This window comes from Elephas maximus, chromosome 18 (genome assembly GCF_024166365.1).
Source record: "Elephas maximus indicus isolate mEleMax1 chromosome 18, mEleMax1 primary haplotype, whole genome shotgun sequence".
NCBI classification, from domain to species: Eukaryota; Metazoa; Chordata; class Mammalia; order Proboscidea; family Elephantidae; genus Elephas; species Elephas maximus.
This window is the reverse complement of record NC_064836.1, coordinates 26,924,279-27,068,457: the sequence shown is the minus strand read 5'-3', so window position 1 is coordinate 27,068,457 and position 144,179 is coordinate 26,924,279. Positions and strand designations below refer to the sequence as shown.

At 46.5% G+C, this 144,179-nt stretch overlaps 1 protein-coding gene across 2 annotated transcripts; it reads right to left on the bottom strand.

Moving 5' to 3' along the window:
• Positions 1-34,190: 34,190 nt before the first annotated feature.
• On the bottom strand, positions 34,191-141,872 carry RCAN1 (regulator of calcineurin 1). 2 transcript variants are annotated; one of them, XM_049857747.1, is made up of 4 exons: positions 141,566-141,872; positions 40,548-40,721; positions 38,091-38,250; positions 34,191-35,935 (listed from the first exon to the last, which is right to left on the bottom strand). In XM_049857747.1, the coding sequence occupies exons 1-4, from the start codon at positions 141,782-141,784 to the stop codon at positions 35,760-35,762; spliced, it is 729 nt and encodes a 242-aa protein (XP_049713704.1). In that variant the 5' UTR covers positions 141,785-141,872; the 3' UTR covers positions 34,191-35,759. The 2 variants fall into 2 exon arrangements, with proteins under 2 accessions (XP_049713704.1, XP_049713705.1); XM_049857748.1 differs by lacking the exon at positions 141,566-141,872 and adding an exon at positions 44,483-44,757.
• Positions 141,873-144,179: the final 2,307 nt, after the last annotated feature.

The window sequence follows — 144,179 nt, the reverse complement described above, 5'->3', positions numbered from 1 at the left end:
GCAAGGTCAAAGTGCAAATATGAATCATATATTCCCACAAAAGCAGCCAATAAACATATAAAAATGTACTTAATCTTCTTCATCACCAGAGGAATGTTAATTAAACCACAAAGACATACACTGTTGTTGATGTTTTTAGGTCCTGTCCAGTAAGTTCTGACTCAAAGGGACCCCATGTCCAACGAAGGAAACACTGTTCTGTCCTGCTCCAGCCTCACAATCGTTGTTATGCTTGAGCCCATTGTTGCAACCACTGCGTCAATCCATCTCGTTGAGGTCCTTCCTCTTTTTTGCTGAACCTCTATCTTACCAAGCATTATGGCCTTCTCCAGGGACTGGTCCCTCCTGACAACATGTCCAAAGTATATGAGACGAAGTCTCATCATCTTGCTTCTAAGGAGCATTCTGGCTGTATTTCTTAAAAGGCAGATTTGTTCACTCTTTTGGCAGTCCATGGTATACTCCATATTCTTCGCCAACACCACAATTCCAAGGCATCAATTCTTCAGTATTCCTTATTCATTGTCCGGCTTTCGCATGAATATGAGGCAATTGAAAATACCATGGCTTGGGTCAGGCACACCTTAGTCTTCAAGGTGACATCTTTGCCCTTCAACACTTTAAAGATTTACCCAACACAATGCGTCTTTTGATTTCTTGACTGCTGCTTCCATGGCTGTTGATTGTGGATCCAAGTAAAATGAAATCCTTGACAACTTCAATCTTTTCTCCGTTTATCATGATGTTGCTTATTGGTCCAGATGTGAGGATTTTTATTGTCTTTTTTTTTTATGTTGAAGTGTAATCCACACTGAAGGCTGTAGTCTTTGGTCTTCAGTAAGGGCTTCAAGTCCTCTTCACTTTCAGCGATCAAGGTTGTGTCATCTGCATAACGCAGGTTGTTAATTAGCCTTACTCCAATCCTGATGCTCCATTCTTCTTCACATAGTCCCGCTTCTTGGATTATTTGCTTAGCATACAGATTGAATAAGTATGGTGAAAGGATCTAACCTTGACACATGCCTTTCCTGACTTTAAACCACACAGTATCCCCTTGTTCTCTTTGAACGACTGCCTCTTGATCTATGTATAGTTTCCTCATGAGCACAACTAAGGGTCCTGGGATTCCCATTGTTCACAGTATTATCCATAATTTGTTATGATCCACACAGTCGAATGTATTTGCATAGTCAATAAAACACAGGTGAACATCTTTCTGGTATTCTCTGCTTTCAATCAGGATCCATCCGATATCAGCAATGATATCCTTTGTTCCATGTCCACTTCTGAATATGGCTTGAATTTCTGGCAGTTTTCTGTGGATGTATGTACTACCGCAGCCACTTTTGAATGATCTTCAGCAAAATTTTACTTGCATGTGATATTAATGATATTGTTTGATAATTTCCATATTCAGTTGGATCACCTTTCTTGGGAATAGGCATAAATATGAATCTCTTCCAATCGGTTGGCCAGGTACCTGTCTTCCAAATTTCATGGAACATATGGGTGAGCACTTCCAATGCGGCATTTGTTTGTTGAAATATCTCAATTGGTATTCTGTCAATTCCCACAGCCTTGTTTTTCCCCAATCTCTTCAGGACAGCTTGGGCCTCTTCCTTCAGTACCTTCAGTTCCTGATTATATGCTATCTCCTAAAATGGTTGAACATCCACTAATTCTTTTTGGCATAGTGACTGTGTATTCCTTCCATCTTCTTTTGATGCTTCCTGCATCATTTAATATTTTTCCAGTAGGATCCTTCAATGTTCCAACTCAAGGCCTGAATTTTTTCTTCAGTTCATTCAGCTTGAGAACTGTCTATTGTATTCTTCCCTTTTGGTTTTCTAACTCCAGATCTTTACACATTTCATTATACTTTACTGTCTTTTCCAGCTGCCTTTGAAATCTTATGTTCAGCTCTTTTACTTCATTATTTCTTCTGCTTGCTTTAGCTACTTGACATTCAAGAACAAGTTTCAGAGTCTCGTCTGACATCCATTTTTCTTTCTTTCCTGTCTTGTTAGTGACCTCTTGCTTTCTTCATGTATGATGTCCTTGATGTCATTCCACAACTTGTCTGGTCTTTGGTCATTAGTGTTCAACGTGTCAAATCTATTCTTGAGATGGTCTCTAAATTCAGGTGGGATATACTCAAGGTCATACTTTGGCTCTCATCAACTTGTTCTAATTTGCTTCAACTTCACCTTCAACTTGCATTTGAGCAACTGACAGTTTGTTCTGCAGTCAGCCCCTGGCCTTTTTCTGACTGATGATATTGAGCTTTTCTATTGTCTCTTTCCACAGATGTAGACAATTTGATTCCTGTATTTTTTCCATCTGTTGAGGTCCACGTGTATAGCCACCATTTATGCATTGTTGAAAGAAGATATTGCAGTGAAGAAGTCGTTGGTCTTGCAAAATCTATCATGTGAGCTCCGGCACCATTTCTATCACCAAGGCCATATTTTCCAAGTACCGATCCTTCTTCTTTGTTTCCGACTCTCGAATCCCGGTCACCAGTAATTATCAATGCATCCTGATTGCATGTTCGATCAATTTCAGATTGCAGAAGTTGGTAAAAATCTTCTGTTTCTTCATCTTTGGACTTAGTGGTTGGTGTTTAAATTTGAATAATAGTCGTATTACCTGGATATTATCCTATCACAGACAGGGTTGTGCTTCAGGATAGATCTTGAAGTGTTCTCTTTGATGATGAAAGCAATGCCATTCTTCTTCAAGTTATCATTCCAGGCATAGTAGACTGTGATGGATAAGATTGTGCATCAACTTGGTTGGACCATGATTCTCAGTGTTTTGGCAGTCATATAATATTGTGATCACTTCCTTGTTGAGATTGGATATGTGATCACCCCCATGATGGCATCTGCTGTGAGAAGCCAACCAGTTGAAAGAGAGTTTCCTTGGGCATGTGGCCTGCATTGAATATAAGCAGACATTCTGGCAAGGCTTGGGGCTTTTTTTGCTCATGCTGGATCCTGCAACTGGCTCCTGTTCATCTGGCTTACAGTTCTTGGGACTTAAGCTAGCAGCTTATCTGCGGTCTTGCCTGCTGACCTTGGTGTTCATCGATCTTTGAAGCCTGTGAGCAAGAGCCCTGCTCTCTGGCCTGCTGAACTTGCATTCATTGGCCCCTGAGGCTACGCAAATTGGCAGAAGCCTCTATCCTGATCCACAAACTTTGGACATTCCAGCCTCTACAACCACATGAGCCATTTCTTTGAAATAAATCTCTCTATATATATTTATTTTTTTTAATATATATTTATATGTTTTACTGTTTTTGCTTCTCTAGAGAACCCACCTAAGACATAAACCATATGATTGTCCTATTCAAAATGGCCAATACCAGCCCATTTCAGCTCACTAAAGCCTAGGATATCAATCTTATGAATTCCATTGCATTTTGATGACTCCCAATTTTCTTAGATTCATACTTCATACATTCTATTTTCCTGTTATTAATGGATTTTGCAGCTGTTTCTTCTCATTTTAAGTCATTCCACATGAGCAAATGAAGGCCCTAAAAACTTGGCTCTATCTACATCATTAACATTGACTCTACTATGAGGTGGCAGCTCTTCCCCAGTCGTCTTTTGACTGCCTTTCAAACTGACGGGCTCATTTTCTGGCACTATATCAGTTAATGTTCCGCTGCTATTCATAAGGTTTTCACTGGCTAATTCTTTTCAGAAATAGACTGCCAGGTCCTTCCTCCTAGTCTGTCTTAGTCTGGAAGCTCAGCTGAAACCTGTCCACCATGGGTGGCCCTGCTGGTATTTGAATAGCTTCCAGCATCACAGCAACACACAAGCCTCCACAGTGTGACAAACTTACAGATGCATCGGGGAAGAGATACACTTGACATTCCAGAATAACTAGTAAACTGGCAATACCAAGTGTTGTTGAAGATGTAAAACAACTGGAATTCTCATACATTGTTGGCGGTAGTATAAATTTGTACAACTTCTTTGGAAAACTGTTTGGCTGTATGTACTTACAGCTCAACACACACATATCTTATGACCAAAAATCAAAGGAAATTAGATCCAAAAGAAATTCATATATATGTTGATCAAGAGACTTATACAAGAATGCTTATAGTAGCCCAGTTTTGTAATATCTCTGAACTGACAAAAACTCAATCATCCTTGAACAGTAGAATAAATAAAAAAATTAACAATAAAGTGGATAAGCAGATTGTGGAATATTCATAGAATTAAATATTATTGAACCAACAAAAATAAACAAACTAAGACTTCTGGTTTCAGCTCCAACATATCACTCCTGTATTACAAAAAGAAAAAACCTGAACAAACTGAAAACCAACAACTTTCATTGGAACCATCAGAGAATTGAGGCTAATCAGACGGGCTAATGCAGTAAATCACAGCCAGATATGTTTACAGAGAGCAGAAGCCACCTGAGCCATGTACTTGTGGAATACTTAAGTGGTAACTCTGACAAATTTCTTGAGGCAGAGTGTAGACTACTGTGAGAGTGAGAAACTCCTGGGGGCACAGTCTTGGGGATGGGCCCACATTTTCGGGGTCTACTTTTATCCATGAATCCCACCATGTTCTCATGATGAAATCTAAGACAGGCATTCATTGCTCTGACAGGGGAAGAGGAAGAATAATGATTGTGAAATACACCTAGAGTTCTCCCTGGCAAAGGCCCACTCTCTAAGTATAAAGGCTTTACCAGAGCCGTATCCCACCTGAAGGAAGGTCAGATCCTAAACTCCACCCCCCTTTTGTCTTCCTGTCTCACCCAAGGGGGACAAAAATCTAAGAAACACTGGAGAAGGTCCCTGTGGTGTGAGAGATTGCATTTATATGGCATTTCTTGCAATGGTTTTGTAACTCACACCAAATGATTGAAATGGGATTAGGCAAATAAGGTGCTTGTGGCCAACCAAGGGGATTGGACAGCTTGTTGATAATGCAAATAAGGTTCATGGCACCCTTGTGAGCATGGGACCATGCAAATAAGGTATATGGAACCCTAACAAAGGCTTTGCTTATTTTTGCCAAAGGGAGACAAGGAGAGGCAGAGGGGGGCGGGGCGGGGGGAGCTGGATCTAACTCCTGAGGAATTGGCTAGTTGGATGCACGAGGAAATACACAGTGACGAGAGCGAGACAAACAATTCCTTGATTGCTGTTATCAGTAACAGCTGCAATGGCAGGGAAAAAGAATGTAGGGGTGGATTGTAGCACTGAACCAAGGCCAGATCTGGTCCTCTCCGAGTTACAATCGCTAGTCTCTGAGCCAACCCAGAAAAGAAAAGTCATGTCAGAACAACAGGAAGTATCCCTACAATCGCTGGTCAACAAGAAGATAGTCCGGGAGGAGAACAGGCAAAACCAAGAAACTATAGAAACCACGGGATGCAGCGTAAAGGGGTTGCTTCACTTTGTAGATTGGTATCGTCAGCTTCCTGAGGAACCATTACTAAAATGGATCATGAGAGCGACTAATTTAGGGTCAGTGTCTTTAGTTTTGAATGCTACAGAATGGGAGAATATGTTTGCGTTGATGCAAGACACACAACTAACTATGGAACAGTCACGACTGATGATACAAGATCCAGGGACACAGCAGGTTAACCCAGAGGGGATGGCCAGCCTGGTGGGCCCCTTAAAATTTGCAGTGAGATTTGTTTACCCTGAGAAGGGAAGCTGGCCCTCTCCCCCTCTAAATACCCAATGGAACACTCCGGAGGAAGCAGTCGATGTGCTGCTTATGTAAGCCGAGCTGGAATGGCTTTATGGAGATCAGGATATTCATCCAATGAGTATGGCATTTACACAGATCATGGTAGATGTGGAAATCAAGGGAGTTCCTTCTCCATGGAACCCCATGTAACCTTGCTACTGTGAAACATCTGTATTCAAATACCAACAGGGTCACCCATGGCTGACAGGTTTCAGCTGAGCTCCCAGACTAAGACAGGCTAGGAAGAAGGACCCAGGGGTCTACTTTTCAAAAGAATTAGCCAGTGAAAACCTTATGAATAGCAGGAGAACACTGACTGATACAGTGCCAGAAGATGAGCCCCTCAGGTTGGGAGGCGCTCAGAAGATGACTGGAGAAGAGCTACCTCCTCAAAGTAGACTCAACCTTAATGGCGTAGATAGAGTCAAGCTTTCAGGACCTTCATTTGCTGATGTGGCACGTATCAAAATGAGAAGAAACAGCTGCAAACGGCCATTAATAATCGGAAGGTAAAATGTACAAAGTATGAATCTAGGAAAACTGGAAATCATAAAAAATGAAACGAAATTCATAAAGATTGATATCCTAGGCTTTAGTGAGCTGAAATGAATTGGAATTAGCCATTTTGAATCTAACAATCATATGTTCTACTCTGTTGGGAATGACAACTTGAAGAATGGTGTTGCATTCATAGTCAAAAAAACATTTCAAGATCTATCCTGAAGTACAACACTGTCAGTGATAGGATAATATCCATATGCCTACAAGGTAGATCAGTTAATGACTATTATTCAAATTTATGCCACCAACCAGTAAGCCCAAAGATGAAGACATTGAAGGTTTTTACCAGCTTCTGTTGTCTGAAATTGATCTAACATGCAATCAGGATGCACTGATAATTACTGGTGATTGGAATTCGAAAGTTGGAAACCAAGAGGAAGGGTCGGTAGTTGGAAAATATGGCCCTGGTGATAGAAATGATGCTGGAGATCACGACTGAGTTTTGCAAGACCAACTACTTTTTCATTGCAAATGCCTTTTTCCACCAGCATAAACTATACACACAGACCTCACCATATGGAATACACAGGAATCAAATTGACTACATCTGTGGAAAGAGATGATGGAAAAGCTCAGTATCATCAGTCAGAACAAGGCCAGTGGCCAACTGTGGATGAGACCATCACTTACTCATATGTAAATTCAAGTTGAAACTGAAGGAAATTAGTACAAGTTGACAACAGTGAAAGTATGACCTTGAGTATATCCCACCTGAATTTAGAGATCATCTCAAGAATAGACTTGACTCACTGAACGTTAATGACTAAAGACCAGACGAGTTGTGGAATGACATCAAGGACAACAAACATGAAGAAAGCAAGAAGCCATTAAAAAGATAGAAGAGAAAGAAAAGATACAAACGGATGTCAGAAGAGACTCTGAAACTTTCTCTAGAACTTTGAGCAGCTGAAGCAAAAGCAGAAACTGATGAAGTAAAAGAACTGAACAGAAGATTTCAAAGGGTGGCTTGAGAAGACAAAGTAAAGTATTATAATGACATGTGCAAAGACCTGGAGATAGAAAACCAAAAGGGAAGAACACGCTCGGCATTTCTCAAGCTGAAAGAACTGAAGAAAAAACTCAAGCCTTGAGTTACAATAGTGAAGGATTCCACGGGATAAATATTAAACGATGCAGGAAGCATCAGATGAAGATGGAAAGAATACACAGAATCACTGCACCAAAAAGAACCAGTTGATGTTCCATCAACTTTTCTTTACAACTGTTATACTTCAATAAACTCCACTGATGGGGATGAAACAAAAATAAACTTCACTGATGGGAATGAACGAAAACGCATTAGAGCTGCATGTATCCACGTGCATAAATCTAAAGCCTGATGTTGAATGTAAGGTGCATTTTGCCAAATAATACCAAAAATATGATACCAATTTAAAAAATACCAGCTATAAGACAATGATATATATATTGCTTATGAACTTAAAAAATTTAATGAAAGTAGAAAAACCCACATGAGATTAAAAATATCAAATTCATGATAGTGGTTATCTCTGGGGAGGTGGAAAGGGGGGTGCCTAGAGAACCTCAGTTCTGCCTATAATGTTTCATTTATTAAAAAACAAACTCAAGCACAAATTGCAAAATGTTAAGTTGTGATACAGTTGGGTTTAGCTACGTGGGTAATCATGATATTATTCTCTATACTTGTGTTGGAATGTGTGTGGGGGGTGTGTATTTTAATCACTATTTTACCAGAGAGAGAGAAAAGGAAGAGTGGTAAAATCATCCCTCAATATTGAAAGCTCTGTAAAAACAAGTAAAACTCTATAGAGCAATAACAACAACAACAAAAATCCAAACAAACAAAAAAGCAAAACAAACTCGTTGCCATTAGTTCCAATTCATGGTGACCCCCTATGTTACAGAGTAGGATTTCTCCGGTCGGTTTTCTTGGCTGTAATCTTTTTTTTTTTTTTGAACTTTTTATTGTGCTTTAGGTGAAAGTTTAGAAAGCAAATTACTTTTCCATTCAATGATTCATAAATAGATTGTTAATACACAAAAGTCAATTGCTTTCTTATACCAACAATGAATAATTGGGACTTGAAATTTAAGATACAATACCATTTACAATAGCAGCGTAAAAATTAAAAACCTGTTGCCTTTGGACTACGTGCTTCCTTGGTCTTCAGTTTTCTTCCTTCTCCTTTGTCCACATGAGAAGACACCAATGATTGTGTCTTAGATGGCTGCTCACAAGCTTTTAAGACTCCAGATATTACTCACCAATCTAGGATGTAGAACATTATCTTTAGGTACTGTGTTGCACCAATTGACCTAGATGCCCCCTGAGACTATGGTCCTTAGCCCTCAAGCCCAGTGGCTCAGTCCCATGAGGTGCCTGGTTGTCTAAGGAGTTTCCATAGCTGTGCTGGGCATGTGCTCTATTGTAGGTATGAATATACATGCAGCACTAACAAACATGTATGTAGACATCTCCACATGTGGACATATTCCTGTACAGCCTCCTGCACCTATTTAGCATACATGTTTACCTGTGTATTCACATGCAAATTATTGTTTGTTGTCACTGTTGTTGCAAGATTGTAGATGTTACCGTACTTACCATAGTTGCCCTTTATTCTTCCGTACCACTCAGTGTCTTCCTTTGCCTTGACTTTGCCTTAATCACAGTGTGCTGACTTCCCCCATTTTGTGTATTGCCTTTTCCTTCATCAGAATTGACACAAGTCTGCTATTTAATTAGTGATTCTCCTTCCCTCCCCATCTTATCCCTGGTAACCAACAAAGAATGTTTCTTTCTGTGTATAAACCTATTCTTGACTTTTTATAATAGTGGTCTCATACAGTATTTGTCCTTTTGTGATTGACTTATTTCACTCAGCATAATTTCCCCCAGATTCATCTGTGTTGTGAGACGTTTCGCGGATTCATCATTGTTCTTTATTTTTGTGTAGTGTTCCTTCATATGTATGTACCACAATTTGTTTATCCATTCATTCACTAATGGGCACTTAGCTTGTTCCTATCTTTTTGCTATTATGAATAATGCTGCAATGAACATAGGCGTGCATATGTCTATTTGTGTCATGGCTCTTATTTCTCTAGGATATACATGGACGTGTGGGGTTGCTGAATGGTACGGTATTTCTATTTCTAGCTTTTAAAGGAAGTGGCATACCGCTTTCCAAATAGTGGCTGTACCATTCTAGTCCCATCATCAGTGTGTAAGTGTCCCAATCTCCCCACATTGGCTTCAATCTTTACAGAAGCAGATTGCCAGGCCTTTCTTTCGTGGTGCCACTGGGTGTGTTTGAACCACCAAACCATTTGCACCACCCAGGGACCTATACAGCAATACTAGCCTAGGAGAATTAGCAAGTATTTTCCGATCTATACTGTACCCTCTGAGTTGCTGTAGATAAATGGATCCATAGATCCTTAGGAGTCTGGAAACTCCTGGCTTATTTTTCATAAGAGAAGTTCTAAGTCAAATATTAATGACCCTTGAATGTCGCCAGCCTCATATCTTTCATGAAAGATAATCTTAAATTTCCTGGAAAATGAATTCTACCTGCTGACAAGCATATTTAGAGCCACTGGGAAAGGTCGGATACTGAAGGTGAGGAAGAAACCAACCCAGATGGACAGTGGTCCTCATGAGATATGACAGGGCTGGAACTAGGTGGTTGTGGAAGAGAGACAGGAACAGGTCTGAGAAACATCCTGGAGGCAGAGCTGCTAGAACCTGCTGAAGGGCTCTGAGTAGCGCGGCAGGATCTCTGGTGAGAAGAAGAGGAACCCAGGGCTGCTAGGGTTTTTTTCCCCTGTTGCCGTGGAGTGGATTCCGACTCATGGCGACCCCGTGTGTGTCAGGGTAGAACAGTGCCCTGCAGGGTTTTCATGGTTATAACCTTTCAGAAGATTGCCAGGCCTTTCTTTCAAAGAGTCTCTGGATGAGTTTGAACCAGCAACCTTTTGGTTCGTAGGTGAGTGCGTTAACCGCTTGTGCCACCCAGGGATCTGAGGACTGCGGGCGTTTTCCCTTGAGTAGCTAGGTGGAGGGAGCCGCCATTAACTGAGACGGAGCAAGTGGGAGATAAACAGAGCTGGTGGAGGGCTGGGAGCTAAACGAGAACTGTGGTTTGTTTCTGAATGTACGAAGTGTGTGATGCCTTTCAAAGGCCAAGTCTAGACATGGGCAGTTGTATGTTGAATCTGGAAGGAGCCCCAATGGCTCAATGGTTAAGTGCTCGGCTGCTAACTGAAAGGTTGGTAGTTTGAACCTCTCCAGTGGCTCCACGGAAGAAAGATCTGCTCCCGTAAAGACTACAGCCTAGAAAACCCTACAGAGCCTTTCTATTCTGTCACATGGGGTCTCTATGAGTCAAAAATCGACTCAAAGGCGCCCAACAACAACTTGAGCCTGGAGACCCACAGTTGGGTGTAATCCATTTACTGACGGTATTTAATGCCATGCAACTTGATAAGGTTCCCTTGGAGAAAGGGCGAGTCCCCGGGCAGTGCAGATGGTTTGCACTTGACTACTAACCTAAAGGTTGGCGGTTTGAACCCACCCAGTGGCAGCCGCAGGAGAAAGTCCAGGCAATCTGCTTCTGTAAAGATTACAGCTAAAAAAAATCCTGTACAGCAGCCCTACTCTGTTACACAGGGGGCTGCTGTGAGTCGGCATAGACTCGACAGCAATGGGTTTTGTTTGTTTTACAGAAAGGGTAGTTAGAGAAGGGTGGCCTGAGGATGAGGCCCTGAAGATACCCCAGTGGGTAGAGCTGCAGAGGAGAATACGGCAGGAAAGGAGCCTGAGAAGGCACAGCTAGAGAGGAAGGAGGAAAACCAGGAGAGGATGTCCTCATGGAAGTCAGGGAAAGAAAGTGTTTCAAGAAGGAGCTGGCAACTCAGAAATAAGACCAGACTTCCTGGTCTGATAGAGACTGGTGGAACTCCTGAGACTATGGCCCTTAGATACACTTCAAGCTTGCAGCTGAAATCACTCCTGGAGGTCACATTATAGCTACACAATAGACAGGCCTACAAAATGAACAACAACACCAGTGAGGAATGTACACCTCAGACAATCAACTGCACAAGACCTACAGGGCAGCATTTGTCCAAAAGCAAAGTTCAAAAGGACTGTAGAGGCTGGAAAGCTAGATGAATGGACGTGGGGATCCCAGGCAGGAAGGGGGGAGAGTGCTGAATCATTCAGGGGTTTGCATCAAATGTCACGAAACTCGCTGTGTATAAATCGTGGAATAGGAAACTCATTTGCTCTGTAAACTTTCACCTAAACAACAACAAAATGTTCCAAAAAAAGAAGGAGGAGGAGGTTAACTGGGTCAGATGTTGTTGAAAAGTCTAGTGATATGGGGCTGTGAAAGCAGGAAGAAGTTTTTCTGGTGAAAAGAAGACATAGCTATCATTCTTGCTGAATTCTCAAACATGAGAAACATTTTGCTACAGCTTCAGGCAACGGTGGAAATAGGAACCAACAGGGTGAGTTAGGAAGAAAAGAAATTCCAGACCTTCTAGGGGGCACATCACATCGCAGTAAAGGACTCAACAGAGTCTCTGGGTGGGGCAAATGATTAATGTGCTTGGCTGATAACCAAAAGGTGGGAAGTTCAAAGCCATTCAAAGGCTCCTCGGAAGCAAGACCTGGCAATCTGCTCTGGAAAACTCAGCCAGCCATTGACAAGCCTACGGAGCACACACGCAGTCACCGTGAGTCAGAGTCGACTTGATGGCGACTGGTTTTAAAGGACTGAACAGCAAATACTGTCCCAGAGTTGGAAGAAGCAATTTTTAGCCCAACACTGGGTTCCATGACTGGTTAGGTGGTGACAGCCGAGATTAGGATTAACCTGAAACTCACATCCAGGCATTTCTAGCTCCAAAGCACCACACCAGAGGATCTAATATTCCATTGTAGGGAATTCTGTTATCCAGTGGAAGAAAGGCCTGGCAATCTGCTTCCATAAAGACCACAGCCAAGAAAATGCTACCGAGCAGCTCTATACCATAACACGTGGGGTCGCATGAGTTGGAGTGGACTCAACAGCAAGGTTTATTAACTTTTTATTATCAAGTAGATTGGAAAATGGGACATTCTCCTTCACAGTCTATTAGGAACTCAGGGGAAGACAAATGAAGAAAGCAATCCCTGAGTGTAAAGACCATACTCCCACCCTAGGAACTTCAAATGAGCCAAAAGAAATTGTTAACAGCACTTTTTCTTATCAATTTGTTTTTCTTTTATGTACATAGTGTGAACACATTATAAAAATTTGCCCAAGAATAGACAAAAGTTACCCAGAAACCTTCTGCCCTAACATAAACCCTATTACTGTTTTTTAGCCGCCGTCAAGTCAGCTCCAACTCACAGCGACTTTACGTATAACAGAAGGAAACACTGCCTGGTCCTGTGCTGTCTTACCACCTATCATTGGCATGTTTGAGCCCATTACTGTGTCCTTCCACCCTGGGGGGCTCATCTTCCAGCACCATATTGGGCAATGTTTTGTTGTAATCCAAAAGGTTTTCATTGCCTGATATTCAGAAGTAGACTGCCAGATCTTTCTTCCTAGTCTGTCCTAGTCTGAAAGCTCCACTGTAGCCCATTTAGCGTCACAGCAACACTCAAGCCTCCACTGACAGACAGGTGATGGCTGGGAATCTCCAGTACGGAAAGCAAGAATTCTACCAGTCAACCACCAAGGACTCCCATTCCAAACCCCAAACCAAACCCACTGCTGTTGAGTCGATTCCGACTCACAGTGACCCTACAGGACAGGGTAGAACTGCCCCATAGACTTTCCAAGGGGCAGCTGGTGGATTCCAGCTGCCGACATTTTGGTTAGTAGCCAAATGCTTAACCACTACACCACCAGGGTCCAGGCAGGACACCAGTAGTAATACAGAAAAGACCCATCCCTGATCTGGTTCCTGCCTGGGGGTCTCAACCTTGGCTGCACTTTAGAATTGGGGGAGCTTTTAACAACTGCCCTTGCCTGGGTTCACCCCAGCAACACTGTTTTAACAGTGAACTGTTTGTACAGGGTCGCTACGAGTCAGAATCGACTGTGGCACTGGGCTTTGGTTTTGGTTTGTTTGCAGAGAGCAGTCGTTTCCTAATCTAGGTTCTGGGGAAAGATCTGGGAACTTGCCTTGAGGCCTGACAGTTTTTTTCCTTCCATCCCCTGTGGGTGGTAAGTAGTCTTTTGTGTTTAAGATTCAAAAATAAGAAGGCCTTTTATGTTTCTAAGGTGGGGCCCCCTTGAGGCATGTAGTAAATTGCAGAGGGAGAGATGGAATGTGGGGATGAGGAAAGGAAAGTGTGGGAAGCTGGGTCCTTGAGGTCGCTGTGAGGGGTCACGAGACCAGGAAGGGGAGCATTGTGTGGTGTTGGGGGGGGCGGTCAGCGGGGAGTTGCCAGTGGGAGCAGTCAGTCAGCAGGGACAGGAGCTGTCAGGCCTTTGAATCACCCTTGAATTCGTCCCAGCTCATGGCAACCCCGCTGTGTGTCAGAATAGAACCTTGCTCCATAGGCTTTTCAGTGGCTGCTTTTTCAGAAATTGATCACCGGGGCTTTCTGACAAGGCACCTCTGTGTGGACTCAAACCACCAGCCTTTCAGTTAGCAGCTGAGCGCATTAACTCTTTGCACCACCTGGGGCCCCAGGGCCTATTCTAGCATTGGGACGATTTTCCCAGGCAACCCACCACCCCTCTGTTGAACCATCAATTGCTAGTTAATTTGCACGGCAAGTCCTGGCACACCTCAGTAATGCCTGAGGCCCCTGGGGATGATGTATTCCAGACAACCCAGGGCCACTTCCAAGTCCTAGGTAACTTACTGGGCACCTATCAGAAGGGAGCATCCAGTCTCTGGAGACGAGAGAAGAATACTGGTGCATTGGCCGTGAGACAGGGAGGGCCTGTCTTGTTTTAAATTTCTGTGCAACCTGGGCTGCCTCCCAACATGAAAGGACCCCCTGCCAGAGCTGTCCATCTCTCTTGAGCTCTGAATTGCTTGATGAGAACCATGGACAGGAGTGGAGGTCTCTGTCATGGGGACTGGGAGATGCTGTGCAAGGCCTTCCCAAATGATGGAGGAGAGGTCACAGACTTGATCTGTGCGCAGATTATAGGAGCAAGCAGGACCAGGCAAGTCAAAGCTGTCCACGACCCCAGGTCACTGACTCACAAAGGGCGCCATGTTCTTAAACACAAAGCAGTCTGTTCTAGGCGGAGGATAAGGGCACATCTCAAGTCACTTGAAGAACGCAGCTCTCAGCTCTGCTGGGAAGGGGAAGGGCTTTCAGGATGGAATCCATGTCACTCAGGGGTATGGCCAGGATCTCACTGCTCTGGGAAAACACCCTACCTCCAGGTCTCAATCCTTGTTATTTTCCCAGTCTTAGATATTCAATTGTCTGAGAAAGAGGATGAGATGGCCCCTACTGGTTTCAGGGCCTACGAATAGGGATTGCAGGACCCCAGGCAGATGGAGGTGGACAGAAAGACAGATGGCTTATGGTCTCTGGGTCTCAAAGGTGGTGGGTGTACATCAGAGAGAACATCAAAGAACCAGCGGAGGCTGGGGATGGGTGGGGGGGGCAGGGTGGGAGTGAGGCTGCAGTGGGTGGTTGTAAGGGATGGTAGACAGAAAAAGCTCTAAGTGCGCGGGCCCCATGCCAGTGCTCAGAACCAGCCCAGACATGAGGACCCACCCTGGACTTCTGATTTCACCCCCACAGGCCCCCATTCCTCAGCCGGAGTCTCCACAGCTGCTGCAGGTTAGCGATGGCATATGTTAATATCCGGTCAGGGTGCATCTCAGCTACACTCTGGCCCCAGAAACAATGGGTTCCACAGTAACCCTGAGCATCTGTCAGTCCTGGGGCGTCACTAGGTGCCCAGGTAGGCCTTGAACTTGGCGTTATCACCAACCAGTAGGTGTGGACCTGGAAGCGCCATAGCCAGGTCAGAGAAGGAATGTGGACGCTCTGGGGATTGAAGGCAAAGGAGACGAACACTCCATTTCCACATGCTTTGCTCTTGTTGTGCAGCTCACCAGAACACCTTTCTTTTTCTTTCTTCTCTTATTTTGGCCCATCTGGCAGAGACCTTCCCATCTATCAAGAATCAACATAACTGGAACCCTCTCATCTATGCAAAATGGTGCCACCGCTGTGGAAAACAACTTGGTGATTCCTCAAAAATTTGAAGATAGAACTACCATAGGTACCCAGCAATCTCAATCCTAGGTATATACCCAGAAAAAGTGAGAACAGGAACACAAACATACCCGCACACAAATGTCATTCAGCACTTTTCACAATAGTCAAAAGGTGGAAACAACCGAAACGTCCATCAGCAGATGAACGCGTAAACAAAATGTGGTACATACATACGATGGAATACTACTCAGCCAAAAAGAGAAAAGAAGTCCTGATGCGTGCCACGACATGCATGAAGCTTGAAAACATCAAGCCGACTGAAATAAATCACAAAAGGAAAATGCTGTATGACCTCACTTACGTGAAATAAGCAAACATATAGAAACCAGGGCTTATTAGAGCTTACCAGAGCTAGGAGAGACGGCGAGAGGGAGGTTTTGCTCAGGGTGCGTGCAGGTTATTTTAATGGTGGTGGAATAACTTGGGAAAGGATAGCAAGAATGGTTGTAGAACATGAAGAATAATAAAAGTCACTGAGTTTTGCGTGTAGACATTGTTGAACTGGCAAAGGTTTTGTTGTACATATTTTTACCATTAAAAAACAGAGACAGAATTAACATAAGTGTTATCGATAGAGCCTTTCTTGGACCCTCTTAGGTTGTTGCTGTTGTTAGGTGCCATGGAGTTGGTTCCGACTCATAGCGACAACAGAATGAAACACCGCCCAGTCCTGGACCATCTTCATAGTCGTTGCTGTGTTTGAGCCCATTGTTGCAGCTGTGGTGTCAATCCAACTCATTGATGGTCTTCCTCTTATTCGCTGACCCTCTACTTTACCAAGCGTGATGTCCTTCTCCAGGGACTGGTCCCTCTTGATAACCTGTCCAAAGTAAGTGAGGCAAAGTCTTGGCATCTTTGCTTCTAAGGAGTATTATGGTTGTACTTCTTCCAAGACAGATTTGCTAATTCTTCTGGCAGCCCGTGGTACATTCAGTATTCTTTGCCAACACCAGGATTCGAAGGCATCAATTCTTCTTCTGTCTTCCTTATTCACTGTCCAGCTTTCACACACACATGAGGTAACCGAAAATACCTTGTATTGCAATACGAGGCTTGAATTTTTTCTTCAGCTCTTTCAGCTTGAGAAATGCCAAGCGTTAGGTCTTTGTACATTTCATTATAATACTGTGTCTTCTCGAGTTGCCCTTTGAAATCTTGTTTAGCTCTTTTACTTCATTTCTTCCTTTTGCTTTAGCTACTCTACATTCAAGAACAAGTTTCAGAGCCTCTTCTGACATCCATTTTGTTCCTTTCTTTCTTTCCTGTCTTTTTAGTGATCTCTTGTTTTGTTCATGTATGATGTCATCCCACAACTCATCTGGTTTTAGGTCATTAGTGTTCAATGCGTCAAATCAATTCTTCATATAGTCTCCAAATTCAGGTGTGATATACTCAAGGTTGTACTTTGACTCTCATGGGCTTATTTTAATTTTTTTCAGCTTCAGCTTGAATTGCATATGAGTAACTGATGTTCTGTTCCATAGTCGGCCCCTGGCCTTGTTTTGACTGCTGATATTGAGCTTCTCCATCATCTTCTTCCACAGATGTAGTCAATTTGATTCCTGTGTATGCTGTCTGATGAGGTCCACATGTATGATCTCCATCTATATTGGTGGAAAAAGATATTTGCAATGAATTAGTTGTTGGTCTTATTGTAAAATTCTATCATGCTATCTCTGGTGTTGTTTCTATCACCAAGGCCAAGTTTTCCAATTACTGATCCTTCTTCTTTGTTTCCAACTTTCAAATTCCAATCACCAGTAATTATCAATGCATCCTGATCACATGTTTGATCAATTTCAGACTGCAGAAGTTGGTAAAAACTTCAATTTCCTCATCTTTGGCCTTAGTGGTTGGTGTGCAAATTTGAATAATAGTCGTATTAACTGATCTTACTTGTAGGCTTGTGGATATTATTCTATCACCGACAGTGTTGTACTTCAGGGCAGATCTTGAGATATTGTTTTTGATGATGAATATGATGTCACTCCTCTTCAATTTGTCATTCCTGGCATAGTAGACCGCATGATTGTCTGATTCCAAATGGCCAGTACGAGTCCTTTTCAGCTCATTGACGCCTAGGATATTGGCCTTTATTAGTTCCATTTCATTTTTGACGACTTCCAGTTTTCCTAGATTCATACTTCGTACATTCCACCTTCTGATTAATTAATGGATGTTTGCAGCTGTTTCTTCTCACTTCGAGTTGTGACACATCAGCAAATGAAGGTCCTGAAAGCTTGACCCTATCCATGCCATTAAGGTAGAAGGGCCTTATCTTTCCTTGTGGTTGCTGTTGCATTCAATCCTGGATGGAGTACAAGAATGTTGAGTGCAGGTTCATCTCTATCCCTAGCATCAAGCCCTGTGCCAGGCAACTGGCAGATACCATAACTGTTTAGCGAATGAGTGGACGGATGGACGGATGGACGGGTGAATGGGTGGATGGGTGGACAGATGGATGGAAGAATGAATGAACTTAATAGCTGAAGAAACTGGCCTCAGGAGTGATTTATTCATTTGTCAGAGCCACCCAATTTATTAGTTCCTCATCTTATCCCAGTACAATCCCTGTCCTTTAGCTGGATGCAGGACTATGTTGGAATTCTTGTCATTGGCCACTCTTAATAATCTCCTTGGGGCCCGCCTGGATGTACCTCACCTGTGCTATGATTAGGAAAGCCAACATGCCAATCTTCACCTCACCTCCACACTCACTCACCTGACTCCACCTGACTTGGCCCGTTGGCTCTTCTGTCAGTCAACAAGAGTGCATTGAAGACCTACTGTCTATTGTTCTCTACGGACACATGTGAAGTGCACAAAGATGTTCAAGGCCACTGGCCCAAGACTGGAATTCAACCCAGGCTGGTAATGACGCATGATCAGAGGTCAGAACCCTCATTAAGCCATAGTCATTTTCCTTAAGGAGCACAGCTCTAGAATTTATTAGCTTCCCATAAAAATCTCGCCAATGCTACCATCAAGCATGGTGAATGTCTCATCTTCCAAAAACTCCTTCTTCTTTAGAAACCACCCTGTTTTACTTTAAGGGAAATAGATCCTTATGAGAAGTGGACTGTTTGTGGGTTCGGAATGCCGACGTATACCTCCAGGCTCTTTGCTTACTCTGAATTTTGAGAGGAGCCCCTCACCTTGTGAGTTTGTAGCCCTTTGGAACAGTAAACACACATTCAAACACATGTTAATATTAACAGTTATCCATTAGTAATCCCCTCTCAGTTACACAGATGTGACAAGATGAAGACATTTTCCTCTAAGCAGCTGGTGTTAGAAAACCTTCCTCTGTCAGGATAATGCCTGCCTAAGGAAGCCCCTTGTGCCAGACCCTAGGCCCTGGGCTTTTGTGTTCGATTGCATGGGGCCTGCAGAGGAAAGGGGAGCCAGTCTATAGTGGAGGGAGAAGAGTGTAGAACTGGGTGAGGATGTAGGAGATTCAGGAGGGCAGGGTACAAGGTGAGGGGAGGGAGAGTGAGATGATAGAATGCTGTGTCCCGAAAATGAAACTCCTCCCCTCAAAACCAAAAGAAAAATGATCTTCTTTCTGTCCTCTGTATTTCTTGTGGAAATTGATGACCGAGCAGAACTTTGTGACCTGAGACAAAAAAAGTGGCAGAGCCAGGTGGAAAGAATATAAAGCCCAGCGTGTAAGTAAAGAATTTAACCTTGCCTTAAAAAGATGCCTTTGCCTTCATCCCCTAGGATGTTTGCTTGGGAGCCTTGGGCTAGCCAGATAATAACAATGTGATTTAAAGTGGGCATTAGCCACACCTCAGGGTGGAGGCTGGCCAGGCCAGAAATGCCGACTGTATTGTTATGGATTGAGTTGTGTCCCTCCAAAATATGTGTTGGAATACTAGCCCCTATACCTGCAGATATAATCCTATCTGGGAATAGAGTTTTCTTTGTTAGGTCAATGAGGGTGTATCTTAAACCAATCACTTTCGAGATATTAAAGGAGCAGATTAGGCACAGAAGCAAGGAAGCACAGACAGGGGAAGATAGAGATGCCATGCCACATGAAGATCGCCAAGAAACTGAGGAAGCACAGACAGGGGAAGATAGAGATGCCATGCCACATGAAGATCGCCAAGAAACTGAGGAAGCACAGACAGGGGAAGATAGAGATGCCACGCCACATGAAGATCGCCAAGGAACTGAGGAACAGAAGCTGAAAAGAGAGAAGGATCTTCTCCCAGAGTCAACAGAGAGAGCTCCTCTAGAGCTGGTGCCCTGAACTTCTAGCCTCCTAAACTGTGAGAAAATAAATTTCTGTTCACTAAAGCCACCCACTTCTGTGAAAGGTGAGGACTTTGGGTCACAGGTACCAGCTGACCTGGAGACTGAGATCAGCCACAGTGGGCAGTCCACTGGTCAGTCATGCCTACTTAATGGAGCCCCAACAGGAACTCTGACTGCCGTGTCTTGGGTGAGCTGCCCTGGTTGGCAACACTCTGTGCATATTGTCACACATTGATTCTGGGAAGGCACAACTGCCGACTTCATGAGGAGGGAACAACTGAAGGCTCCACATTTGGAACTCTCCTGGACTCTGCCTTACATACTTCTTCCTTGGCTGATTTTAATCTGTAGCCTTTCCTTGTAATAAACTATAACTGTGAGTATAACAGCTTTCAATGATTTCTGTGAGTCTTAGTAGCAAACTATCAAACCTAAAAGCGGTTTTGGGAACGCTGTAAATTTTTTTTGCAGTTGATATCAGGAAGTGAGGGTGGCCTTGAGAACTGTACCATCTAAACTAAACCAAAAACCAAACTCACTGCTGTCAAGATGACTCCAACTCATAGTGACCCTATAGGACAGAGTAGAACTGCCCCACAGGGTTCCCAAAGCTGTAAATCTTTACAGAAGCAGGCTGCCACATCTTTATCCTACATCGAAACTGTAGAGTTGGCCAAATTCTTCACACGCAGGAATCAGCAGGGATCACATGAGGCCTAGGCCTTCCCCAAGCTATGAAATTGGGACTTGAAACCATCTTACCTGTTTACTGAACAGGACAAGTAAACACTGGGTTTCCCAAATCTGCATGAACAAATCTTCTCTAGTCCTCACCAAAATCCCTACAAGACAGGAATGATTGTTTCCCTGACATTTTGTTGTTGTTGTTGACGTGCCCCTGAGCGACCTGTGCATATTTCTAGGTTTCTCCATCTCCTTCTTGCCTGAAATAACAAGTGCAAAGGCCGTCACTGGTCACTGTAGCTCAAGAGAGGTCCGAGCAAATCCCTGAAAGGGACCTGGCTTGAAGGGTCTCCTTCAGTCACTCCAAGCCCCCACCACACAGTGTTTCTACCTCCAAGTTGCTGGAACTTCAGAAAAACATCAAATTCCTTGGATGTTACAGCTAGACAGAGGACTGTGAACAAAAAAGTTTTAACTACAGTATTTTTTCAAAGTACATCATTTAGATACTGTTACCGAATCCAAGAAAGTGAGTTCTGTCCAGTGCATTCAGACCTGCCAATAATCTGGATACCGGCCTTTGAGAAACAGAAAATAACTTTACTGCAAAGCACAGAGCAAGGAGTCCGGAGGAAGTTTCTCAGATCTGACTCCCCGAGCTATGGGGAAGTAGGGCTTATATGTGATTTGGGCAGCAAGATGGCGGCTGCACAGGCATACTGGGGCGGAAAAATTCTAGAAGGAAGACATTGCAGGAATTATGGTAGCCAGGAAACAGGAAGTGATGTGGTTTTTGTTGGCCCTCTTGCTTTGTAATAGGGTCAGGGTGATGCTTTTCCTTCTGATTTGTTCCACCTGTTGCTGCATCCTGTTGAGGTCAATTAACAGTCACAGCTGCCCCTTCTGCACATGCAGGGCAGGCCCAATTTGGTTTGGGCTAGTTTAAGAATCTACTAGCATTTGTAGGGTCAGGTTACAATATTAGTTCAACATATAATCTTGGCCAGCTGATTTGCATAAGTGCTTATATGTTAAATAAATGCTTAACGTTAGGGGTTCGCTTTGTGCTTGGGCACCTAGAGCGAAGATCTCAGGAATGAACTGCTATTGTGCATTCAGAATTATTTGGCTGAATCTTTTCCATTATGTAGGTCAGTAACTCAGGATTGCCCCCTCTGTCTAAGCTCTTCCAGGTGGGCCCTACAAACACCAAAGGGACACACTTTCTGAAAACCGCTGGGTTCCTAGATTGATCATGCCTTTGAAATGCTTTCTCATCACTCCGCGATTTCTTGTTTTAGTGTATCTCAGCTGGTTGGATAGACTGCACAGATGACAATATGAGCACAGCCAGAGGGCACAGAGGATGATAAAAGGCAGCCTATTCTGGAAACTCTTGGGCAAAGCCAGCCCCAAGTCTCCATGTTTGAACAAATTGTCTCCATTGAGAAACAACTCGTGTGAAGTATTTATGTGCACCAGTGCTTTGCCTATTTCCACCACCTACACAGACACAGCACAGCTCAATAGCGTCCTGGGAGATCTGCATCTATAAAGAGTTAAAGGGAAAAAAGAGTTGGGTTGTAAGCAATTCATCCAACAAATATTTATTGGGTGACTATTGCATTCCAAGCATTCTGCTAGGTGCTGAGAAATCAGAAACAAGTAAGTTGAAAGAATTTGTAAGCTGGTTGGGGAGGTGGCCGGGGAAACCAACAATTACAGTTTAGCTCATTGTGGTAAAGCTTGTGCTGATGGCTTCACAGGAACCTGGAACAGGCACATAATTCCGTCTGGTGGGACTGGCCAGTGTCAGGCAAGGCTTCCCAAACGACGTGATGCTTGAAAAGGATCGTGGGGAATGACTGAAAAAAACAAAACCAAACCAGTTGCCGTTGGGTCCATTCTGACTCAAGGCGACCCCATGTGTATCGGAAGGGTAGAACTGAATTCCGTGGGGTTTTCAGTACCTGATTGTTTTCAGAAGTAGATCGCCAGGCCCTTCTTCCAAGGTACCTCTAGGTGAACTCAAACCTCTAACCTTTCAGTTAGCAGCTGAGTGCACTAACCGTTTGCACTGCTGGAAATTTGTGCAAAGACACAGAGATATGGAGAAGGCTGGCACACCCAGAGAAGGACAGACACCCCACTGTGCCTGCAGTGTCCGTGGGAGGTCAGAAAGACGTGGTAGATGGATGTAGGTTGGGAGACAGAGTTTTGATTTTGACCTGAAGATGAAGGGAAATAACTCTATCAGCTATACATTTGTAGAAAGCCCACTCTGGCAGTAGGGTGGAGGATGGGTGGCCAGAGAGGCAGGGTATAATAATCACTCATAATCTAGTGAGAAACAATGAGGGGAAGAATGCATAATGTGGCTGGGGTGGGGGGACATAGGAGGTACCTTCTAATGACAGGAGAGGGAATCCCCAGGACTTGGGAAGTGATTGAAACGGGGGACAAGGAGATGGAGGAGGCCCTGCGAGCTTGTGTGACTGGGTGGAGAGGGGCACCAGTTCCCGGAATCTGGAAATATGCAGGGAAGACAATGTGCTCTGACAGATACACAGTCTGGAGTTCCTGAGGGTGGGCTGGCGGGCCTGGGTCCACATAAGCATGTGAGGCTTCTTTCTGGAAGGACTGAAGCACATCCCTACTGGTGCCAGAAACGGACAGGCATTGTGCATGTTGGCCTGGGGATGGGAGATTCCCTTACCCACGAGAGGACCTGGTTAAGGAGAAGGGAGATGATGAGACAGACACTATAAGCAGAGCATTCTCCTGGCTGTATCCAGCCTAAAAGAGTCTCTGGGTGGTGCCCACAGTGGTGCCCTGGCCGTAACCCTCCACTGGGTCATTGTAGGAAGGCACCGGTGACTTAGCAGCTTCGGCATGCATCTGAAAATGGTGAGGACAGCTCCCCTGGCTTTCAGAACGGTTCTTAGTACAGGACTGTGCGTCACGACAGCGCCACCTGGGATCACACGCCTTCTGTCTTCTAAAACACACAGAGAGGCTAACACACCGCCCCAAGTCTGGGTGAGCTAATCCACTGAACGAACACACGCTTTAGTGTTTCTGCAAGAGCACCTACGAGGCATTGCTAGGAAGGTCTCAGGGCAATGGAGCCTTGTGACAGAGGTTTGCGTTTTAAAGAGTGGGTTGTGTGCCTGCAGTGAGCACATAGCCGCTAGCCCTGTAGAGGGTGGTGGAAGGAGTGGGGTCCCAAGGGGTCGGATCGACTCCATGGCAACGGGCTTGGTTTTTAGTTTGAGTAAGTAGCATCAGAACCTGTGTAACTTCATGGGGGGCAATAAGAATCAAGACAGAGCAAAGCTGATCCTGGAAACCCTGGTAGTTAAGTGCTGTGGCTGCTAATCAAAAGGTCAGCAGTTCAAATCCACCAGGCACTCTTTGGAAACTCTATGGGGGAGTTCTACTCTGTCCTATAGGGTCGCTATGAGTCAAAATCGACTAGATGGTTTTTTTTTTTTTTTTTTTTTAGTGAGGTGGAAGTCAGACATGCCTCCACTCTCCAACCTTTTTGCCAGCTCTGACACCAGCCGTCCTCCCCACAGCACTCTGCTTCTCTGCTGGGTTCGTAATCCACTGCAGTGGTCCCACACAGCCCACAGACCGTACTTACAGTTAAGTGGTTTACTAAGGGAGTGAGATCAGGAGGGCTGCAGGCAAAGCCTCCCTTCTTCCATGCAGACAGCTCTCTTAGCTCCTCTCTGCCTCTCAGGTGCCCTCTCAGCCCCTGAGGACAGGCTCCTCTCCCTGCTGCTCTCTGTCTGCCAGCTCTCCCTCTGTGCCCCTTCCCAGCCCGATGACATCTTCAGTGTTACAGCTGGGATTCTGTTACAGCCGGGACTCTGTTACAGCCCTTTTAGGAGGTTCCTTGCCTCCTCTCTCTCTCTGCTTCTCCTTTCTCTCTTCTTTCTTCCTTCTGCTTCTCTTCTTGCATAAAACACATAAAAATATGCCCTTGTACTGTTTTCTTATGCTGTGCATTGTATGCGTGGGGCGCGTTGTTTGTGAAAAATACGGTATAGGTTTCTGTTTGCATTCTGCTTTCACTTCTTCTGGGTATGTACCTAGCATTGATATTGCTGGGTCCTCTGGTGGTGCAGTGGTTAAAACTCACCTGCTAAACAAAAGGTCAGCAGTTGGAATCCACCAGCTGCTCCTTGGAAACCCTATGAGGTAGTTCTACTCTGTCCTATAGGGTCACTTTGAGTCAGCATCGACTCGAGGGTGATGGGTTTGGTTGTTTTTGTGTGGTAGTTCCAGGTTAACTAATTGAGCAACACCACGCTGTTTTCCACAGTGGTTGTGCCGTTCTTCATTCCCACCGGCAGTGGACGAGGGTTCTAATTTCTCCACATCCTCTCTAACATCTAATGGCTAATGATGTTGAGCATCTTTTCATGTGCTCATTGGCCATTTGAATTTCTCTGATTTTCCTTCATTCTTGATTATTTGATATGAAAACACTTCAAGAAACTTCTATAGATGCACTTATTAGAACCCTTTTTTATGGATTAAATTGTGTCCCTCAAAAAGATAAAATCAAGTCCTGACCTCTATACCTGTGAATGTGACCCTATTTGAAAACAGGATTTTGAAGGTTAACACGAGGTCGTATTGGAGTAAAGTGGGTCCTAATTGAGGAGCCCTTATGGTGCAGTGGTTAAGCACTTTGCTGCTAACTGAAAGGTTGGAGGTTCGAACCCACCAGCTGCTCTTCAGGAGAGAGATGTGACAGTCTGCTTCTGTAAAGATTTATAGCCTTGGAAACCATATGGGGCAGTTCTATTCTGTCCTACAGGGTCGCTATGAGTCGGAATGGGCTTGACAGCAGTGGGTTGGACCCTAATCCTACATGACTCCTGTTCTTATAAAAGAGAAGATTGGAAATGGAGAGATAGACACGAGGAGAGATGCCACGTAAAGATCACTTACAAACCAAGGAATGTCAGGTGACACCCGGGCTACGAGAAGCTGGAAGAGACGAGGAGGGGTCTTCCCCCAGAGCCAACAGAGAGAGCGGGGCCCTGCTGGGGGCCTCCAGTTGGACTCCCAGCCTGCAGAACTGTGAGACAGTAAATTCCTGTTCTTTAAAGCCTCCCTCTTTGTGGTATTTTGTTCTGGCAGTGCTAGGAGATGAAGACTCCTCTAAAAAGCAAATTTTTAGTTTTTTATTTTAAAAAGATTTGCCACAATGACCAAAAACTGTAGCTGAGACTATCTTCATAAAAATCAACAATTCAAATTCACTCAGTTAAAAGAAAGCATTTGGCAACTGAGTCTGTAATAAAACAACGTGGAAAGATTAGATTTCGGAAGTTACAAACATGCGTATATGACATAAGCTACTATTTATAACAGTTAATGCTTATCCTATAGAACTTTTTAAAGTCATTTCCCCAACATTCATGGTGCTTAAAGTTTTTTTATTTTTTTATAAGAGAATGATGTATTTTGTGTATAATTTACAGAAAAAATGTTCCTGAAACTTCAGAAATAAAGTTGACTTTGCAGTAATACAGTGTTTTTTCCTCCTAATAGCTCCTTCATTTCAAACGCATCACTGCAAATGTATTTTACTGGCCTGGTTGTTCACTGCTGTGTCAGGCCTCGTGCGAGTGTCCCTGATACCAAAGACATTCTGAAGTCAGTTGTGTTCACTACTGATGATATATGTACGCACATTACGCCTACTCACTTACCGACTGTCTCATTATCCGACATTTCTCATGTATGACAGTAGTAAAAAAAAGTCTACTATCTGACTATTTTGAGCATTAACAGCATCTTGAGCAGTAATGAATATCGAGGTACAAGGCAAGAGTAAAGCTGGCTGTGATGGTAAAAGCTATGTGTCAACTTGGCTCAGCCATGATTCTCAGTAGTTTGGCAGTTATGTAATGATGTAGTCATCCTCCATTTTGTGATCTGATATGATCATCCCCCATTTTTGCATAACGCTGTTTTTTGCATAACATCCTGGTCTTTGGAACCTAATCTTGTTGGTAAGTGAGGAGTGGGTGTATTCTTGAAGTAGCAAAATATTGGTTCTGATAACAGATAAGAAGTTATTCATATATTAAACTTTAGGCAAAAAATATGATCCAAGTTGATTTTAAATTTAACAAATTGTCATGAATATATCTAGGTCTTCTAGAAAAGTTTAACAATGCTCCCACCCTCATTTGGGATGCTGCTTTGTGTTGCTGTATAATCCTGTGTTTTAAGAATGTTACTGAAACGTTATACCCAGTTGTTAGAAAAGGACATAACAGTTGGTAGAGGGTCAGCAAAACAAGGGAAACGCTCAATGAGACAGATCGGCACAATAGCCAAAACAAGGCTCAAACCATCAAAGATGGCCCAGGACCTCGCAAGGCTCAGTTCCGCCATCGATATGGTCTCCTTGAGTCAGATCCAACTTGACAGCACATAACAAAGCATTACACACTTGAGAAATCTTCTTAGAAGGATATGGTGAGAATTAAGACCTCCCCCAACTTCTAGTCATTGTCCGAGATTTAAAAAATATCTATTTCTCTTGTACCCTTATCCTGATTTTTTAAAACAAAGTCAACTGTACTGAGGCATGGTTTACATATAGCAAAGTGCATCCATTAAGTACACAGCTTGATGAGTTTTCGACAAATGTATGCGCCCGTGTTACCATGACTATGTTATCACTGCTACTACTGCTGTGTCATCATCCAAGACACACAAATTTCCATCACCCTGAAGAGTTCTTCCATGCTCTTTTCCCGGTCACTCACTCACTCTCTAGGCAATCACCCTTTTTTTGAGAAGAACGTTTTAAAAGTAAAGACATTCTTTTTCCTGTTCCATCCAACCCCAACACAGTTATATCTGAGTCTTGCTGTCCCTGTGTCTCTTGTTCTTGGCACTCCAGCAGCCTGGAACTTGTTGGATTAAATAAAGCACTGAGCTGCTTGTTGGCTCTGCTGACGACGGGGAGGGGCACATACCTCATCGTTTATTTATTTTTACTCAGTGACTTCTCACTCCTTTGCCTCCCAAGTCCCCATTCATCCTTCCCATCATCCAACTTTTGTTAAATGTCTACTGTGAGCCACGGGACTACCAGGAATCCTGCTTCCAATTTAACAATTATACACAGTTTAACACAATTATACACAATTTAACAATTACAATAAAAAGCCAATACATATCACAATGGGGAAGTATGGGACACAACGGGAGAACCTGCAGGAGTAGCTGTGAGAGATTCTCAGGGGAGAGATATCAATGATGAGACCTGCAGGACAAATACTGAGTCAGTTAATTCGTTCAGTAATATTGACTGAGCGCTTTGGGCTGGGCACAGTGGTGGTGGTTGTTAGCTCTCGTTGACTCATGGCGACCAACATGCACAATGAAATGGAACACTGCTCAGACCATTGTGATCCATAGGGTTACCATGGGCTGATTTTCAGAAGTAGATTGCCAGGCCTTTCCTCTTAGTCTTAGTGTGGAAGCTCTGTTGAAGCCTCTTCAGCTTCATAGCCACACATAAGCCTCTGCTGACAGGTGGTGTCTGCACATGAGGTGCACTGGCTGGGAATCGAACTGGGGTCTCCTGCACGGAAGGCAACAATTCTACCACTGAACCGCCAATATCCCAAGAACAGTGGTTGCTGCTAGTGCTTGAGACGCAGGGGAAGAGGTGAACAGGCAGACCTGGCCTGCCCTCGTGGGGTGTATCGTGGTGGCATTAGCTTCGTGGGGTGTATCATGGTGGGGATAGCGGGGCAGGGCTGGGCTGGGGGACTGTTCTAAGCAGAGGGCAGGGGCATCATGACACATAGGGAAAAGGGAACATGGGAAGTTAGAAACACTAAGAATTCCACACGGCCAGGGTATGATGCCAGGTGGGAGGGTGGCCCTGACAGACTTGAAGGAGGGCGCTGTGACCTGTGGCTGCAGCTCTCATTTGCTTATCCTCATCACGGTGATCACACCTCTAATCAGAATCTTAGAAGGAAAAGAAATGCTTGAGGTGGACACCTCATTTCAATCATTTGCAAATAATTTCTTTCTGTCTCCATGTAGCCGTGATTAAAATGACCTTTCACTGACAGAAGTGAGGCTGCTGAAGAAGTTCAGTTTGCAAGAATAAAATCTATCTCATTGCCATGGAACTTTCGGTGAGTCATGAGAGTGAGGATTTCAGATGGGAGTTACAGATTGCCAAAAGTGGAGCATACTTGAAAAAAATTCCCTACATGTCCTGCTTACAAATCAGAGCGTCAGAGGCTAGGGGAAGGGATTTATTTTTCTACCTTCCTCATAAGCAACTGTTCCTGCACTTTCTTCTAATAAAATGTGTTATTGTGTTAAAACAAAAATCCTTACAACTGGACCAATAAGCCACATCATCATAAACAGAGAAAAGACTGAAGTTGTCAAGGATTTTGTTTTACTTGGATCCACAATCAACACCCATGGAAGCGGTAGTCAAGGTATCAAAAGATACATTGCACTGGGCAAACCTGCTGCAAAAGACTTCTTCAGTGTTAAAAAGCAAAGACTTCACTTTAAAGACTAAGGTGCACCTGACCCAGGCCATGGTGTTCCAATACCTCATATGCATGTGAAAGCTGGACAATGAATAAGGAAGACAGAAGAAGAATTGATGCCTTTGAATTATGATTTTGGTAAAGAATATTGAATATACCATGGACTACCAGAAGAGCGAACAAATCTGTCCTTGAAGGAGTACAGCCGGAGTGGTCCTTGGAAGCAAGGATGGGGAGACTTCGTCTCACATACTTTGGACATGTTATCAGGAGGGACCAGTCCCTGGAGAAGGACATCATGCTCAGTAAGTTGGAGGTCATCCAAAGACACAAAGACCCTCAACGAGGCAGACTGACACAGCGGCTGCAACAATGGGCTCAAGCATAACAACGATTGTGAGGATGGTGCAGGACCAGGCAGTGTTTTGTTCTGTTGCACACAGGGTACTGTGAGTCAGAACCGACTTGACGGCACCTCACAACAACAACGTAACAACAAAGGTGGTGGCATACTTGAAAAAATTCCGTACGTGTCTTATGTTCAAATCAGAATATCACAGACTAGGGGAAGAGATTTATTTACATCTACTTTGCTCTTAAGCAATTTTTTTGTGCGTTTTCTTTTTAAAAATGTTTTGTGTTAAAATATATGTAACATAAAGTCTGTTATTTTAACCGTTTTAAGTGCACGACTCAGTGACATTGTTTACAATCCCAATGTTGTGCAATCATGACCACCGTCTGTTTCCAAAACTTTTTCATCACCCCAAACATAAACAACAGAAACTCAGCTCCCATTAAGTAATAACTCCCCATTGCCCTCCCCCCAGGCCCAAGTAATTTTAAGGTAGTTTATGCAGTTTCCATCTCTAAATTGTTGAGACGTAAATGGGTGTTACTTGATACGTACTCAGAACGTTCTGTTGAGACCATTCCTTGGGGTTCTGCAAAAGCTGAAAACTATGATGGGTTCCAGCTGGCCATTCCCCACTGCCGTCAAGTAGATTCAGACTCATAGCAACCCTATGGGACAGAGTAGAACTGCCCCGTAGAGTTTCCAAGGAGCACCTGGCAGATTCGAACTGCCGACCTTTCGGTTAGCTGTTAACTTAACCACTAAGTATATTTAACTTAATAGTTGGTAAAATCTATGTATTTTGTAGTGAGTTTTGTATCTTTCCCCTAAAATTAGAACCCTGAAAACTGCAGCTCTCCTGTGGGTATTAGTTCACGCAGCATTCTGGCAATGTACAACCCTAAGCGCTGGCTGACGGCGAATCGATGTTTGCACCTGAGTACGAACAGCTGCGTGAAGAGCTCTGTGCCTTTCGTGGTTTGTCACCCTTTACTTCGATGTAGCATAACTTTCGAAGGGTTGATTTCTTTCTTGGATGATCCCAATCTGCCAAGCACCAGAACAATAATATATTCTACTGAAGCCTACTCAAGAAATACATTCAATAGATGGCAAAGCATGTGTTCTGCGTGGCTCCGCCTGTCTCGTGTCTGCCATATTGCACTTTACTGAGTTACTGTCACTAGCAGGGCAGACCAAGACGTGCGAGTCCTGGGGTCCTTCGGCACTTGGTGTCCTTTGGACCCATCGGCCTGGTAAATAACAACCACATACAGTATTGGGGCCAGGTCTTCAGGTGGCTGAGGTGTGCCCGCCACAAAAGCATCAATCAGAGACCGTCCGTTGTGAGCGGGAACGTTTGTTGGCTTGTGATTTCTACTCTATTGTTCTGTTGGCTTCGCCAGCAGTGGAACCACGAACTCATGTTGTTGTCGATTGTTGTTGAGTCGGCTCTAACTCAGGGTTAACGCCAAGCACAACAGAATGAAACGTTGCCCCATCCGGCACCATCTTCGCAACATTGGTATGCTTGTCTTCATTGTTGTGGCCATTGTATTGTTTTCAGTACTTTCCAACTCAGGGGCTCATCTTCCAGCACTGTATCAGACAATAATCTGTGATCCATAGGGTTTTCATTGGCTAATTTTTAGAAGTAGATTCCCAGGCCTTTCTTTTTAGTCTGTCTTAGCCTGGGAGCTCCACTGAAACCTGTCCACCATGGGTGAGCCTGCTGAAATTTGAAATGCCAATGGCATAGCTTCCAGCATCACAGCAACATGCAAGCCACTATAGTACGACAGACTGACAGACGGGTGGTGGCCAGACGTATTTCCCTACTTACATAAGGGGACCCAACTCATATGTTGGAAGTCTGTGTTAACTGACCACACATTTCTGACTTATTTCAGGGATATCTGAGTTGCCTTTTATGGAACTACATGCGTTTGTTTATGGCCTGTGTGCTTCTCCATCCAGCTCTGTTCATGGCCGAGCTCCTTGTTTCTCACATGTGGCAATGAGTGACAGCTGCCTTCCGCCCCCAGGTGGTCAGCTGTGAGCTTGCTCTCCATTCATTCCGTAATCCCATGGGAACAGCCTGACTGAAGTGTGAATTTCCCAGCATATTTAAACCTCTAATGGGCGTAGCTTTAAAATATAAAAGTGTCCTTGGGAGAGGAAGGACGAGGCTTCTCATAAAAGGGGGGAAAAAAAAGTAGCATTTGGGTTTTTATAGAAAAACGCCCACTGTTAATCTTGACAAAGATGAATGCCATTTGCTAGACTTCAGCAAATAAATACACTGAGTTATGTAGGCCTTCGTGGGCTGGTGCAGGAAGCTCACTGCCGTTTGTTGTAAGGGCTCCAGAGAAAATGCTGCTTGAGGCTCAAACGGAAGATGTGCAGATTTTCTGAACATAACCAGCCACTGTACCTGCGTACCTTCCGTGGACATCTGGTCTAACAGGAAACTCCTAACCAGCCACTGTACCTGCGTACCTTCCGTGGACATCTGGTCTAACAGAAAACTCCTAACCAGCCACTGTACCTGCGCACCTTCCGTGGACATCTGGTCTAACAGAAAACTCCTAACCAGCCACTACACCTGGTACCCTCTGTGGACATCTGGTGTAACGGGAAACTCCTAGCCAGCCACTGTACCTGCGCACCTTCCGTGGACATCTGGTCTAACAGAAAACTTCTAACCAGCCACTGTACCTGGTACCCTCTGTGGACATCTGGTCTAACAGGAAACTCCTAGCCAGCCACTGTACCTGGTACCCTCTGTGGACATCTGGTCTAACAGAAAACTCCTAACCAGCCACTGTATCTGGTACCCTCTGTGGACATCTGGTCTAATGGAAAACTCCTAACCAGCCACTGTACCTGCGCACCTTCCGTGGACATCTGGTCTAACAGAAAACTCCTGACCAGCCACTATACCTGGTACCCTCTGTGGATATCTGGTCTAACAGAAAACTCCTAACCAGCCACTGTACCTGGCACCCTCTGTAGACATCTGGTCTAACGGGAAACTCCTAGCCAGCCACTGTACCTGGTACCCTCTGTGGACATCTGGTCTAACGGGAAACTCCTAACCAGCCACTGTACCTGGTACCCTCTGTGGACATCTGGTCTAACAGAAAACTCCTAACCAGCCACTGTACCTGGTACCCTCTGTGGACATCTGGTCTAATGGGAAACTCCTAGCCAGTCACTGTACCTGGTACTCTCTGTGGACATCTGGTCTAACGGGAAACTCCTAACCAGCCACTGTACCTGGTACCCTCTGTGGACATCTGGTCTAATGGGAAACTCCTAGCCAGCCACTGTACCTGGTACCCTCTGTGGACATCTGGTCTAACAGAAAACTCCTAACCAGCCACTGTACCTGGCACCCTCTGTAGACATCTGGTCTAACGGGAAACTCCTAGCCAGCCACTGTACCTGGTACCCTCTGTGGACATCTGGTCTAACGGGAAACTCCTAACCAGCCACTGTACCTGGTACCCTCTGTGGACATCTGGTCTAACAGAAAACTCCTAACCAGCCACTGTATCTGGTACCCTCTGTGGACATCTGGTCTAATGGAAAACTCCTAACCAGCCACTGTACCTGCGCACCTTCCGTGGACATCTGGTCTAACAGAAAACTCCTGACCAGCCACTATACCTGGTACCCTCTGTGGACATCTGGTCTAACAGAAAACTCCTAACCAGCCACTGTACCTGGCACCCTCTGTGGACATCTGGTCTAACGGGAAACTCCTAACCAGCCACTGTACCTGGTACCCTCTGTGGACATCTGGTCTAACAGAAAACTCCTAACCAGCCACTGTACCTGGTACCCTCTGTGGACATCTGGTCTAACGGGAAACTCCTAGCCAGCCACTGTACCTGGCACCCTCTGTGGACATCTGGTCTAACAGGAAACTCCTAACCAGCCACTGTACCTGGTACCCTCTGTGGACATCTGGTCTAATGGGAAACTCCTAGCCAGTCACTGTACCTGGTACTCTCTGTGGACATCTGGTCTAACGGGAAACTCCTAGCCAGCCACTGTACCTGGTACCCTCTGTGGACATCTGGTCTAACAGAAAACTCCTAACCAGCCACTGTACCTGGTCCTCTGTGGACATCTGGTCTAACGGGAAACTCCTAGCCAGCCACTGTACCTAGTACCCTCTGTGGACATCTGGTCTAACAGAAAACTCCTAACCAGCCACTGTATCTGGTACCCTCTGTGGACATCTGGTCTAATGGAAAACTCCTAACCAGCCACTGTACCTGCACACCTCCCGTGGACATCTGGTCTAACAGAAAACTCCTGACCAGCCACTATACCTGGTACCCTCTGTGGACATCTGGTCTAATGGGAAACTCCTAACCAGCCACTGTACCTGGTACCCTCTGTGGACGTCTGGTCTAATGGAAAACTCCTCGAATGAAGGAGCAAACGCAGCTTTCGTAAGTGGGGCTGCAGGTGATGGGGCTTTCACCATCGCATCATCTCTCTGCAAAAAGGGCATTCCCAGAGGCCTGATTCTAGTTTTATCCACTTCCCCCTTTTTTAAGTGACACGTTGCAGCGTGGCAAACCCTAGCGTAAACCAGAGCAGAAAACTGGGATTTCTAAACTCAAACCGATGAAAGAATGTGTCCTTATGTTGTTGTGTGCTGTCGAGTCGATTCCAACTCACGCCCACCCTACAGAGACACTGCAAAATACAAAGGGTTCCCAGACTGAGCCTTAGAAATAAAGGGACACACAGATAACTTTTCTGTAAGGAGCATATTGTGCCAATTTATTATAGAACACAGTTAAAAAAAATATTTTGAGGCTAGCCTCTCCAGTTTAAAAGCACTTAACTAGGAGCACTTGAACAGCTAGGCAACAGTCTCTCCCTTACGTGCCCCCCACCCCGCAAGTCCTGTAAACGAGGTTTGATAACATTCAATTCATTTCTTGACAGGAACCACCAAAGTAGTTAACGCAAACATACTTGCTTCTTGAAGAAAACCACCTTCCAAATTTCAAAAGCATGCATTGTTACTTGCCATTAGGTATTTCAAAATGACACACTCTGTTATGGTATTTTTAAGGCCAAAATATAATACCTATTACCAGACATACACATTACAACTAGAAAAAAATGACAAAGGTTAACCTCGTGTACCATTCCATCAGGAATTAACAGGAAAGGCACTGCATCCCTCTGGTATCACCACGCAGCTACCACCCACTTGACATGCTTTGGATTCAAGTCCTGTTAAAATGTTTTAACGGCATTTTCTACAACATACAACTCACAGGAAGGTTAACATGTCTTACGCTACTCTTCCACCACCATGTTTCCGCCCCCGTATACAACAGTTATGGATATTCACTATCAGCTCTATTTACAAGTTTATTTCGATGTTTCGGTGGGGTCGAAATCAACCACCTCAACCAAAAGTCCCCAAAGAGCATCTGGCTATGATTCATGGGTACCAACAACCACTTCAAAGAGACAAACGAAACCAATGTCTCACTCAAAACACCTAAACTAAAATTTCTCACCCACGAAAAGTTGGCAGTGAAGCTGCTATTCTCTGAATTTTGTAAGCTAAATTCTACAAGGATGTTTCAGAGTGACTTCTTCTGCAAAGCACAGGTTACATGTTGCCCCGGGTAGGGTGCTGAGCGAATGTGTTCCAGGTAAAAAAAGGGGCGCTGTTGAAAATGAGAGTCGCAGATTGGCAAGGGTGACAGTTTTCAAATCTTCCCCGGCTTTCCAGAAGATGTGAAACACAATGGTGTAACTTTACATAAGAACAAAGATTAGTTTTGAAAATCAGTAATACACATGCACAAACGTTAGAACGTGGGGGGAAAATAAAACGCTACCATTTCCGCACTGCAGCTGTTGTTGTGTTAACCAGCTCCCTGCACCGACATGCGGCATGGTGCCTCTGCAGACCAGTCGGGACTCTACCCTGCAGGCTGGCTAGAAAACACAATGCTCTCCCCGGGCCCGCAGGCCAACCTGCCCTTGGCACAAACATGACAACCTACCAGGAAAGAACAAGTACAAAATACTATCATTATCGGTTTTCTCAAGACGTCCCCAAATGTCCTTGTGCGATCACCGCAAACTCAGTGATTGGCCCAAGACATCGGGGTGCCGTGAACACGGACGGATGTGCAGCGTTGGAGCAAGGAGACAAAGCCTCGATTCTCTTCTGAGCAACATGGACTGGAATTTCTGCCACAATGGTCACGGCTGCCATTTCCAAATTGCGACCGGCCATTTGCACAGTCAAAGGTTCCTCCCCATGAGGATGTTTGGAATACTCGTCATCCAGGGCCCGTTCAGCTTAAGTGGATAGAGGTGTACTCCGGCCTCCTGGTCTGGATTATTTTGGGCTTGGGTCTCTTCATCCTCTCTGTCTCCTCATCCTCATCCTCCTTCTCTTGGTCACTCTCACACACGTGGACCACCACGCTGGGCGTGGTGTCAGTGGCTGCGTGCAGCTCGTACTTCTCCCCTAGGGAGAGAAAAGCATCACAGGTGACTCGGACAAGTCCTCGAGAGCCGAGAGCAAGAGAACGGAAAAGCATCGAGGGGTCTGCTTGGCTGAGCGGCTGCGTACCTTCAGTGGGGACTGAGAGACACGGGCAGGCATGTTCTGTACTTCAGGGGCTCACTCAGGAGAAGACCTACATTACTGCTGTACTTGAGTCTGCTGACAGTCAAACCCTGCCGAGTCCAGGCATGTGGAAGGTGTGGAGGAAATGCATTTTTGGCTTTTTTAATTACAGTCCCTGGGTTGTTCAAACGGTTAGCACACTAGGCTGCTAGCTGAAAGCTTGACAGTTTAAGTCTACCCAGAGGGATCTCAGAAGAAAGGCCTGGATATCTACTTCCAAAAATGCAGCCATTGAAAGCCTATGGGACACAGATCTACTCTGATGCAGGTGGGGTTGCCATGAGTCAGAGGTGACTCAACGGCAAGTGGCTTTTGACACACCCTTTAACGTGTCTACCAGGAACCCTAAACTACCTGAAGGTCAGTATTCCCCAAAGCGCGGTGTGACGAGCACAGGCCCGGGAAATGATGCTGTTGGACAAGTGCATGTTGAAACGGAGCCTGCTGAGTCTCCCCTGTGAGGCCCCACTGAGAGTCACAGTGCACACCAGGGCACCGGGAACGCCAGGGTCCCACAGCACAGACACGGGGCTGCACGTGGCCACGTGCCCCGGAAGCATTTCTGACCGAGGCATCCTTTTCCACGTAACAGCTGCTAAGCCCCCTGGGACAGGCAGTCTTCTGTGGGTCCATTTCAGCCTGAGAATCGCCAGGTTCAGTAAGGTTCAGGCCAGTCTGGTCCAGTAAGGGTGGACTCAACTTTTTGTACCTGGCATCACTTTCTGGTACCTGTCTGGCTATGGGGATAGCCTGTGTCTTTGGGGGCTGAGGGGAGGCTGGGTAGCAAAGTGGTCAAGAGCTTGGGCTCTGGACAGCCTGCCTGGCCACTTAGTACTGGATGCCTGTGGGCAGGCTGCTTGCCTTCCTGTGTACCTCGGTATTCTCCTCCGTATAATGGGCTGAGATGGTACCTGCCTCATGGAGCTAATTAAAGAAGTGAACACAGCAAAGCACTTCATAATGCTGACAGTATAAGCATGCACTCACTCCCTCGTATTCTGTTTTAAAAGAGAGCTGGAGCGGTTGCTCTCCCGTGGAATGCCAGGGGGAGCAGAAATGCTAGGGATTTTAAACAGGGGCAGTGGGTTTGCTTCGGCTTGCTCTATCTGTCCTCAGAGTGGCCGGGAGGGGTTTCCCTCCAAGACATCATGTGCGACACTTCTCAGCAGCTCTGGGCAGGTGAGGAGGAGCCCCTGACTGCTGCATGCCCTTCACCTGGAAGGAGCAGCGGAGCAGGACTCCTCCTCAGGCTACACCTGACACCCCTCTGACTGTGGGAGGCACTTTGGGTGAAAACGGTTAGCGTGCTTGGCTGTGTTAGGTTGGAGGCTCAAGTTCACCTAGGGGTGCTGTGGAAGAAAAGCCTGGTGATCTACTTCGGAAAAGCCAGCCATTGAAAACACCACGGAGCACAGTTCTACCCTGACACACATCGGGCTGCGTTAAGTCAACTCAAGCGAAACTGTTTTATACTCATAAAATGGTTGTTGCCCTTCTCTATCCCACGTGGGGGGCTGAGGCACCTCTGGCTGGGTTTGAACTACCAACCTTTCAGTTAGTAGTTGAGCATTTAACCACTTGTGCCGCCTGCGGGACTCCTTACAGTGATACTGAAAAACCAAACCCATTGCTGTTGAGCTGATTTCGGCTCATGGCGACCCCATGTGTTACGGAGTAGAACTGTTCTGTAGGGTTTTCCTGGTTGTAGTTTTTACGGAACCAGATCGCCAGGCACTGCTGGGTGGGTTCGAAACACCAACCTTAAGTCCAGTAGTTGACAGCAAACCATTTGAGCCACCCAGGGGACCTACTTCAGGGATATGGAAGGATATAAACAGAAAATCACCAAACGTGCTGTGTAGACCACATGCATGATGACAAGAGCAATGGAGATGCAGCCGCTCCCCGGCACAGAGAGCGAGCACCTGGGCCAGGGCCTTCAGCACAGCCTCTGCCTGCCTCCTGGCCCTCCCGGCCTGACAGCAGCACTTACCTGGCCCCAGCTTGGAGATAGCGTATAAGAGATCGTAGTTAATGACCGGAGTGGCATCTTCCACTTGTTTCCAACCCACGGGTGGAGAGGCAGGAGGAGAGATCAGAAACTGCTTGTCAGGATTTGGCGGAGCCAGATGTGAACTTCCTATGTGTAAAGTCTGAGAAGATAAAGAAATACATGTCCGTTTAGCGAGGGGCAGCCTGAAGTAACGCACCAGTACTTAATAACAGCTCAGGGTGACAGGTGTGAGGGGACAAAACCAAAGTGATTTCAAGGATGAACCCTAAAATGGTTGAAGGGGAAGGAAATAGGGGTGTGAACTCTGGTTATGGTACAAGTGCAATTGGAGCCACTTTCGGGGGCGCAGGACCCACAGGGACTAAAGTGATTACACTTGAGCTCAACTGACAGAAAATTACAGAGATGATTTTAGTATAAATGGAAAGACTAAAGCCACTGACTTCAAGGTTAGAAAACCCAGTGCTGTCAAGTGGATTCTGACTTATAGCAACCCTATAGGACAGAGCAGAACTGCCCCATAGGGTTTCCAAGGAGTGGCTGATGGATTTGAATTCCTGACCTTTTGGTTAGCAGCCAAGCTCTTGACCACTGCACCACCGGGCTCCATGATCCTAGTTAGGTCTTAGTAATTATCCCTATGATTAGAAGGCTATTTGGAAACAACCTACTTCAAAAGCTTACCAGTTTTGTTTTTCTTTATACTTTTACATTTTCCCCCAAATTTTCAAATGAACATGTGTTGCTTTTATGATCAGAAAAAAGTCAGGAAAGTGCTAAGAAGTAATTCATAGGAAACCAAAACCCAGTTGACCCTGAGTCGGTTCCAATTCATAGTGACCCAATAGGACAGGGTAGAGCCACCCCATAAGGCTTCCAAGGAGTGGCTGGTGGGTTCAAACTGCCAACCTTTTGGTTAGCAGCCAGGCTCCTAACCACTGCGCTTCCAGGATTTCCTTAAAACCAAACCAAACCCACTGCCGTCGAATAGATTCCGACTCATAGCGACCCTATAGAACAGAGTAGAACTGTTCCATAGAGTTTCCAAGGAGCGCCTGGCAGATTCGAACTGCTGAACTCTTGGTTAGCAGCTGTAGCACTAAAACACTACGCCACCAGGGTTTCCCTTATTCATAGAAAAAAAAAAAACCTGCTGCTGTCGAATATAGGATAGAGTAGAACTGCCCCATAGAGTTTCCAAGGAGCACCTGGTGGATTCGAACTGCCGACCCTTTGGCTAGCAGCCGTAGCACTTAACCACTACATACCAGGATTTCCTTACTCATTAAAGAAACCCAAAAGGCCTGCCAAATACAGGAAAGCATGGCCCACAGGGGAAGCTGCACCTGCCACACTTGGCCCAATGACCACTAGGGGGCAGCGCATCCCAGCCTGCTTTAATTTTCAGGGAACCTGCTGGGCGGGCTGGCCCTTGGTTCATTCTGTCAAGGCATTTTGCTTTCTGGCCTGGAGTCAGGAAAGCTTTCCTCCACTGGCAGAAAGCCTGGTGGGGACCCACTGCCATCCTGGTGCGGGGGCTCACAGCCTGAGTGGGGCTTGCTCGCACAGCTGAACAGCACCCTAGAAGCTCCTTCCCCACCCCCTCCAGCCCCAGGGCCATCTTCATGTGGAATTTTGTGGGCTGCCTGGCAGGTGGGTCACCAGCTGATTCTGACTCATTCCAACCCCAAAGGACAGAGGGGAGCTACCCCATAGGGTTTCCAAGGAGTGGCTGGTGGATGCAAAATGCTGACCCTTTAGTTAAAGCTGAGCTCTTAACTGCTGCACCACCAGGGCTCATGAGGGTGGTGAGCAGGAGGAAAAAGCAAACCTGTGAGTGCCCCCAGGGCTGGGCTCCTTAGCGTCAGCTACCAGTCTGGGCCACCCATTTTCTGCATTTTCTTTGGGGCCAGGGCTGGCAGCCCTACCTTGGTGTGTGTGGTGTTTGCAGACTGCTGCTTCCCTGAGGGCTGAGAGGACACTGACTTTTCCCACCAGGGGAGGGAGAGCAGGTTGCTGTTTGCTGAGAACCACACGGAGCTTGAACCTCCGCCTCTGCTCGGGCTGGAATATGTCACTAGTCAGAACCCTCCAGCAAGTTCAGTGTGAAAACCAGCCGTGCACATTTGTGAGGGCCCCAGAGCAGCCAGGCCACAACCCTGCCTCAGTACCTCACTTCACAGCCTTCCCCTGCTCACCTGGCACTGGCCACAACTCAAGACGACCAGGGGACATCGTGAGGCTGCTTTCAAACACACCTCGATGTTTTCCTAAGGTAGATGAGATACTGGAAACTTAGAGTATAAATTTTGCCTTTCTCAACATGAATTCTTGGGGTTCAACAAGAAGAAATCAATGTGTAATGTAATCTAAGTCTCAGCTGCTTCCAAAAACACAGTGGGAGGGAGGAACAGCACACCAACAAACCCGACTTACCTGAGCAAAATACAATTTCATTTCCTTTCCCAGAAATTCAGTCTTATGCAGCTGAAGTCTGGCGTCTGCTGCAGATAAAGGGCTACTGAAGTTTATCCTGACCCGTTTGAAGCTCTTAAAATACTGAAAGGTGATATCTTTGTCATATGTCCTAAACAGCGATTCAAACTTGGCCTGAAAAATGATAATAATAACAAAAGAAGTTAAAATTTACCCAAATATCCTTGACTAGGCCCCCGCATTACACTGCGTACAGAGGAGGAAGTGAATCATCAGTCATCTCCAGAATGGGGAGCTTCTCTCTTAGAGAAGATAGAGAATCGGCTTTTCTTCTGACGATACACTGCGCCTTCTGCTCTTTTAGCCCCAAGAGAGGTGGCTGGATGGGGTCCCTGGGTGGTGCAAAAGGTTAAGTGTTTGGAAACCCACCCAGAGATGCCTTGGAAGAAAGATCTGCTTCTGACAGGTCACAGCCACGAAAACCCTAGGGAGCTGTTCTACTCTGCAGCATGTGAGTCGGAATCGACAACTGCTTACTGGTTTGCAGGTGGCTGTGTAAGAAACAGAAGGCCTGGTTGCACAGTGGTGAAAGCGCTCAACTACAACCCAAAGGTTGGCAGTTTGGATTCACCAGCTGCTCTGTGGGAGAAAGATGTGGCAGTCTGCTTCCATAAGGATTTACAGCCTTGGAAACCCTATGGGGCAGATCTACTCTGTCCTACAGGGTCACTATGAGTTAGAATTGACTTAATGGCAGTGGGTATAAGAAAGTAAGATTGTATGGTTTATGGAACTGCATTTCATAAGCAGAACAATGATCAAAACTTAAGCACTTTTTATACTATTAGAAACATTCTTTTTAAAGTAGAGTATTTTCCAAGGGGGTACAGTTTGGTAATTTGGTCCCCCCCATGCCTGCCACTTTCTCTGTCCAGTGACCTTCTCTAGTCTAGTTAACCCCAAGCACCACTGCCACCCACCCCCCTCCTCCCCCAGCTTGGAGTGCTAAGCAAACACCGTCTTGTTAATGGGCACAGGCCCCCTTTCTCAGCCCACTTAGGAAAGTCACAGCCTCTGGCCTTAGCTTCCTTCCATAAAACAAGGCCCTATCAGCTCTAGAAAGACTCTGAGTAACAGTTCTCAGCCCAAGTGAAGACAAAAATACTTCTTTAGGGATTAAAAGCACTGAAGCTAATTTGAGAAAAACATTTTTTTAATTTATTTTTATTGTGCTTTAAGTGAAAGTTTACAAGTCAAGTCAGTCTCTCATATAAAAAGTCATACACGCCTTGCTATGTACCCCTAGTTGCTCTCCCCCTAATGAGATAGCACACTCCTTCTCTCCACGCTGTATTCCCCGTGTCCATTCAGCCAGCTCTTGTCCCCCTCTGCCTTCTCACGAGAAAACCATTTTTACTGAGTAGGAAAACGATGAAGTTAATAAAAAGCTTTGTGTTTCTTAATGTAGAGAGAGTGGTTTAAAAAAAACTCACTCCTGCTTTTATCTCAGTGTTATTTTTTGACTCTAAAATAATCCTGGTTTAAAAAACAACACACTGCAAGTGGACCCATTTCTGTGTCGTGGCTTTAATACCTGTAAGCATCTAGCTCCAGTGTTACAGGGATTAGTGAAAATTATGAAATCTTATGAGCTCTTAGAATGAAAAGCCAAAGTTCAAAGACTGCAAGCTTAGATTCAAACAACAGAGCTCATTAGCTTCGACTCTTTTCTGAGAAGCTCTGCAGAGGCCCCTGGGCCAGGTCCTGGTGAGGTAGGGTGGGGCAGGGCAGGGTGGGGTGCAGGTTGGGAGAGCTGGGCAGTCCACCGTGATTCCTCAGGGTTCTGGGAGAGTCAGTGGGCAGGGGAGGTTTCTGGTGATCGCAAGGGGTTTTAGTAGCCATGTTTCTGAGACTTCTCAGACCAAACACTCAGGGCCTGTACTGGGAGTTGGCCGAAAGGCACAGGGGGTGGGTAAGAGCTAGAATCTGAGCAGCAGGGGCCCACGATCTCATGGTCATGCAGAAGGGGAAACTGAGCCCTTGAGTATTGGGAAACACCTGCAGAAAGCATGGTGTAAGTGCAGACTGGAGAGAGGATTTTAAATAGGACAGGCAGACAGCTTCCAGGGCGGGGGGGGTAGGGTGGGTAGAGAAGGCTCAGGGGAGGAAAAAGCAAAGGCATACCTGCCCAGGATAGGCTGCCAGGTCCCGCATCCACCTGTGGAGGGGCTGCTGATTTGTTAAGGGAGAAGGGAACAACTCACAAACTTACTGTTCTTGCATTTCCCTGGTTTTCTTTAAAAACAAACAAAAAGAACCTGTTGCCATCAAGTGGATTCCAACTCCTAGCGACCCTATAGGAAAGAGTAGAACTGCCCCATAGGGTTTCCAAGGAGTGGCTGGTAGATTGCAACTGCCGACTTTTTGGTTAGCAGCCAGGCCCTTAACTGTGGCGCCACCAGGCTTGTCTTCAGCTGATGAAATTTTCTGTGACTACTCTGGGAGGGTGTTTGTAAAGGCTGCCTCATACTTCTCTCCACCTCTCGAGCATGGGCAACTTTCTGGCAGAAGGGTGTGCTTAGTAAATCTGGAATTTCACATGACCTCATCAATAAGCACCGTGACCAAGTGCTTCGTTCTGAAGTTTCGCCTCAGAAGTTAGGTGAGACGGCTTTGATGAATACTCTTAGAATACAAGCCAGGGCCGAGGCCCAGGACACAAGAGAAATTACCTTATCTGTTCAATCCATGTTATCATGATTAGACTATTCTCTTATAAAATAATCATAACTCTTCAAATAATTGACATTTAGTTATTACAGTTGTTGTATGGCATCTCTGCTTAGTTAAAGGAAACAGCTATTTTACTCACGTTGAGTCTGATATTGAACACTTTGAATCTGTGGCACAGAGAGCCAAGTATGTGTGTGCTCTGTGTAGTACTTTCACACCTAGATTGTTCTACAACCTAGTTCAAAACCTGGTTCCAGCCCAAAAGCATTGTATACAATTATGGAGTTAAATTTTATATAGACAGATGCCCAAAATCCAATGCTGTCAAGTCAATTCCGACTCGCAGCAACCACTAGGCTGTAAATCTTTACAGAAGCAGGCTGCCACATCTTTCTTTCTCCGAGTGGCTGGTGGCTTCAAACTGCCAACGTTTTGGTTAGCAGTCAATCACTTTACCTGCTGCACCACCAGATACATATTCACCTGTACCGATATGGCTTTGGCTAGAAGCATATAAATAACACAAACAACACCCCCTAAACACAGCATACAGGATTCATCGTATACGATATTATTAAAGATCAGTTATATAGCTGAGCAGTTATTTGATGAAAAATCTCATATTGTAATCAAACGAGGGAGAAAACTACACATTAATTATCGTGGAGAGCAGAGCTGCTCCCCAGGAAGTACCCTTACCCCGCACTTGGGTGACTTAGCCACTCTATCATTTGCTACGACGGACCAATTTCTCTACTGGAGAGGCCTGTAGTCTCTGGGACAGACCCTGGGAACTACTGGCAAAGCATGCAAAGATCTTTCCAGTATCTAGTTCCTAAGATAAAATCAAGTCACTCTGAGTTCTGGCTGTGAAACTCAACCATCTGAAATCTTACTTCCAACATAAAACCAAAACCAACCAAACCAGTTGCCACTGAGTTGATTCCGACTCAGAAACGCCCAAACCCTGCCTTTAGTAGTAGTATTTGGTCAAGGACCTGGATGTTTTCAAATAGAGATCTTTAGAAATTCCTTCGCTGTGTAGTTTTTGCTTTTTCCAAGCTAAAAGCACTTTGGATTTACTTCAAAACTCCAAAATCGACAAGAGAGCTGCACTCCCCCAAATATTTCGGTTAATAATCCCCATTAAGGCAAAGTCGTTCAACTCTCTGAAATCCCACGATGTTAGTCAGGAGCCTTACCCTGGTTTCACTTTCGCTGAAGACATCGCTGTTTGCCACACAGGCAACGAGCGAGCTAAAGCTGTAGTTGAAGGTTCTGAAGTGCATCCTGCTTTCTTACTGGGACCTGGAGTCACGTCCTGAGTGACGTTCCTTTATAGGAGCCGCAGGTTCCTTCCCGAGCCAGCCTTTATAAAGCACCTAGGGCCGGCCCCTTGGGGGAAAAAGCACCACTTCCAGGGCATCCTGTTTGGACAGCAAATTCCTGAGTCAAGTCCTGCCTGCTAGCAGGCCGACAGGGACAAACTGGGAGTCGCTACTGGAAAGAGGTGACGTCAGCACCTTAGTCATTTTCCCTATGCTAATTAACTCTGCCTCGGGAGGACGGAAAAAGCAGCCAAGGTTTGCTCAGCAGCTGCTGTATCAGCCTCTCTTGCAGCATAGTTTCCACTGGTAGTAATCCCATTCAGCGCTCAGGCAGCACGCTCCCGGCTGAACGGACGACCCGCCTGGAGACTGACAACCTGACAGGCAAGAGCGGCCAGGTCCACAGTGGTAAAGAGCGGCGAGCCCTCCCGGGAATCTCAAGGCTTTGGGAAACCTGGAGACCAAAGTCTTGGTGAGCTGTTTCAGCCTTGCAATTTCCTGAAAACCTCAACGAAAGTTTCAAATTGGGGAATTAGAGAAAACGTTTTGAAATCCGTCCTGGTCAATGAACTCTGATTTTTTAAAGAAAAAAAATGGAATTAGTTTTGAAATACAGCGTTGTTGTTGTTTTCCAGTTAAGCTTTACTGGATGAATGTCCCAATCCCCACTTGTTCTCCACATCCTTATTATGGGATGGTGGGAAGAGATCCCAAAGCAGTCCTGGGATTTCCCTTTGAAAACTTCATTATGGTAGTTTGAGGACTAGGAATAAGAAACACTTTGATCATTTTCTAATGGCTACTGAATTTAGGCAAAGATAGAAAAACATTTTCAGGAATCCAGCCTCCAGAGGTGAGAAAAGACACACTAAGGAGTCCTGCTTAGAGGCTCACAAATGAAATGCTTTTTTCAAACATAGGAAAAGCAGCAGCAGTAGAAAGACCGTACAGTACTAGGGCAAAGCTGGTTACCTTGGCTGGTGCTTTTCAGGTAAGCCTCCTGGTCTGGTCCAGAAGCACATGGGGATGGCAGGTCTGGCTCTGCTTTTGTCTTTCAAAAGGTTGCAACTCTTTAAAATTTCTTAACCCCTTATCACTTTAGATGCCTGTGGCAGTCTGGGTCCTAAGTCTATTCCACCCTCCCCAATTTTGTCATACACCTGAAAGTGCTAAAAAACCCGTTGCCATCGAGAAAGTGCTAAAGTGATTTCAAAAAGTGTTCTCTAGTCTAATCAACACCCATGGAAGCAACAGTCAAGAAATCAAACAACACATTGCACTGGGCAACTCTGCTGCAAAAGACCCCTTTGAGGTATTGAAAAGCAAAGATGTCACCCTGAGGACTAGGGTACACTTGATCCAAGCCATGGTGTTTTCAACGACCTCATATGCCTGTGAAAGCTGGGCAATGAATAAGGAAGGCCAAAGAAGAATTGACACCTTTGAATTATGGTGTTGGCAAAGAATATTGAACACACCATGGACTATCAGAAGAATGAACAAGTCTGTCTCAGAAAAAATACAGCCAGAATGCTCCTTAGAAGCAAGGATGGCGAGACTATACTTCACATACTTTGGACATATTCTCAGGAGGGATCAGTCCCTGGAGAAGGACATCATGCTTGGTAAAGTAGAGGGTCAGGGAGAAAGAAGACCCTCAACGAGATGGATTGACACGGTGGCTGTGACAATGGGCTCAACTGTAACAGTGATTGTGAGGATGGTGCAGGACTGGCAGTGTTTCATTCTGTTGTTCACAGGGCCACTGTGAGTCAGCACCAACTCGACGGCACCGAACAACAACAGCAAGTCTAGGGGTGCAGGCAGTGGCGGTTCAGTGGTAGAATTCTCCCTTTCTGTGCCGGAGACCCTGGTTCCATTCCCAGCCAATACAGACTAAGACAGACTAGGAAGAAAGGCCTGGTGTTCTACTTCCAAAAATCAGCCATTGAAAACTTTATGGATCACAGTGGTCCAATCTCGTGCATGGGGTCACCACGAGTCGGGCCTACGCAATGACAGCTAACAACAGTCTAGGAGCACACAGGGACATCTCCTAACCTTCAAAAGTTAAACAGAACCCTACCATTCACATTTAAAAATTAACTTCAATGAATCATTAAAGCCAGCCAATAATTAAAAAGAATACACGGAACAGGAAAAAACAAACCAGAACATTTATCCCTCCAAAAAAGGAAATCAAAGACTTCTTCCATGAGTGTGCATTGCTTAATTTCAATGCGCTGAGACTTGCTGCCAACTGTGGGTTCTGTAAGGAACCAGTTACGGCGTTTGCTTTGCCAGAGTGCCGGGAACTCTCAACCAGAAAAGCGTTAAATGCATGGATTCTAGCACGTTGGAGAACACGGAGAACACAATGGTATACACACAGACACCCGGGGAGCTGGCCGTAGTGGTGGGACTCCAAGATGCCCAGCATTTGCCTTGAACGGGCTGCACTTCCTGTCCTGGAAGCCAGTGCAGAGTGCGGTGGTGGTGTGTGGGGTGTGTGTGTGGTGTGTCTGTGGCGTGTGTATGGCGTGTGTGTGTGGCGTGTGTGTGTGGTGTATGGTGTGTGTGGCGTGTGTGTGGTGTGGGTGTGGTGTGTGTGTGGTGTGTAGTGTGTGGTGTGTATGGTGTGAGTGTGGTGTGTGTGTGTGGTGTGTGTATGGTGTATGTGTGTGGCATGTGTATGGTGTGGGTGTGGTGTATACGGTGTGTGTGTGGTGTGTGTATGGTGTGTGTGGTGTGTGTATGGTGTGTATGTGTGGCGTGTGGTGTGTGTATGGTGTGTGTGTGGTGTGTATGTGTGTGGTGTGTATGGTGTGTGTGTGGTGGGTGTGTGTGTGGTGTGTGTGTGGTGTGTATGTGTGTGGTGTGTGTACGGTGTGTGTGGTGTGTATGTGTGGTGTGCGTGTGGTGTGTGTGTGGTGTGTGGGTGTGTGGTGGGTGTGTGGTGGGTGTGTGTGTGGTGTGTATGTGTGTGGTGCGTGTGTGGCGTGTGTATGGGGTGTGTGTGGCGTGTGTATGGTGTGTGTGTGGCATGTGTATGGTGTGTGTGTGGTGTGTGTGTGGCGTGTGTGTGGGTGTGTGTGGTGTGTATGTGTGTGGTGTGTGTATGGTGTGTGTGGTGTGTATGTGGTGTGTTATGTGTGTGGTGTGTGTGTGTGGTGGGTGTGTGGTGGGTGTGTGTGTGTGGTGGGTGTGTGGTGGGTGTGTGTGTGTATGTGGAGTATATGTGTGTGGTGGGTGTGTGGTGGGTGTGTGTGTGGTGTGTGTGGTGTGTGTATGGTGTGTGTGTGGCATTTGTGTGTATGGTGTGTGTGTGGTGTGTGTATGGTGTGTGTATGGTGTGTGTGTGGTGTGTGTATGGTGTGTGTGTGGTGTGTGTGTGGTGTGTGTGTATGGTGTGTGTGTGGTGTGTGTGTATGGTGTGTGTGTGGTGTGTGTGTATGGTGTGTGTGGTGTGTATGTGTGTGGTGTGTATGTGTGTGGTGTGTATGTGTGTGGTGTGTATGTGTGTGCCGTGCGGGTGGTGTGTGTGTGGTGTGTGTATGGTGTGTGTGTGGTGTGTATGTGTGTGGTGTGTGTATGGTGTGTGTGTGTGGTGTGTGTGTGGTGTGTGTGTGGTGTGTGTGGTGGGTGTGTGTGGTGTGTGTGTATGGTGTGTGGTGTGTGTGTATGGTGTGTGGTGTGTGTGTGGTGTGTGTGTATGGTGTGTGTGGTGTGTATGTGTGGTGTGCGTGTGGTGTGTGTGTATGGTGTGTGTGTATGGTGTGTGTGGTGTGTATGTGTGTGCCGTGTGGGTGGTGTGTGTGTATGGTGTGTGTGTGGTGTATATGTGGTGTGTATGTATGTGGTGGGTGTGTGTGTGGTGTGTGTGTGCCATGTGGGTGGTGTGTGGGTGGTGTGTGTATGGTGTGTGTGTGGTGTGTGTGGTGCGTATGTGTGTGGTGTGTGTATAGTGTATGTGGGGTGTGTATGTGTGCGGTGTATGTGGCGTGGGCACTGGGGCTGGAGACGCAGGGCTGTATTCCTCTTGTCCACGGAAGCTGGGGACTTCTCTGAAGCGCTCTTATCTCTCTCTCTTCCTCCCCATCTCCACAGTGGCAAACAGAGTTAAAGGGGGATCAAACCAAACCCAACCCGTTGCCTTCGAGTTGATTCTGACTCACAGGACAGAGCAGCACTGCCCCATTGGGGTTCCTGTAATCTGAAGGGAAGCACACCGCCACATCTTTCTCCCATGGAGCAGCTGGTGGGTTCGAACTGCAGACCTTTCAGTTAGCAGCCAAGCACTTAACCAATTGCACCACCAGGGCTAATTCACGTTTATTTTCTTCTTGGTTATAACATAAGGCCCTGTTCAGTCGACTGCAACATTCCTGTTCATCTGAGACACTAGTACTCGGCTCACCAAATTTATAATTTTGGTTTTATTATGGGTGAGAAAACAGAATAGGAAGGTAGCTGAAGGCTGTTTAACTCTTTAAATGAGAACTCTTTCCCTAGGCTGCCCGCAAAGCCCAACCAAATTTGGAAATATGTACCTGCCTTTGAACTGATTTTACCTTCCACCTGACTTGAGTTTAGTGAACTTGCAAGGTTAGATCAGGAATAGGGGCTGGTCAGAGTGGTGGCTGCTGAGCGTGGGACGCTGGAACCAGGGCTATCTGGCAAAAATCCTGGGTCACAAGTATCCCGGCAACTGGAGCAGGGGCGAGGACACCTAGCATCCGTCACCTCAGGTGTGAGAGGTATGGAGCAGGTTAGGGTTTTCAGAGCACATCACCCTGAGTGACACAGCTCCATGTCACTGCTCTGACACCCCACTGGCCAAGGAAGCTGGGCACCAAGCTGGACACTGCTTAAGCTCACCTCAGTTTCCCTTCATCTGCTAATCTGACAGTTCTTGCTCATGACGCCTTGTCTCATACGTGAACTTGGGTTTCTAAACCTCCTTTGCAACATTTACTTTGTAAATAGCTCTCTGCCCCACAGAGAATAAAAACGGATCCAAAGGAAGTCTAAAACAAGCTGACTTCCTATTGTGTATCTCTTGGTGGTTTGGGAGACAAGTACATTCTTGATTCTTGCTTGGGAGTCGGATTTAAGTGATGCAGAGGAAGGAGTGCCCACAGCAATACAGAGCTTCTTAAAACTCCTGAAAAAAAGCATACTAAAAACTGCACTCAGAGCGGTAAAACTGAAACCAGGAGTTAAAACAGAAATTAAATGTCTTAGTTACCGCAAAGCTTCAGATGTTTTACATTTCTTCCATTCACACTGTAAAAATCATAAAAGAATCTTTTTAACCTGCATTTGCCTCCTCTGGCTCCAGTGAGAGCATACTTTCATTAAGAAGTTTCTATTTTCAGCGATGAAAACCTGAGGTTTATGTGAATTCCATCGTTCCCATTACAGCATTCCTGCAACATAGTCAGGATTACCTCAGCGCTTCCATTACAAACCCCAAGGAGTTTACAATGTGGCAAGAATGTGCCACTGGCTGACACTGTACAAAAGGAACTGATCAGAGAAAGTGGGTTTTGACTTTGATGGGCAGACCAAAACCGAGGGGAGAAATGTGGCACCTTCTAAAGACCTCTTGGAAAGGAGAGCGACACCTGAAGAAGATAAATGGAGTCACGGAATTCATCTTTAACAGGAATGAGACTTAGATTTTATTGGCCTTTCAGGTTCTGAGATAATGGAATGATTTTATTGTTGTTTCCTGTTCTTTCTAACTTGGGGCACTGTTTCTCCAGCCTAAGTGATTACACAAAGTAAAAACACAACAAGCAACTTTCTTCACCTTTATCATTTCGAATGCTAAAGGCTTCATTGAACAGAAGGTTCTAGTCCTCCACTGAGCTGTGGTGAGGACTGAACCACCTGAAGTATCTAGCAGGGTGTGTTAGCTGCATTTCTCCTCCCCAGTTCACAGATAAGCACATCACAGCTCAGGGTAGCACTGTCTTAAGGGAGCCAGGGCTCTCCCCTGATGGCCTGGTGGCAGTGCCCCTCAGCACTGCAGTGCATTTCTCCATTTCTGAGACGGGTGTCTCTGTTTTTTCAGTCCCTCCAGCTGGACTGTCCAGGCCACCTAGGATGTCCTCCTCACCTTCCTCTCTGCTTCGCACTCCTACAGCACCACTTGAGGCAGCTCCCCGTAACTCTGCAACCTTCTAACCGGCCTCACTGTGGCCAATTTCTTATTGTGCCGATAAACTCTGTACATTTCCACCACAAAAAATTTCCCAAAGCCAAGCTTGGATCACATTCCTCTACTACAAAAACTTCAGTGACTTCTCACTGCTCGTAAGTATCCATCCATCCACCTGTCCACCCACTAATCTACCCACTTATCTACCCATCCATCCACTCATCTACCCATTAACCCACCCATCCATCCATCCACTCACTCATCCAACCATCCATCTACCTATCCATCCATCCACCTGCCCATCCACCCACCAACCCACCCACCCATTCATCCATCCATCCATGCATCCATCCATCCACTCACCCATCCATCCATTCATCCACTCATCTACCTATCCAACTACCCATCCATCCATCGATCCATCTACTCACTCACTGATCCATCCACCCAACCACCCATCCATCCATCCACTCACCCACCCACGTATCCACCTGTCCGTCCGCCCGTCCGTCCGTCCATCCATCCATCCATCCATCCACGCATCTATCTATTCTCCCAGACACTGTTCTAGGTGCTGGGGATTTGGTAGTGAACAAAACTGAAAACAATCCCTGCCTTCATGGAGCTTACATTCTACCTGGAGAGAAAGGCAATACACAAGGATAAAAGAGCGGAGTACACAGTATGTTTAGATAATGATACATCCTGGCAATAAAGCAGAAGGGAAGGATAGAAGTTTGGAAAAGGGGATGCTGAAAGTTTAGAAAGACTAGCCAGGAAGGGCATCCTTGAGAAGGTGGCATGGAGGGGAGTGAGCGAGCTGTGGGAACAGGACTCCAGGCCGAGGGAACAGCAGGTGCAAAGACGCACAGTTGAGAATCCTGGCACGTGGAGGGCCCAGGAGGCTGCAGGAGACACACGGGGGCTGGGGAGAGCACTGAGAACTTTAGTTCCCTAGAAGGACGCTGGCGTGTATTCTGACTGAGGTGGGAGTCATTGGAGGGTCATGATCTGACTTCTGCACTAACAGAATCACTCCGGTTTCTGGTTCAGAATAGAGTGAGGGGTGAAGGTGGAAGCAAGGTGCCTAGTGAGGAGGCAGCTGGCACCAGCACGGCAATGGAACCTCCTTCTCTGACCACAGTGCCCACTGCTCCCCTTGGGTTCCCTCAGCTGGCTCCTGCCTTCTGTCAATTCTACCTTTAAACTCCTATTCATCCTTGAAAGCCCATCCATGTACCATTCCTCCAGTAGGCTTGCCCCCAGCTAAAGTTTCTCTTCTTCCTTTAACCCCAGTGACCCCCAGCTCTCCCCACAGTCTGCCTGGCGTAATAACACCAATATCCTTGCTTGGTTACCTCCTACACTGAGCGCTTCATGAGGACAATGCCCCTGCCACACCACCAATGTGGGACACGCTTACAGAATTCAGCAACCCTGAAGTTTGGGGGCCTGCCCCGGGGGGTCCCTGGGATGCAAAGAGCCAGGACTGACTGGCCTTGGCCGCTGTGTTACTGCTGAGGCCATCCTGTCTCTGGTTTGTGCACTGCCCTGGCTCTCGTGTGGTCACAGGTGGCAGCACGGTGTTGGTAGGGGCACTTGCTCACAGGCATCTTGGGTAGTGCTGTGCTCCAGGGCCTGTGCGTGCTCACAGGGCACCAGACACAGCCCAGGTGAGTCTCCTTGCTCTGGGGGAGCTCGCAGGATGCCCAGGTCCTGTAGTGACCACACCACCAGTGGGCAGCTCTAAGGCATCGCTACCCTGTGGGACTCCTGGTACTTCTTCCTGTGGGTCTAGGGTGTCTTCAAGACAGTCCTTCAGGTGTGGGACGAACACAGTCCACTTCCATACATTCACCTGGTCTATCTTAAATGCCAATTTTTAGGGTATGCTTTATAAGACACCTAATGTATAGTAGAACTTGCATAGAACTTAGAAATTAAGTGATTTTATCAGCAGATATACTCAGAAATCTTTTGCTAACGAGATCCGTGATCAGAGTTCGCACAGCATTTATCTAAGCAGTGTCGTGATTTGCTTCTCAATTTTCTTTTGGCTCCTTCATGATGGTTAAATGTCAGAAACAGAAGAGGAGAGATATTCTCATGTTTGTTAGCTTTCAAGCAATTTCTGTCTTGTTCACTTCCAGCAGTAGTCAGGGAATGGGCTCAGGGGAGGCCAGCTCGGGCTCAGGAATCTACTGAGTACCGTTAAAATTTGCTGGGTCACAGGGAGCGGCCCCTATTTAAAAGAAGACTTAAGCAGACAGCTTAAGATAATGGCCATATGTTGATTTTCTAATGGGCTTTGAAGATTCTATCAGGGTTCCCCGGAGAAATCAGGCAGGTGCCAGTTGTCCAACCACTGAGAAGTCTAAATCTGAAATAAGACACTATCTTACAGGAAAATCACTGATGGAGGGGGAAAGCGGAGGAAGAGGTCAGGGTTCATACAAGATTTCATCTTGTTTGTTAAATTCCATGTGTGCTTTCAATCCCATTAACTCCGGTTCCCTTATTACCTCAATCTTTCCCCAGTGCACGGAGGTTAACCACCGCCTGGAACTTCTTGGAAACACACAGCTCGCAAAGCTTAAGATGAAGAAATGGCCGTAGGCAGATCAAAGCTCCACTCATGACTTGGAAACAGGGAGTGTCTTAGTTATCTGGTGCTGCTATAACAGAAATACCACAAGCGGATGGCTTTAATAGAAATTTATTTCTTCTTATTTTAGGAGGCTAGAAGTCTGAATTCAGAGCGCTGGTTCTAGGGGAGGCTATCTCTGTCAGTTCTGGGGGAAGGTCTTTGTTTCTTCAGCTTCTGCTTCCTGGTGCCTTGGAGATCTCCATGTGTCCTGGCTTCTATCTTACCCCCTCTCTCCTCTGCTCACTTGTTTCCTGTTGTCCTGACTCACAGTGACCCTACAGTACAGAGTAGAACTGCCCCATAAGGTTCCCAAGGAGCAGCTGGTGAATTCGAACTGCCGATCTTTTGGTTAGTAGATGAGCTCTTAACCACGGTGTCACCAGGGCTCCGGGCCAACCACTGGCATAGAGGTTAGGATTTACAACACACACACACACACACGCACACACACACACACACGCACACACATATTTATTGTGCTTTAGATGAAGGTTTACAGAGCAAATTAGCTTCTCATTAAGCAATCCACATATTGTTTTGTGACATCAGCTGCCAACCCCACAACGTGCCAGCACTCTCCTCTTCTTGACCTTGGATTCCCCATTACCAGCTTTCCTGTCCCTTCCTGCCTTCTAGTCCTTGCCCCTGGGCTGGTATAGCTATTTAGTCTTGCTTTGTTTTATGGGCCTAATTTTTGGCTGAAGGGTGACCCTCAGGAGCGACTTCAGTACTGAGTTAAAATGGTGTCCAGGGGCCATACTCTCAGGGTTTCTCCAGTATCTGTCAGACCAGTAAGTCTGGTCTTTTTTTGTGAGTTAGAATTTTGTTCTACATTTTTCTCCAGCTCTATCCCGGGACCCTGTATTGTGATCCCTGTCAGAGCAGTCAGTGGTGGTAGCCAGGCACCATCTACTTGTGCTGGACTCAGTCTGGTGGAGGCTGTGGTAGTTGTGGTCCATTAGTCCTTTGGACTAATCTTTGCCTTGTGTCCCTTGGTTTTCTTCATTTTCCCTTGCTCCAGATGGGGTGGGACCAGTGGAGTATCTAAGAGGGCCACTCACAGGCTTTTAAGACCCCAGACACTACTTGCCAAAGTGGAATGTAGAACATTTTCTTTATAAACCATGTCATGCCAATTGAGCTAGATGTCCCCAAGACCATGGTCCCCACAGCCCTCCATCCCAGCAATTCGGTCCCTTATTGGACGTGTCTATGGAGCTTCTATGACCTTGCCTTGTACAGGTTGTGCTGGCTTCTCCAGTATTGTGTACTGTCCTACCCTTCACCAAAGTTACCCCTTATCTATTGTGTTTTTTCCTCCTCACCCCTCCCCTCCCTGGTAATCATCAAAGATTGTTTCTTTCTGTGTGTAAATCTTTTCATGAGTCTTTATAATAGTGATTTCATACAGTATTTGTTCTTTTGTGATTGACTGACTTCACTTAGCGTAACACCCTCCAGATTTGTCCATGTACAACACATATTTTTGGGGTAAATAATGCCACCCATTATGCAGACAGGGATGAAGTGAGGTCACTTTTACTTAGAGGTTATCGGGGCCAACGCCACCCTAATTAATCATTGCTTATTAGCTCTCTTTAGTCTACTTCTTTCTGGGCCCACTTTGCTTTAACTACTGATGTTAACTTCTGCTCTGATATGCTCTCGGCTGGGCCCCAACACTGCAGGGACAAGAACCTCGGCAGGATCTCAAGCTGGTGTCCAGGAGTAGGCTGGCAACGCTCAGCCACCTCGCTCCTCAGCCGGGAGCACCTGGTTCTTTCTCACCCAGCTCTGCCCAGCATGCCCAACCTGGACTGATGCATTCCCAAAAAGTCACTTCCTTTATGTTCAGAGTTTGACTTTGACTCTCGTTCTCAAGCTGGCAGAAAAACCACGTTCTGTTTGTGCCATAACTCACACTCATCTCAGGGGACTGACTACCACAGCGCCGGCTAGGACGCGCAGCTGCGTGAGGGCGGAGGGTCCTCCCAGTGCACCTGGCTGGGGCAGAGGGTCCTCCCCACACACCTGGCTCAAGGCTGGGGCGGAGGGTCCTCCCAGCGCACCCGGCTGGGGTGGAGGTTCCTCCCCAGGTACCTGGCTCGAGGCTGGGGCGGAGGGTCCTCCCCACACCTGGCTCGGGGCTGGGGCACCCTATCAATGTGCGGAGGGTGGCTGGCTCTGCTCAGGTGAGTCAAAGGTGAGGAGGCCTGGAGGAAAGGTAAACACAAAATCTTTAGTACTGTACCAGGTATAAGACGGTTTTCAGTAACTTTGCCCAGTCTCGTTTGCAGCCACACCCATTCTTAAAGCCCAGGAGTCACTTCACCAATTGTTTCTAGCTTAGGGCTGCGAGAAGAGAAGAGCACACTGATGATTACTCAGAGATTACCGGGGCCAGTGCCACCCTGATCAATCACTGAAGACCTATTTCCATCACCACTGGAGCCAGGACCACAGCACGCGTGCTTTCTAAATGGACACTGCATTTTTCCTGATCCTTTAGCAGTCTGATTACGACAGTGTGCGGGAGTATGTCCTGTCATCTCGATGACGGTAAAACAATAGTTCAAAATAGGTTTAAAAACAATGAACTATAAGCACTGAATAAACAAGACCCCACCACGAATCGGACGCGTTAACACTCGCTATCAAAGAAGAGGAGCCCTGGCGGCACAGCGGTTAAGAGCTCGGCTGCTAACCAAAAGGCTGGAGTTTGAATTCACCAGCTGCTCCTTGGAAACCTTGTGGGGCAGTTCTACTCTGTCCAACAGGGTTGCTGTGAGTTGGAATCGATTCCACGGCAACAGGTTATCAAAGAAGACAATAACTGTGCCAAGTCTGTTCTTTAGGAAAACATGGGTGTCCTGGCCCCGTGACTGAAAGCAGTCAGGCAGCAAAATCATGTTATGAAGGTTTCCCCATCTCTGCACAGCCCCTGAGGTGTTAACAAAGCTGTCCTCTTGCCAGCGAGTCCAGGATGCCCAGGCTGGTTTCCTGGCTGTGAACTGGTGGCTCCCAACATTAAAAAAAAAAAAAAAACAGCTCCCAACATTAAAAAAAAAAAAAACACTAGTCATCAATATTTTCAAACTAGGAGGTTTCACATCACAGTAGAATTTCCGGCTTCTTTGGGGAAAAAAGGGCAGATGTCCCAGCAAGGCCCAGAGACTCAGGTGGCCGTGGCCGGAGCAGCTGCCCTGAGGAGAAACAAGCTGTGCTCCCAAAGGCCTGAGACCCTGCAGCAGTGTCCTGTGGTCTCACACCTGCCCTTCAATCTCAGCTGCTGACTGAGCAACCCCAAAGGCATTCGAGATTTTGGTCTCTGCTTTCCTGTAGCAAATCACCAAAAATAGGTTAGTCACCTGCTATGAGCCAGACCCACCACCTGTCTGTCACTGTGTTGTACTGTGGTGGCTTGTGCGTTGCTGTGATGCTGGAAGCTATGCCACCAGTGTTTCAAAAACCAGCAGAGTCAGCCATGGTGGACAGGTTTTACTGGAGCTTCCAGACTAGGAAAAAAGGCCTGGTGATCTACTTCTGAAAATTTGCCAGAGAAAACCCTGTGGATCACAACAGAATACTGTACAATATAGTGCTGGGAGATGAGCCCCCTAAGCTGGAAGGCACTCAGACTACACAGTGGCCGCAACAATGGACTTGCGCACGCCAACAATTGTGAAGATGGTGCAGGACCAGGCAGTGTGTCGTTCTGTTGTAGGTGCCATCGCCATGAGTCAGAGCCAACTTGACGGCAGCTAACAAATGAGCCGGATACCGTGAGGTGCTAGGCACACAGAGAGCAGTTTGCCTGTTTCCAAGGCACCATTGGTCTCCATTGAATAATCTACATCAAATCAGTTAGGAGCATGGCCCTTACTCCTCACACGGCTATTCTCCGTGTCTTTCTGCCTGACAGTTCACTATCGCGACACGCTCCCATGGGTGACCCCGGGCACTTGTGGAATGCTCTTTCCCACTGGTGAAATCACACAGTCGTGTAGGTCCCTGGGGGAGGTGCCGTTACAGGGTGTGGCCTTGACTGCTCACAGGCACATCAGGAGCAGCCAGCTTCCTCAATGCCGGTCGGTAAGAGGTGACTGGGCCACAGCAGGCAGGCAGGCAGCACGCTGGGAATCGGATCTCAACACGCTCAAGGATTTCTACAGAATCAGTGTGTGATCAGCAGGGACAGAAAGGCGCTGCCACGCAGGCACTGGGGGACGTGGCTGGAAGGATGATCTGGGAGCAGACCGAGAAGCAGGAATTTTCAGTTTGAGGTTTTTAAGATGGCCTTTCATAAGACTTTCCCGAGAAGCCAGCACTTTAAGCTGTTCTTGTAAAAACCTAGGATACAGTTTTGTCCATCGTTTAGTGGTGAAACAACCACGGAAGACGGTGCTGGGTGGGTGTGAACCGCTGACCTTTCAGTTAGTAGCCAAGTGCTTAACCACTGCATCACCAGGGCTTCTTCAGTAATTACTGAGTCACTCAAAGTAAAGAGGTGCAAAACTACCTTATGATACAGGGAGATGCTCGCAACTTCATATTAAAGGAGAAAAAAAAGGTTACAAAACAATGTTTACCACGTGACTCCAGTCTGGTGAAAAGAAAAAATATATGTGGTAGTATTACAGAAAGGAGCCCTGGTGGCATGGTGGTTAAGTGCTTGGCTGCCAACTGAAAGGTCAACTTTTCAAACCCACCAGCTGCTCCATGGGAGAAAGATGTGGCAGTCTGCTTCATCCTTGATTACAGCCTTCGAAACCCTGTAAGGCAGTTCTATTCTGTCCTACAGGGTCGCTATGAGTTGAAATCGATGGCAGCAGGTTTGGTTTTTAATATTTTGGAATACCAGTTGTTGATTGAACCCATTTCTTAACTAAATATCTTTAAAAACAGGGATTTCACCAGAAAAAAAATGATTTCCCCTTTCTTTGATAACCTCTCTTGCGAGCTGTCTTTATCTAGTGAGATGCCCAGTTTTTTAGCCGTGTCAGCGGGGCTGTTCTCGCTGTATTGGAGTTGTATGTCTGCGAGCAAACGGTCACTGGATTCTGTCCTGGTACAGCAGGGAGTCAGGCCAAGGCTCTGAATTAGTGTGAGCACATCTCACAAAGAAAACGTGGGGGCCCTCGAGTGTACCCACAGAGGATACTCAACGTTCTTGGAAAATCTCCCATCCAAGCATTGCACATGACCCTCAGTTTGATGCCTTCCTTCTCTGAGCAAAACTAAGAACTCTTTCTTGTCACTGACCAGTCCTGACATCCACCTCTGTCTCACCTGTGTTCCATTCTCTATTCTTCTTGCCATCCCAGGTCACATCCAGGCTTTCTCTTTCTTGCTGGGGCTGCCCCATGCTCTGGACATTCCTTCACAGGAGACTGGGACGTTATCTGACAAACTTTCTCCACAGAGGGTTAGTGATGACAGCGTTTAATGTGTAAGGCCTCGTCAGAGAATTTGTCTTTAATCAGCAAATTCTGGAGATCAAAGTCTCAATCTCAAAGGAATGCATCACAAAGGGGAAAATTTCAGGCAGCAAGTCTGGTTACAGGAGACAGCTGGGCTCTTCTTGGGCCAGGGGCTGATGACCTGGGGGTGAGACACAGCGAATTCCTTTAACCTGTATTTTTCCAGCGCTTTTTACATGGAGCAGATTCCAGGGTTTCGGATTAAGAATAGACTTTCAAGTCTGAAGGAAAACCACTCACTTGTACATTGACTCAACACCACTTACGGAGGATCTGCTATGTGCCTTCCAGACCCCCATGAGTGGGTCAAATTACCCCTCTTCCACACAGGCCCTGGAGCACTGAAGATCCTCAGTAGGTATTTGCTGAAGGAATGCTGGTACATTACTGTTCTCTGGAGACACAGATGTATAAAGAGACAAAGAGCTCAGGGTGAGTCATCCGCCAACACTCACTGAGCCATTACCAGTCACTCGGTACTCTCCGAGGGGCTTCAGAAGCTTAAGACACAGTTCCTGTCCCTACAAGGGCTTAACAGAGAAGCCCTGAAGACTGCAGCTAGAATGACAACTCAAATGATCTCGATTGCACGTTGCGAAAATAAGTGGTCATACACGGAGGTAGGAATGATGGGGCGGTGATCGTGATACCGTCCCAACATCGATTAGTCCGGCTACAGAAAGCCTTGTAGATACGGAACTGGAAAACAGGGCTGGATTGTAAAAGGGTGGGAAAAGGACCCGTCCCTTCATTTTCTCATTCCTACCTGAAAAAGAGGTCATAGGAACATCAACACCTTCTTCGTTCACTCTCCTGCAGAACGAAACTAAGGATCTGCTTTTACCAAAAGACATGTACACTTTACTCATTTGGAACAAGGTTCTTTGGCTGCCTGCGTGGCACTGGCTAGATGCTAATATTTGTTAAACTGATGTCCTGTACTTCTCGGGAAATCCTACCTTTGATTTTGGCACACTGAGACTGACTCTGTACCTCTCACCCTTGGAACTGTAAGATAATCTATTTGTGTTAAGTCACTAAACTTGCGGTAGTTTTTGTTACAGCAGCGATAGCAAACAAATACAGACTTTAAACTTGAGAAGGTAGATTTGTAGAATACCAAGCAGATACCCGTTGAAACCCATTGCCTTCAAGTCAATTCCAACTCATAGCGACCCTACAGGACAGAGTAGAACTATCCCGTAGGGTTTTCAAGTGACTGGTGGACTCAAACTGCCGACCTGTTGGTTAGCAGCTATAGCACTTAACCAGTGTGCCACCAGGGCTCCCAGACAGAATATTCACAATAAGATGGATGTTAGAACCAATGAATGGCTATCTCCCTATTTCCTCTTAGGCTGGACCAGGTTTTTTTTTTAATGAAAGCCTGGACATGAGCCCTGGCTCCAGCACTTACTTGGGCAACTGGTCCCCACCAGGGTGGCCACAATGGTTATTTACAGCCAGACCTGTTCAGACTGGCTGACATCTGCTCCGACTGGTCAGTATGCTTGTCTTACTACTTGCTATTTATTTTGAATATTACCTCTAGACATTACTTTGAGCTTCAGTTTCTGCATCTGTGGATCAGACAAAATCCTAGACACAGACTGTTACAGAATTAGTGTAGGTAGGTGGCTCTCAAGCTGTGGTCCCCAGACCAGCAGTGTCTGCATGGCCTGGGAACTTGTCAGAAATACAAATTCTCACCCTCCTACCCCCAGCCCTCTCACCTCAGTGGTAGGCAGAATTCTAAAATGACCCCTAAGGCCCCACCCCCAATGTTCACCCCCTGCATAATCCCCAGGACTATGAATGTGATGGATTTTAGCCCCATGACTAGGCTACACTGTACAGCACAATTTAAGAGAGATTGTCCAGGGTAAGCCTGTGACAGGCTGGGCAGTCCACTAAGATTCTCCATCACTGGCTTTTTGATGGAGGGGGCCATATGGCAAGGAATGGGAGTGGCCTCCAGGAGCTAGAGCAGCCCCCAGCAGAGAAATGGGGACCTCAGTCTGGTACCTCTAGGAACTGAACTTGGCCAACAACCTGAACGGGCTTGGAAGCACATCCTTCCCCACCAGAACCTCAAGACAGAAATGCAGCCCAGCTGATAACCTTGATTTCAGCCTTTTAAAACCCGGAACAGAGAACCCGCCGCGCCAGGCTGGACTTCTGACCTACACAAGTGTGAGCTAACAAACTGCTGTTGTTTTCAGCCACTACATTTGGGGTCATTTGTTAGGTAGTGACGGACAACTGACACTCACTGAGTCGGAAACTCTGCTTTAACAAGCCCTCCAGGTGATCCTGGGGCACGTTCAAGGGCCACTGGTGTAGACCAGGAGCCCTGGTGGTGCAGTGGCTAAAGCACTCGGCTGCTAACCGAAAGGTTGTTGGTTTGAACCCATCAGCTGCTTCAAGGGAGAAAGATGTGGCAGTCTGCTTCTGTAAAGATTACAGCCTTGGAAACCCTACAGGGCAGTTCTACTCTGTCCTATAGGGCTGCTATGAGCTGGAATTGACTGGATGGTAAGGGTTGGGGATGGGAGGGTGTAGACCAAGAGGTTCTCCTAGCTCTGTGCTTGGCACAGCAGGTGGTCAGTAAACACAGCTGCTGCATCACTAGCAACACATATTCTGAGGGTCTTCCTGCCCCTTTGTTGCATTTGAAAAAGTATCAAAAAGCACAAAAGAAAAAAATTCTTCCATATTTCATCTTTCACATGTAAGACCAGAGTGAACACTAGATATTCTGCAAAACCCAGATAAGGGACAATGTAAAATTCCCTTTTCCCCCTTAAAATGAGGGTCATGAGTGGCTAGAACCGAAACTAATAAAGGAGCTACAGAAAAAAATTTGTGAGCAGAACTGGGCCTGAGAGGCTGGGGCGGGGAGCGGGGGGCGGGGGGAGGATGAGGAGCTGGCCTGAGTCTCTAGAACTGTAGACGCCAAGTCTTGCCCATAGGGTGGCTGTGGGGATTAAGTGAAGCGATCCACACCAAGGGCTTGGGACTGTGCCTGGCACACAGCAGGCATGCAGTCAGCTTGTGCTGGCACATGGTGGGCATGCGGTCAGTGTGGGTTGGCACACGGGGGCATGCACAGAGTAGGCATGTGGTCAGCGTGGGTTGGCACACGGGGGCATGCACAGACTAGGTGCACAGTCAGCGTGGACTGGCACATGGTGGGCGCGTGGTCTCCATAGGCAAGCACACAGGGGCATGCACAGAGTAGGCACGAGGTCAGTGTGGACCGGCACGTAGTGGGCGTGCGGTCAGTGTGAGCAGGCACATGGTGCATGCACAGAGCAGGCGCGCTGTCAGTGTGGGCAGGCACACAGTGGGTGCGCGGTCAGTGTGGGTTGGCACACGGGGGCACACACAGAGTAGGCACGAAGTCAGTGCGGGTTGGCATCCGGTGGGCGGACGGTCAGCGTGGGCAGGCACACGGGGGTGTGCACACAGTAGGTGCGTGGTCAGCATGGACCGGCACACGGAGGGCGCACAGTTAGTGTGAACTGGCACTTGTGTCCCTCCTCCCTTTCCTTTCGTCTTCTGCTTCCCTCTTGTTTCTTTCAGATTTTTTCTGTCTTTCTTTTAAATCCGCATCCATCCCCCAGCTGTCTTTCCATCTTTCTGGTTCACTCCTGAGGCCCTCCTTCACCCCTCTCTAGCTTCTTGGAGTACTCCTACACTCCAGGGCTGCCATGGGGGTGACTGGCGGGAGGGGACAATGCCCCGTGGATGGCTGCTGATGAGTTGACGCATTATGGCAGGTCTGTTTATGAGAACAGGTGGCTGGAAGCGTTACCCAGTCAACAGCAACAGGACCAGCTGTACAAGGAGGAACAGTGTCTTGGGGTGCATTCTGAAAGGTAAGGTTTGGAAGATGGGCAACCATGCTGTCTTCTTTTAGACATCCCCCCAAGTGTGAGCTACCAGGTGGCCTGGCCTGCTCTTTCCGGAAGCCCTCCCAGGCTTCCATTTGCTCACAGCAGAAAATCCAGTCTTGACCATGAGCTGGCTGCTGCCACCTCTCGGCTTGGGTCCTACCTTACCCTCGCCTTCACCACACTCCAGCTTGGCCACGCTGTCCTTTTCCAGGTTCGCTGATGCCCCACAGGCCTGTGTTCGCGGCAGAGTCTCTATTCAGACATCTTCTCCATCTGGAGCACCTCCCACAACTTCTCCTGGCTGGCTCCCACATTAAATAGAGCTTTAAATCACACTCCTTCGAAAAGTTGCCCTGAACCCCACATGCGGTTAAGTCCTCTATTAAAACCAGTTTTCATCAAGTTGATTCCAGCTCATGGTGACCCGTGTGTGCACCATAGGGTTTTCAGTGGGTGATTTTCTGGAAGTAGATCAACTAGGCCTTTCTTCTGGGTGGACCGGGACTTCCAAGCTTTTGGTTAGCAGCCGAGGACATTACCCACTTGCACCACCCAAAATCCCGTTGCTGTCCAGCTGATTCCAACGCGCTTCGACCATATAGGACAGACTCGAGCTGCCTCATATGGTTTCCAAGGCTGTGATTTTTACCAAAGCAACTGCCACATCTTCCTCCTCCAGAGCGGCTGGTGGGTTTAAACCGCTGACCTTTTGGTTAGCAGCTGAGCACTTTACCACTGTGCCACCAGGGCTCCCTCTGCCCCACGGAGGGAATGCTGAGTCCTCTGCTAAGCGCCCCTTTTCCTCCCTAGCACATAGGATACTTGCATTTGGTCCCAGGTTTATTTTTTTAACACCCAGCTTCTCTACCGTGTATGTCCCACGGGCTGGAAAGTGCCTCTGCTGTTGCCTGCTGTGCTTTCGCATCTGGCCCAGTTCCAGTTCGGGTACCCAGGGATGGCCCTGCAACTATTTGTTGGCTGGGTGACTGAGTGAATTAATGATCATGCCATCTGTAAGCTTCAAAAAAAAGGACATTTAGTTTAAAAAAAAAAAAAAAAGATATAATTGGTATCCTTTAAAACTTTTAAACAATTTGGGGAAAACTCTGGCTTCTGTATTTAGTGAACTTAGGCTCTGGTGCCTTCCCCGTCCCATACATTCAATAAACATTTTCTGAACATTTTCTTTGTCCAAGGAGCCACACTGACACCCTGAGAGAGAAAAGGCAAGGCCAAGGAGACTAGCCCCTGCTGTCTTCAGATGGAGCGAAAGGCCCCCACACAGACAAGACCCTCTTTTCAGTCCTGGAAGCAGCCATGTGAGCAGCAGTTGCCTGGGGAACAGAGGTGGCAGCAGGGCCCTGGGCACACAGGAGGGAAGCCTCCAGAACTTAAAGGTCTACCCTTGAAGGCCAGGACAAAGCTAGACAGACTGAGACATTACACGGGATTCTGTGTTTGTGAATCTTGCTCCATCATTTGCCAGCAAACTTCTCTCCAGACCATCAGCGGTGAGAGCCTCCAGGACAGTCTCTCTAGAGGCCTAGCCTGTGAAAGGGCACACGCGGGCTGACCAGCCTCCATTGGTTCCGGGGGTCCCATCACTTACTTCCTGGTGAGACAAGTTCCCCCAGAGAAGCTACACCAAAAGGCAAAAGCAAAGACAGTTCACGACAGTGGGCCCCAACCCACCCCTGTTTCAGTGCCCCCTCAAGTGGGCTTCTTGGTGTCACGGAAGTTCCAGCATTGCACGACACACCTATTACCCACGCTTCCAAGTTTCTCAGGGGCATGTGGCCCACCCGCTCGATATTTCTTAAGGATAGATGTTGCTGGTGACGTACATGTGTGCTGGTTCCCCACAGAAAGCTGATTTGAGTCATGACTAAGAAAGTTGTTTTAGAAATGAGGAAGTGTATCTTGGGGGCTTTGTGGTTTCTGATGAAAACTGCTGCAATGTGGGGCATGGGCGAAGGGAAAACACTCAAAAAAGAGATGTGGACACAGTTTCCACAACCTTGTTCCAAGAACAAGGGAGTTAAACTAGACAGGAAGGACCTTTATGTTCTAATGAAGCCCTGGTAATACAGCGGTTCAAGAGCTCGGCTTGCTAACCAAAAGGTCAACAGTTTGAATTCACTAGCCGCTCCTTGGACACCCTATGGGGCAGTTCTATTCTGTCCTACAGAGTCACTATGAGTTGGAATCAACTCAATGGCAACAAGTTTTTTTTGGTATGTTCTAATATTCTATGAGCCTATGGTTCCTCTCAGTGTTTCTCAACATTCTCACAGCGGCATTTTGGGTGACAAGATTTTCCCTTGTGTGGCACTGTCCCCTGCATGTAGAAAGCTTAGCGTACCTGCCTGTCACCCTCATCTCCCTTGTAAATGCCTGTAGCCTCCCCCAAGTCATTGCTGCAACCCAGCGTCTCCCCTGGATTTTCCAAATACCCCTAGGAGAGGTGGTGGCTCTACCTTGATTGAGAACAATGACTCTGGAGCCGTTTGTTCCTACATCCCGGGAAGACCCCCAGCACATCACACACAGTCATTTAGTTTCTTGCTCAACTTGAAAGAACGACCTCTTTTAAAGTAGAGTGTCTCTGAAACCTGCCATTTCGGAAGCGACTGATGTTGTCTGTGTCTCAACTACTTGGTTGGAAAACTCACATATAGAAATGTTGGAGGCTTTGATGGACCCCTCAGAGACACAATGTGCTCTTTGGTCATCTGAAGGATGCTAAAAGAAAGGGATTTACTGAAATAAAATGGATAAAAACAGACATTTCAGTGAGACTGAGGAGAAAATGGCTAGAAATCACTTCAGCCAAAATTCTACTTTCTTTCACTAAAAAACCCCACCAAATCGCAACACCCCGTCCCTGCGCAGACATTTCTTGCCAGCCGGCCGACAAGTTACTAAGCTCTGGCTCTAAGAGAAACTGACATAAAAATACCGACCTCACGGTATTTCGAGGCATTTTCTTTCTTATCACTAGGTGTTCTGGAAGTGGAGGAGCTGTTTTCTTTGTTTCAGGCTTAATAGGCTGAAGTTAAAATCTTTTCCTGGTATAACTGCACATGAAATTATTTGAAAAATCCCAACAATGCTCTTAAGAGATTGTCAACGGATGTGTAATTACTATTTATTTTAGAAGCTGCTGCACAGAGAATACTACAAATATAAAAATGAAAGAAACACTTGGTAGCTTAAAAGGAAAATTGTCTCTGCGGTTTGGAGATAAACGCAAGGTTCTCAAAGAATAATCAGGTAAATGATTATGACTCCCCAACACGGAAAGTAAAAGGAGAGAGAACAAACATCCACCGTACCAGGAACCAAAGAATGGGAGGAAGCAAGCTTATAATAGCAACGGGTTCTTCCCCGAGATGGACATTTTACAAGAAGCGTTTGATTCCATTTTAGATATGGAAGGATGGTGTGTTTTCCCCATTGAAGGAGGAAACAGGAAAGGCACAAGTAGCTTGACCCATAACCAATCCTATCTGGAAAAAAAAAAAAAAAAGTGGAGGAAATGATTAGTTGTAAGCACATGACTTATGAAAGGTGACATCCTGGATAACAGACGCGAACCTGCACGAATAAACATTTCCCCAAACCTCCATTTTGGGTCCATACTTTTAAAAATTTATTTCTATTGTGCTTTAAGTGAAAGTTTACAAATTAAGTCAGCCTTTCGCACAAAAATTTATAAACACCTTGCTATGTACTATAGTTACTCTCCCCCTAATAAGTCAACATACACTCCTTCTCTCCGCCCTGTATTTCCTGTGTCCATTCAGCCAGCTTCTGTCCTCCTCTGCCTTCTCATCTCCCCTCCAGACAGGAGCTGCCCACATAGGCTCATGTGTCTACTTGAGCCAAGAAACTCACTCCTCACCAGTATCATTTTCTATCTTATAGTCCAGTCTAATCCCTGTCTGAAGAGTTGGCTTTGGGAATGGTTCATGTCTTGGGCTAACAGAAGGTCTGGGGACCATGACCTCTGGGGTTCTTCCAGTCTCTGTCAGACCATTAAGTCTGGTCTTTTTACAAGAATTTGAGGCCTGCATCCCACTGTGGGTCTATACTTTTGAAAAGGCGTCTCTGGATAATTCAAATGGTTAGCACACTCAGTTGCTAAGTGTAAGGTTGGAAGTTTACGTCCATCCAGAGGCATCTCGGAAGAAAGGCCTGGCAATCTACTTCCAGAAAATCAGCCGTTGAAAACCCTATGGAGCACAGTTCTACTCTGACATACATGAGGTCACCATGAGTCAACTCAATGGCAACTCGTTTATTTGCTTTGGAACCCAAAGAGCCACAGAAAAACTCGTGCTAGGGTGCAGCTGCCACCCCAGGACCAAGGAGCAGTGGGGTCCATGAGGCCCTCAAGCCTGACCACAGCACAGGCGTCTCCCAGTGTGGCCAGAGGACCGGGCCCTGCTAGGGGAGACAAGGGTCATCCTCCCACGACTGGCGACCAGGTTCACTCAGGCCGGCTGCTGGCCCTTCACAACTTCACGGCCTCTCGCTCCTCCTCACCTCCTCCCCTGGTCCCACAACTTGTGCTTGAATACCCCCTGGAGACACATGATTTGGGAAAATAGAAAATAGTCCCAACAGAAAAAGGAAAGAACTGTCATGAGAGACCAGGGGAATAAGCAGAAATCAAGTCACTGGGGTTCATCACTGACCGCTAGTAACTTAAGCCACTGAGTATATCACTGTCCACTCTGGGGTACATCGCTGACCACTTGTAACTTAAGCCACTGGGTACCTCACTGACCACTCTGGGGTACATCGCTGACCACTCTGGGGTACATCGCTGACCAATCTGGGGTACATCGCTGACCACTCTGGGGTACATCGCTGACCACTCTGGGGTACCTCGCTGACCACTCTGGGGTACATCACTGACCACTGTTCAATGCTGCACCAAGTAACTTAAGCCATCTTAGCTTCCTTGTCTAAAAACAAATGCTTCATTTATCTCTCAGAGGACTTGTGAGGAATCAGTACACACACATTCCATATATTTACATAATATTTACATATAGTTAATGTTATATAGGAAACCCTGGTGGTGTAGTGGTTAAGTGCTATGGCTGCTAATCAAGAGGTCAGCAGTTCAAATCCGCCAGGCGCTCCCTGGAAACTCTATGGGGCAGTTCTACTCTGTCCTATAGGGTTGCTATGAGTTGGAATTGACTCGACGGCAGTGGGTTTTTTTGTTTGTTTGTTTTGTAATGTTATATATATGACTATATAGACAGACAATAGATAGCTAGACAGACAGAGAAGCTGAAAATTTCTCATAAATGTATGAAAACTATGACATACATGCCCCTGATCATTTGAACTTATCTTTGGAATTTGTTTCGATTCTCAGATTCAAATTGAGCTAATTTTCAGTGCCATCCTAATATTTTAAGTAAATTTACTGTTAGTTGCCATTGAGTTCATTCCAATTCATGGCGACCCCATGTGTGCAGAGTAGAGCTGCGCCATAGGGTTTTCAAGGCTGTGATCTTTTGGAAGCAGATCACTGGGCCTGTCCTCCGAGGCACCTCTGGCTGGGTTTGAACTGCCAGCTAGCAGTCGAGCACTTAACCGTTTTTGCCACTCAAGTCCTGTTATCAAGATCTGACTCAGAGGGCTCTCCACCCTGTCTGCTCCTCAAGACCTATTCTCTCCGTCTTACCCCACCCAAAGAGGCCCCGCGATTCGGCTGCCCTCTTCCTGAACATGACACTTCTCTGGCTGTACAGGGGCATGGAGGTGAAGGCTGCAGTGAAGCACGCTTCCATAAAAAGACGTAAGAAGTCCACACAACAACAGCATTTCAGTAATTTATGTGCTTTTGCTGGCAGGGAACCTAGGATTATCCTCACGCTTATGAAGCTGCATATACTCCACAGCTCATTTTTATGGTGTGCGCGCACCCCACAGCCCTCATCCTTGGGACCCTGCCTTGTTGCTGTTGTTCATTGCCATGGAGCTGTCTCCACTCATGGCGACTTATGTACAGCAGAACGAAGTACTGCCCATTCGACTGTGGGGTCGTAACAAATTAGGGGTGACATTATGAGAGTGGAAATTCCAGACACTTCGTTGTGCTTGTGCGGAACCTGTACACAGACCAAGAGGCAGTCGTTCAAACAGAACAGGGGTGGTTTAAAACTGGAAAAGGTGTGCAGCAAGGCTGTATCCTTTTACCTTTATCTGTCTGTATGTCTTTTAGTGACCTTGTATAATAACATAATATTCCTATGTTGGCCTAACGTTGCAAGCCCCCTTCCCTCACAGCTAAGGCCTCTTGAAAAAAACCAAAACCAAATCTGTTGCCATTAAGTCAATCCTGACTCACAGAGACTCTATAAGACAGAGCAGAACTGCCCCACAGGGTTTCCAAGGAGCAGCTGGTGGATCTGAACTGCTTACTTTTTGGTTAGCAGCCGAGCTCTTAACCATTGTGCCACCAGGGCTCCAAATGAAAGTGCAACTTGGTCCCAGGTCAACCATTCTGGCCTTAGACAGGTAGGATTTAGAAACCCTCACCTCCCTACGGAACTCGGCGGCCTCGGGTGCCCCCCCTGCAACCACCTCACCATCTGGCCTTTTGTGTTGTTTCTGGGTCGTTTTCTTGAGGGCTGCTTTCTGTACATCTGCTTACTGAGTTGTCATAGCTCACCCCGCCGCCCCATGAGGCAGGTATCATTTACCCCACTTACAACCAGAAACAGTCTCTGAGGTAAATTAAGGACCTTGTCCCAAGTGGCTCAGTGTTGCAACCCGGATTTTGAACCCAAAGTCTGGATTCTAAGCCAGTGTTCTTAATCACTGCATTCTATCACTTTTTTTAAAGGCACTGGATCAAGCATTCACTGTGTTTTAATTACAATGCACTTTTTGCTATCAAAGCAATGTATGAAATTTGTTTGTATGGTTAGATATATGCTGAATGATTAAGAATCTTGGAAGACAACTTAACATGTCAAGAATCAAATCAGATCTCCTAACATAATCACAATCACCAATTTCTGCAACAGCTCTTCTGTGACCACTTAAGCTGGGGAAGCTGGGTTTGGGCATCAGTAGTGAGCCTGCTGATGCTCTCAGATAGGGGACTTCTCTCCACCATGTTTCCCCAGGGATTTATTTAGATGGCACGAAGACAGAACTAAGGGGCCATCGTGGCACAGTGGTTAAGCACTCGGCTGCTAACTGAAAGGCAGGCGGTGCGAACCCACCAGCAGCTGGGAGGCAGAAAATACCTGGCAATCTGCTCCTGTAAAGCTTACAGCCTAGGAAACCCTATGGGGCAGCTCTGCTCTGTCCTACAGGGTCGCCAGGAGTTGGGATCAACTTGATGGCTCACAATAACAAGACAGGACTTAACAGTCCTACACGCCAGCACATTCTGAACTAGACACCAGACGGATGTACAAGTTGATAGTAGCTTTCTACTTTATCGTGAAGGTTTTTCGATGAAAACAGAATATTTATGTCATTAAGCAAAATATTAACTTTACCTGAGTATAAAGACAAAGATGAAAAAAGTACTAGAATGTTCTATAAATTATATCTCAATAAAGCTGTTTAAAACAAATACTATGCTCATATTTGAAGAATTGCAATATTGCAGAGAATTTAAATCTTGAGCATATACCCAGTGCCGTCAAGTCGATTCCAAGCATATACTGCCTTAAAATCTTAAAATAATTTCTAACCTTTTGAAAGCTTGGTCAAAAAAAAAAAAAAAAAAATATATATATATATATATATATATATATATTTTTTTTTTTTTCTAAAAAATATATAGTCTTGAGATTTAAAAGCTGGTCGGTGATAAAAATAAACCAGGCTTGAGTAGAGTAAGTTCAGCCTTTTTTCCACGACACATGTGGAAATCCCAGCTCAGACTCTGTGTTTAGTCAGGGCCCTCATTACGGGTGACCTTCACTTTATAGAACTGTTGAAAAATAACTATATCTAAACTTGATGTACAAGCAAAATTTTTTAATTGATTCCATTATCTAATCCATTAGCAGTGATCTTTTCAGGTATCCTTCACCTTGATTTTCTCATTGGTTTTGATAGCGACTCCCAAGCCTAGTGGTGCCTCACGGGAGGAGAGCCCTAGCCTGGAAGTGAGAGGCCAGAGGGTCTACTTCAGATGGGCCCCTGATGTGCTGGTGACTCTGGGCGTCATTTTAACTTCCTGTCCTCAGCTATCATGTGCAGGAAATGGTGAGTCTGGACAGGACAGCTGCCACGTGGTCTTCCATTTCCAGGATGGCCTGTCTCCCTTCCGTCCTCTGCCAGTCCTCCAGTCAAGGAATATTCGCGGACGTCTGCCCCAGGGGAATGCTCCCTGGGCCCTCACAGCACACACAGCCTCCACACCTGCCACAACGGAGGGCGACACCTAGCATCATGTGGGAAAACCAAGGATTCGAAGGAGCCCTTTTGGAAGGTGAGACTCCTTTCTAATGAGATGTAGTAGTAAAAAAAACGCAGCCTAACACTCGGTGGTGCAAACAGCACGTTCATCCGGGAACCGAGAAGTTGGTGTTTTGAGTCCACTGCCCAGAAGCACCTCGGAAGAAAGGCCTGGTGACCTACTCCCCAAAAGTCAGCCACTGAAAACTCTACTGAGCACATCGTACTCTGACACACGTGGGGTCGCCGTGAGTCTGCTGAGCACATCGTACTCTGACACACGTGGGGTCGCCGTGAGTCTGCTGAGCACACTGTACTCTGGCACACGTGGGGTCGCCGTGAGTCTACTGAGCACATCGTACTCTGACACACGTGGGGTCGCCGTGAGTCTGCTGAGCACATCGTACTCTGACACACGCGGGGTCGCCGTGAGTCTGGGTCTACTCGGTGGCAACTGATTAACCCTAAATAAATGAAGTAATGGTTACTCACGGCTGTTGGTTTCATGACTACTATTTTTATCACAACTGAAGCAGCAAGGTATGGCGGCAGAAGTGAGAGGCCTGGACACAGGGCAGAGCCTGAGTGCCCGCTCCATTACTCAGGAGGCCAGTGGGTTGGGCTAAGACACTTAACCTTCAACCCTGACACATGGACAATGAAGCCATTTACTTCCTGGGGTTGTTCTCAGGATTAAATGAGAAAACAAGCAGGAAACGCTCCTTACGGTTGGCAGTCCACCACACACACGCTAATTGCAATACTCAGGGCAGTGCCTGAACATGGCTTTATTAAAACTATTCAAGTTTTAATAAGAACAATCCATACAGGCATTTTTCAGAAAAAATGCTTATTATTTAAAATAGGGTACCAGTGAACTCATCTCCCGATGTCTGACTTTAGACTTCACAGGTTTTCTTAAATGAACATTTCTCTCTCCCTTCTGCTGGGTAAAATCTAGAGTCTTTCTCACTTATATAAAGGAGCCCCAGCGGCATAGTGGTTAAAGTGATCGACTGCTAACTGAGAGGTCGGGGGTTCGAAACCACCAGTGGCTCTGTGGGAGAAAGAGGTGGCTGTCTGCTTCTGTAGAGATTTATCGCCTTGGAAGCCCTAGGGGGTCGCTATGAGTCAGAATCGACTCAAGGAAGTGGGTTTCATTTTGGGTTCCACTTACGAACTTAGGATCCTTCTATATTGTTACAAAATAAGCTGCTTACTGTAACACATCCCTTTTACTGGTGTAGCACAGAGATGGCCAGCCATTTCTGCACGTTTATATTGTAAATTCAAGAAAGCACTGTAACAGTACAACGCAGTGACAATGAAGTGCGTGTGTTTCCCCTTGAGGGCTTATTTTGCGCAGGCTCGATGAAGGTCTGCAGTTTGAGCCCACCAGCCACTCTGAGGAAGAAAGATGTAGCAAGCAGTCTGCTTCTGTAATGATTACAGCCTTGGAAACCCTATGGGGCAGTAGGGTCGCTTTGAGTTGGAAAGGACTCTACGGCACAGATTTTTTTGTTTGTTTTTTGATGAGTTTGCTAAGCTGCATTGCTAACGCACTGGCTGGTTGTGGCCAAACACCCAGGAAAGGGTCTACAGTGTTTTGTTTGCCAGATCTTGGACTAAGGCCAAATAATTATGTCTGAAGTTATCCTTCATTTGCCTTGTTACTCACGCTCCTTGTTGTCTGCATCCTAGATGGTGACAGAACCGTGTGTCCTCTGGCCAGGGACTAAGGCGCGAGGCCGACATGCCTGTAGGGTCTGGTGTGGTCTGACTCATGCTGGTGGTGCCCTCTAAGACACCAGGTCAGAGAAGAGGGCCAGACAGAAGAGGGCCAGACAGCCAGGAACCAGCGTTCAAAACGTGAAATCTGCCTGGAGGCACTTTCTAGGACTTAACCGATGACTGTATGTAATTATTATTTTTATTTCTTCCACAGCAGTGTTCATGTTCTAACCTGGTGGTAGTTCAGGTGATGTTCTCATCTGCTTTTGAGTTTGGAAGTGCATCTATTAGATGATTCACTGTGGTTGCTCAAAAGCAGTATTAGTGGTGGGTACTACGACCCAATAATGACAAGTTCTGAAGGTAAATTTAGAAAATGAACACTCTCTCACAGCCGGGGTGGTGTGGAGACCCTCCAATCAGAACTGCACAAAACCTACCTTTTCCCAATACACACAAAGCAAGGTGTAGCTACACAGCCATCACTAAGCAGCAGTCCCCAAAGGTGTGCGAGGGCGCAGGATGACAGAGGAGCGGGAGGAGGTGAGCAGCTTCAATGGCTGACACTGGAAACACTTCTGAGTGGAAGTGGTTTACCAACGTTATCAATTTAGTCATCCTTTCATTCATTCATTTAATGAGCACCTACTGGGGGTCAGGCGCTGACTATGCTAGGTATCGGGCCCTCAAGACGACTACATCATGGTTCCTTCAGGAGATGATAGCTCTGCGTGTCAGACCTGGCCACTCAAACTGACTCCAAGAGCTACGGTGCACAGAATCCAGTTGTAATTCTGGGGCCCCGAGCCCCCTCCCTGACCCTCCTGGTGGTGGCAGCTGCAGGGCAGCTCACAGACGGTAAGAAGTGAGAAGAATGGAGGAAGAATACCCAGGACTCCGGTGTGGCAAAGGTCCATTCCACTCTGCAGAAAACCCAGGGTGTATTTCTGAAGCATCTCCTCACCGAGTTTCAGACAGACCTACAACAATCTCCAAAGGTCCACTCCACTCTGCAGAAAACCCGGGGTGTATTTCTGAAGTATCTCCTCACCGAGTTTCAGACAGACCTACAACAATCTCCAAAGGTCCACTCCACTCTGCAGAAAACCCGGGGTGTATTTCTAAAGCATCTCCTCACCGAGTTTCAGACAGACCTACAACAATCTCCAAAGGTCCACTCCACTCTGCAGAAAACCTGGGGTGTATTTCTAAAGCATCTCCTCACCGAGTTTCAGGCAGACCTACAACAATCTCCAACCACCTAAAGTACCACTGAGAGAACTGTTCTTTTTGTTGTAACTTCCACAACAAAATTCCAGATCTGCCATCCTTCCACGATGATGAATACAGGAACATTCTTTAAAAGAGATGGAAGAACTGAAAAAACAACTTGAGTCTCAGAAGTTGTTATACAATTTCAAAGTGGTTTCTATGAGCTCCAACTCGAGAGCATATAGCAATACAGAATGTGGCCATCTCGAAGGATCATCCTCACTAAAAATCCCCGTATGTGGTCTCTGCAGAAGCAGAAATTCCCATCTACAGTCTGCCTTTATATGTTCAAGGAAAAGACTCTAGAAGAAAATGATTAGGCAGGAACGCAGTGATAGCACCAGTCCACCAGGCCAGCCTTGAGAGGGTTCCAAATTCAATGGTGTGTACAGAGCTTTAGCATGTGTCTGAAGGAAGCTCCATGTTCCAAATTCTGCCATCATTCAATAACGAGCCATAAGTAACTCATTCACATATGCAAACCACTGAACTCACTGATGATAAGGTGAGATAAAGAACTCTACAACAGTGATTAAAGTTGTCTTTTCCAGCGCCTTGTTCTTGGCAATCCTTTGGAATGGGGCTCTTTTTTTAAACAAAGGACTCCAGGAAAAGAGTGGAAAGGCTTTCAAAGGCACCGATTACTCTAAGAGAAAACATGAACAATGTATGCGTGCAAGCTTTTAAGGCCCCAGTCGCCACTCACCAGAATAGGATGTAGAGCATTGTCTTTGTGGACTATGTCATGCCAGTTGACCTAGATGTCCCCCAAGACTATGGTCCTCAGCCCTCAAGCCCAGTGACCCAGTCCCTCAAGATGTTTGGTTAGGGCCAAGGAGTTTTCATAACTGTGCCCCTGTGTGCTCATGGGTATATTTGCAGCACATACAAACATGAACGTAGAAATATCCTCTGCTTAAGCCTACATATGCTGGTGGGTGTACGCCCATACACCATTCCACACCTGTTCAGCTTACGTATCTACCTATACATCCACTCATAATTTGCTGTTTGTAATTACTGCTATTGCAGGATTGTGTATGTAATAGTACTTACCACTGTTACCTTTTACCCTTGAGTACCTGTCAGAGTCTTCCTTTGCCCTGGTCATGCTGTGCTGACTTTCCCCATATTGTGTATGTCTGTCCCTTCACCAAAATTAGTACCTCTCTACCTATCTGGTTAGTGATTTCCCTCTCTCCCCTTCCCATTCCTGGTAACCATCAAAGAATGTTTCTTTCTGTGTGTAAGCCTTCTCTTGACTTTTGATAATAATGGTCTCATACAATATTTATTCTTTTGTGATCGACTAATTTCGTTCAGCATAATGTCCTCCAGGCTCATCCATGATGCGAGATGTTTCACAGATTCATCATTATTCTTTAGTGCTGCTTGGTATTCCACTGTGTGTGTTACCATGGTTTATCCATTCATCTCTAGATGGGTACTTAGGTTGCTCCCATCTTTTTGCTATTGTGAAAAATGCTGCAGTGAACACGGGTGTGCTAAGATACAACTATTGATCTGTTCCCATTAGGAGCAAAGAGGAGTGAAGAGAATCAGAATCTCAAGGAAACAAGTAGCCCAAAGGACTAATGGGCCACATGAACCACAGCCTCCACTAGCCTGAGACCAGAAGAACTAGATGGTGTCTGGCTACCATGACCCACTGCTCTGGTCAGGATCACAGTAGAGGGTCCTGGACAGAGTGGGAGAAAAATGTAGAACAAAATTCAAATTCATAAAGAAGAGCAGACCTGCTGGTCTGATAGAGACTGGTGGAACCCCTGAGGCTGCAGCCCTTAGACACCCATCCAACCTGGAACTGAAACCAGTCCCCGAGATCATCCTCCAGCCAAACAACAGATAGGCCCATAAGGTGAACAGTAACACCCGTGAGGAACATGCTGCTCAAGGCAATCAACCACAGGAGATCCAAAGGGCAGCATTTGCCCAAAAGCCAAGTTGAGAAGCAAGAGGAAGCAGGTACAGTGCTGTCACACTGAGGAGCACAGCTAATGTCATGACACAAAATGTCTATCTGTTGTTGAACAGGAAGCTAATCTGCCCTGTAAACTTTCACTCAAACCACAATAAAATGTTCAAAAAAACAATGCATGTGTGCCAATAACAACCACTTTTATTCTACATTCTGAACACTGTTTCTTTTGAAACAGGATGTGTGTAAGGCCTGCTGGCCGGCTTCTAATTGGAAAAGTCACAGAAATTCACCCTTGCAGAAAATATCTATAATAGCTTCTTCCTTGGAAAAAATAATGACAGACCTTGAATCATATTTCCTAGGATTTTAAAATAATGGTGCCGGTTTATTTGAAAATTCCATGGTAATAAAATAACCAATTAAAGACATAACCTATTTCCATTGGGGAGGGAAAAAAGGAGGGGGCAGAAAGCCCGTCTTGGCTTAGCCATGTCTTCAGCTAGCCCACAAACCACCACTGGCGATTCTGAAATACAATTGCTGAAATTACTATGCTGGGCTGAGTATTCTTTCTTTAAATCAGCCTTAAAGAATTCCTAAACCTCTTAAACCTTTGCTTATAGAACTCCTAGCATTTCTCCCCTTGGTCCTAAGACTGAAATCCCTTTTTGTCTCTCTGATTTTCTGAAAATTTTCCCCTGCACGTTGGAGGATGAAGTAGAATTGACTGTGTAAAACTTCTTGGAATGAAGACCCAGAAGGTAGGGTTGATGGGTCCATGAAAAGACTTGGATGACCAAGTAGATTTAGAAATCTCCCTTTCACTAAGGAAGGGTACAGTTGATGGACAAAGAGAGGGAATTTCCAGACAGGTACAGGGCTTTGGTAGAGTATGGGGCAGGCAGCTGTATTCTTGGAGGATAAAGTGTGAGTGATTCAGGTGGCTAAGTGGAACAGCCCTACTGGTGTCCCCAGGGTGAGGACTCACGTCACGTCTCTATTAGGGTTCTTCTCAACATGGGGTGTTCCCCACTCCTAGTGGGATGGAGGTTGATGGATATAAGAGGTGTGAGGCCTTAGAGAAGGGCTCTGTAGGTAGTAGTATTAGACAATGATACCCTTAGGGTTTGGCTTCTTGCTAACTCTATGGACATAACTGGCCTTGAGGGCCTTGACACTCACCGGAGGACCAGCAGCACTGGTCTCACCTATGAGCTTGCTAGAAATGCGGAATCTTGGGCCCCACCTGAGATCTACTCTTCTGGACAGTATAGTTCGAGAAGCACTGGTCAAGGGCAAAGTGGGAGGAAGAGAGAGCTGAAGGTTATCACCTGATTGCTAAGTGCCACCATGCCATGAGAACATTAAAACACTGGGGGTTAACTTCTGGGCCAGCAATTCTCCAGAGGAACCCTGCCAGAGTGCCACAGATGGCAAATGGGACAAACCTGGCTTACAGGATTTCTTCAGGATAAAATAAATGTTTACCCAGTTGCCATGGGCATCAGAATCAACTGAATGCCATGGGCTTTCAATGGGAGTGCCACTATTCACACATGGGCTTCATCCTTAACTGAGCGACTCCATTAGATGTATGGGACAAAAGAATGTCATCATAAATAAATACTAATTATATATATATATATATATTTTATATATATATATTAAGCATATAAAAATATTACACGTGTGCGTATCAAGGTCTAATTCTAGAACGCTGTATGTGCACATCAAGCATAGCAGACAGCAACAGCCTGACTGGATTATACCTTCGCTGACTTTATTGCCGACAAAGCAAAATACTTCTTATTTCTCCCCAAGTGTAATTTTAGGGGCTGACTCTAGTTTCAGCATATTCCTTCAGAGATGTAGTTTTAGGGACCTTAGGTGACTCAAACTTTGGATCTACTCAATTTCCACAAATTTGTCTTTTCTCCTTAATGTTGTTGTCAGGTGCCGTCAAGTGGGTTCCAACTCATAGCGACCCTACGTACAACAGAACAAACACTGCCTAGTCCTGCGCCATCCTCACAATCATTCCTATGTTTGAGCTCGTGGTTGCAGCCACTGTGTCAATCCACCTCATTGAGGGTCTTCCTGTTTCTCGCTGACACTCTACTTGACCATGAATGATGTCCTTCTCCAGGGACTGGTCCCTCCCGATAACATGTCCAAAGTGTGTGAGATGAAGTCTCACCATCCTTGTTCCTAAGGAGCATTCTGGCTGTACTTCTTCCAAGACAGATTTGTTCATTCTTCTGGCAGTCCATGGTGTATTCAATATTCTTCACCAACACCATAATTCAAAGGCATCGCTTCTCCTTAATATGATGACAGAAGATGGGACTACAACTGCCTTACTGTGAATTTCAGAGTACTTTTCTAAAATACAACACAGGGAGAACCAACTCTCTTCCAGACCATAAATGACACAGCTTTATAAGCAGCAAGCACAAAGGGTATTAGAACCAGAGTATTAGAAACAAAACCAGTTTCCACTGAGTTGATCCTGACTCATGGCAACACCCCATGTGTGTCAGAGTAGAACTGTGCCCCACAGGGCTTCCAACGGCTGATCTTTTAGAAGTAGATCCTGCCAGGCCTTTTTTCTGAGGCACCTCTGGCTGTGTGGCTGCTAGCCAAAAGGTCGGTGGTTCAAGTCCACCCAGAGGTGTCCCGGTAGAAAGGCCTCATGCTCTACTTCCAGAAGATCAGCCATTGAAAACCCTTTGGAGCACAGTTCTACTCTGGCACACACGGGGTTGCCATGAGCCAGAATTGACTTGATGGCAACTGGTTGGTTATTAGAAACAAAATAGACACAGCCACCCCTTTGTAGTAGTGACTGTCAATCACTTTTCACACTTGATCTAGCAGCCCCAACGGGCTTTTTTTTTTTTTAATATTTTATTGTGTCTTCAGTGCGAGTTTATGCAGCAAATTACGTTCCCATTTGACATTTTCTATCTACGCAAATTGTTCAGCGACATCAGTTACTTGTTTTTACAAGTTATCAACAGTCTCTTTAATTGCATTCGGGTTGTTCTCTTTCCAGTCCTCTTGCTTCCTCCCCCTTATCATCTCATCTTTGCTTTAGAGTATTGTTGACCTTTTGGTCTCATCAAACCAAACCAAACCCAGTGCCGTCGAGTTGATTTCGACTCATAGCAACCCTACAGGACAGAGTAGAATTGTCCCATAGAGTTTCCAAGGAGTGCCTGGCAGATTCAAAATGCCGACCCTTTGGTTAGCAGCCGTAGCACTTAACCTCTATGCCACCAGGGTTTACAGATGTTTTAATGGAGCACCCTACTCGTGGGTAATATGCTTTGTGTGTCAATCTGTTATTTCCCTACAAGGTGACCTCTGGGGATAGATTCTGTTCAAGATTTCAATAGCATCTCAGGGCGATAGTCTCAGGGAGTCCTCCAGTCTCAACTGGTCTAGTAAGTCTGGACTTGTTAAGAGTTTGTGTTCTCCCCTTCTATAAGGGTCCATCTATTGTAGCCCTGATCAGAATGGTCAGTAGTGGTAGCTGGGTACCATCTAGTTCTTCTGGTGTCAGCGCGGATGAGACTGTGGCTCGTGCAGGCGATGAGCTCTGTAGACTAGTTTCTTGTCTGAGACTTTGATTTCCTCCCTTTTCTCTTGCTCTTAACAAGTAGAGACCAACAGTTGTATCTTAGCCCAATGGGCTTTTGGATGAGTGTCCTCATCCCACATGAGCTGAGAGTGGGGGTGGAAGACATTCAAGTTCACTGTGTATTTAAATTAGGCAACGCAGCAGGGATGACTGGCTACTGAAAGAGATGTGGCACTTTTACTCCATTGTGCTTTCAGTTTTATCTCAAAAATTATGATTAAAAAAAAAAAAGCCTCCAGGTCTCTGGCTGGCTACACCACATGATTTACAGTACATAAACTCATGGAAAGACACACCGCTTCCTGACAGCACACAGCTCATGCTGGCCGCTAAAACACGTCTTCTGACTAATTCATTCCACGCTGCAGTTTTCCATAGCTGACTCATAACCATATCCTACTTTTCTCATTTCCTGAAATGATTCTGATGAAGGTAATTCCACATAAAAATGGAACGACATGTAAAACCCAGAAACCTAGGTACGAGTTTAAAATTATAACTCGAAATCCTAAATAAACTTCTAGCCATAAATTCATCAGAGGAACCCATGTTTCTGGGTTCTCGGTGCATCACATATTCCAGTAGCTGAGCCCATGTGGCGCAGTGCCGGGACCGTGATGGAAACCTAGTGAATTCAACTCTAGGATGAGGTCTACTCGTACGGAATGAAGCAAATAAGCTATAAAGCAATATCTTTTCAGACCAATGAGAAGTCTGAAATCAAGAAGACATATGATGAGGACGTAGAGGGGATAAGAAGCATGACAGACACCCTGTTCTGTAAGACGGTGTACCACCAGGCTTTATTTAAAGGGACATTTCAATACACAACCACTGATTTTTTCGTTGTTGCTAAAGGAAACATGGAGTACTTTGAGTTGGGTCCACGTGCATAGGTTTCAGGAAGAGGTACGCTTTGAAGTTACTTAGGAACAACACACGTTCAGTCGGGGCTTACAGGAAGACAGTAAACAGGCTGGCCCTCTACTAACTTCTCATAATCCTCTTCTTCCTTTGAGGCTGTGATTCTTTTCCCCCTTCTAGTTAGCACCCTGAATGGTATGTATTTCTACATAATAACATGAAAACATGCTGAACCACGCAGTCAGTTCCACCTGAAGGTCGTCTTTCTATGTGAATTGCTCAGTATCTCAAACACCCACTCAGGAATATTTGTTAAAACCTTGAGTTCTGTGAGAACTCAGTTAGGTGTCAGGTACTGAGACCTGCCTGAAATGATGAATCTAGGAGCAAGGGCAGTAATGGCCACTAACACCACCAGGTGGAGGCTGATGGGGAATTTCGTAAGCTGGATCAGGTTGACCACAGGACTCAGGGATGATCGATCTAAACAACACCCGAGAGAGACAACCAGCCACCAGGAGCCTCTTGATGTACAGCAAGTACAGAATTTCACATGAGAAGCAGCCCTGCAAAAAGAACCCAAACAAACAGAAAACTTTGCCTCTGAGCACGCCTCCAGACTTACCCTTTACAATAAACACAGGGGCCTAAGGGGCATGTTCAACAATGCAAATAAGATGGAATTGCAGTTTCCAGACTATGGAAAATTCTACCATTAAATGACTCAGTTTCTTCAAATACAAATGAATAGAGGGGAGAAAGCCAGGGTGGGGATCCCAGATATTAGAAGAGACAGAAGGGCTACACCAACCACTCAGTGGATGCACCTTTTCGGGTTCTGACTTGAACAAGTTTGACTGTAAAAAGATATTCAAGAGACAAACTGGGGAAATGTGAACAGAGAATGGATATTTGATGATATTAAGAAAGTACTTTTATTTTTTTAAGAAAAGTTCTTATCGCTTAGAGATGCACACAGATAAACTGAAATGACGCCTGAAATGATAAAGTATGCTTATGGAAGGATTCCAAATGTTGACAAAAAAATTTTTTTTTGGAGGTTTTAATTTCTTAGTTTATTGTGCTTTAGGTGAAAGTTTACAGTGCAAATTAGTTTCTCATTCAAAAATTTATAAACATATTTTTTTGTGATATTGGTTGCCATCACTGTAACATGTTAGCACTCTCCCCCTTTCCACCCTGGGTTCCCCGTGTCCATTTGTCCAGGTTTCCTGTCCCTTCCTGCCTCCTCGTCTTTACTTTTGGGCAGGCATTGCCCATTTGGTCTCCTATTCTTGGTTGAACTAAGAAGCATGCTCTTCACGTGTTGTTTGTTTTCTAGGCCTGTCTAATCTTTGGTGGAAAGGTAGATTTGGGGAGTGGCTTCAGTTCTGAGTTAGCAGGGTATCTGGGGGCCATAGTCTACGAGGTTCCTCCAGTTTCTGTCAGACCAGTAAGTCTGGTCTATTTTTGTGAATTTGAATTCTGTCCTTCATTTTTCTCCCACTTTGTCCGGGACCCTCTATTGTGATCCTTGTCAAAGCAGTTGGTGGTGGTAGCCAGGAACCATTTAGTTCTTTTGGGCTCAGACTGGTGGAGGCTGTGGTTCATGAGGTCCATTAGTCCTCTGGACTAATATTTTCCTTGTGTCTTTTGTTTTTTTCATTATCCTTTGCTGTGGACAGGATGGGACCAATTAGATGTACCTCATATGGCCTCTTGCAAGCTTTTAAGACCCTAGGTGCCACTCCCCCAAGTAGGATGTAGAACATTTTCTTTAAGAGCTAAGTTATGCCAATTGACCTAGATGTCCCCTGCAACCATGGTCCCCAGCCCTCAGCCCCAGTCAGTCAGTCCTTCAAGGTGTTTGGATGTGTCTAGGAAGCATCTATGACTTTGCCTTGGTCAAGTTGTGCTAACTTCCCCTATATTGTGTGTTGTTTGTCTCTTTACCAAAATTTTCCAAAGTGTTGATAATTTTTGAAGTTGGAGATGAGTTCAGTACATGGGGCTTGTTAGAGACCCCCGATAAGCTGAATTGGTACAACAGCTGCAACAACGGACTCGAACATGCCGGTGCTCGTTAGGATGACATAGGACCAGGCATGAGGTCACCTCTAGGGGAGCTAGGGCCAACAGCAGATTATCCTCTCTGCTTTTGTATGCATTTAAACACCTCCATAATAAAGTTATTTAAAAGAGTTAAAAGAGAATAAAAATTAAGTACTGAAGAATTGATAAGGGAATTTAAAATAAGGTCAGGACCAAACCCACCGCTGTCGAGGCAATTCTGACTCATAGCGACCCCATTGGGTTTCCGAGGCTGTAAATCTCTATGGAAGGAAACTACTGCAGTTCTCATGTGGAGCCACCGGTGGTTTCGAACCGCTGACCTTTCATTAGCAGTCGATCGCTTCAACCACTGCGCCTCACTACTCCCATTAATTCTAAACTGACATGGTGTAAGATGGGCTTCATAATAAAATGTGTACGTCACACAAGGTGAAAATTCACAATTTGTTTTTTAAGCATTTTGCAAGAGAGTGAGGTTTCCGAGGGAACATCTCACACTCTGACACTGAAAGTACACAGCCGAACTCTCTCAGATGTGGTTTATTTTTTTAAAATCATTCTACTATTTAGAACCACTTTCAAAATGCTAGGAAAATAAACTTAGATAAACGTCTCAGCCCATCTTCCAGATGAAGACCGAGTACCACCTAAGGGTTTGTTTTTTATGGTGTAACAGGAATGGAGCCTCACGTGTGTCTAGTCACCATCACATGTGAGGCACAGCCTGGAAAGGTGTAAGAGCCACACTGAGAGGGGTGCTGTTGATGAAAACATTTGGATGCATTACGGTGCTTTAAACACTGTGAAGGGTGTTCCAGGGCCATTGGTACAAGGTAACAGCCATTAGTCCAGGTGTGATACGCAAACACCTCATGCCTGTATGGTTCCTTCCAGCCAACCATTTCAGAAATACTAACTCAAAACTCCCATAACGGCGCAGTGGGGTATGAAGGTGGCAGCTGCATGTTTTCATTTCTTCTGTGAAAAGACTGATGCAGATCACGTCATGGCTCAAGCTAGGGAATGACTCTGGGGGATGGCCAGGAATTAGACTCAACCCAGCACTTGAAATCCCAGCTTCACCTCTCGCAAGGTGCTTTCTCCAAGCCCAGGGAAGACATCACACTGAATGGGACATCAAAACACATATTGGCAAATATCACGCGGTGGCTTTTTAACTACTAAGATATTTTTAAAAATAATCAACACTAGAACAACATTCACATTTAGCATACTCAAAGGAAGGGAATGCTGGTGCCCGTTTTTCACAGAAGAATACAACATGCAACAGACTTAGCAGCAAACACGGACAGTGACGATGACGAAGATGATGGGGAATAGCAACCACCACAAACTGACAGGTTACTACCTACCAGGTGCCGAGGCAGGGCCCTGGTGGCGCCATGATTAAGAGCTACGGTGTGCTACGGCTGCTAATCAAAAAGCTTGGCAGTTCAAATCCACCAGCCGCTCTTTGGAAACCCTACAGTGTAGTTCTACTCTGTCCTAAAGGGCAGCTATAAGTTAGAATTGACTCAACTGCAGCAGGTAGGTACCAAGGGCAAGTATTTTGCATACATTCTCCATTTAAACCTCATAACGATTCTACGGGGGTTTTTACAGTGGAGGAAAGTGAAGCTATACGTTGCGCTTAATTCTCTTGGGTGTTTGAATTGGAATCGCAGTTCGAAGCAGAGCAACAATGAAATTGTACCCGGCCTATACAAATTCTTAAAATAGTGAAGAATGATCCATCATACCCCATGACAAACTATGGTGACAAGTTTCAGCTGTCAAGGAGGCGCCTGTGGCCCAATGTAATAGTGATGGAAAAAGGATAATGCCTCTAAAGCTGCTGACAGGTCACAAGGCATTTGGCTCTTCTGGAGGAGATACTCTGAAAGGTGAGACTACTCCTGGGAGAAGGCTGCTTCAGGCTTCAGCCTGCAGACAGGCCGCCATGTTGCCCCGGGCAGGCGTCCTCACTCACAAAGCACAGCATGAGAGAGACCAAGATCAGAGGCTTGCAAGGCCCTGCAGCCTCTTCTAAGAAAGCAGCTCCTGGGCAAGGCTGTTTAATATATGCCCCACGGCACGTGTACAGGTAACAATGCACAGTGGCTGCGCCTCAGGATGACTGATGAACTGCAGTGACCATCAAGAAGTATCAGGAAAGGGACTTACCAAGAAAAGGAACCTTTATCTCCACTTAAGAAGGCAGGGCTGGGCTGCCCATTTTAGAAAGACACTGATCGCCACATGGTTAGACATCAGATTTCTAACAATCGAACAGTTATAAACCTTTCAGCTCTACTGAAAACCTGGCTATTCAACATGATTTACTTCATTTCCGAAGGATTCTGAATAGTAGAGGTTTACATTGGTGTCTTAGGAAGGACCCTGGCCCAGGAGTCAGAAGTACTCGGCAGTGACAACCGACATGATTTACTTCATTTCCTAAAGATTCTGAGTAGTACAGGTTTATGTTGATGTCTTAGGAAAGACCCTGGCCCAGCAGTCAGAAGTGCTTGGCAGTAACAACCGACATGATTTACTTCATTTCCCAAGGATTCTGAGTAGTAGAGGTTTACATTGGTGTCTTAGGAGGGACCCTGCCCCCGGAGTCAGAAGTGCTCAGCAATAAGAAGCTGTCCTGCAATGAACAAGCAGGCACTTTGCCTCCTGGGTCTCAGTCCCTGCTGCAAAACCAACGGACGGACCATCACTTGGACCAGGAGACATGAAAGGTCCCTTCAGCTCCAACACTCTGAATCTGGAGACTCCAAAAGGACGCTGGCAGGGAGGGGAAAGGTCATAGTCAGAAACATAACTGACCACAGGGCGGGAAGCATAGCAAAGATATTAATACCACACTAATGGACATTAGAAAGATGGTTACCTGAATACTAGAAATAGGCCTCTAAGTAATCTTAAAAAAAAAAAAAAATCATAAATTGCTGTCATCTTAGCTGCATGAAACTCCCATTACAGTCTCTGGAAATTGTGAGAGTGAAAAGATGGATGAATGCAGCCTCCTTATTCCAGGAATAGCTGGAAAATTCAGAGCGAGGCCAGGACGGGTTGGGGGGGACTTGCTTGACAAGTTAAGTAGTGTCAGGAAGTTGAACACATTCTACGAATGATTCACAGCACAAAATTCTTCTGTAAGAAGCATCATCAAAGCCTGTTTGTTCTGGATAAAGGCTTATGTGCTCAAGAATAAGTTCAGATAAGTAAAACTTAATACAGCACTCCATAATGAATCCTATTACACTGATGGCCATCAAAGCATTTTTACAACTTTCACAGGCAAGGAGGAAGATAAAGAACTCAATTGTAAGGTGCACAGATGTCACACTGTAGCGGTCTAATAAGTCTGATGCTTTCAATGTCCTGCCCTGAAACACTCTCTTGTTCCCACTGATTAAGGCAGTCAAAATGCCCAGAAGTTGGTCCCACTGGAGGCCCTGCTGTTCTTCTGAATACAGCGTGCATTTTCTGGTTTATTATGCGGACTCTGGCTGATAATAATTCTAAGTTACATTTGACCCACACTTTGCAGTTTACATAGACTCTTTCACACGTATTAACTCATTCGAATTTCCGTAAACCCTCAAGAGGAGCCTTGGTGGTGCAGTGGTTAAGTCCTTGCCTGCTAACCAAAAGGTCGGTGGTTCAAACCCACCAGCCACTCCGTGGAAGAAAGATGTGGCAGTCAGTTACAATAAAGATTAACCAAAAACCAGACCTGTTGCCACTGAGTTGATTCTGACTCACAGTGACCCTATAGGATAGAGTAGAACTGCCCCATAGGGTTTCCAAGGAGCAGCTGGTGGATTCAAACTGAAGACCTTTTGGTTAGCAGCTGAGTTCTTAACCACTGTGCTACCAGGGCTTCTTGGTAAAGATTACAGCCTTGGAAACCCTATGGGGCAGTTCTACTCTGTACTATAGGCTTGCTGCAAGTTGGAATTAACTCAATGGCAGTGGGTTTTAAAGCCTCCAAAGGCTGGTAGAGCTGACATCCTTGTCCTTACCTTTAAAAAGGTGGCAAAAGGGGTTAAGGGCTTGGATCACTTGCCCACGGTCACGTAGCCATAACAGGCACCATCAACATTCACGGTCCAGCCCTCTGACTCGGTTACCCTTTGTAGCTCTTCCCTGAAAATCATTAAGATAGTACTAAAACAGGTACAGCCCAGGTGTCCTGATGCGCCCTCAGATTTCATGGTCAGTCTGTAAATGGAACTTAAAGGGAGCATACTGCTGAGCACATTCGGATCTCAAGTTCTGAACTGAGAAGGGGTCAGGACGTCTGGAGTAAAACATCTGCCTCAACTGGCATACCAGTTTATAAAGAAAACTTTCTACATCCTACTTTGGTGAGTAGTGTCTGGGGTCTTCAAAGCCTCTGAGCAGCCATCTAAGATACTCAACTGGACCCACCGCATCTGGAGCAAGAGAGAATGAAGAAAACCAAAGACACGAGGGGAAGATTAGCCCAAAGGACTAATGGACCACAAGTACCATAGTCTCCACCAGACTGAGTTCAGCACAACTAGACGGTGCCCGGCTAACACCACTGACTGCTCTGACAGGGATTACAACTGAGGGTCCCACACAGAGCTGGAGAAAAACTTAGAACAAAATTCTAACTCACAAAAAAAGACCAGACTTATTGGTCTGGCAGAGACTGAAGAAACCCTGAGAGTACGGCCCCTGGACTGAAGTCGCTCCTGAGGTTCACTCTTCTGCCAAAGATTAGACAGGCCAATAAAACAAACAGTAATACCTGTAGCTCCATTATGTATACCAGACCAAATGGGCACACCAGCCCAGGGGCAAGGACAAGAAGGCAGGGGGGAACAGGAAAGCTGGATGAATGGAAATGGGGAACCCAAGGTCGAGAAGGGGGGAGTGTTGACACATTGCGAAGTTGGCAGCCCATGTCACAAAACAATATGTGTATTAACTGTTTAACAAGAAACTAATTTGCTCTGTAAACCTTCACCTAAAGCACAATAGAAAAAAGAAAGAAAGAAAGAAAGGGTCAGGACCACTAAAAAGTTGGTTAAAAGAAAAAAAAAAAAAAGATATTTTACTCCAAGAAGTCAGGCTCCATGCATTTGTGAGCACTTTAGTACAAACCCAGCACCTGCTTTGGCTAGTCACAGTGGTTGTATGCCTTGTGCCTCTAACAAGCCTCATTAGTCTGAAGGTTTGCTGATAACGGGCAAATACAGGCATGGACGGAGCAACTCAGGAAGGCTCTAGCAGAAAAGCGCCCACATGGGAAGACGCCTGGAGGTTTCTGGGAGGAAGCTAATTTGAAACTCCTTCACGAGCTGCTCTGCATAACGTTTACATACAATCCCCACTCAGATTTTTTTTTAAACATTTTAAGCAAGGATCTCTATCATTTTTCTGTATTTTACACATAGGTAATAGAGATAATAGAGAACAATAAAAAGTGAGAAAAAAAAGAACAGAAGCAAACAATGAATGTTGTTGTTAGGTGCCGACGAGTTGGTTCCAACTTACAGCAACCCTAGGGACAATGGAAGGAAACCCTGCCTGGTCCTGTGCCACAAGCACAGCCATGTTAATATTTATGTCAAGGTTGCTGATTTTTGTGGGACGTCCATTTACTGAAAAACATCCTTATAAAAGGAGAATTTTGGTAGTTTTAAATATGAGAAGAGGGGTTTACAATGGAAACTATTTCACAATTCTGTAATAATTTCAATACTCAATACGTTTGGAACGTACCAGAAGAAAATCTGGTTGGAATGACAACAAAAAGAAAATAACGCGTTAAAAGTCAGATACATCGGGATGTTTTCACAGACAGAAGAATGGTGTGTTTGTTTAGGAGGCGCGGTAAGAGCCTGGGGGAAGCTAAGTGGAGGATCAGTGGTGACACAGAGACAGAGGAATGGTTGCAGTCAAGGCCCTCTGACTGAGCGGAGGCAGAGCTGAAATCACCAGCAATGTAAATAGGTGATAAAGTTTCCAAGAGATGCAATTTCCTCCCACATCAGGAAACTTCTTTTGGCAAGTGGTTACTTTAAAACTTTTATTTTTAGTACAAAGAAAAATAATCCCAAGAGGAATGTGTGAGCCAAGGCTGACCCACTGTTGATGTCAGAGATAGCCTGCATATTTCAGTACTTTCCTAGTGCTATCTGCCCACCAACAGTCTGTCAGTCTGTTGTTCTATACTAGAAGCTGGGTGACCCATATTTCAAATACAGAAGGGTCACCCATGGTAGACAGGTTTCAGCAGAGCTTCCAGACTAAGACAGGCTAGGAAGAAAGGCCCAATGATCTACTTCCAAAAATTAGCCAACAAAAACTCTATGGATCACAACAGAATACTACCCACTCTAGTGTTGGAAGGTGAGCCCCCTAGGTTGGCAGGGTGGCCTCAACAATGGGCTCAAGCATACCAACCGTCATGAAGATGGCACAGGACTGGATAGTGTTTCACTCAGCAAATAACAAAAGTGCTCTCTACATTAACATTTGAAAGAGTTTTCTCTTCTTCCAGTAGCTGAAAAAATACTGTTGCTAGTTTAAATTGGTTGATTACCAAAAACCAAACCAAACCCGCTGCCGTTGATTCCAACTCATAGCGACCCTATAGGACAGAGTAGAGCTGCCCTATACGGTTCCCAGAGTGCCTGGTGGATTCAAACTGTCAAGCTTTTGGTTAGCAGCTGTAGTTCTTAACCACTACACCACCAGCATTTCCAAATTGGTTGATTAGAATACCTGAATTCAAATCAAGTATTTCAGAACTGAAAGAACTAGCACTGTCTAGAAAGTTTGTACCCCTTCCTGAGTTACTTTACATAAAAGGTAGTTAGCAGAGTAATGTGTTTGTGAAAAGAAGAGAAGCTAAACCTGAATCCAGACAAAGGAGAGAGTCCTACTGTTGAGACAAGCTGAAGGCCTGGGACAGCTCCCTAGGTGCAGCGCCATTCAGGGATTTGGCTTTCAAAGGCTCAAGTCCCATCTCCCTGAATTCCAGGGTCTACTCAGAAAATCTCAAGTCGTTTATCACTCTGGTATATTGATGCTGTGCCCCTTACACGCTGTTAAATGTGGCAGCATTAGCTGAGGTGGGGCACTCCCAGATCGGCCTCATATTTTCTGTGAAGTCATGCAGAGCAAAACGCTTCAAGAAAATCCGCCCCAACGCTCTGTGAATTCCATTATGAAGGCACATAAAACAATCCTCTTGCCCATTTCCCTCAGGGTGAATCTCTTAAGACCACATTTGGGCTAAAAACAAACAAAGACTTCTTGGAGCTCTGACTTAGTCTGCAGTAACGTCAGTTGTGGAACCTTCTTATGCTCCTGGAAAATAAAATTACTCGATACTTCATTATTTCCCCTGAATCTTCTGCTTCATTCAGTAATGACTGGGTGCCTACTATGCACCAGGCATTCCCAAGAAAACATATTTTCTAGGGAGACAGATGTGGCAGTCTGCTTCCATAGAGATTTACAGCCTTGGAAACCCTATGGGGTTGCTATGAGTCAGAATCAACCCAACAGCAGTGGGTTTGGGTGTTTGGAATCTTAACAGAAACAGGTGGCCTGGCCTTTTCTTCCGCAGTACCACTGGGTGGGTTCAAACCACCAACCATGTGCACTACCTAGGAACTTCAGCATATCTTAAAACCAAAAAAAAAAAACAAAAACAAAACCCCACTGCTGTTAAGTCAATTCTGACTCATAGTGACCCCATAGAACAGAGTTGAACTGCCCCATAGGGTTTCCAAGGAGCAGATCATGGATTCTAACTGCCAACCTTTTGGTTAGTAGCTGAGTGAGCTCTTAACCACTACGCCACCAGAGCTCCCAGCATGTCTTGGGCATGTTTCATTTAGTAAGCTGGCTATTTTCGGTGGCTTTCTCATTTCTTCCTTTGCTTGACACACAAGGAGGGATGTCTTCTGTAAACAAACCTTTATTTTAACTTCCACTCATCTCAGAATCAGATTTAGCATCATCAGCATTACTGCCAACAGGTATTAATCAGGTGTACACTGCTTTCAGGATAAAAGAATGTTGGAACACAAAGTCCTTACCTTTGATGAACTTACATCTAAAGCAGAATGCCAATTAATTTGACAACCACTAAAAAAAAAAAAATTTTTTTTTATTAGAAACATAAGACACACCGCACACTTGAGGCGAGAAGTTAAATTAACTCAGAAATACTGACAGAATATTTCTGAGTTAAAATTCAGGTTTTACTGATGCTGACAATGAAAAATGCCTTAGCCTTTCTGGAAAACATTTTGGCAATATGCACAAAGTTTATAAAGGGTCCGTTATCTTGGTTTCTATCATTTTATTTAGGGAAATTAACTCTTATGTTAAAGTGGATAAGTTGATGCTGTTTGACAGAAAAATTCTGGGAAATGTGCCCAAATGGGGAGGTCATTAGGCACGAGAACACAAGAGGTGGAATTCAGTGCACACCGGGTGTGGGTGCCGTGTGCTGGCTCATCAGTGCCGGGGCAGGGTCATGAAAAGGCAGGGACCTTTCAGAGCGGCCTGGACCTCAGCATGGCTGAAGCACATGGGGTAGGGGAAGACTCATAAGGCAGGAGATAAGAAATGAAGCCGAAGAGGTAGGCGGGGCGAGGTCAGGCTGTGGCGGAGCCTAGAGGCCATCCCGGAAGAACCTGCCACCTTTCAGGAATGTAGTAGAGTAACACCACTGTGGAAAGGGGGTATTCTTGGCTGTTTTGGAGTCACTTAAGGATACAATGGGCTCTGCTGGGAAGGAAGAAGCTGCCCTTTTCTAGGGGAGGCCAGCCGTGGACTCGCAGGGCTGGGGCCTGGCAGGCATCTGGACGAGGCAGCGTCCAGGTCTCTCCCCAACCCGTGTCCACATTGTGAGTGAAGAACTCCAGACCCGCTTACTGTGACAGCACTGGGGTCCGGAGCAGGCCACCCTGATGAACAAATGGAGGTCTGCATACCACGTGTCTGTGTAGTTACAAGCGACACATTGATGTAATGAACTGTAAATAAAATACATTCTCTTCCTACCTGGAAAAAAAAAATATGGTGATAGTGACCAGAAGGCCATGTTCGAACTTGGGACTCTCAAATTCCTCGGTGTCCCTCACTGGACTGAGCTGCTGGAGGGAGAGGTGACCCCTCTTCCTACCACTGGCTGCACCAGAGCCTGAGGACCTTGCCCCCCGCCAGGTGGACCCCAGCCTACAAGATGAAGCCCTGTCCACAGCCCCAGGGAACCCCTAGGGCCTGGAATGGCTCCACCCAGGGCTTGGTCCACAGACTGGGGGAAGAGGCCCATGCGAGCTGGCAGTGGATCTGGATCACTGGGGAGGGAATTGCAGAATCCTGGGAATCCAGAGGGGCCCTGGTGGCACAGTGGTTAAACAGCGCAGCAGCTAACCAAATGGTCAGCAGTTCAAATCCACCAAGTGCTCCTTGGAAACCCTATGGGGCAGTTCTACTCTGTCATATAAGATCTTTATGAGTCGGAATTGACTCAATGGTAACGGGCATTGTTTTTCTTGGTTTGAGAATCCAGAATATGGCCAAAAAAGAGGGGTGTGGGATCTGTATGGACTGTCTCCTTGGGGACATGGGAAGCATGGCCAGAGGAGGACCAGAGTGGGGGCCCCTAGAACGCAGGTTTCAGGGCAGGTGCCCCTGCTGAGAACATCTAAGGAGACACGAATGATAGGATCAGCACTGCCACGTTCCCCGTCTCCACCGTGGCCCCCACAACACAGTTCTTCTGTTCTCTACGTTCTCTGCTACAAGTCAAACTCTTCTGTTCTTTTCTCTCCCTAATGTTTGCACACACACACATTGTCATGGACTGAACTGTGTCCCCCCAAAATGTGTATCCATTTGGCTAGACCATGATTCCCAGTATTTATTGTATGATTGTCCAACATTTTGTCATCTGATGTGATTTTCCTACGTACTGTAAATTCTATCACTAAGACGTTAATGAGATGGATTAGCGGCAGTTATGCTGATGAGATCTACAAGATTATACTGTGTCTTAAGCCAATCTCTTTTGAAATATAAAAGTGAGAAGCAAGCAGAGAGACACTGGGACCTCATACCACCAAGAAACAAGAGTCGGGAGGATAGTGTGTCCTTTGGACCAGGGTCCCTGTACTGAGAAGCTCCTGCTCCAGGGGAAGATGGATGACAAGGACCTTCCTCCAGAGCCGACACAGAAAGTCTTCCCTTGGATCTGATGCCCTGAATTTGGACTTCTGGACTGTAAGAGAATAAATCTCTGCTTGTTACAGCCACCCACGTGTGGTATTTCTGTTATAGCAGCACTAGATGACTAAGACACACGTCTATGCCAGTCACATGGTCCAGTGAGACGCACACCTGCCCTGATGGGGGGCTGAAAGGGCGTCAGATCACGCTTCCGGTTTCCAGTTGTCATAGAATCCATTCCAACTCATGGCACCCCCATGCACGTTAGAGTAGAGCTGCACTCCACAGGGTCTTCAGTGGCTGATTTTTTGGAAGTAGATCGCCAGGCTTTTCCTCTGAAGTGTCTCTGAGTGGCCTTGAACCTCAGCCATCGAGTGCATTAAACTCTGTACCACCGAGGGACTCCAGAATCGTGCTAAGCATCCTCATTCCTTTGACCTGAGGGCCTTTAAACTAAAAACCTTATAAATGGCATTGTTTTGCCTTCCACCACCACCCCTCCCCATCCAATCCCGGCTCTACGAATTTCTACAATTTGGAACTGTACAGACACAAACCAGATGCTTCGAAGTGAGAAAGGCACAGATTTTGTTTCATTAAAAAAAACCTTTGAATACTTGTAACATTGAGGACATCAGCTCTAACAAGTATTCCTCTGTTAAGGAAAAAAAAAGATAACGGTAACTTCAGAAAAATCTCAAATCAACATCACAACTTAAAATTTCAGCCTCGTTACGGACTGACTAACAAAACCCTCAGGGAGATGTCTGTGAGGTTTAGCCCGCAGCCTGTGAAGTTTCTAGCAAGTTATCTGCTTCACCAGAACGTCCTAGTCTGGGTTGACTACTCGTTGCTGATGTTAATGAAACGGCAATGCCTGAGGGCGGACTTGGACAGAAGACAATCCGAGTGCTCAGGACCGTTCCCATGTCTCTCACGCATTTGGGACAAACTACACCTGGTGAGTAGCAGCACCAAAGGGGCTTAGCTCTCAGAAGGCCGAGTGCTGGCCGTCTGTCAGGCAGCTTCCCCTGGGACAGGCAGGGAGCTTCAGTGTTGAAAGCTCCTCAGGGCCCCGTTTGAAGGAAGCTCTATGTGCACACTGAAAGCCGGCCTCCCGGTTCAGCCGGCTACCGATGCCCACCCTGGCACCTCACCAGCCACCTACAGTCAGAATTCCATTTGAAAGCCAGATACGTCTAACACCCACGCCAGGCAGGACAAAGGGCAAACCAAAGACTCTCCGTTTGGCGCCATTCTTTCACCCAACGAACCATCAAAAGATCCTGCTTCATAATTAAGACTGGCTGTTATTCTTTTTTTGTTATAAACCCCACCTCAAGTGTAATTTAACTGTTAAGTTACTTTGAGAATTCAGTTTTGCAACTTAGCACTGAAGTGAAGCTGTACTTTGAGTCTAAGCAGTGTTTGCTGGTGAGAGGTGGCAAAGAGAGCCAGGTGATGTCAGCTGACTTCATTTACTTCCACTTTTGAATGGCTAAGATGGGTGTCCTTGGATCAAGCTGGTTTTCCAGGCAGGAGAAATCGTACTAATCATATGTTTATAGGAGTCCCTGGGTGGTGTAAATAACCTTAAGCGCTCAGCTACTAACTGAAAGGTTGGTGGTTTGAATCCACCTGGTGGCATCTCAGAAGAAAGTCCTGGCAATCTACTTCCGAAAGGTCACCAAACACTTAAAAAACCTGTTGCTATCCAGTTGATTCCGACTCATAGGGATCCTAAAGGACAGAGTAGAACTGCCCTGTAGGGTTTCCAAGGCTGTCATCTTTACGGAAGCAGACTGCCACATCTTTCTCCCTCCAAGCGGATAGTGGGTTCAAACCTCCGACCATTTTGCTAGCAGCCAAGCACAGCCACTGAAAACCCTGTGCAGCAGGTCAACACCACGCACGTGGGCTGGCCGTAAGTCGGAGTCAGCCTGACAGCAGGTCGACCCCACGCACACGGGCTGGCCGTAAGTCGGAGTCAGCCTGACAGCAGGTCGACCCCACGCACACGGGCTGGCCCTAAGGCAGAGTCAGCCTGACAGCAGGTCGACCCCACGCACACGCGCTGGCCGTAAGTCGGAGTCAGCCTGACAGCAGGTCGACCCCACGCACGTGGGCTGGCTGTAAGTCGGAGTCAGCCTGACAGCAGGTCGACCCCACGCACGTGGGCTGGCTGTAAGTCGGAGTCAGCCTGACAGCAGGTCGACCCCACGCACGTGGGCTGGCTGTAAGTCGGAGTCAGCCTGACAGCAGGTCGACTCCACGCACGTGGGCTGGCCGTAAGTCGGAGTCAGCCTCACAGCAGCACTTGGTTTGGTTTTTGGTTTTCCACGCAGAATGGACCCTCTCATCTCTCCAAGTCCCTGTGCTCGCAGACCACTGGGGTGGAGCCAACAGAATGGACGGCCTTCAGACCTGCCTTTTCAATACCTACAGGAGGCCTAGAGTCACTTCACATCAGGTTTCACTTCACTCCTTTTCTTCAATGTCCCTCCAATCTCTTTAAATCCTGAAAAGCTAGGCGTCAAGTAAGAGTCTGTTTCCTTTAAGCTATTCTGAAATAATTGAACACAAATACTAACAAATGTTACCTTTATTCTGTGGTGAGTCTTTACATGTAACGTGTTATGGTTATGACTATTAAAACCAGTTGTCCTAAAGTCTGACTCATGGCAGCCCCACGTGTGTCAAGAGTAGAGCTGTGTTCCATAGGGTTTTCAACGACTGATTTTTTGGAAGTAGATCACTAGGCCTTTCTTCCCAGGTACATCTGGGTAAACTTGAACCTCCAACCTTTCAGCAGCCAAGCACACTAACGGTTTACACCACCCAGGGACTCCTAGCCCCTGAAAACACAGCCTCAACTGCAGACTAGAAGGCGGAGACCTCCTTCCCCGGAGCCTGGAGGACAAGGTGGAGCTTCCTCCTGTGCAGCCCCCAGAGGACAGCAGGGGACTTTCTCCTGTGCACCTCCCGGAAGACAAGGGGGAACTTTCTCCTGTGCAGCCCCCAGAGGACAACAGGGGACTTTCTCCTGTGCACCTCCCGGAAGACAAGGGGGAACTTTCTCCTGTGCAGCCCCCAGAGGACAACGGGGGACTTTCTCCTGTGCACCTCCCGGAAGACAAGGGGGATCTTTTTCCTGTGCAGTCCTCTGAGGACAAGGTGGAGCTTCCTCCTGTGCAGCCCCTGGAGGACAAGGGGATTTACACCTGCCAGTTGCTGCTCCTCATTTCCAGTGGGGAAGGCACCATGGGGGCCACGGGGACATGGGGGCTGTGGGGCATGGGGACCACGGGGGCCATGGGGACCACGGGGGCCATGGGGGCTGCAGGGGCACGGGGGCCACAGGGGCCACAGGGACATGGGGGCTGTGGGGCATGGGGACCACGGGGACATGGGGGCCATGGGGGCTGCAGGGGCACAGGGGCCACGGGGACATGGGGGCTGTGGGGCATGGGGACCACAGGGGCCACGGGGACATGGGGACCATGGGGGCTGCAGGGGCACAGGGGCCACAGGGGCTGCAGGGACATGGGGGCAGTGGGGCCACAGCGACATGGGGGCCGCGGGGGCACCGGGGCAGAGGGAGAGGAGGTGGCACGGTGCTCTTACTCCTTCTCCTTGAAGCCTGCAATACTGCTCAACCACAGATTGAGGATGAGGGATAGAGGACAGGGAAGTGGCGTGCATGCCGGACAGCCCACCCCCGCCAAGGAGCTGAGTCTTCAATAAGTTGTGGGTGCTGCCTGTAGAGATTTTAAAGAAAACTAGTCAATCTAGAACATCTCAGACAGAGAAAAAGGCCCTTTCCATTCTAAAGATGCTGAGTTAAAATTCGTTACAGGTAAAATGTGACCTGAGAAAGTAAGAGAGAACAAACTGAGTACAGGAATATTTTAAAAAGAAGGAAGGGAGGGAGGGAGGGAGGGAAACCTTCTGGCACAAGAATTCTGCAAAAGACTAGAGCGATTTGCTTCTGCATTTAACTTCCAGTAACTTCAGTTCCGGCAGCGTGAAAGGTCTGGTAAACACGGAAAAAACCACACACACCGGGAACAGGATGTAAATGACAACTTCTTGGTCAACAGGAGTTAAGACCATAAAGCAGCATGGCAGACGTTCTGTCTCAGCACCCTAGCTAAGCTCTATCAAGCATTCTGTGTACATATCCCTCGCTGCGTGGCTCAAAACTCATACTGCCGTCATATGTAACACGGTTTTCTGATGTTACATCTCTGTCCTTTGAAGATGGGCTGGATTGATTTTCTTTATTTTTAGAACACTTGAAACCAAAACAGTACATGAAGTGCATGACCAACCTGGTAACACTATTACAAACTAAAAATAGAAGGTGACCATAACCCAGGTCTAATTTTCTCATGTACTTAGTGAATTTGCTCCAAATACAATGTGCAATGGAGAGTTAAAATCCCCTTTGGCACAGTGCTAGAGTCTGCTTCTGTTTATACCGACTTACCTGACTGTATAAAATACAGTGCTTTAAAAAGTCCTTTCCCCAACCGACCCTTCCCCAATGGTTGCACAACCTGGTGAATGTAACTAACGTCAGTGAATTGGTACGTGTAAAAAATGGTGAAATGGCAAGGCTTTTGTTATATTTTTTTACCACACACACACACAATCTTTTCTCAGTCAGACATTAGCAAGCTGCAAACTTCAACAAAGACCCAAAAATCCATCATGATTATGAAGAATAAAAAGGATATCTTCTTAGAGAGAAGCTGCTTTATAAACAAATGGAACATGTGCCAATAGGGCAAGTCATTATTGGATTTCCTGACACAGCTGCAAAATTATCCTAAAAAAAATCACCACTTAAACACTGATTAAATTTATTCTTTAAAAATTAAATTTACATCTATCTCTTAAAAATAAGCATGTTGTTAAAACATGAATGTCCTTTTAATTAAAAAAAAAAATCTTTTTTCTAATGATGCAAACCACTTTGCTTAAGTCAGAATTGCGCAGACTACAGACACAAAATTTTAATGACTTTAAAATGAATCATTAAGACAATTATTTTATTTGGTAAATTACAATAAATTGCTTTTACTTGCCTGCCTATTAAGGGCCTAATTTAACGATCACTTTTTAGCTTAACTGGAGAGCCCTGGTGGCGAGTAGTTAAGAGCTCTGGTGCAAACCAAAAGGTCATCAGTTCAAATCAGAAACCCTATGAGGCAGTTCTACTCTGTCCTGTGGGGCCACTATGAGTCGGAATCTACTTGACGGCACACAACAACGATGATGACGTAACTGGTGACCAAGGCGAGGCCGAGCAGGATAACCCTATGGCCTGGAGAGCCCTCTTCCACTTGGGAAACACAGCATCCAGGTGTTCCCAAGAAGGAAGGCTAGAAATCCGTTAGAACTAACCCAGGCTTTATCTTTAGGCCACACAGACATCTGTGGGACAAGAAGCAAGCGTTCTCTCTCTTATGGGGTTTCCTAAGAGCCTAAGGTAAAGAAGCCTTGCATTAAAAGCTCCTGAGATGCCTCCTGCCCTTCCAGGGAGACACTGGACTGTGGGCGCCTGGATCCCTTCTCTTGCCTCCTGGTGCAGGATACGCGGCTTCTCGGGGCAGGGAGGAACAGAACAGGGGGAGCAGAACGCAACGCTCAGACCTGGGGGCCAGGCTCAGCTCTCACTCCACGTGCTCGTTTGCTGGCTCAGTTCCATCAGCTATAAAATAAGGGGGACTCCCCAGGGTGTGGAGGTGGCATAGGAGGCTAATAGGGGAGGTAACGAGGACAGGGGTCTCCTGGGCAGACTACCCTTTGGTGTGCGTTATGTGCCAGGGCTCATTAACAACAACAACAAAAAAATAAAACAATTTCAAAACGACCGAGCTTCTTCAGCTCCCCACTCTGAAGTCCCCCAAGGTCGGCGCACTGGTGGCTGTGGACTCTGCTCCCAGGCAAACGTCAGCTGGAAATTCCGCCTGGAAGGCAAAATGACTCTCTCGGGTGGACTCTGCTTTTGTAAACAGTGATCCAAGGACGCTATGTGACAACTGATTTTATGTAGATGGAAAGATTTTAGCAGAGACCCACAAATTTTGAGACCAAAAGTTTCCAACTTCCTTTTTTCCTCAGTTCTGTTTGGTACAAACTTTGTTGTGACGATAGTGACTGTGGAGTGGGTTGGGCAGGGAGAAAACAGCAAGTCAGGAACCTGAACAGAGTCAACATGATCTAGCTGATCTCTAGCAGGGACCGTCAACTACTGAAAATACAACGCCTTGGTTGAGTTCCCTTCTCAGTGTCTCGTTGCCGTGCTGCCGGGCCAAATTCCAATCCTATTCCTGCTCCTTAAAAGAAAAACAATAACAAAAAAACAGTTGCCGTGGAGTTGATTCCGACTCAGTGGCAACCCCACATGTGTCAGAGTAAAACTGTGCTCCACAGGGGTTTCAAGGGCTGTGATCTTTCCGAAGCAGATGACCAGGTCTTTCTTCTGAAGTGCCTCTGGGTAGATTTGAACTTCCAACCTTTTGGTTAGTAGGCAAGCCCTTAACCATCTGCGCCACCCAGGGACTTCATTTGTGCTCTAGGGTTCTGATTACTGAAGGTTATAAAACCAGGCCAAGTGGTCCTACTACAAACACAGCCTATCTAACTTCAGAAGGTCTTCGAGGCTGCTGGGTCAGATTTCCATTGACCACGTTATCCCCGGCAGATGTTTATACCTTTTTATACCCCAACTCTTCAGTTCAAGTAGAAGACTTCAGGTTCTACGTTATAGCTATGAAGGCCAAGCAACCTGAGTTAACGTCTCCAGCCCCCCATTTTTGTTCCTTTTTGGCTCCTTCTCTATTGTGTCAACAAGAAGCACCCCTCCTCCGTCCCAAAGATAACACCTTCTTTACTCCCTCAGTTTTCTTCCCTCTTGCCTCTTCCATGGCCTTGCTCCACCTCACAATGACTCCTACTTGTAATGTTTGGTATCGCTGTTACTATAGACGTTGTCTTTTCAATTAGTACGAAATTGGACAAAATAGTTTGCATCACAAAAACACATAAAGATAGAAAATATAAGAGGTACAGAGTGCCAGTCTAGAGGCCCACCACTCAATCACGAGGTGTCCCGAATAAACACGCAGGAAGAACGTGAGAAAGGATAAAAACATTCCTGGAGCCTAAAGGACACGGGTCCTCAGATGGAAAGGAATCACCAAAAAGACAAATCACAATAAATAAAGATCCTCGCGTAGACACATGTACATGGCATTCCAGGATATCAACGGTGAAGAGAGATGTTTCAAGAGAAAAGTCAGTCACCTGGAAAGACGATCATCAACCCTTTCCATCGGCCAGGCTGGATGCCAGATGATGGTGCCGTTCCCTGGGGTCCTGAGAGAAAACAATCTTCACTGGCGATTCTACGTGCAGGTAAACTACCACTCACCTTTGTGAAGGTGAAACAAATGTATTTTAAGATACTTTCAATAAATCAGACAATTTACTTTTTATTCTTTTTTGGGGAGCGTTAATGTAAATGTAGTCTGGCAAAAGGAAGGCATAAACCACAAAAGAGAAAGACACAGTATCGAGGAAATGTACGAACACAGGCAGAGTGAAGCAACGTCCCCAGTGACAGTTATGCCCCAGCACAGCCAGTCCAGATGGAAATGCAAATAATAGATATTTGCCATAATTGTGAAGAGCAAAAACTTGCGGCAATGATAATGTACACACGCACACACATCACACAAATTTTGCTTAGAATGGAAACTCTAAGAAAAATTTAAATGCTGCTCAAGAAAGTGAGGTTGAAATGACAGCAGAATGGGACATCGTTTTAATCAGCTGTCTGAGCATAAAAAGGAGTTTCCACGTGCCTTTGACGATAAATACATTCTCGTTAAGTGCTTCCTGGGTCCTGATGTTGGACCTCCACCCTAACCAACTGCTTGGTCCAGCATTAAAAAAAAATTTTCATAGCTAAAATAATGTAAACCCTCCTTACTAATTTTCAGCTTTTAGAATTAACTTATGAACAAAACATGAAGAATGGTTACAGCTGCAGCACAGAAAGTAAATATTTCCCACCAAAATGTAAAAGTCGGATTAGAAGGTGGAATTTGGAGGGAGAGAAGGAAATCAGGAAGAAATGAGAGAGAAAAAAAAAAAAAGGAAGGTGGAAATTTTCAATTCCAAAATGTTAGGTTATCTGCTAACGTCGGTCCGTTTACATCAAATGAGTCTTCGAACAGTGCCCATGGGTCACGGTTTACTGACCTGGTCCTGTGCCTTCTGGAGACGTGGTGAGAAGGGCAGCTCAGCCCAGCTGCCTGACCCCTCAGCTGTGCAGCCTGGGAGCCTACGTGCCCTGCCGACCCCCCACATGCAAAGCGGGTACCAGACAGACAGAACACAGTTCCCCGCTTCCTCAGGTCTGGAGCAGCCACACTCAACTTGGCTGTTAATACCATTTGCTTCCACCCTCCCTCCCTCTTTTCCCACCTGCTGGGCCCCTTGGATGTGCCCAGCACTAAGGCTAAGACATCCTTACCCTCCAGGTGAGCCCACCTTAAAGGTCAGCCCTAAAACCCAAAGAGTCGATGCCTGCAGGGACAGAGAAGAACATGCAACGTAAAGTGCTTCAGAAAGGCATCTGACTCAGAAAGGTCAGAGACTAGTTATGACTCGGACTCGACTCCACGGCAACAAGTTTTTTTTTTTTTTATGCACAATTCTGGAGTGCTGGTGGCACAGTGGTTAAGAGCTCAGCTGCAGTTTGCATTCACCAGCCGCTCCTTGGAAATCCTATGGGGCAGCTCTACTCAGTCCTATAGGGTCACTATGAGTCGGAATTGACTTGAAGGCCATGGGTTTTTTTTTTTTTTTTCCCCCTTAAAGCACAATTCCACTAACGGGAGGGATACAGGAAAGGATTCCACTAACAGGAGGGACAGAGGCAAGAATTCCACTAACAGGAGGGACACAGGGCAAGGATTCCGCTAACAGGAGGGACACAGGCAAGAACTCCGCTAACAGAAGGGACACAGGCAAGAATTTCATTAACAGGTGGGATATAGGCAAGAACTCCGCTAACAGGAGGGATACAGGAAAGGATTCCACTAACAGGAGGGACAGAGGCAAGAATTCCACTAACAGGAGGGACACAGGCAAGAACTCTGCTAACAGGAGGGACACAGGCAAGGATTCCGCTAACAGGAGGGGTACAAGTAAGAACTCCGCTAACAGGAGGGGCACAGGCAAGAATTCCGCTAACAGGAGGGATACAGGCAAGAACTCCACTAACGGGGGGATACAGGCAAGAACTCCGCTAATAGGACCCAGAAGAGTGACGACAGGGCAGTCTGCTGAGGGACCCCGTGAGCCTACACCAGGCAGAGTCAAGCCCATCATTCCATCTCACCTCAGAACCACCCTTTGAGGCGACCACAGTTTACCAAGGAGGAAATAAAGAACTGGAGCAGGCCCAGCCCAGGCCTGGGTGTAGGTGCTTCCTATGACGTGTGGGGTCCTTCCTCTCGGTTGCTCTGGGTGACTGAATGCACGCAGAAGCCAGGGTCCTAGAGAATCCTGGACACACTGTACGCATCCCAGATGAGATGGATGGAGAATTAATGCAACATGCAGGAAAGCTCCAAGAAGATTTCCAGTCCAAGAGCTCAACAATGCAGTTTAGTTTAGTTCACCCTACGTGAGCCATGAGGTATGAGGCATTACATGATACAGTGACAAAAGTCTGGTCTGCAGCTCTCCTCCTAGTTCTTCCTTCTGTGTCCATACAAGGACGTGATTTCACTGCGTTTGTCAGATAATGCAGTAACACACTCGGGGAGCGAGCCGGGCAGGCCCACACCTGCACCACCTGCTCTGCGTGCTCTGCCTGCTCCTGAGCTGTTTTTTCCAGCAGTAAGAAGCGAGGTGCCGCCAAGGGCAGGGCTCTGGAGAGCTCCCAGAGGGGCCACGACAAGGAGAAATGGGCCCTTGGAACACCGTCCAACTCAGACACGAGGGAACTGCAAAGTGGGGTGCTGGCTCGGATGCCAGGCTCAATGGATTTCTGCTTTGGCTTTAAATCCACGCCCAGCTGTCTCGTGTGCTCTAATTTCGGTTTTCCTTTTAAGAAAGCAAGACAAATTTTACTAAAAAACCAAAAACAAAACCAGCCAGGGACTACATAGTCTTCCAAAAAAAAAACCAAACTCATTGCTGTCAAGTCAATTCTGACTCTTAGCGACCCTACAGGACCGAATAAAACTGCCTCAAAGGGTTTCTAAGGAGCAGCTGGTAGATCCAAACTGCCAACCTTTGGGTTAGTAGCCAAGCTCTTAACCACTGTACCACCAGGGCTCCATACAGTCCTTAAAAAAAAAAAAAAAACAGTTGCCATCGAGTCTATTCCGACTCATAGCAACCCTTTAGCACAGAGTAGAACTGCCCCATAGGGTTTCCAAGGAGCAGCTGTTGCATTCGAACTGTCAATCTTTTGGTAAGCAGCCATAGCTCCTAATCACTGTGCCAAAAAACCCAACCCATTGCCATCGAGTCCATTCTGACTCATAGTGTCCCTATAGGACAGAATAGAACTGCCCATAGGGTTTCCAAGGAGTGGCTGATAGATTTGAACTGCTGACGTTTTGGTTAGTAGCCAAGCTCTTAACCACTGCACCACCAGGGCTCATTACAGTCTTTAACTAACTAACTATGAGTCGAGTTGATTCCGACTCATAGTGACCCCAGAATCTTTAGGAGAAGCCAATTACAGCAGGTAGAGAGTAACGCGCTAGCGCTGGAGAAGTCTGCGTATTTGGTAAAGACGAGTGAATGTTATAAGGGAGCACTTGTCTGGGCAGATTCTAGGGCACCTAATGGCTCACCAGGAGATGAGCTGCAGTCAAACGCACTTTATAACACAAGAGAGCAGGTGGGAGAAGACGAGGCAGAGACAGCTTGGGTTATACGTCCTCTGTGGGTTCAAATATACGACTTAATTTAAAAATGACTTGCTAACTCATTCATTCCCTCATCAAACACTTAACACATAACACGGCAAGTGACTATGCTTGGAACTGGCAATACTAGGAGAGTCTCTTCATTCAAGGAGATCAAAGTTCAGTTGGGATTCTCAGATGAGGATCCCTCGGTGTTTAGGCTGGCTGCTGAAAAATTACTTGGAGTAAAAAAAAGCTTGTTGAAAATGCAAAGCTAAAGACACAAAGTCCAGATCCTTGACCCTGAGCCTGGGCTAGGACTAGGACATCTGATGTTTAACTAAGCTCCTTAGGTCATTCTGGGGCCCTGGTGCCATAGTGGTTCAGAGCTCGGCCGTTAACCCAAAGGTCAGCAGTTCAAATCCACCAGCCGTTCCTTGGAAACCCTATGGGACAGTTCTACTCTGTCCTATAGGGTCGCTATGAGTTGGAATTGACTTGATGGTGACAGGTTTTTTTGCTTGTTTGTTTTTAGGTGAGCCTGACAAGCAGCTGGATTTGGGAACCACTGGATTAAACAATAAAATCACAATCTGTGATTCAATGCGTGTATTTCATAAATGCTACCGACCAATTCCACAGCCATGACCCAAACCTAACAGGTGCAATAGCACTGCTCAGACACTACTTACACGTGCTGGCGAGTGACTCTTTTGCTTTATATGAAACCAGAATAAAAGCTAATTAGTCAGGGATTCTAAAATAGGCCTCTGCGTCCCATCTCCCTCGAGTGAGTTTTCTAAAAGTAAGGCAGAATGTCAACAATATCCCTGAGCTGGGAACAGGGACGCGGCGCGGGGGCAGGTCCAGGGCCATGGGCTCTAATTCCATGGGGCTCCTGATATATAATATGTCCCTAAGCAGACGTTCCTTGGTTTTTGTTTTGTTTTGCTTTAAATTGCCTTTCTACCCTTTATATAAAGCAGAAACCACCACCACCAACCTGTCTCTAGAGGCTGCTGGGCAGGGTTCACACGGAATTTGCTATCAGTCTGACTTTTTACAAGTCACACCGGGTACCAGTGGAGTAGGGGAAAGAGAGTGACACACCACTTTACTTTCTGACCCAAAATGTCTGCATTGTTACTACTTCAACAGCTTAAAACAAAGGCGAACCGGACCAAGAATTGCCAAGGAGAAGGGAGGAGGCCTGACTTTACTTTCACAGGTAGGGACAGTTTAGCCCCACACACCAGAGCCATCTCGTCAACCTGCACGTGTGCTAGGAGGGAGCTGGGTCTGCACAGCCCAGCCAGCAGCTGCAACTTCCTTGAGTTGAACGTGCAGGCATTGGGGCTGACACCAGGCAGGGTCTGCGCGGTGGAAAGAGTGACTGTGTGTCCTTCCGTCTTCCTGAGGCTCCGGCTGATATGGAAACCGGCTGGCGCTGGAGGCAGTGGAAAGTATGAACACATTCCTGCCTGGGGATGGGTGAAGTGAAGAATAATCAGACGAGGGCTCCTGTTAAAGGCTCATGCCTCCCTGACAGCCACATCCAGTCACGCCTTTGGGCTGCAGCAGCTGAGGAGGCAGGAAGCTAGGATGGGACTGGACGGGCACTGAGACCCAGAAGTGGGAAGCCAGGTGGGTGTGATGACCGCCCTGCAGGGGTTCTGGGAGGTCTACCTGCATCACCACACCTTGGAGGTCCTAACAGGTGTGCAGTCTCTGCCCATTTTACAGATGAGGACATCCAACCAGGACAGACTAACCTTGGCTTACCTGAGGTTGCCAGAGCAGGGATCCGAATCCTGTCCCATGACTTCCCACCACTCTGGCTACCCCTGTGCACAGACAAGCAAGAGCACTTTGTAAATCAAGGAAACCACAGAAAGGGAAGGAACAGGGGAACAGGAAAACAGGAGGAAGAGGGGCATTTAGGCCCAAACATTTAGGCCAAATGTCTTTTAGACAAGCACTAGGAAAAAAAAAAAAAAACCCGTGCCATCAAGTTGATCCAACTCATAGGGACTTTAAAGGACAGAGTAGAACTGTCCCATAGAGTTTCCAAGGAGTGGTTGGTGGATTCAAACTGCTGGCGTTTTGGTTAGCAGCCATAGCACTTACCACTACGCCACCAGGGCTTTCAAGCACTAGAAGAACCTAGGGAAATATAAGCATTCAGCAGTAAGTTGGGAGTTCTAGGCCCTTCCAGCTCCCATTGCCCCGGAGATGTCCTAGTCTTGAAGGGAAAGAACAACTGAGAATGCCTTCCAGGCTGGAAAGTTTACATACAAATGTCTGCGCCTCCCGAATAATTGTTTGGGTTTTTTATAAGTGTGCCTTAGAATAGAAGGCAACCCAACCCGACTGCTATGGGTTGAATTATGTCCCACCAAAATATGTGTTGTAAATCCTAACCTCTATTCCTGAGGATGTAATCCCACTGGGGAATAGAGTTTTCTTTTTTATGTTAATGAGGTCGTATTACCCAGTGCCCTGGAGTTGATTCGGACTCATAGCGACCCTATAGTCGTATCAGTGTAAGCCAAAAACCAAACCCATTGCTGATAGTCAGTACTGACTCATAGCAACCCTACAGGACAGAGTAGAACTGCCCTATAGGACTTCCAAGGAATGGCTAATGGATTCCACCTGCCAAACTTTTGGTTAGCAGCCGAGCTCTTAACCGCTTCACCGCCAGGGCTCCACAATTAAACCTGTTGCTGTCAAGCTGGTTAGCAGCTGTTACGGATTGAATTGTGTCCCCCCAAAAATCTGTCTACTTGGCTAGGTCATGATTCTCAGTGTTGTACGACTGTCTACCATTTTGTCATCTGATTTGATTTCCCTGTGTATCGTAAACCCTATTACTGTGATGTAAGGAGATGGACAAAAAAAAAAAAAACCAAACCCGTTGCCATTGGGTCGATTGTGACTCATAGCAACCCTATAGGTTTGCTATGAGATGGGCTGGTGGCAGTTATATTGATGAGATCTACAAGATTAGATAGTCTTAAGCCAATCTCTTTTGAGATAAAAAAGAGAGAAGCGAGCAGAGAGACATGAGGACCTCGTACCACCAAGAAAGCAGTGCCAGGAGCAGAGTGTGTCCTTTGGACCCGGGTTCCTGTGCGGAGAAGCTCCTAGTACAGGAGAAGATTAATGACAAAGACCTTCCTCCAGAGCCAACAGAGGAAGCCTTCCCCTGGAGCTGAGGCCTTGAATTTGGACATCTAGACTACACGACTGTGAGAGAATAAACTTGTTTGTTGAAGCCAGTCACTTGTGGTATTTCTGTTATAGCAGCACTAGATGACTAAGATAGCAGCCAAGCTCTTGACTTCACCACCAGGGCTCCATAACTCATACTGACCCTATAGGACAGAGTAGAACTGCCCCATAGGGTTTCCCAGGAGCGGCTGGTGGATTTGAACTGTCAACCTTTTGGTTAGCAGTCATAGCTCTTAATCACTGCTTTACAAATTATTAAACACAATCAGGATATGCTGCATGACGGTACCTACACAGTATTAATGAAAAAAAAACTTAGAAAACTTAGGGAGATAAGGAAAAGGCCTAAATGTCAGCAGAGAAGGGGTTTCATGGGAGTCCTAGAGCATTCTTGCAAAGCGGGTGCCTATAGTTAGGTCAGGGGTCCCTGGATGGCACAGTTAACCACTGTTAGCCAAAAGATTGGTTTGATTCCACCCAGTGGTGCCTTGGAAGAGGCTGGACGATCTCCTTCCGAAAACTCACAACCTTGAAAGGGGTAGGTGTACTCATACATGGGGTCACCAGGAGTTGAACTGACTGGATGGCAACTAAACTACTATTTAGGCCACAGAATCAAGAGACCAGCCTCAGTCTGTGGCCTCCCAGCTCCAAATCTGTTATCAAAGTGCAGAGTGTCTGATCTCTTTCAAACCACAGGGGTTATCTACCCTTTTCAGGCAGTTTCTCGACTAATTACGCCAGTGATGCAGGCTTCTCCCGACTGCTCTGGGCAGCCGAGGCGTCTGTACTCACCAAGCAAGGCAATCTGCCCGCCTTCACCTCTGACGCCAGATTCTTCTGAGTCACAGAATTGCACTTATCGACTTAGCCCATAGTCATTACACAGGCACGGTTCTAGGCACTGGGTGTATCAGTGGTGAACAAGACAAAGCCTTAATGAAACTCATAATCCCAGCCAAGACAGATGATCTGCTATTAGGTAGATAACGTCAGGGACTGAGAATGCTCTGAAGACAATTCAGGACAGGTGGTGAGGGCAGGGTGCTGCGTGCTAGGGGCTCAGGGAAGACCCCTCTGAGGCAGTGACATTTGGGCTGAGACCCAAGAGAAGTGAAGGAGTAAGTTACGTGGGTATCTGGGGGTAGGATAGTCCAGATAGAAGAAAGGCCTTGAGGGAGGGACGGTACTAGACACCAGGAACAGCAAGAGGCCTGCATGGCTCCAGGGCGTGGCTGAAGAGGGGCCTGGAAGGAGGTGAGCTAGGACAAGCATATGGGCCAGGTCATGGATGACTTCCTAGCCCTGGAAAGCATTCTAGAGTTTGTACTGAATGTGCTAGAGTGCTGCCGGAGAGCTCCGGACGAGGGTGACCACGTCTGATTTGTGCTTTGGAAATCCACTTGCCACCAGGTGCAACCAGCGGTCCAGGATGACAAAAGCACAGGGACTGACCAGGAGGCCCCTGCAACAATCCAGGCAGCAGGTGATGCTGCTTAGACAAAGCAGACAGAGGTGGAGCTGAAAAACAGGTGAGCTCAGAACGTCCTCTGACGAGAGACCCGAACAGCCTTGATGGGTGTGTGGGTGATGAAAGGAGACAAGTGACTTCCAGATGAAGATGGTGCCATCTTGGAGTATTAAAGAAGGACAACCTGTTGCCTGTTTTGGAACAATAACATTTGTCGATTCTGACTCATGGTGACCCCATGCATGTCAGAGTAGAATTGTGCTCCATAGGGTTTTCAGTGGTTGATCTTTTGGAAGTAGATTGCCAGGCCTTTCTTCCGTGGCATCTCTGCATGGACGTGAACATCCAATCGTTCAGTTAGCAACTGAGTGCATGAACTATTTGCAGCACTCAGGGACTACTTTGGAACAATCATTATTGTTGTTGTTAGGTGTCGTCGAGTTGGTTTCAAGTCACAGATGGCCTACGTACAACAGAACAAAACACTGCCCAGTCCTGCGCTACCCTCACAATTGTTGCTGTGTTTGAGCCCACTGTTGCAGCCACCGTGTCAATCCATTTCATTGAGGGTCTTCCTCTTTTTCCCTGATGCTCTACTTTAGCAACATGATGTCCTTCTCCAGGGACTGGTCCCCCCTGATTACATTTGGAACAACACTGTTAATAAATCCTTGCACATACTCTAAATACACCTCTAGAGCTCAGAGTACACTGCTGTTGTTGTTGTTGTCGTCATGCGCCATCAAGTCGATTCCAACTCACAGCTACCTTACAGGACAGACTAGAACTGCCTCGTAGGGTTTCCAAGGCTGTAATCTTTATAGAAGCAGACTGCCACATCTTTCTCCTGTGAAGCCGACAGTGGGTTTAAACCGTCGCCCTTTTTTTTGATTAGCAGTCAAGAGCTTACCCACTGAGCCACCGGGGCTCCTTTTCCAAGTTATACTAATAAACCCTAGTATGCTTTGAATCTCTAGAGGTTGATAAGCTCAACCACAATCTACAGAAACTCTGTGACCAGATGAGCCATTGCAGAGACCTGAAAGCTACCCATTTAAAAAAAAAAAAAATTCCCTCCCATCTACCTCACGTTCATTCAAACACACACAGCAAAGTTCATAAAGATTGTAATCAAGTCTAACCAAGAGTTCCCAGTTTACCCCCAATTTCTTAGGAAAACATTTCTTCGGAAGTTCTGAAGAAGGGCGTGGTTGCTCCTGCTCACACCTGGATTCCCAAGGATAGGACTGGCCAAAGACAGCTTTGGAACAGTCATCTGGAGTACCCCAGCCTGCTGACTGTCATCATGCAATAATTTGTTGACTTTAATAACCTTTTGGCCATATCCTAGTGGTAGAAAAATCTTGAAACTTACTTCAGTCTCTATGGACAGCTCTTCCTACCCCTCAGAAGATATTAAGGACTCAAAGGGAAATCAGAAACTCAGCTATGCTAGAGATATTCAAAATATCTCATTCATAATGAATTCATCAAACTCCTCCAAAGCAAAATTGTGATGAAAAATAAATTTCTCAACATCAGAGCATTTCTCTTGCTGAATATTTCCACCAAATCTTGGAAAATAGACACTACCATGTGTCATGGATTGAATTGTGCCCCTAATAATGTGTGTCAACCTGGCTAGGCCATGATTCCAAGTGCTGTGTGATTGTCCACCATTTTGTTATGTGATGGGATTTCCCTATGTGTTGTAAATCCTAACTTCATGAGGCAGTTATGTTAACAAGGCAGGACTTGATCTACAGGATTAGGTTGTATCTTGAGTTAATCTCTTTTGAGAAATAAAAGAGAGAATCAAGCAGAGAAGAGAGGGACTTCATACCACCAAGAAAGAAGCACCAGGTGCAGAGTGCATCCTTTGGACCTGGGGTCTCTGGGCTGAGACGCTCCTAGACCAGGGGATGATTGATGACAAGAGCCTTTCCCCAGAGCCAACAAAGACAGAAAGTCTTCCCCTGGAGCTGGCACCCTGAATTCAGACTTCTAGACTCCTAGACTGTGAGAGAATAAATTTCTGTTTGTTAAAGCCATCTACTTGTGGTACTTCTATTATAGCAGCAATAGATAACTAAGATACCTTAGTTTAAAAAAAAAAATCTTGTAAAGATAATAACTTTATAATTACAGTCTGTTCTTGTGAATAGCTCCTCAAATAAATCCTTCTTGCCAAAGGTTTTCTCTTACTGACCCGTGCTTCCTCCATCGCTGACTTCAGTGGAAAACCACACTCCACCAGGAAATACAATCCTGTTGATATTAACACCTATTAAGGTTTTCATCAGATTGCTAGGTGAGATGGTGTAATTAGGCAGAGCCAGGGGAAAAATTACAAAGTATGCAGAGGACATGAGTCAAAAGGAGATAAATGCTGGAAAGATAATAAGTTGCTTTTAATTTTGGATCACCTTGCTTCCAAATTACAAAGAGCTAGCCTGTTTTTTTTTTAACAGGCTAGGCTTCTCCAACCCATTACAGAAGCTTGTACCTGCCTGCCTGGTGACAGTCTTTTTGGAAAATAAACCTACACTTACTGCATTTTCTTTTCTCAGTCTGCCTTTTACCAGAAGGTTCATCAGAACATCATGAATCCAAATAACAGAATAAACGCACACTAAACACGAGTCTAACGGTGCCACGTAAATGAGTAGCATCAGGAACTGAACACAAGAATTCACAGTAGCCCTTAATATATCAAGGATGTACATTGTAATCTGTAGAATAACCACTGAAAGAACTGTAAAGAAATGTTTAATAAGAAAGTTAGCAGACGGGAACAATAAAATTTAAAAATGCATGATTAATTCAGAAGAGATGCAGCAAAAGCCATATTTGAGTGAAATTTACAGCCTTATATAGATCTTTTGGAAAAAAAGAAAAGGTGAAAATCAATGATTTACACATCCATCTCAAAAATGCAAGGAAACAGAACAGTAAACTAAACAAAAAGAAAGTAGAAAGAAACAAAAATAAAGCCTAAAAATCACTAAAACGAAAAAACAAATACACAATAAATGGACAGATGAAGAAAAAGGAAAGAAAGCACAAATTATCATTATCAGCACTGAAAAAGGAGACATCTATAGGTCCTACAGGTATTAAAAAAAACAATGAGAGACTATGATTAAAAAATTATATAAAAATATTATACGAATGTATTTGAAATTTAAAATAAAATGGAAAAATTCCATATATATATATATATAATATACACCTTACAAAACTGACAGAAGTAGACCAAAGTGATTGGTTCTGTGGTACAATGGGTTTCCTTTCACGTGCCGTTTCTGGCCTTGGGTTTGTAACTCTCCCAAAACGGTTGGGTGGTAATCTTGCAAGGGACTGGTCAGTTTACCATCCACATAAGTGGTCTGCCAGAATTGGTTGGTTTACTGTCTGCGTAAGAGACGTGCAAATCCACTTATGGGAGCAGACTGACAGGTCTTTCTCCTGAAGAGCTGCTGGGTGGATTTGAACCACCAACCTTAAGTCTTTTCAATTTAAACTGAATTCCAATTTGACGTATTAATCTACGCAGATAAAAGGTTTCAAGTTCCTCTCAAGGTAAATCCCATGGTTGTTATGCTAACAACCAAATGTCCGTTACTTCACATGGGTCCACAGGATTAACCATCATCTCGTTGGACCCATCTTCCTTCCTCCCTCTATGCCTCCCAATTACAACGGACATGGTTACATAGCAAACTGCAACATGACCAAGATTTGAGCTGCGAAAAGCGTCATCAAATGTACTAAAGGAGTACCCCCAAGAGAACCTCAGATCCTACAGTCTGTATCGAGGCCGCCTCTATTTGGGTTTAGATCCAAAAACCAAACGCATTGCTGTCAAATTGATTTCAACTCCCATTGAACCCATGTGTTAGAGCAGAACTGCTCCATAGGGTTTTCTTGGCCTTAATCTTTATGGAAGCAGATCACCAGGCCTGTCTTCCGTGGCACCACTGGATGGGTTCAAACTGCCAACCTTTCAGTTAGTACTTAAGCACAAACTGTTCATGTCATCCAGGGTGAAAGAAAAATGATGGGAGCCAGAAAAATTGAGAAACTGAAAATGCCACCGAGATGCACAGAAGTGAGGGAACTTCCACTCTAGAGAGACCGCACCTGGCTGGGTCCACATGAAACTGTTCTTCTGAGCACAAACAGTGGTCAGGAAGTGATTACAGGTCAAGCAGAGGGGAAAGTCCCATTTTTCCAGCTCGAGGATTAGATGGCAAGTCAACCTAAGGGGACAATTTATACCAGCAGTAACCCCCACCACCCTGACCTGTCACAGCCTCCTTCCCTGAGCCGCCTCCCTGGTGCCATCTAAGTGCCTGCCGGTATTCTACACAGGACTCCACATCTGTAAGAGGAGAATCACCGATTAATGGACCACATTGGTTCACGTAGCTTTTTTTAGAAGTGAACAGAACTGAACCACCCGTCACTCGTGTTCTCTGGTCCCACACATCCTGACTGAGGCTGCCTCACCCCGACCAGGTTCTCCTACGTTGCTTTGATGCATTCCAATCCAAAGTTATGGGAAAACCCCCCTGGCTTGGCTTAACTGGAGCGCCAGGGGGGCCCTGGAAAGGCCTGTAGCTCTGCTTCTTTTAGTGCGCATGGGAATATGAGGGCAGAAGGTGAGGAACTGGGCACTCAGCAGCCCAGGGGTACAGTGTCAGCACAGGTGTCTTGGCTCCCCAGCACTGCTGTGCCCAAAACACCTCAAGTGGGCTGCTTTACAGAACGGAAATGTATCTTCTCACAGTTCTGGAGACGGACGACCTAAATCAGGGCCCCGCAGATTCACGCCTTGTAGGCGGCCCAGGTGTTCCTTTGACCCTTGGCTTGTAGGTGATCCTTACATGGGGGTGCCTCAGGGTCTGTTCTGCTTCTTCTAACTCCAAAGTGATTACGCTTAGGAGCCCCCCTAAACTGGTAAGGCCTCATTCACGTAACAAAAGAAAACCCTATTTCCAAACAGGGTCACATTCACAAGTGCAAGGGCCAGGAATTCAGCACGTATTTTAGGGGGGCACAGTTCAACCCATAACAGCAGTTATTCTGCACCAACGCGACAGAGCAGAGGTCTTGTAAGGAGGGACAGTAAAACATTGCTGGCCTTCACTCTGAAATGAGCTAAATCTTCCCTCATCTAGATTATAATACGACTTGATCCCTGGTTTATACAGGCTACGTTTCATATAACCTTCTCGATCTTGCTTTGGCTACCATGATGCTCATTCATTACGAGACAATCTCATATGAGAAACCTGATCATGGAGAAAGGCATAACAGTGAAGCAACAATATTTTTAGGTAAAAACTGCTCAAATATTGCCAATTTTGCACATTCCAACCTATGGCTAATTAGCCCTCACTCAACAGCCTGTAATTGCCAGGCTAGACCCAACCGATTTTACCAGTGAGAAGTTTGCCCTGGGTCAACCCTCTAGGTGCGCTACCACCCGCTGCTGTCGAGTTGACTCTGACTCATGGAATCTACTCAGAGAAGAACTGTGCTCCGTAAAGTTTGCAGTGGCTGATCTTTCAGAAGTTGATCACCAGGCCTTTCTCCCGAGGCTCCTCTGCGTGGACTCCAACCACCACCCAAGGACTCAGCCCCTCTAAACATACCATCACAAATTAGAAAAGAATCAGATCGTTATGAGTAAGATCTGGCTTATGACATGTGCTGAGGTGCCACCCTGAATCAACCTCCCTCTGAAGGGAGTGATGACGGGACGCTACACATGGCTGGCATTGCTGCCTTTGGCATTTACTGAGGTGAAGAGCTCCACCCCTCTGTGGCGGCCTGGATTGGAACAACTGTGCCTGCTTCACGGATAAAGGGGCAGAGCCGCCAAGAGGTTAGATCACAGGGAGTTACATGGTGGGGCTGAGGGACCCTCTGGCTGCTGAGTTAACTGCTGCACAGAGACGGGAGAGGCAGTTTTCAGAAGAGGAACGAGTTCTAGTAAATAAGCAAATGGAAAGAGTCTAGAAAACAGAGACCAAAATTGTCGTGGGTATTCTTTCCAGGGAAGTGCTGGGCCTGTTTCTGCCTCCCTGGGTCTCCCTCCCAGAATATACGTGCGAGTTGGCCACTGTTGTTGCCTCAGCAGGTGACTACAGAAGGTTCCGTACACCAGGGGACCCCAGGTCAGGGCACATGGGTGAGCCAGACATAGCACCTGCCCTTCAAGGCATGGTGCACAGTCCAAGCAGTAGCTTGTACCACTTGTAAGTCTCTGTGTAGGAAAAAGCTTACTCTTGACTTCTATCCTGGGGTATCTTATCCTCTTATTCAGCATCACGGGCTAGTGATTATCTTCAGAGTTGTTGTAAAACAGAAAGGGACAAAAACATTACGTAGCTGACAGATGACGGTAGGGGAATTTCTGTCCTGAGCCCAGAGTTGGAAAGCGGACCTCCTAAAATAAGCAGTTCAGAGCCGCACAGGATAGGGCGTGAACCTACGACTCACAAGAGGAAGTGGAACGAGTAAGCAGGCACATGGGAAGATGGAAGGACCTGGGAGTCAGGGACAGTGCTGAGAAAAGCGAAACTGTTTCAGGGAAAGAAGAGCCAAGAGGCACCCTTTAGGGGAGCCTTGAGCCCCTACAGTAGGTGTCATTTAATGGAAGCAGGGTGACAAACACGGAGAGGAACGGTCCGGGGGCTCTGATGTGGCCCAGAGGCAGCCAGGCGCAGGAGGAGGACAGTGGTTGGTGTCAGACCCGGGTCCACGGGCGCTGCGTCTGAATCGTAGGCAGGTTACTGGCCTGCCATGGGCACTCTACATGCCTCAGTGTCCCCACTGTAAGACAGAAGTAACAAGTATACCCCAGAGGGATGCCAGGCATCAAACTAAGTCAGGGGACATCGCGGAGAGGAGGCAGGTGGGGTAAGAACGGGGAGTCTGGGACCAAGCAGCCCGGGTTCAACGCTGCACCTCCTCCACCTTAGCTGTACGACACTGAGCAGGCGACTCCACCTCCTCAGGTCTCAGTTAATCCGTCCATAAGATGGACACAATAACAGGATATACCTTATATGGTTTGGAGCCCTGGTGGCACAGTAGTTAAGTATCGGCTGCTAACCAAAGGTCGGCAGTTCAAATCCACCAGCTGCTCCTTGGAAATTCTAAGGGGCAGTTCTACTCTGTCATATAGGGCTGTGATGAGTTGGAACTGGCTCGACAGCAATGGGTTTGGTTTTGGTTTTTATAAGGTTTGTGTGTGGATGAAAAGTGTTCATATTCCCAAGTACTTAAAACAGTGCCTGGCTCAGAACAAGCCTAAAAAGCGTCTCCTAAATAAGCACACACAAAAAGCACTTGCTCTACATAGTAGATGAAACACCAATAAATAAACAATACCATAAATAAACACAAATTAAAAACACACAGGGCACGTTTGAACTGTGGTGTTGGTGAAGAATATTGAATACACCGTGGACTGCCAACAGAATGAACAAAACAATCTTAAAAGAAATACAATCAGAATGCTCCTTAGAAGCAAGGATGGCGAGACTTCGACTTGTCACCAGGAAAGACCAATCACTAAAAACGGTATCACTTTCAGTAAAATGGAGAGCCAGCGAAAAGAGGGAAACCCTTAATGAGATGGGATGACACTACAGACACAACGAAGGGCTCCAACACGTAAAGATGGTGCTGGACATAAGGTCACCATGAGTCAGAAATGTCAACCAGCAACAATGTTCACGGTGAGTCCTGAATAAGCGGTTGGGGAAACTCGTCAGGTCCATTTCCCTTCTGTGGGTGTGCTGGGAGGCAGGAAAGGAGGGTAACCAGAGGGAGGAGAAAATTACCTAGTTTTCAAACCCTAAGAAAGTGCTCCAAGACTACGCGGGGAAGGAAAGGAGCCGCACCTACAGAAAGCAAAGAATCCTAGTAATTTTGTGTTCTGACCAAGCTGAGTCTGACCTTTAAATAAATTACCAACTCTGCTGGCAGGGAAACGGCCCCGTGCACTCTCCACCTTTTCACGTCTGGGAAAGTGGCTGCGGTTATCTAAGCCAGAGGACACGTGTGCTGAGAAGCAGTGGCGTTTGCTCAGGTTCCCAGGAGGCAGGGCCCTTCTCTCACCCGACAAGCTGACTTCTGAGTGGGCACGCAGACTCGCCCAGGCACTCTGTCTTCACAGGCGGCTCAAGCGGCTCTTCTCCCCACACGCACCAACGAGATGCCTCAGAGCCTGTGAGGTGAGCACAGGGACCTAGCGTGTTAGACAGCCAGCCCCATTCTGCAGAGTCAGGACAGCATGTGTTGTCCAGCACTGAAAGGGGACTCCCAGGACCACCACTGCTGCCCACCTGCACACACCTGGCAATGCTGGCCAGGCAGGGTGGGCCCACCTGCACACACCCGCAATGCTGGCCAGGTAGGTCGATCCACCTGCACATACCTGGCAATGCTGGCCAGGTAGGATGGCCCACTGGCACACACTTGGCAATGCTGGCCAGGTAGGGCTGTGCTGAGAACTCTGAGGGACAGAAATGGGTACAGTGGAGGGCCCCTGGGCTCAGTGCAGGAAAGTTGTCACCCCAGTGTGAAAAAGGTGGGTCACTTGCTGAGGGCATACTGATGACCAAGCTACTTTCCATCCACCCGCCGTCTTCACCAGAGCCCATGAGGCGGCAATTATTGTGATCCTCCTCCATCTAAAAGGCCAGGAAGAAATACAACCAGGATGCTCCCTAGAGGCGAGCATGGCAAGACTTCAGCTCACTCACTCTGAACACGTCATCAGGAAGGACCAACCGCTGAAAAAGGACATCACGTTTGGTAAATGAGAGAATGCTGAGGCAGGGATAATTCAAAATGGCTTGTGAGTAAAATGCCAAGGCCCCATCTTTCCTGAGAGATCCTATTTCTATGCTAGAGCTCTTGGCTGAGGGTCTTCTTGAAGGCTCTCCTTTATTCTCCTCTCAGACTCCCTGCAGAGTTCTCTTTAGCTTTAGATCAAATCACCAGGATAAGAGCAAGCCCGTGACCCTGTTGCAGTCACGGATGTTTAAAATCTTTCAGAAAAAGTTATGCATTTGGACCAGGAGGCACAGCGCCCGCATTTCCTGAGGACGCTGGCGCACAGGCAAGTGCCTAATGCTGCTTTCAAACCATCGAATAGGAACACTGCTTCCCAGGGGGCTGTGCTGCCCTGACCTTGGAAGAGCCTTTGAACTATAGAGCAAAATGACTCAGCTGAAAACTCAGCAACTGGCAGCCACTCTGGGCCGACCCCGTGTTAACCAGGAGGTCAGTGAGGCTGAGTGTGTCACTGTACGTCTGCTGTCTACGTACCCAGGGCTTCGCTTATTGTTTAAAGAAGGGGAGCGGGAAGTGAGGAAGCAAGCAGGGGGCCAGGTAGAGTAAGAAAAGCTGAGACTCAGAACCAAACGCCTGGGCTTCTGGTTTCAGTTCAGCTATGAACTTGCCATGTGATTTGGGGCCAATCTCGACCTCTCCAAGCAGTCCCCTTATCTATAAAACGCAGGGGTCACGCACATCCACTCATGGTAGGACTGGGGAACCCATGCTGCACAAGCTGTAGCTACCAGCCACGTCTGGCTACTTAAATTAAAATTAGACAGAATTAAGAATTCAGCTCGTCAGTAGCACTTGCCACATTTTAAGTACTCCATAGCATGTGATGATTTAAATTAAAAAATTTGGTCCCCTTGGTCACATCAGCCACATTTCACAAGCTCAAGGGCCACATGTAGCGAGTGGCCACCGCACTGGGCAGTGCAGACAGAGAAGAGTTCCATCAACGCAGCACTGAGACTACGCAGACGGAGAAACACAATTCACAGGACATTCTTGAGTCACTTCTTTAAAAGAAAAATTGTGCGCTGGGTTAGACCAATATAAAAGTCATGGAAGAACTGGCCGTGCTCACTGTGTATAGCCAGGTCTATAAGGCAGAAGTACTCATCCTTCAAGGTATTCTTGGAGATGAGTTAAAATACCAGACCACCATGCCAAGGTTACGACTGATGATAAAACACTAGCACGAGTCCCTTGAAAGCTGCCCACAAGACAAGGTGGCCATCTGCCACCTCTATAATTTAATGCTGAAGGGTCAGCCAGTGCGTTTGGACATGAGAATAAAACAAGACATACGATATTGTGATGAAGATGGCAAAACCATTGTTATTTGCAGATGATATAATTTTATACCTAGAAAGCACAAAAGAATCAACTCAAAAACAATTAGAAATGGTAAGAGGCTTTGGTGAGGTGGTTGGTTAAAAAGTTAATACGTAAAAACAACAATTGCCTGTATACGAAAGTCAAATTAAGTACAATGAAAGAATCTCACATTTTAATACATTTCTTAAGGCTACATGAAATTATTTATATAGGAGAACATACAACGTAAATAAAACCTAAGGAATATATAAGATCTGTCTGAAGAAAAGAGACCTGGTGGTGCAGTGGTTAAGTATTTGGCTATTAATCAAAAGATGGGCAGTTCGAATCCATCAGCCGCTCCTTGGAAACCCTATGGGGCAGTTCTACTCTGCCCTATAGGGTTGCTATGAGTTGGCATCGACTTGACAGCATTGGGTTTGCTCGTTTTAATATGAAGAAAACTCCAAACCTGATGTAGAAAAAAAAAAAAAAACTTTTTTTTTTTTTAATTGGGTTTGTTCGTTTTAATATGAAGAAAACTCCAAACCTGATGTAGAGTGACATAAAAATGGCTTACATAAGTAAAACACTGCAAGGACATAATATTGAAGATGTCAATTTTCCCTAAGTAACTCTATAAGCCCAAAGTGATCCCACTCAAAATACTAACGCTGTATTCTTGCTTTTCTTCTTTGTAGGGGCAGGAGAGTTTCAACAAGACTGAATGATTCTAAAGTTCGTGAAAAATAAGAAGCAAATAAAATTGACCAGGAAAATAAATTCTGAAAAAGAAGAATGAGGAGGGAGAATTAGTCTTATTAATTGTTAAGTAAGGCTAAAATATAAGGGTATGGCCGTTAAAATAGTCTTAAACTGGTTCAGAAACGGACAAAAAAGATCAACAGAAGAGTCCTGATACAAACACAGCTGATCATTTAGGTGGCATTTCAAACCTGCAGGGAAAGGCAGGCTGCTTAGGAAACAGGACTGGAATGGCCTTCAGTTACAAGCAGGAAAAAAAAAAAAAAAAAAACTTAACTTAGCCTTTATGCCAAAATACCCAGTGAATTAAAGACAAATATTAAAAATCAAAACATCAAAGTACTAGAAGAAAACACCCTCCTACGCATAATCTCGGCACAGGTAAGGACTCTCGACGTATGCGTATGAGACAAACCCAGAGGACATAAAGGAAAATTTTCTATGTTTGAAGTACAAAAAAAAAAAAATGATGTGTGATAAAACACCACAAAATCAAAGGACAAACTGGTGATAATATCTGCAATAGATGTGATAAAGTACTAATTTCCTTAATATACAAAAAAACTCTTACAAGTTCATGAGGACAGACCAAAATCTCAGCAGAAAAGGGGCAAAAGACATAAAGAATCAATTTGCAGAAAAAGAAAAATGACTAACAAGCGTAGTAGGATGGTCGACCTTGTTCTCAATTAAAGAAAAGCAAGCTAAACCAAAGAGAGACTGTTTCTTATCCATCAGAGATCCTAGCAATGATCCAAAAGGATTTATAACATCCAGTGTTGGCAAGAATGTGGGGAAAGAGGAACGCTTACGCAATGTTGGTGCTGGTAAGGTAAATCGGTATAAACATTTTGGACAGTAAACTGGCAGTATCTACCAAATTTGAAATAACCATACCCTCTGACTCAGCAATTTCACTCTAGGAAGGTATCTCACAAACATGCCTACAGAAATAAACATATATGCCTAAGGATGCTGCTTGCAACATTGTGTAAAATAGGGAGGAAAAAACCTAGAAACAACCTAAATGTCCATCAACAGGTGAAATAAACTGTTATGTTTTTATGAAATACCTGGCCCTGGTGGCTCAGTAGTTAAGCGCTATGGCTGCTAACCAAAAGGTCAGCAGTTCGAATCCACCAGGCATTCCTTGGAAACCCTGTGGGGCAGTTCTACTCTGTCCTATTGGGTCACTATGACTCGACGGCAATGGGTTTGGGTTTTTTTTGGTTTTATGAATTACCAGGCAGTCACAGAAAGAAATGCAGAGTCTACCGGAAAGAGACCCACAATTTACAAAAAAAGGCAAGTAGCCAACCTGCATACACAGCATGATATTGTGTAAAGATATACACATGGTATATATTTAAACGCCTTTGTCTCTATATGCACCCTGTGTGTGCGGTATGTTTATACACGCAAAGAATGTGTCTGAAAGGCTATACACACAATTAGCAGAGGGTATCTCAGAATCGACTTGACGGCTATCTCCAGAGAACAGATTGAGAGAAGAGGCTGGGGGGCTTTTAGTAAATGCTGTTATTTATTTTCATAACCAGATCTTACTTTTATAAAGAATTGCTCTTTGAATCATACAGCAATCTAGACAAATGTTATAACACACGGTTGGTGATCAGCAAATTCTACTTAATGAAAGTTGCATTCTTCAGACATTTCTCCATCATGCCAATAAATACTCTTTCAGCCAGTATGGTGCAGGCCTAATATAACTGGTGAGTAACCTGGAGTTGTGCTCTCTGGAGAGAAGACTGGACAATGGTGAGCCATCCCTGATCTGGGGAGTCTCTGGGTAGCACAAAGGGTTAAATGCTTGGCTACTAACTGAAATGCTGGCAGTTCTTATCCACCCGGAGGTGTCTTGAAAGAAAGGCCTGGCAACCTACTTCTGAAAGGTCACAGCCATTGAAAGCCCTGTAGAGTGCAGTTCTGTTCTGAAACACACAGGGTCACCATGAGTTGGAATTGACTAAACAGCAACTGATTTGTCTTTTTGTTTATTTTTTTGTCCCTTATTTATCTATTTTTCATGGTAATAATTTGTATACTGTAAAAATAATTTGTATGCTGTTGTTGTTGTGTGCCACCGAGTCGACTCTGACCCATAGCGAACCTACATGACAGAGTAGAGCTGCCCCAGAGGGTCTCCTCAGCTGAAATCTTTATGGGAGCAGATGGCCAGGTCTTTTCTCCCAAGGAGTTGCTGGTGGGTTTGAATCACCGAACTTTTAGTTAGCAACCAAGTGATTACCCACCGTGCACCAGGGCTCCTTTGGTTTTTGTTCTTGTTTTTTTTTTTAATACTTGCCCTGAAGCATAGAGAACTAGCCTCGAGTAAGTCCAGATCACATGATGCAACCACTTCTTGCTCTAGTCTTCAGCCCCCACTAGGGCCATCAGATGACATCTCAGATTACTGTCACTGGGGGCAGACTGCTGGGTGACATGCTGCTGAGGGGGAAAGAATCCAGTTTTTAAAGATTGGATCATTTAATTAAAAGCATAGCAGGGAACTCTGTACTGAGCAGACAGCACGCACTTCATTAAGGAAGGTCACCCTGCCTGCCAGAATCTAGCAGAAACCAGGTGGCATGAGGAGATAAGGAGGGTGGCAAGCTGACTTTGCCCTGCGAGGACTAGATACGGAACAGTGGCCAGCAGCCTTCTCTCAAGGGGGTTGGAGGCCAGCTGGTGCAGCTGGTGGACATTTAGCACATGACAATGTATTTCTGAAAAGATCTGTCTGTCCCCTAAAAGGCATTCTAAGCACAGTAAGAGAGAAGGGACAGAGGAAGGGAAGGGGAAGAGAAGAAAGAAGAATTGAAGGCAGGGAGGAGAAAAGCCTCACTGTCAAACATTCCCATTTATTTCCCAATTAAAACATTTTTCTTTAATTGTGCTAGGAATCCTAGGATTTCTTATCATCAGTAATGATTTTACGTTTTGCAGCTCACGGAGGTCTCATATTTATTCTCTTATTTGAGATTCATAAAAAGAGCTGTTTAGGTTCTTAAGTTGTTTTCAACTTTGTACAATGCTCATTTCACGTTGAAACATTCTTTTAAGTCCTAACATGCCAACCAAAATGACAGCTTTATCTAAGCATTTACAAGTGGTAAATCGTGCTAGTCTTGGGGTATACGATATCTAGTTACAGGATTCTGAGTGTTCAGCAACTTCTAAGTCTGTTCACACACACACACACACACACACACACCCCACAGCAATAATTTTAAAACTGCAGACCCTAGTAGCCTGAAATAATTCATGCCACTTCTGAAAGTACCTAAGTAACTCCTGAGAAAATAAGGCTTAATATTCAATAGGTTTAAAAGAGCAATGCTTTCATTTTTTTGTTGCTGCTGTATTTCCAGTTTCACAAATATTTATTAGGCACGCCCTGTGCCAGGCAGGAGACAAACGACCATGAGCAATACAGACACAGTAATCCTTGTATTTTAATAATCATTGTAATATAATCACTACCACACACTAAACACTTACCCTGAGCCAGCTATTACTCTAAGCCCTTTATTTACATGATCTCCACGGACATTGGGCCCTCACAAACAGGTACACGTGCACACACCTTCACGCATGTTTCCATTCTCAGTTGAGCCATAAAAATAAGATTAATAACAAGCAGCAAGAAAACCCACAGGTCTGTGATATTGTCAGTGTGATCACTGTGCTATCTAACGGAGAAAACAAACGTAGAAAATACATAAATGAAAAGGAAACAAACAAATATTAAATGGTGACACAACATAAAACCTCTAACAATATGGTTCATTGACATGAAAGCGAGATTCTTGATCAAGACTAAACAAAGTATTTTTTGTTTGTACTGTCTTGGGTTTGTGCTCAACTGTTAATCTAAAGGTTAGTGGTTTGAACCCACCAAGGGGCACCATGGAAGAAAGGCCTGGCAATCTGCTTCCATAAAAATTATGGCCAAGAAAACCCCACGGAGGAGTTCTATTCTATAACTCAGGGGGTTGCTATGAGTTGGAATCGACTTGATGGCAATGGGTTTTTTGTTTGTTTGTTTGCCCGTTTACTGTCTTCAGATACTATCACAAACATTAAAAAAAAAAAAAAAAAGATTGCTGTAGAGTCAATTCCAACTCATGGCAACCCCATGTATATCAGAATAGAACTGTGCTCCATAGAGTTTTCAATGGCCAATTTTTTGGAAGTAAATTGCCAGACCTTTCTTCCGAGGCACCTTTAGGTGGAACGGAACCTCCAACCTTTCAGTCAGCAGTGAAGTGTGTTAACCACCCAGGAATTACAAACATCACTGTACCATATTTACTTCTCACAGCAGCCTGGTAAGTCAAACGCAGCATCTAGACCTCTTTTTACAGATACCAAGATGGAGGGGCTCAGAACCTCAGTAACAGCCCTGGAGGCAACCAGCTGGTGCTTTATTCCAAGTAACTCTGCTGCACGTGACGCCCTGTTCTGTCCGACATAAACGCCCCCTCACTAAACGTACAAAGTCACCCCCATATGACCGCTCTACTGCGCCCCCTCCTCACCCCATATCCAGTCTCAGGCAGGCTCCTGGCACTAAGGGATCAGGTAATCTTCCTGAACTTGGTCTAAATGATTAAAATACTCTTTAAAAAAAGACTTAGAGGTTACAATGTATCCTTTGATACATTAACAATGTTTTCTAACACATGCCAAAGATTAAATGAATATTTGACAAAACAGAGCATATTAGGATCAAAGTGCTTGCCTCCAGCAAACCTATGAATCGCTCTGAGGAAATGTACAAGTTCAAAACTGATTCAAAAAATGCAAACCACTCTAAAACGCAAGTGGCTGGGTTTGAAAAATCCATCTCAGACTCAGCTATTCTAGAAAGAGATACAGATACAAGCCTGAATTACTTTCAAAACCTTTGCAGCTGTCTCAAGGTCAGTTCAGGAACTGTAACGCAGTTCCTTTTTCTGACTACAGTTCCTTTATTCTGACAGGCGGCCTGTTTTTAGCTGCTTCAAGTTTTATAAGCCAGTCGCCACCTGAGATCCCCAGTTTAGGATGCAATGGTGGTTTTGTGAGGAAGCTGAGAACTACGCTAATCCGCTAGAATCCCAGCTCCAGCCCAGAATTCTGTCACCCCACAGCCTGGGCGGTAGGCAATGCTGGAATCATGCGAAGACATGAGTTTCCAGGTGCCCCCTCCTCCCCCACACAGGTCTACCGCCCTAACAACCAGCACCAGCATTTCCTTTTATTAAATGTAATCTACCTGGAAACCTACGAAGGAAAGTCTGCTCAGACAGTTCCCCTCATCTCTGAAATGGCTTCGTATTTCCCAGCGCTGACAGATTGAGTCACATACCGTATAATTTATACCAAATCTGAGTGGGTGGAAGAAAATCTTACAAACTTGCAGAGAGGAGCAGTGGGAGTGGAGGCCATGCCTTTAAATAAAGCCCCCCTTCAGGAGGGGGGCAGTGGCAGTTCACAGGTAGAATTCTCCCCTTCCATGTGGGAGACCCAGGTTCAATTCCTGGTCGGTGCACCTCACGCACAGCCACCACCCATCTGTCAGTGGAGGTTTACGTGTTGCTGACGAAGAACAGGTTTCAGTGGAGCTTCCAGACTAAGATAAACTAGGAAGAAAGGCCTGGCCGTCTACTTCTGAAAATCAGCCAACGAAAATCTAGTGATCACATGTCATCATGCGTGAGTTGCCATGAGTCAGGGGCTTACAGTTTTTAGGTGAGCTCAGCTACCCTGTATTCCACCTCCTAACCAAAGGCGGCAGCATGCCCCAGCAGCCGAGAAAGGGCCCGACAGCTCAGGGACGCCGCGGCTTTCTCACAGGCATGGTTTCCCTCTGTGAAAGGCGGTCCTCACTTTAAGTTTCAACTACAAACCCTATCTTCTTAGTAGCTTCCTCTGTGGCACAGGCCTGAGTTTTCTCCCTTCTGAAAACTCACTTGGTTTCTGATGCCTGAAATAGTCTCAGTCAACCAGCAGGATCCATCACAGAACAGAAGTGAAGTTACTTCCCCCTAGTGGTGACTGCTGGTCTTTTGAACGGCACCAGCCTAGCTCTCAAGGCAGAGCTCTGCTGTCTGTCCCACAATCCTGGGCTACCCAGGCCAGACAGAGGGGCACTGGGTCAGGCCTGACCAGGGGTACTGAGTTAGCCCTGTCGGACCTGATGTCTCTGGACGTCCTGCTTGTTATCTGTACGTTCCTGGTTCTTCTGGGTGAGCGGTGGGGATATTATCTGAGGCAGAATTAAATGAGGTGCGAAAACACTGGGCTGGGAGAAAGCAGACCTGCATTTAAGTTCTAGTACTGCGGGTATCTAGTGAGCACTTCTGAGAAAACGTCATCACCTCTCTGGGCCTTAATCCTTCACTGAAGAAAGGAAAGCTTCAGACATCTGAGGTCCCTGCCTGCCACGAGACTGTGAGGAGGCCCAGAAGTGGATGTCCAACTGCTCTGGGATTCCATGGTCCCTACTGTCCTTGCAAAGGGAGAAGAAGTCTTCTTCATCCACAAGATGGGCAAGTAACACTATTTATTTCATTGTTGTTAGGTGCCGTCAAGTCGGTTCCGACTCATGGTGACGCTATGTATGAAGGAACGAAAACACTGCCTGGTCCTGCACCATGCTCACAATCGTTATGCTTGAGCCCACTGTTGCAGCCACTGTGTCAATCCACCTTGTTGAGGTCTTCCTCTTTTCCACTGACCCTGTACTTCATCAGGCATGACGTGCTTCTCCAGGGCTGGTCCCTCCTGAAAACATGTCCAAAGTACATAAGACAAAGTCTCGCCATCCTTGCTTCTGAGGAGCACTCTGGCTGTATTTCAAGACAGATTTGTTCATTCTTCTGCCAGTCCATGGTATATTCAATATTCTTCTGCAACACCACAATTCAAAAGCATTAATTCTTCTTCTGTCTTCCTTATTCCTTGTCCAACTTTCACACGCATATGAGGTGACTGAAAACACCACGGCGGGTCAGGCACACCTTAGCCCTTGAAGTTACATCCTTTTGTAGCAGATCTGCCCAATGCAATCATATTTATCTTAGAGGGTTACAATAAGAATCCAAAGAAATGATGTACGTAAAATACACGGCACAAATGGCACGTACTAAATAAAGTAATTATGATTAATTGTGTAATCTTTAATTATAAAATTTTCCATCCAAATTTAAGAGTAAAAAGGGGTGCTACTCAGAATTTTCCGGGGACAAGCATAAACCAGGAGGGACAGGCTGGAATGTACTGTCAGCCTATCAATAAATAATAGCTGTTATGAGATTTGGAAAAATTCCCCCAAAAATCAACAGACTATTTTTACTGTTTTACTCAAGTGTTTTGGGACGATGAGCAAACCCTCTGTTATGGACTGAACTATGTTCCTAAAAATACATGTTGAATTCCTGGCCCTTGTACCTACAGATATGACGTTGTTTAGAGATAGTTTTCTTTTGTTACGTTAATAGACATTGGTCCTAAATCTGGTCACTTCTGAGTTATAAAAAAGCCCAGGACGGGCACACACACCCTCCACTCTCCTCCCCACCACCCCCCCCGCCACCCCCAGGAAGAAAGACACCCTGAGATGATCCTCTACAAACCAAGGAACCAAGGAAAACCCTGGCTACAACGAAGGAATTGACATGGTCGAGACCCCGATTTGAACTTTTAGCCTCCAGAAGTGTGAGAAAATAAATTCCTGTTCTTTACGGCCACCCACCTGTGGTATCTGTGTTACAGCAGCACCAGGGAACTAAGACATTGTCATGGTTTTTAGACAAAATCAGTGCTGGAGTCCTTTTACATCCTTCCCGACACAAGATCATCTCATGTCTGTCCTATACAAATTTCCAACACCAATCAAAGAAGCAAAGTTTAAGTGACTAAAATTTACCTCCTCTCTAGCTACAAACTAGCAGGCAAGACCCCCTCCCCTGTCTTAGTCATCCAGTGCTGCTATAAAAGAAATGCCACACGCGGATGCTGTCTTTGTCACCTAGTGCTGCTGTAACAGAAACACCACAGGTGGACGGTGTCTCAGCACCTAGTGCTGCTGTAACAGAAACGCCACAGGTGGACGGTGTCTCAGTCACCTAGTGCTGCTGTAACAGAAACGCCACAGGTGGACGGTGTCTCAGTCACCTAGTGCTGCTGTAACAGAAACGCCACAGGTGGACGGTGTCTCAGTCACCTAGTGCTGCTGTAACAGAAACGCCACAGGTGGACGGTGTCTCAGCACCTAGTGCTGCTGTAACAGAAACGCCACAGGTGGACGGTGTCTCAGCACCTAGTGCTGCTGTAACAGAAACGCCACAGGTGGACGGTGTCTCAGCACCTAGTGCTGCTGTAACAGAAACGCCACAGGTGGACGGTGTCTCAGTCACCTAGTGCTGCTGTAACAGAAACGCCACAGGTGGACGGTGTCTCAGCACCTAGTGCTGCTGTAACAGAAACGCCACAGGTGGACGGTGTCTCAGCACCTAGTGCTGCTGTAACAGAAACGCCACAGGTGGACGGTGTCTCAGTCACCTAGTGCTGCTGTAACAGAAACGCCACAGGTGGACGGTGTCTCAGTCACCTAGTGCTGCTGTAACAGAAACGCCACAGGTGGACGGTGTCTCAGTCACCTAGTGCTGCTGTAACAGAAACGCCACAGGTGGACGGTGTCTCAGTCACCTAGTGCTGCTGTAACAGAAACGCCACAGGTGGACGGTGTCTCAGCACCTAGTGCTGCTGTAACAGAAACGCCACAGGTGGACGGTGTCTCAGCACCTAGTGCTGCTGTAACAGAAACGCCACAGGTGGACGGTGTCTCAGCACCTAGTGCTGCTGTAACAGAAACGCCACAGGTGGACGGTGTCTCAGTCACCTAGTGCTGCTGTAACAGAAACGCCACAGGTGGACGGTGTCTCAGTCACCTAGTGCTGCTGTAACAGCAACGCCACAGGTGGACGGTGTCTCAGTCACCTAGTGCTGCTGTAACAGAAACGCCACAGGTGGACGGTGTCTCAGCACCTAGTGCTGCTGTAACAGCAACGCCACAGGTGGACGGTGTCTCAGTCACCTAGTGCTGCTGTAACAGAAACGCCACAGGTGGACGGTGTCTCAGCACCTAGTGCTGCTGTAACAGAAACGCCACAGGTGGACGGTGTCTCAGCACCTAGTGCTGCTGTAACAGAAACGCCACAGGTGGACGGTGTCTCAGCACCTAGTGCTGCTGTAACAGAAACGCCACAGGTGGACGGTGTCTCAGCACCTAGTGCTGCTGTAACAGAAACGCCACAGGTGGACGGTGTCTCAGTCACCTAGTGCTGCTGTAACAGAAACGCCACAGGTGGACGGTGTCTCAGTCACCTAGTGCTGCTGTAACAGAAACACCACAAGTGGATGACTTCAACAAACAGAAGTTTATTCTCTCACAGTCTAGGAGGCTAGGAGTCCAAATCCAGGGCGTCAGCTCCAGGGGAAGGCTTTCTCTCTCTGTCAGCTGTGGAGGAAAGTCCTTGTCATCAATCTTCCCCTGGTCTAGGAGATTCTCAGTGCAGGGACCCCAAGTCCGAAGGATGCGCTATTCTCCTAGCTCTTGTTTCTTGGTGGTATAAGGTCCCCATGTCTCTCTGCTCACTTCTTTCTTTTATATCTCAGAACAGATTGGTTTAAGACTCAACCTAATCTTGTAGATTGAGTCAGTGCCTCATTAACATAACCGCCTCTAATCCAGCCTCATTAACATCACAGAGGTAGGATTTACAACACAAAGCAAAACCACATCAGATGACAAAATAGTGGACAATCACACAATACTGGGAATCATGCCCTAGCCAAGTTGACACATCTTTTGGGGGGACACAATTCAATCCATGACACCCCATGTCGGACAAGGCAAGAGAGGAGTTGGGAGGCTGGGACAGCTGGGTGGAAGAGAACTACAGAATCACACTGCAGGAGTTTTCTTCTTGGGCAAACTCCTATCTGGAAAAGCCTGACTTCACTTGTGCGATGCAGGTGACCATGGGGCAAATGGGCCATGCCCCTGACAGAAGTGTAGAGTCAACCAGCTTTGAGAGCCACACAGATGATCCAATTCTACTTGCTCAGTTAGCAGATGAAACAACTGAGGTCTGGAAAAGTTAAAGAACTTGACCAAGGGCATGTTGTTAATTATCGCCCTATTCAGCTCTTTGGTTATATTTACACAACACACACAAAACAAATAAGCTTTTTAAAGGTGAAAAAACTCAACTATGTGCCTTCCCAGCTGGCCTGCAAGCTCCAAGGGGGAGGAAATGCTATCTGTCCCTCACCATGGCCATATCTAGGGCTGCCGCCTCACCTGGACCCTCACGTGGCTTTGGGGTGGGGACACTTGTGCTCACTGGGCACTAAAGGCTGGGGCTTGGGGAGGCTGACTGATGTGCCCAGGTCTCCCAGCTGGTTGTGCAACAAGCATGGTGCCTGGAGCAAGGCAGACACCAGGGAATAGCTGCTAAGTGAGGGAGAGATGCAGGCAGGATTGATACCCGGTCTGGCTGGCTCGAGACCAGACACTTCTGGTTGAACACAAGACTATCATCAGAGTTGCCCCTGGGCCTGGGGCACCACAGCACACAAAAATATCTGTTAAAAAAAAAAAAAAAAATGACTGAAAGAATAATAAAGGGTAGCAACTTGTCTGAAGCTCAGTTTCCTGTGGACAACACACTTTCTCACAGAGCTGTTACAGGTGTACATAAGGCGTGGAAGGTACAGAACATCCCTGTGCACCAGGCCATCCTGGAAGAAGGCCAACAACACAAGCTTGGCAGATGGCTAGCACTGAGTTTGAATCCTGGGACCAACACGCGTTGACTGTGTGACCTAGGGTGGGCTTCTGTGCCTCCCCTTGCCTCATTTTTCACATTTGTACAATGGAGGTGACAATGGTACCTACTTCATAGGGTTCCTACAAAGACGAAATCATATGTATTATACACAAAGCACTTTGCATTAGTGAATGTAAACTATTTTATTATCTTTAAAGTAAAGCAGAAAATTAACAAAAAATATAAAGGGGATAAAGTAAAACAAGCTATTACTACGTTGAGGGGAAAAAAAATCAAAATTAGCTCTGAATTCAGGCCACCTCAAATGCCTCTTCTCGTCCTGTTAATATGCGCTCACATTGGAATTTCATACTGCACCTGCTGAAATGAGCAATGAAAGGAAAAGTACTGGGCCTTCCCAAGTTACAAAGGATTTAATTTCCGGAGTTCTTTCAGAAATGTAGCGGTCAGCAGTTTCTGATACTTCAGAAACATAATATCCAACTATAATCCCATAAACTAGGTATTTTCATGCTAAAACTGTATTCATTCATGGAGTTGAAGCTAAAAAAAAAAAAAAAAAAAAACCAGATTAGAAAATGCCTTAGTAAATATTTATAAAAATTAGCTGCTCTATGGGGGAAAAAAAAATTTACAAAGAAAAACTGTACTAATAAACAGCTAGGACACCCTGATGGTGTAGTGGTTGTTACAGGTGCTAACCAAAAGGCTGGCAGTTCAAATCCACCAGGCGCTCCTCAGAAACCGTATGGGGCAGTTCGACTCTGTCCTGTAGGGTTGCTATGACTCAGAATCGACTCGATGGCAATGGGTTTGGTTTTGGTTTTTTGGTTTAATGAATAGCTAGCTATGGTTACAAAATGGCCCCCACGACCTCACCTCCTGGTATTCACGCCCTGGAGCGTGGGCTGCATCACTGGCTGGCTTCTAACGAACAGACCAGTTGCCACTGGGATGATTCCCATTCACGGTGACCTCGTGTGTGTCAGAGTAGAACTGTGCTCTGTAGGGTTTTCAGTACCTGATTTTTTGAAGTGGATCACCAGGCCTTTCTACTGAGGTCCCTCTGGGTGAAGCTGAACCTCCAACCTTTCGCTTAACAGCCGAGTGCATTAACCATTTACACATCCAACAAAAGTCAATGGACAGCATTCCGAAACTAGTTACAAAGCACGGCGGGTTTCACCTTGCGTGCTTTCTTTCCAGTTGGTAAGAAGCCATCTGCCACGGTGCCAGCTGCCCTCCAAGAGGCCCTTGCGCCGAGGAACTGAAGGAGGCCTCCAGCCATCAGCCATCCAGGACCTGAATCCTGCCAGCAGCGTGGGAGTGAACCTGGAGGCAGATGCTCCTCCAGGCCAGCCTTCAGGTGAGGCTGCAGGTGACACTTCACTACAGTATGTGAGAGACCCCGAGGCAGAGACAAAAGACAAGCCGTTCCTGGATCCCCGACCGAGAGAAATGCTGAGATAATAAATGCCTAATGTTCTAAGACATTACGTTTTGGGTTGATTTTTTACACAGCCGTAGATAATGATTCACTAAGCTATGTTGTGCGTTTCCTACGTCCCAAACACTGGGCCAACACTTCAGGTACCTCATAGGATGGAAGCCCTAAGTTATGTTGTGTGTTTACTACATCCCAGACACTGGGCCAACACGTCATGTACCTCATAGGATGGAAGCCCTAAGCTATGTTGTGCGTTTCCTACGTCCCAGACACTGGGCCAACACTTCAGGTACCTCATAGGATGGAAGCCCTAAGTTATGTTGTGTGTTTACTACATCCCAGACACTGGGCCAACACGTCATGTACCTCATAGGATGGAAGTACTAAGCTATGTTTTGTGTTTACTACATCCCAGACACTGGGCCAACACATCATGTACCTCATAGGATGGAAGCCCTAAGCTATGTTGTATGTTTACTACATCCCAGACACTGGGCCAACACTTCAGGTACCTCAAAGGATGGAAGCCCTAAGCTATGTTGTGTGTTTACTACATCCCAGACACTGGGCCAATACTTCAGGTACCTCACAGGATGGAAGCCCTAAGCTATGTTGTGTGTTTACTACATGCCAGACACTGGGCCAACACTTCAGGTACCTCATAGGATGGAAGCCCTAAGCTATGTTTTGTGTTTACTGCATCCCAGACACTGGGCCAACATGTCATGTACCTCATAGGATGGAAGCCCTAAGCTATGTTGTATGTTTACTACATCCCAGACACTGGGCCAACACTTCAGGTACCTCATAGGATGGAAGCCCTAAGCTATGTTGTGTGTTTACCACATCCCAGACACTGGGCCAACACTTCAGGTACCTCATAGGATGGAAGCCCTAAGTTATGTTGTGTGTTTACTACATCCCAGACACTGGGCCAACACGTCACGTACCTCATAGGATGGAAGTACTAAGCTATGTTGTGTGTTTACTACATCCCAGACACTGGGCCAACACGTCATATACCTCATAGGATGGAAGCCCTAAGCTGTGTTGTATGTTTACCACATCCCAGACACTGGGCCAACACTTCAGGTACCTCATAGGATGGAAGCCCTAAGCTATGTTGTGTGTTTACTACATGCCAGACACTGGGCCAACACTTCAGGTACCTCATAGGATGGAAGCCCTAAGCTATGTTTTGTGTTTACTACATCCCAGACACTGGGCCAACATGTCATGTACCTCATAGGATAGAAGCCCTAAGCTATGTTGAGTGTTTACTACATCCCAGACTCTGGGCCAACACGTCATGTACCTCATAGGATGGAAGTCCTAAGCTATATTGTATGTTTACTACATCCCAGACACTGGGCCAACACTTCAGGTACCTCATAGGATGGAAGCACTAAGCTATGTTGTGTGTTTCCTACGTCCCAGATACTGCGCCAACACTTCATATACCTGATATGATGGAAGAACTATTTTGCCAGTTGCCACCGAGTCAACTCCGACTCATGGCGACCCCGTGTGTGTCAGAGTAGAACTGTGCTCTATAGGGTTTTCAGTGGTTGGCTTTTTGGAAATAGATCACCAGGCCTTTCTTCTGAGGTACTGCAGTGTGAACTTGAACCTCTCGTCTGGTTAGCAGCCAAGCACACGATTGCTTGCACTACCCAGGGACTCACCCATTTTACAGACAGGGAGACTAAAGCACAGGCAGGGTCCCTGATTCCCCGGATCACGTGTAAGTGGCAAACACGTGATTACAGCCCATATCCTTAACTACTAGGCTGCACTACCTCCTCAGGTACAAATTTCGGAGCAGAATGAAACCAATGAAATCTTTAGTATTCAAAATAAAACAAGCAAACAAAACCACCCTACCTAAGCAAAATCAAACAAGTAGAGGATTTCCACAATGACTGACTCTATCCAACATGTAAGTCGCTTTCCTTGATGTCAAAGTCTGAGTCCAGGTAATAAATATTTCCCTGATGTGACATCGTGAAAACATTCCTCTTTCGCCCAAGAAGGGCAGGAGAGCTATTTTTACTTTCCCTCACCATGAGGCACCCTGTTTATGCTCAGAGAACGCTGCAGAGTCATCAGCTGTCTCATTAACCCTCAGCATCCCCATGTTTTCATACTGATTGGTATTTATAAAGAAAAAAAAAACTCTTTCACAAATGAGTTGTATTTCAGATGACTGGCACTTCCCCACTGGCTTTGAAATGCTTTCTACCAACTGTGCATAGAAAATGAACGCCAAGGGGTCTATCCCTATTCCACCCTACCACACACACCGCCGTGGGTCTATCCCCCTGCCACACACACACGCATACACACTGCTGTGGATCTATACACGCACACACCACTGTGCATCTATTCCCCCCACACACACACACCCCACACCCCACCGTGGGTCTATCCCCCTGCCACACACACACGCATACACACTGCTGTGGATCTATACCCCCGCTACACACACACACACACCACCGTGAGTCTATCCCCCCACCACACAAACACATGCATATACACACACCGCCGTGGGTCTATCCCCCTTCCACACACACATGCACACACTGCTGTGGGTCTATACCCCCATCACACACACACACATACACACACACTGCCATGGGTCTATCCCCCCACCACACACACACACACATACACACACACACACCGCTGTAGGTCTATACCCCACCACACATACACACACAACCATCCCCTGTGGATCTATCCCCCCACCACACATACGCACATGCGCACGTGCACACGCACACATATGCACACACACAGATGGATGTGCACTCAACTGCTCTCACCGCCACCGGGGTGGTGCGTTCACAGAGCGTGGCGTTAGGCCCCTCAGTGAGATGCATGGAAAGGAGGAATCATGTCCTCTGATCACATATTTAAAAAGGAAAGAAACAGAGAGATGAGGAATATAGCCTGAAATATAAACACTGACAGGATCAACAGCCTCTGCTCCAGCTATTCTAGCACAAAGCCTGTTTTTCTGTTCCCTTATGTAACTGTCTCGGGGACTGAAAAGTCTGTAGCAGCAGGCAATGACATGTAAGGTCACCACTACTGCAGAAAAATGATTTGAACAATGCATGGTGGTGACAGATTAAGCTGAAAAGGGAACAAACAACTGCCAAGGAGTGGAGTGGTGGGGATGGATTACAAGAAACACGTGGAAGTTAAAATATTTGTCCTTATTTACTTAAGAGTCAGAAATTCTAAAATTGGGGAAACAATAGATAACTTCTAAAATAAACTTTTTTCACATATGTAATAAGCAAATTTTTTTTTTTTCACATAAAACATTCTGAACATTCCCAAATAACTTACACTGTACGAAATCGCGGACAAGATCAGCTGTTTCTCCAAATTTAAGGAAGTTTAAGTGGGAAAAGAAGATAGTCCATTAGATACTTTTCACACATAATTTAAGTCTGAGAAACCCCATGCCTATGCCACTAGGGTGAAAAGTGAAAACGGTCTAAAAATGCCTCCATTTTGCCCTGTAACATATACGCCCCAAGTGTTACTATGCTGACTGCTGGAATGTCAGATTTTACAACATGCTACCTCTGAGTGGGACTCCCTGGGTGGTGTAAGCAGTTAATGTGCTCGGCTGCTAACTGAAAGGTTGGTGGCTCAAGTCCCCCCAGAGGTGCCTCAGAAGAAAGGCCTGGAGATCTACATGCAAAAAATCAGCCACTGAAAACCCCGTGGAGCACAGCTCTGCTCCAACTCACATGGGGACGCCACGAGGCAGGCAACTGGTTCACCCCAGACTGACTTGTAACTGGAATGGCCAGAAACACAGTAAAATACACACAACCTCCTGAGCTGAAACTATGTGTACCAGCTGCATGACCCTGGATGTTAAAAACATCCCAATCACCAAATTACAACTGAATGATATCTAGTCTAGTAAAAAATAAGGCAGCTTCAGGAAAAGTACATGCTCTGACACGTGGGAGGAGTGTGAGCGGCGTTGAGAGGATGCTGCCAGGGCAGAGGGAGGCGCCCAGGTAAAGAAAAATACTCGCTCTCGGCCCAAAGGCACAGGCTGTCCTGCTGATGGTCAATAGCCCTGGCTTTCGGGGCCAAGGCCAGACAACACGTGAGAAGGGGGCACACAGATCGCAAGTCTGACTCTCATTTCAGACTGAGGAAATCAAGGCTCAGAAAGGTTATGTTACCAGGCTGCAAGAAGCCAGCTTTTCAGTCCAGTGATCTTCTCACCATACAATGATGCCTCTGGTCAGGCGTCATCCTCCTAGCTAAACCCGTTGCCAACGAGTCGATTTTGACTTAGTGACCCTGCAGAACAACGAAGAACTGCTCATAATTTCCAGGGAGCGTCTGGTGGATTCAAACTGCCGACCTTTTGGTTAGCAGCTGAGCTCTTAACCACTGTACCACCAGGGCTCCCCAGCTAGCACAATGGTTCTCGGTCTTCACTACCAAGTGGAGTCACCTGGGAGCTGTTTCACCTGCGGACACTGGGTCCCAGCCCCTGAGATTCGGCTTTAATTGGTCTGGAGGTGGCACGGGTGTGGAGTGTTTCAAAGTTGCCTCCAGGTAATCTAATGCACACCTAAGCTTCAGCCCACTGGTAGGGGCATGCGCTTACATAAAGACTCGGGAACACCACTTAACTCCTTTGGTGCCTATCAGAGTATTTTATGTCATTAAGAGAAACTCATTGCAGTATCACAAATCTTAATTGGCGTTTTTCTTTTTTTAATGAAAGTCAGTTTATTCACTAAGAAGAGTACATTTTTCTACGATTAGCATTTTCTGATAGCCTCAGGCAAAGCTCTATTACCCAAGTATACATTCATGTTTTAGACAACAGAAAGGAAAAAAAAGCATTCACTTCTCTGACTGAATGGAACGATATTTACTGCTTGGAAACCAGCAGAATATTATTTGAGAACTCTTCAATGCCTGGCTCGCTTGGTGACAACTGAATAAACCCTTATTTCAGGGTACCAAGTACCAGTGCCGACAACCCCACATACAGGTAATTACTGGTTCAAAGCACTGCTTTGCTTTTCTAAGTAAAAAAAGAAAAATAAGGTTCCAAAAACAGTACAGTGATGAAAATATTTGTACAAACAGAAAATAATCTTATTTTAAAAAAAGTTTTCATTTGTTTGTAATGATGTATATCTCCCTAATAATACCACTATAAATTAATGATAACGCAGATTTATTTTTTAGATAAACATTTAATGAACACACTTATTATAAGATATTTACCATATCGGTGATCCAGCTAACAGAAACAAATCTTACATATAGGACCAAACTGTTAGACTGTTACAAAATGGCTTCAGGTGTAAATTCCCAAATGAAGGAGGAGTTCAGGTCAATTTCCTTCTTCCGTTTAAGACTAAGGTTACAGTATGATACAACCAAATGTAAAGAAGTCCAACATCGTCCTTTTTCTTCACCCAGGTGACTGCCAACCCACGGTTAGGAAGAGAGGATGATTTAGGGCTTGTGACAGAACTGCAGCTAATGGCTGGCTTATTCAGGTGCTAGACACCACAAGCCTTAAAGCGGATTCACCTTCCCATTACACCACCCAAAGGTGAACACTTCATTCTTAAGAAAAAGTGACTTTTAAAATAATAAGGCTGTTAGATCGAAACCACAGAACCCACGTGTTCCTACCTAGAGGGGTAGTTGTAGCTAAATGAGACACTACTTACTGGAAGGCTTACCCAAGACCTGTGGAGTCCCTGGGCAGGGCAGACAGTTAAGGCACTCGGCTGCTTAACAAAAGGTTGGAGGTAGGGGTCTACCCAGAAGCGCCTTGGAGGAAAGGCCTGGTAATCCACTTCTGAAAAATCGGCCATGGAAAACCCTAAAGAGCACAGTTCTATTTTGACACACACAGGGTCACCATGAGCCACCTGTGGTGGTTTTAGCTCTCTGGTTGCCTTGTTGCACAGAGTTATTTGCCTTCCGGGACCCCAACTACCTCAGAGAACTGGTTTTTGAGTGTTCACCTATTATTTTACATCTTACCAAAACAAACAAACAAAACCCAAACCCACTGCCACCGAGGTGATTCCAACTCATAGCGACCCCATAGCATTTCCAAGGCTGTAAATCTTTACGGAAACAGACTGCCACATCTTTCTACCTCGGAGTCACTGGTGGTTTCAAACCACAGACCTTTCAGTTAGCAATCAGGCACTTTAACCACTGCACCACCAGGGCTCCCATCTTACAGGATACTACAAATGGGCAACCGACATACACAAGCCCCACCTCCCTCCGGTCTGAAACACCTCATCTTCTGAATGGAAAGAAGGGGAGGCTCTGTCTCTCTCTCCATCTCTAACACCACTGCCCTAGTCCAGTCACCTTCTCACCACTCACCTAGCCACCCACCTAACCACCCACCTAGCCACCTAACCACTCACCTAGCCACCTACCTAACCGCCCACCTAACCACCTACCTAAACGCCCACCTAACTGCTCAACTAACCACCTACCTAACCACCTACCTAACTGCTCACCTAACCACCTACCGAACCACCCACCTAACCACCCACTTAACCACTCACCTAGCCACATACCTAACCACCCACCTAACCACTCACCTAGCCACCTAACCACCCAACCGCTCACCTAGCCACCTAACCGCCCACCTAACCACTCACCTAGCCACCTAACCGCTCACCTAACCACTCACCTAGCCATCTACCTAACCACCCACCTAGCCACCTACCTAACCACCCACCTAACCACTCACCTAGCACCTACCTAACTGCCCACCTAACCACTCATCTAACCACTCACCTAACCGCCCACCTAGCCGCCCACCTAACATCCACCTAACTGCTCACCTAACCACCCACCTAACTATTCATCTACCCACCTACCTAACCACCTACCTAACCACTCACCTAACTGCCCACCTAACCACCTACCTAACCACCCAGCTAACAACCCACCTAACCACTCACCTAACCGCCCAGCTAACAACCCACCTAAGCACTCACCTAACCACCTACCTAGCCGCCCACCTAACCACCCACCTCACTGCCCTGGATACCTCCAAATGCCTCCTCATTGGTCTCCTTGTTTCTTCTCTTACCCACCCACCTTCCTTCCTCACAAGGCATTTCCCACCCAGCTTTGCAATTAGAATGCAACCCGAATCCTTACCATGGCAGGCCACCAGGGCCACTCCACCAGGGCACTCCACGTAACCGGCCCTGACTGCTCCTCCTAGCTCAGCCACAATCACCCCCCACCTCTCACTCTCCAGCCACGCAGTTCCTTCATGATGGTCATCCTTGCATAGGAACCTCTGTGTTTGCTATTCCCTGACTAGACGACATGAGACAGCGGTGTTCACTGGCAGAATTCCAGCCTTCCATGTGGGAGACCTGGGTTCGATTCCTGGCCAGTGCACCTCATGCGCAGCTACCACCCATCTGTCAGTGGAGGTGTGTGTGCTGCTCTGAGGCAGAAAGGGCTTTGGCAGGGTGTCCAAACTGAGATGGGTTAGGAAGCCTGGCCATCTACTCCTGAAAATCAGCCAATGAAAATCCTATGGATCACAACAATCTGATCCACATTTGATCAGGGGGATGGTACAGGACTGGGCAGTGTTTTGTTGCATTGTGCTTGGGGGTGCCCTGAGTCGGTGGCCAGACTGACTGCAACTAATGACAGAGGCCTAGGCAGCCAACTACCCAAAAATCTCAACAAGGAACTTCCTCCTGCCAGCCAAGTCCAAACTATTCAGAGGTCTTTCTAGGCCACTCGAGCTAAAACAGCTCCATGCCTGTCCTCGGTGCATCCCCAAAGCTGTTCTCCGCCCTTTCTGCCCTTCTCTGGGCCCTGGAAGGCTGACCCCACCTAGAGATTGTGCTGTCTGGGCCCCTGACTCATTGCTGCCAGCTGGGCTCTGCCAGTGAGATCTGAGGGCCAGGAAAGTCAGTCCTGCTCACAGTGACAGCCCATGTAATACCCTCAGAGCCTAGAACAGTGCCCACCCCACAGTAAAGTCTCAACAAACATCTCTTATATGAATTAGGGGCAAAGTGGGCAAATTTTCATACAAAGCAATTTCAGAGTGCCCCCAACACTTACTAGGAGAAATTAAGCACCCAATTCTTATGGGACCTGACCTTGGTCAGCTAGACAGTCTGAGACCCCTGGAGAGAGACTTGAAACGCTGGCTAGGCCTTAGCCCAGGACAAGAAGGCTTCAGGGGAAGACAAACAAGGCCCTGTGCTCCTGACATGTGCTGTGCCAAGAAGGCATGCAGAAAGCTTACCTGAGCACACAGCCGTTGTCAACCCTCCTGAGAGTAAATGCATATACAAATAAATGGGACCTGGGCCCACCATTTTCCACTCCACAGTGGGGTTCCTCTTGGCAGCCACAGATCATTGACAGTGTATATGGACCCAGAGCCAAGCACTGAAAGCGTTGCTTGGTTTTTTTCTTTTTTTTGACAGCTGGTCTCCTCACCAGGCATCTCCCAAAGACAGGTTTCATTCTGCAACACCTCCACCCTCTAAATTTTATTCTGCACAATAGCTGCAAATTTGAAATAAATTCTTCCTCCCCACCAACATCATTGATTGCTCATTCCTGGCCAAAGTGTCTAGATTGTACGGACTTGGGAAAAAAAAATGAAATCCCAATGTACTGAGTGCCCTCGATGTGGCGTGTCACTCCCTCGGGGGTCAAGATTTGACTAAATATCCTAAAAGCCTAGAAAATGGGCCCCTTTTGCCCCAACACCATTTGCCCAAAACTGGCCAAACAGGGTATAATGAACAACCAGAGATCCTCACCCAAACACTGGTTTTTCTTCCAAAGCACAGACTGGGAATGCAAGGATGCCCTATTCGTGAGCACTGAGTCACGTCGCCACTCACATCCGTTTCCTCGTCCCTATGAATAAGTGACCCTCCCCGCGCAAGTGAATACGTGCAGGGGATGGTCATAGCGGTGGGGGTTCGGGGGGTCAGCGTTCCCTCGGCCAGTCGGTGCTAATGCATTCCCTGGTCCCCCGCCCCAGAGAGCAGGTAAACACCCAGGGGCAAGGGTGTCTCGGGGAGGGGGGCAGTGGCGAGCTCAGGTCAAAGGCGGGATAGAAAGATGCCCCCAGCCGGTCGGACTCGCTCCCTTGTGGCTGAAAGGAGGGGGCCCGACGGTTGGCATGGAGACACCCCTAACCTCTGGCCCCCAGGCTGGAGATGCCCCCTAACACCTGGAGCCCAGGCTGGAGACACCCCCGAACCCGAGCTAGAGATGCCCCGTGACCACCGGTTGGAGTCACCCCTGACCCCCGGGCTAGAGATGCCCTCTGACCCCCGGCCGGAGTCACCCCCGACCCCCGGGCTAGAGATGCCCTCTGACCCCCGGCTGCAGTCACTTCCGACCGCGGGGCGAGAGACACCCCCTGACCCCCGGGCTGAAGACGCCCCTAGACCCCCGGCTGCAGACGCCCCCCGACCCACGGGCTAGAGACACCCCATAACCCCCGGGATGAAGACACTCCTAGACCCCCGGCTGCAGACGCCCCCCGACCCTCGGCCGGAGACGCCCCCGGGCAGCGAGCACCCGCCCCCGCCCGCCTCACCCGGCACAGGCCGTCCGCGAGCACGCGCGGGTCCAGGCGGCAGGCGATGGTGGCGGTGGGCAGGTCCTGCAGGGCCACCTCCTCCATCTCGCAGTCGATGAAGCTCCAGTCGCCGCCGTCCTCGGCCTCGGCCTCGGCCGCCCCGGGGAACGGCGCGAAGGGCCGCGTGCGCGCCTCGGCCGCCGCCCCGAGCCGGGGCCCGGCCACGCCGCCCTCCATCCCGCGCCCCGCCGGGTCCTGGCGCCGCGGCCTCCGCGCTAACCCCCGGGCTCGCGCCGCGGACGGCTGTCACCACGGCTCCGGGAGACGCGGCCTCCGAGCGCACCCCGCCCGCTGCCGCCGCCGCCACACGCGGGAGGGGCGCAAACCGCGCGCGCGCCCAGCCCCGAGAGATGAGCTTCGGCGCACTGAGTGGCGGGCCCTTTAAGGCCGGCACCCGCCGTGCTACCGGACCAAGCACTTCCAGGAGAGAAGGCCAATGAGAGCACGGAATTCTCTTCACGTGATCTCTACGCCTGAAGCCTTGGATGCCATGTTGGATAGGGGCAAAGGTCCCTAGCTTGGTGGCTTTTTGCGCGGCTGGCGGCTGCTGAGTGGTGCCTGGCGGGGCGCCGGGATGGTAGCCGGGGAGGCTGCGCGTCGGTGGTGCCTGTGCGGCGACGACTTAAGGGACGTGGGCCAGCTTTGGGAGGATTTAAGCGAGATCTAGTCGTGGCTGTTGCTGTATTTGCGGACATTACCAAGTGGTTAGATGCTTCCCATGTATTATCATAAACCAAAAACCAAACCCACTGCCTTCGATTCGGACTCATAGCGACCCTACAGGACACAGTAGAGCTGCCCCATAGGGTTTTCAAGGCTGAAATCTTAACGGAAGCAGACTACCAGATCTTTCTCCCGCAGAGCCGCCGGTGGTTTCGAACCGCCAACCTTTCGGTTGGCAGCCGCGCGCTTTAACCACGGGGCCACTAGGGCTCCTTATTGAAAAAGATTGTATACAGTCCTAAATAAGGATTGAGCTAGAGGTGGTAACAGTAACTTACGTCTATATTTCAGTTTTTTAGTCCTTATATCATTGCTCAAAATTGGTATCAGAGGAATTTTTTGAATTGCTGCTGTGTACAAGGGGCCCTGGTGGCACCGTGTTAAAGCGCTCGCCTGCTAATGCAAAGAAAGGTCAGCGGTTTGAACCCACCCTTATCCTGTGGGAGAATGTTGGGGCAGTCTGCTTCCATGAATATTCGCGGCCTTGGAAACCCTATAGGGCGTTCTACTCTGTCCTACAGGGTCCCTAGGAGTCAGAAATCCACCCCACGGCAGTGGGTTTGGTTTGGGTTATTTTTTTTATGTGCAACGGAGCCCTGCTGGCCCAACAGTTAAGTGCTGGGCAGCTAACAGAAAACCTGGCGGGCTCCCTTAAAGATTACAGCTTAGAAAACCCTGTGGGGCGGTTCTACTCTGTCACATGGGGTTGCTATGAGCTGAAGTCGACTTGACCGCACCTAACAACACCAACTACAAAAGAAGATACCTTTAGATAAGACATTAGTTCTTGCATTGGAGAGTTTACAGAGGGAAAGCAGAGGACCTCAAATGTGCCTGCACCTCACTCTCTTCCTACAAAATAGAGGTCCTGTGCTGGGAAGGGCAGTATGGTACCCTAAAAACTTGGGCCTGAATTCCAGCTTTGCCATTAATTGGTTGTGTGACCTTGGTCAAGTAACCTGAATCTCTTTCCTTACTTGGAAAGTGAGGCCACTTCTAATAAGCATCCAGTAAGTGCCCAACAAATGGTAGCTCTGTTATGTGCTGGGTTCTTTGGAGGATAGGAAGCCAGGGCTGTATATTCTCCTAAAGTGGGCTTAGCCTCTTCTTAGGAAGTGTAACTGATTGTAGTAAAAACTATACTCAACTAACAGCTGGGGCGTACCCAGAACCTGCCGCGTGTAAGGTGTGGTTGCCGTTAGGACAATTTCAGGGCTCTGTGTCCTCAAGGAGCCTAAATCAAAGGGGACAAGTAATAATATACAGACATAATGCACATAAAATAGAGTGTGATACACTCAAACCTACCTCAAGGAGTTGCTTCGGACTCATAGCGATCCTATAGGACAGAGTAGAACTGCCACATAGGGTTTCCAAGGCTGTAGTCTTTATGGAAGCAGACTGCCACATCTTTCTCCCATTGGAACAGCTCGTGGATTTGAACTGGTGACCTTTCAGTTAGTAGCCGATCTCTTACCCACTGTGCCACCAGGGATTCTTGGATGTGAAACGGTATGTGGAGAAATTGAAACCCACATTCATTGCTGGTGAGAGTGTAAAATGGTCCAGGCGCTGTGGAAAACAGTTTGGCAGATCCTCAAAAAGCTAGACGTAGAGTTATCATATGATCCGGCAATCCCAGCTCTAGGTATTGAAACCATATATCCACGCAGAACATGTACGCCAGTGTTTATAGCAGTGTTACCGGTAATAGCCACGAAAGTGGGAACAACCGAAATGTCCATCAGCTGACGAGCGGATAAACAAATATATATCCATGCTGTGGAATGTTATTCGGCCCTTAAAAAGAATGAAGTACTGATTCATGCTTTAACGTGCACAGAGCGTG

Bases quoted from the DNA above. Each gene is read 5' to 3' on its own strand.
- RCAN1 (XM_049857747.1), bottom strand. From the start codon at position 141,784: ATGGAGGGCGGCGTGGCCGGGCCCCGGCTCGGGGCGGCGGCCGAGGCG. The intron at 38,251-40,547 runs GTAAGTCGGGTT...TTATCTTCTCAG, and splicing joins TGAAATTGTATTTTGCTCAG to ACTTTACACATAGGAAGTTC. The intron at 35,936-38,090 runs GTAAGTGCTGCT...TTCTCTCCCTAG, and splicing joins TATCTCCAAGCTGGGGCCAG to GGGAGAAGTACGAGCTGCAC.